The sequence below is a fragment of the Pongo abelii genome, chromosome 3 (genome assembly GCF_028885655.2).
Source record: "Pongo abelii isolate AG06213 chromosome 3, NHGRI_mPonAbe1-v2.0_pri, whole genome shotgun sequence".
In the NCBI taxonomy this organism is placed as follows: domain Eukaryota; kingdom Metazoa; phylum Chordata; class Mammalia; order Primates; family Hominidae; genus Pongo; species Pongo abelii.
Window position 1 is genome coordinate 185,094,470 of NC_071988.2, and position 144,179 is coordinate 185,238,648.

Sequence of the window (144,179 nt, forward strand, 5' to 3'; positions counted from 1 at the left end):
GGAGCTTATCTTAAGGGATATCATCCTTTAAAGGGCCAGATTGGGGGGAAATTCCAATAACCAGAACGTCTCATAGATAGAGAGCTCATGAAATTTGAAAATCGATGCCAGTATCAAAATGTCAGGAATACTAATGGCTTCTGTACACTTAGTGAGAACTCAGGAAGAAAAAAATAATTTCCCTTTTATGGATTCATCTGAGCTGAGCATCAGATCCAGGACCTTCTAGTGAGCTTCAACAGTTTCATAACAAAATACATAAATGTGCTAACAATACTTGCCTCCTTTTCCTTTCGATCATTCTAAGACTTACTGGTGATCAAAGATAATTTTATATATATATATATATATATATGAAATGAACAGCCATGTTGCTCACACAAAGCCTGTTTGGTGGTCTCTTCACATGGACGCATATGAAAATACCCTCTCTATTAAGGCTTTCTTTTTTTAGGTACTTTTGTTGTAGCACCTCTCTATTAAGTCTTAAACTGGCTACCCGTGTACTAGGAAACTTTGTTTGGTATAAGATATAGATCGTATTATTTTTCTCCATATATATATATATATATATATATATATGTTTCTTTTAAAACAGCCCTTTAAGAGTTTTCCTGTAGTTCATTCAAATTGCTCTTATTGGCTTAACTATTCCCTGCATCAATGTATGATGATCGATCCTCTCACTTATCTAATATAGGAAGTCAAGGACCTAAATGAAAAATATTTATCTGTTACAGTAAAACGGAATGACTTTCATTCCAAGTTCTACTTTGCTTTCTATACATACAACATGTTATTACATCTTGCGATTCCTTTTTTTATTCACATGTGAAAAGTGAATCACATAAATATGTTACTTTTATTCATCTAGGAAAGTTAAATTTATTATTCACAAATAAGATTATGCAGCAAGACAATAGCCACACTGACACACTTGAGATAAAATTTTAAAAATTAATGATTTTTCCCAATAGTGTATCAACAACCAATTTTGAAGTACTTCGTTCATGGAAATTTTTGTAGTGTAGAGAAAGAATCATTAAAATTTAGCTAGAGTCAGAAGGAGAAGAAGAGCAAGTCAGAAGATACGATGTAGAGAAAATCCTCCTACTGGGTGTTATGGGGAAGAGGGAGAGAGAACAAAGAAGAGAGAGAAAGAGAGAGAGGTGGTACATGGTTGAATGTGTGCAAATTAATTTTAGGTTCTCTAGGCTCTGTGTGTGTTTTGGGGGATGAGGGGTGAGGAGTGAGAGAAAGATACTTAGATACTTTATGAGATAAGACCAAGGCGGGGTGGGCTGGGGGCTCCAGGAGGAAGCAGCTCCCCAGCTGCCCCCTATCCACCTACCGGGGCACAGCCCCTGCAGAATAAACCTGGCAGCCTGAAGTTGAGCTTTCTTCAGTCATTCTGTACCATCTTTCAAGAGGTTTTGCCAAGAAAAATTTGGAACTTGGAAAAATTTTGGTACAACCATCGTGTGCCACCCATCAGCTGACAGAGGTACGTTGGTCCCAGCCCCAGGAGTAGGGCAATGCCTATTTATTCTACTGTAATGGTTTGTTTGAGTGAAAGTTAAGCAGGCTTTCTTCATTTTTCAAAACTAAACCTTTACTAAGGGCAACTTAAACGTTCAACAGTTAAGTTTAGTTTCTTATAGAAGAAGTCTTTCAAGTTAAACAAAAACCTAAATCAAAATCAATGCACTTATCACTTAACTTTTGTTTATGGTTCTATTATTCATCACTTCTCTTTCTAGCTTCAGAGAAACACTCTTAATTTCTTTCAGATGCTTCAGTTCTGAGATATCAGGACTTGAACAGTACTGCTCTCAGAGATTTCTTTTGGAGTAAACAACTAAGGACTTCCTTTTTGCTGCAGGCTCTGACTTCAAATTCAGTTTCTTCCTCTTTCATCTATCACAGGGTGAACTACCAAAAGAAAAAAGAAGACAGCCCCTGTTTTTTCTGATTGTTTCTCCCTGTTTTTATCTTCAACATATGAACAGAAATAGGGCTGAAGGTAAGGGGAAAAAAAGAGGCTACATGTCTGTGTTTCAACACTGAAAAGTCAAAAAAAAGTCCAAGCGTAATCTCCTATAATGTAAAATGACAAACTCACAGGGAGTTTACATTTTTTCTTTTATTCTATACTCCTGCTCACTTGAGTCTTTGTTGACTATTTATTATTAAAACAATGACAACAGAACTGATACATTTTTATTGAGCACGCAAATTGTCATTGGTAGAGTTTTTATGTATGGACTGGAAATTTTTCTTTGTTCTTAGCTGTTCATTTACAACTAAATTGTAAACTTGTTGCAGACAGGGAATATATCTTCTACTTGTTTGTTCAAACTACTCTGTTTACTACAGTACAGGGTCTGCATTGGGTAATTTCAAGAGCTCCTTAGGCATATATATATGTGTGTCACGTGCATCCGTGTGAAGAGACCACCAAACAGGCTTTGTGTGAGCAACAAGGCTGTTTATTTCACCTGGGTGCAGGTGGGCTGAGTCCAAAAAGAGAGTCAGAGAAGGGAGATACGGGTGGGGCCGTTTTATAGGATTTGGGTGGGTAGTAGAAAATTACAAAGGGGCGTGTTCTCTTGCGGGCAGGGGCGGAGGTCACAAGGTGCTCAGTGCGGGAGTTTCTGAGCCAGGAGAATGAAGTTCACAAGGTTAATCGCTCAGTTAAGGTGGGACAGAAACAAATCACAATGGTGGAATGTCATCAGTTAAGGCAAGAACTGGCCATTTTCACTTCTTTTGTGATTCTTCACTTGCTTCAGGCTATCTAGATGTATACGTGCAGGTCACAGGTGATACGATAGCTTAGCTTGGGCTCAGAGGCCTGACATTCCTGTCTTCTTATATTAATAAGAAAAATAACATAAAATAGTGTTTACTTGTTGGGGCAGCGAAAATTTTTTGGGGGTGGTATGGAGAGATAATGGGCAATGTTTCTCAGGGCTGCTTCAAGCGGGATTAGGGGCAGCGTGGGAACCTAGAGTGGGAGAGATAAAGTTGAAGGAAGATTTTGTGGTAAGGAGTGATATTGTGGGGTTGTTAGAAGGAGCATTTGTCATATAGAATGATTGGTGATGGCCTGGATATGGTTTTGGATGGATTGAGAAACTAAATGGAAGACATAAGGTCTGAATAAGAGAAGGAGAAAAACAGATTAAAGGACTAAGAATTGGGAGGACCCAGGACATCCAATTAGAGAGTGCCCAAGGGGGTTCAGTGTAATTACTTGCTTGGTTGGCAAGTTTAGGCTCTATCCTTGAGTTTCTTTTATGTTGTCATATACTAGGCCAGATTGATTTAGGTAAAAACAACACTTTTCATTTAAAAATATACAGTCCCTTTTTTTTTTTTTTTTAAGCAGTGAGTAAGTTGAGGCTTCAGCGATTTTGGAGGAAAGAGAAATGCAAAGCCAGCAATTGTTTGTTAAAGGATTAGAAACCGCTAGGAGAGAGTGAGTGAGATTGATAGCGTGGAGATAGCTGGGGAGAGAGGTAGAGGGTGGCATAAGAATGCGAACAAGAATAAGAGTGAGTATAAAAGCAAAGAATAGGACCTCATCAGGGTGAAAGTATTGGAGTGTACCCTGTCAACAAAGATCATCTATCGACTCTAAGAGGGAGTTAAGAGTGGCAGTTTGGGGATAGCGCCAGGAAATATCAGCTGTGATGGCTTGGAGAAACAGTGTAAACTGGCAATGTAAACAAGAGCAGGACATTTATGAATAGTTGAGAACAGTGAATAGGAGTATGACTAGACAGAAGATAGTAGGGATGACAAGTTTTTGGGGTGCAGTCCAAGTTGGGCTAGTGTCTCGAATGAGACTGGGGCCTAATAAAAAGGAGCGTCCATACAGGAGCTCAAATGGGCTGTACCCTGTAGCATCCCGAGGATAGGCTCAAATTGTTAGAAGGGCAAGTGGTAAAAGTATTGTCCAGTCCTTTTTAAGTTGGAGGCTGAACTTGGTGAGGTGTGTTTTTAAAGGACCATTAGTCCGTTTTACCTTTCCTGAAGATTGAGGATGGTAAGGGGTCTGAATACCAAGAGCCTGAGAAACTGCTTGAGTGATTTGATTTAGCAAAGGCCTGTTTTCGCACTGTATAGAGGTGGGAAGGCCGAACCGAGGAATTGTATCTGACAGAAGGGAAGAAATGACCATGGTGGCCTTCTCAAGACCCTGTGGGAAAGGCCTCTACCCATCCAGTGAAAGTGTCTACCCAGACCAAGAGGTATTTTAGTTTCCTGACTCAGGGCATGTGAGTAAAATTAATTTGCCAGTCCTGTGCAGGGCCAAATCCCCAGGCTTGATGTGTAGGGAAGGGAGGGGGCCTGAACATTCCCTGAGGAGGAGTAGAATAGCAGATGGAACACTGAGAAGTGATTTCCTTGAGGAGAGATTTCCATGATGGAAAGGAAATGAGAGGTTCTAAGAGATGGGCTAGCGGCTTGTAACCTACATGGAAGAGGCTATGAAATGATGACAGAATAGAATGGGCCTGTGAGGCTGGAAGGAGATATTTTCCTTGGTCTAAGAACCATTTGCCTTGTGTGGGAAGAGACTGATAGGTGGAAGTTTCAGTGGGGGAGTAGGTGGGAGTGACCAATGAGAAGGAGAAAAACCAGCCATGAGGACAGAAGCTGGAATGCTAGCTGCTTCTTTAGTTACCTTATCAGCACAAGCGTTGCCCTGAATAATGGGATCTGACACCTTTTGATGGCCCTTGCAGTGAATGACTCCAGCTTCCTTTGGAAGTAAAGCAGCCTTGAGAAGAGTTTTTATTAAAGAGGCCTTAATGATGGAGGACCCTTGCATAGTGAGGAAACCTCTTTTTGCCTATATAACAGCATGGTGGTGTAGGATATGGAAGGCACATTTAGAGTCATTATAAATATTGACATGTAGTCCTTTTGCAACAGTGAGGGCTTGAGTTAAGGCAATGAGTTCAGCTTGGTGAGAGATAGTGCAGGGGGGCAGAAAGTATATGCATCAGGTATGAGGAAGAAAATAGATCTTGCAAGTTATGAGAACTGTAGAGAGTGAGTTGAGCATAGTTTGTGATTTTGAGGGCCTCTAAAAGTATTAGGGCAGCAGCAGCCACCACACAGAGACATGATGGCCAGCCTAAAACAGTAAGGTGAAGTTGTTTGGACAAAAAGGCTACAGGGTGTGCTCTGGCTCGTGTGCAAGAATTTTGACTGCACAGCCCTGCAATTCGGCTGTGTGAAATCAAAAAAGGGTTGGGATGAGTTAGGGAGAGCTAGTGTGGGAGCAGCTTTTAGGGCTATTTTTTAAGGAATGGAAAGGGGAGTGGGGAAAGGATTTAGGATTTATGGGGTCAGCTAGGTTTTCTTTGTGTGTGTGAATTTATATAATGGTTTTGTAAGGATGGCAAAACCAGGTATCCAAAGGTGAAAGTATCCAACCAAGCCCAGGAAGAAAAGGAGTTGTTGTTTTGTAGAAAGGGTTGGGGTTTGAGAGATCAGTTGGACATGATTGGCAGGGAGAGCACGTTTTCGTGAAGAATTATGCCGCGATAGGTAATGGATGAGGAAGAAATTTGGGCTTGACTGAAGTAATGGGGGCTGTCTGTGAAGCCTTGCGGCAGTACAGCCAAGGTAAGTTGCTGAGGCTGATGGGTGTCAGGGTCAGTCCAAGTGAAAGCGAAGAGAGGCTGGGATGAAGGGTGCAAAGGAATAGTAAAGAAAGCATGCTTGAGATCCAGAACAGAATAATGGGCTGTGGAGGGGTTGTGGAGGGAGGTATTGAGGATAGGAGAGTATATGGGTTTGGCACCACGGTGTGGATAGGCAAAACAATTTGGTTGATAAGGCACAGATCCTGAACTAACTTGTAAGACTTGTCTGGTTTTTGGACAGGTAAAATGGGGGAATTTTAAGGAGAGGTTTATAGGCTTTAAAAGGCCACGCTGTAACAAGCGAGTGATAACAGGCTTTAATCCTTTTAAAGTGTGCTGTGGGATGGGATATTGTCGTTGAGCGGGGTAAGGGTGATTAGGTTTTAATGGGATGGTAAGGGGTGCATGATCGGTCGCCAAGGAGGGAATAGAGGTTTCCCATACCTGTGGATTAAGGTGGGGAGATACAAGGGGAGGATGCGAAGGAGGCTTTGTACTAGGGAAAAGGGCAGCAATGAGGTGTGGCTGTAGCCTAGGAATAGTCAGGGAAGCAGATGATTGATCTCCCAAGGGAGGTCCCCCGATCCGAGTCATGGCACCAATGTCATGCGCATCCATGTGAAGAGACCACCAAACAGGCTTTGTGTAAGCAATAAAGCTTTTTAATCACCTGGGTGCAGGCGGGCTTCCGCACCAAATGTCACACGCGTCCGTGTGAGGAGACCATCAAACAGGCTATGTGTGAGCAATAAAGCTGTTTATTTCACCAGGGTGCAGGCGGGCTGAGTCCAAAAAGAGAATCAGAGAAGGGAGATAGGGATGGGGCCGTTTTATAGGATTTGGGTGGGTAATGGAAAATTACAGTCAAAGGGGCTTGTTCTCTTGCGGGCAGGGGCGGAGGTCACAAGGTGTTCAGTAGGGGAGCTTCTGAGCCAGGAGAAGGAATTTCACAAGGTTAATCGCTCAGTTAAGGTGGGGCAGAAACAAATCACAATGGTGGAATGTCATCAGTTTAGGCAGGAACCGGCCATTTTCACTTCTTTTGTGATTCTTCACTTGCTTCAGGCCATCTGGATGCACACGTGCAGGTCACAGGGGATTATGATGGCTTAGCTTGGGCTCAGAGGCCTGACAATAAGCATGTAGTTAAGGCTGTAGTTCTATTAATGCCATATTTGGTTTACTTAGCAATCCATAAAAATAGGTTTTCAATAAATTTGAACATACATACTCAGTGAAAAAAGATACTATTGTAAAAATGGCTATAAAAATATGGTTAATGTTGGGTTAATACTGGATTCTGATATATTTCATACCTGTGATCTCATTTTGTTTCTAGTTTTACTGAATATAACCAACCTTGGACACCCAAAGATGTTGTTTGTATTTCTGAAATTACTCAGCTATAGTAAAGTATCAAGAATAGATATTTATATTTAAGAAGACTCACCCATCCCAGACACTGAACTCGCTAACTAGCCGATCAGAAAGAAAGATCACTAAGGAACAATTTACAATGCAATATAAGTGATACACTTTACTTTCTGAATAACAGCAGAGCAAGAGGTTCCATAAGAATCCTGGCAAAGCAATCTTTCCACTTTCAATGTTGATTACTTAGATCTTGTGAAATTCGTGGTGATTTTTAGTATAAATAACTAGGAAAGCTATTATTTGTGCATAAGAGAAACCTAACTTAATTATATCCATAACTCAACAATTTGCTCAGTGCTTTTTTATGCATTGGGAAATTATGTTTCAGAAAACCAAACCAAAACAAAAACAGTCGTTGAAATTTTCTTTGACTCAGTACAAATCTTTCTTCACCCTTTATTAAAAGTGTTATTCTTGCAGTATATACCAAGGGATCAGCAGCCCTCTGCTATTTAATCATTAGTTTGAAGTCCCTATTGTTGTTCCTGGCGTGTATTGTTATATGCTGGAAAATTCTTAAGATGCAGTTGGTGCAGAGGTTAAGATGTGAGCCATGGGCTCTGGACTGAGGCAGAGCCTGATGCAAATCTCAGCTCTGCAATTTGCTGGCTGTGTGAGCTTTGATAAATTAATCACTGTGAACTGCAGTTTACTTCATGATAATAATTCAGATAATAACAGCTCTGATATAATAGTATTATTATAAACATTAAGTAAGATAACATCTATCAAATTACCACTTAACATAGTGCCTGGTGTATAGTTAAAAATGCTGAATAAATGTTACCTGTAAATAGTTCCTAAAGTAAAAACTGGAGGCAAACAGAATAATCACAAGCTGAAACTTATCACTTTTGAAGCTGTTATCTGTGACCCTTAACTAAAAATGTGTCAGCTATTTAATATTAAACCAATTAATATGAATATCCTATCTCATGCTGTCTCTATACTTTAGAAGACAGTCTTTTATTATTGCATAAAAATCTGTTGGAAATAATTTCTTAAGATCATAAACCGAGTGCATTACATTTTCATTATATTATAAGCAAAATTTCAACCCAACAAAATAAAATACCTATTTAACTCAAGTAAATTTGATATACTTCCTTTTGGCTAAACAAGTATATTGCATTTTATAAGTAAATTATTTGGACTTGCCTGGCTTGTATCTGTCTTAAATCTTTTAGCAGATGTGGAAAACATGTTTATTTTTGCAGTGTTCAATAAGTGTCTGCTAGGTTTTGTCACTGAATGCAAGCTCTAATTCAACTTCTGCTGAGAATTAGGCTTAAGTTATGACTGAGAATAAGGAAAATTATGAGCAAGTTGCCAATTATATCTTGAAAAATGTTTACTTCTAAACATTTTGTTCTAAGTTGCATATTTCATTTAAACATGTCAATACTAATATTCTTTAATATTAGTCTAATCGTTTAAAGGACTTTAGTTTTTTTGTGTAAGAAACACACAATTAATCAATGCATTTTCATTAACCACACCTGTGGGAGGCCTCCTTCTTTGGATTTGAACCAGGAGACCACTATTGACAGTCATCCCAAACAAAGACGTAATATTAACCTAGGAGCCCCAAATATGTGTAGTGAGGAAAACTCACAATGGTTTGCCAGTGTTCTTATTACATTATTTCAAACTAAGGAAATTAATTTTGTAAATTAAAGTATGCCAAACATCCTCAGAATCTAAGTGTTGCACTAACCAATATGGTAAGGCACTAGCCCCAAGTGACTATATGCTAAATTTAATTAAAATTAAATGAGATTTAAATTTAATACTTCAGTCCCACTGCTACACTTCAAGAACTTAATCCCAAATAGCTAGCACTTTCATATTAGAAAGCGCTTATACAGTTCCTGTCCATCACAGCAGGGTATTTCATTGGACAACACTAGTCTAACGTTTCCATTTTCTATAGTAATGAAAACTAAAGTGAAAAAGAACTACTGAAATAATATGAATAGTAAATAGTCTTTTTTTAATTCCTGTATTTTTTCTCTGCCCATTTGTTTCTTATATTAATACAGAATCATCCAATAAGATTTCAGCCTAAAAATGGAAAAAATAATTTATTTTAATTAATAAATAATTCAGAAAAACAATCAAGAGTTAATCTTATGTTTTCTGAGGTATTTACAGAATATAGAAAAAAACACCTGAGTGTTAGATGAATATTAACTTATACATAGAAATCTAAAATAAAGATCTATTTATCAGTGGCGAATTAGGCAAAACTAGTAGACAAAATTCATTTCAATTTGTAGTACCACACATTTGAGTGACTCCTCCATTCTTTTCTCATATTTTCAAAGAATTATACATTTCAGGGTTATTTCTCCACACCTACCTTTCTTAGAAAAAGTGGCTAATTTGAGGCTTTTTTTGAGATGGAGTTTCGCTCTGTCGGCCAGGCTGGAGTGCAGTGGTGCAATCTCTGCTCACTGCAACCTCCGCCTCCTGGGTTCAAGCGATTCTCCTGCCTTAGCCTCCCGAGTAGCTGGGATTACAGGCACCCGCCACCACACCCAGCTAATTTTTGTACTTTTAGTAGAGGCGGGGTTTCACCGTGTTGGCCAGGCTGGTCTTAAGCTCTGGACTTCAAGTGATCTGCCCGCCTTGGCCTCCCAAAGGGTTGGGATTACAGGCATGAGCCACCGCGCCCAGCACTTTGAGACTCTTGCTACTTACTATGTCATTTTGCTAGTAGAGGGGATCACTGGGCTCAGAAGCAGGTCTCTACGTGTACTTGCTGAGACTAGCCTGTGCTCAGATACAGCAGGCTCCTTCAGCCTGCTCTTTCACTCTATGTCCAGGTACACTGTGCTCTCACTGTGCAATTTTCTCTCCAGGACAGAGCTTTCCCTCTTTCTGTTTCAGGTTTAGATCGTCTTGTAGGAATGACTTGACTACAATTCAAACAATAAGGACCTCACTTCAGTCCCAGATCTAAGCACAGTCTGTAAAGAAGCTTTTACCTGAGAGTCCTACATTGCTCGACTATTTAAAAAAAATGGTTCCCATAGGACTATTAGTTCTCTATTATTTGTTCCATTAGCCTGAACCTGGGGGAGAATAAGATTTTTTTAATAAATGGAAAGCACAATGTACAATAGTGTTTCTTAAGCTTTTTTGGTTATCCCCTCCGCCCTGTTTGCCAAGGAGCCTTTTTAGACATTTTTTCCCTAATCCCCCATTATGAAATTATAATACCCCAGATATGCTGTATCTGTAATTACTGTATGTACGTCTGTGCTTAATATTGTACATTAAAAAGATAAGAACTTTCCACCTTCCAATAATGAAGTTTTATCCCCTTGGGGGCGATATTGCCCTCTTTGATAATGTTTGACATACAGGAATTGAAACATCAGAAATAGATACTACTTTCAATATTGCAGAACATTGTCAAGTATATTTCAAAGCATTTAGCTTGCTAGAGTGTGGAAATTAAGAAATTTTTTTTTCCTTCCTGCATGCATCATAATTTGCATACATCAATAGCGATGTAAGTAAGGAAATAACTTATTTGGGCTTTCTGAAAAGTCATAGTATCTGAAATCACCTGGCCCTTGACCTTAAAGATCCTATGTCATTCTACTCCAGCATTTTTCACTGTAATTGCTTATAGGCAGGGAAGGATTGTGGAAGAATGAGAGACAAGGATATGGAGAAAGAACAGAGAAATGGCTGTAGATACCTAGATCATGGCATATGGTACATTTTTAACTTTCCAATAACCATTAATTCAAGCCCATTAGCCAATAGCTTGCTCATGTTTCTTTTGAAGCCTCCTAAAACAATAGTTGACACCTGGAGAACATCTATTACTCCCCAACTTCAATTATGAAAAGAAAATAATATTCAAATGTTAAGCACTGAATTCAATAAGAGAAAGCCAGTCACAGATTAAAGTAATAATTGCTAAGATTTACACTAACCTGTTTTTTCACTTAGTCAAAAATTTCCTCCATATTAGTTGATAAATCAAGAAATCTTTACAATTAAAATAAAAGGTGCTTCACTGATATTTTCTTCCATTATGCTTTATAAAACTAATAAAAGAAATATGGGTTTTCAAAGAGTAACATATTATTCTTAAAATGTATTCAATTAAAGTTAACGCAGGCAAAACTATACTCTCTAATGTATTCTGTCATGCATTCCCTCATTCAGTGAATACCCTCTGTGGGCCTACTATGTGCCAGGCATTATGCACCAGAGGAAAACATATCTTCTTGAGAAGCCAGTGCTAAGTCACTGTTCTTGTTCATATTTGGATCCCTTCCCTTTTCAGGTGAGCTTCTTACCAGAAAAGGGCTTAGTGTCTTTTCCCTTTGTTAAGTTTCTTAATGAAATTAGGCTTAGGAAGACTGAGTTCCCTATTCCCTCCTTTCTCTTCCTAAATCTTTACTGTATGTTGAGAGTAAATATTAAAAACTTTCTGACTGTACTTATCACATTCCAAGGCATTTCAGTGAGGAGCAGAAACAAGCTTTTTATTAAATCAACTCCAGTCATGTAAGGTTTTGGTGCTCTCCTTTTCACCCTTTTTTTTTTTTCCACATAGAAACTTAATCTTGGAGGGGCTAAGTGAATACAACTTAGATTAAATTACTACTTTCACAAACAACTCAAGAATACTTAGTTCTTCTCCCTCTTCATTAGCTTCTATCTTCACATTTCTTATCAAATATAAAATTTAGAGAATTTATACCATAAATTCTCTCAAATGATGCACTTAAAATAATTTCGTGATTAAAAAACTAATATTATCTACCTATGCTAATCTGAAACATTAGCCTACAATTGTTATTTATTCACTTTGGGGAAAGAAGAAAACAGTTTTGAGTAGTTACACTCCATTTATTAAAAATCCTTTATTTTCTAGTGTCTAAAATATTTCAATATGTCTAGAAAGAAAAAAAATCCTCTTATTGTGGGGTTAATAATGTATTCAAAGCATTTTTCTATTAGTTAGTGAATTTAAAAAGCATATATAGAAAGAACACAAGTGGTAACAGGAAAGTGAGGATGATCTAACCCTACCTCACAGCCTAAAAAAAGAATGCTATAACTTGTTTCTGTGAGGTCCTCAAGTGGCAAGGAGAGAGTTCCTCCATGGGGAGCTAACACCTGACATTTTGCACAGAAAGGTGTCTCCTAGAATTACCTCACACTCTGCATAGATATAGAGATTACTGCCATCTTCAGTGAGTTTGAGAGGGGCCTATAAATAGGATCAGGTGAGGTCTGAATAAGCAATGATACGTGTCTGATCTTCTGATCCAGAATGATCATAATTAGTTAACACAAAATATGCTTTTAAAATGCGGAGATGTAATCCTTATCTTACTTTTGTATGTCTCTCATTTTTACCTTTGTTTACTGCAAATGATATGTGAGGTAGCATCCTGCCCTATTAAGTATGCAGATATGGAGAACATTCAATAAGATAGCTTTTCATTATTTATTTAGGCAGAACATACAGTACTTGAAATCTGTGGGTTGCCATGAGGTTCCCATGGCAACTCTTCTATGGATAAGAACGCTTGACTAGGCTGGTAGACTTGCTGTTACCATCACCAGCCACAGCATCATTTGAGGACACAGTACTCTCCCCTCATCTGTGGTTTCACTTTTCGTGGTTTCAGTTACCTTCAGTCAATCATGGTCTGAAAATAGGTGCGGTAAAATCAGATATTTTGAGAGAGAGAGAAAGAATACATTCACGTAACTCTTACTACAAAATACTGTTATAATTGTCCTATTTTATTATTAGTTGTTGTTAATCTCTTACTGTGCCTATTTCCTAAATTAAACTTTATCATAGGTATGTAAGTATAGGAAAAATCATGGTATATATAGGGTTCGCTACTATTTGTGATTTCAGGCATCCACTGAAGGGTCTTGGAACATATCCCCCAAGGCTCAGGGGGAACTACTGTATCATCATCTTAACTTTGAAAGTTAACTTGTAAATGAATTTTGCATATTCTCTTACTGATCTGGAAATCTAAGGTCAAGTAAAAGTGATGTTTATTTGCTTCAACACATTTTCACTGAAAGAGGAAAGGAACTAGAGACAGATTTTAAGCTTTCAGTTTTGTTTTTGGTTTTCCCATTTTTGTTTCCATCAAGTTAAACTCTACTATGGATTTTTGTAACTCAAAATTGATGAGCTCTAGCACTTTGTAGCGTAGTTATTTACATATTTAGTCTTAGGAACCTGGAACCGTAATCTCTAGGGATTTATTTATAGTTTAAAAAATGGATTAAAGGCCTACATAAAAACTGAGATAGAGCTGCTTGAGTTTTGTTTCTCCCTCTATAATAACTAGAAATTGTATTCCTTTTCACATATTAAACACTGGAAACATTTTTAAAAAGGTAAACCCCAAAAATTGCTTTTTGAAGCTTCCTCAGAAAACTCCTTATTAATTTATATCTGGCAAAAAAATCTCTTTTTTTTTTGTAGATTTCTGGACATAACTTCAGCTATTGCATAACTACCTTTTGCTTTTTTCAGAAGTGACAAGTGTTGAATATATACTTCTAGATATAAAGCTGAAGGACTGATTTGGTGTTTAAAAAATAGGTGAATATGAGTCAAGTTAGAAAGTAATTGAATACCAGAGGAGAGGGAGGAAGTAGTGGGAAAATGTCTTTGGTGGTTGTCAACCCATTTGAAACATTTAAATTCAGAGTGCTATCCCTAGAAAATTGGAAAGTAGGTTAATTCTTTAACCACCATTATTCCCTCCCCATCTCTGAGCATAAAGTAAAAGTAATATACAATCTTTATTGTTCTTCTATTTTGTTTTGTTTTGAAACACAAAATAAAATGAAATAGAATGAGCTTGAGCAACTGGAAGGATGGAGTTGTCATAAACTGACGGAGCAGAAATGTCCAGTGGCACAAGTTTGGGGTGAATTTAGAATTCATTTTGGACATGTTAACATATCTATTAGTCATTTAAATAAAGATGTCAGGGAGTTTGTGCATTTCTGAGTCCAAGTGTCTGGAAGAGATGTGTACATAAAAAACATAAATGGACCAAGCATGAACTCTGTGACCCTCCTACCTTAAGAGACAGGGAAAAGAGAATCAATTAGAAAAGGGGACTGAGAAGTAGAGCCACTGCTAGTGTTTTGTTCTAGGTAAACGGCATTTCTTGGAATTGTGCACTAGGTGGCCCATCTGAGAGTGAGCCTTGAACTAGGAGGAGAAAAAAGTTAAGAGTTTGATGTCCTGGAAGCCAAGTGGGCAACATTTTAAGGAGTAGAAAATTTTATCAATCACGCAAAAAACGTTAAGTATGATGAAGACTGAGGTCAGACCATCATAGTTTGCACTGTAAAAGCCATTGATGACTTTGAAAAGGGCAGTTTCCACTAATGGAGGGGGAAGCCTGATTAGAATAAGCTACAGAGGAAATGAGAGAAGAGGAATTGGGAGTCTGAGATTATTAATAATTTTGCAAAAGAAAGCAGAACAGCTCAGTAGCTGGTGAAATGGGCCAAGGCAAGGATAAAAAAAAAAAGATGAGAGAGGTAATAGCAATTTTACAAAATGGAAAAAATGATGGGGCGGGGGAGAAAGAATTGCTAGAGTTATCTCTCTCAGTAAGCAAAGACAGTACACAAATGAAGTGATTAGCTTTAAGTAAAAGCACTCTGTAAAGAAGGCAGTCATAGAATATTGAGGAAAAAAGCAGGTTGGTAGGTGAACATGGTGATGGAAATCTGAATGTGTTTGAGGTATCACAGGTTGGACTCACTGGAAGCAAATACTGAGATGGAATTTGGAATACTGAATATGTGTTAGGGATCAACACCTAGGGAAGGGAGAGAGAGGAAACAAATGGATGGAGGAGAAATTCAAACTACAGTACATGCTTGGCAAAGCTTAACCAACCCAGAGAGCTCTGGATTTGTTCCTCCAGCCTTTATGCTGCCTCAACCACTCCTTCTGGAAATGGACACTGGATTTGGGCTCCCCCTAGAAAGGTGCACTTTGGGCTCTCCACAAGTGAGATGGACTTTATGGTTGCTGAATGCTGAAAGATACCTGCTAACCCCAGCAGCTGGGGTATAAGGCTCTTTTTGTGAAGAGGGATGTGGATGATACAGCTCTGTGTCCACCCAATAAAACTGTTTCCATTTTCTCAGTACAAAGAGGAAAACAAAACTGCTACTGAGGAGGGATAATGAAATCAGGGAACAGAGGGCTTGAAGGTTGCAGAGGAGAGTTATGAAATTGTCACCTTGGTGAGTGACAAGTGAATGGACTAGGAAAAAAATATTGCAGCTTTAAGGCTCCCTTTTAGGTTTGGTAATTATGAATCTCAAGTGATACCAGACAGCATGAGTGTTGGGTTTTCTCTGATCACGTTCAACTCTGTATGTGTAGATGCAGGAGCACAGGGAGACAAGAAGAAAAATTGAGATATCAAACCATTAGTAGGAGGCCAGATTATTTAGAGACTTGTCAGCTATTTAAGAATCTTGTCTTTTGTTTCCCAGTTAGATGGCAAGCACTTCAGGGTTCCTTTTAATCCTTTTGGTTTTGAGAAATAATACATATATAGATAGTTCCACAGAATATAAGTGTACAGCTCAAAAAACTATCACAAAGCGATCACCCTTGTTACCTTGGTCAATCCAAGGAAGAGAGTATGGCCAGCAAGGAAACGGTCCCCTCTGGTCCTCTCCCAATTATTATTCACTTCTCCACTTTCATAATTCCTCTCCTACCATTTATGGTAATCCCCCCTTTTTTTTAATAGTTATGCCATCAAAACTCGTAAGGTTAATTTTAATGTTTTCATCTTTTCAAAAATGCAATTAGACCACATATCTTTTTTGTACCTGGAAGTTTTGGTCTCCATCATGTTTTTGAGATGCATCCACATTGTTGCATTTGTAAGTTCAGCCACCCACAGGATCAGACTTCAAGCTTGGTTTTCAGAAATTTTAACCCTGCAGCTACAGGAGCTATTTCTCTGTGTGTCTGTGTTTTCCAGGACAATTACAGAAGTTTCCTGGATCCCTACCCAGGTTGTGGATTAGGATTTAAAGCCATGAACTCATCTTTTCCTTCTTCCATATCCTCCAGTACATTTAGTAGAAATCAAATCAATGCAAAAGCCTTTATTCTTTATTCCCACAATAATGTTTATTGCAGCAACTACTTGATCACTTAAAGTTATCTTCTCTAGACCCTAGCTACCTGTTTAGTTATTGCATGCCATGGACTACTTGTGTTTTATTTACCATGGCAATGAGGTCACTAATGCCTTCAAATCTAGTAGGATTCTCATCCTTAAAATTCTATTGCTTCTACTCTAATTCACTTCTATTACCAAAAACTGTATTAGCCAAGATGCAGTCAGAAAAATAAAGCCACTAAAAATATCATGTGAAAAGGAGGTTTACCACAGGAATTAGAGCATACACCAATGTGTGGGAAACTGGAAAAGGAAAGACTGGAAGAGAATGGAGAAATAACAGCATCACTAATATGACAGTTGCGGGTATGTAGGAGCATGAGGTAAAATTCAGGAAACTGCATGTATCTGGCCGCTAAAGTAGAACCACAGAGGGGATTTGTGGAGAGGTCTATGCAATCTACTACCTCTGAGGAAATGGCAATAAAGCACTTAGTAGTCAGCAGGTCCAGGAGCTGGGCAGAGCTAGAAGCTAGAGCTACCTGTGTCTGTCACTAAGTCTGGGACCAGGAGCTTCCTCCTGGTATTTACCCCTCCTTTGCTTCTACCTGTCCAATCTTGTGCCTTCCTTGATCAACTCGAATCCAGAATTGTGCTGAACGCAGGATTCCAGAAAATTTATTTTCAAGGCTTACACAGGAGTGGGAATGCCAAGTTGATAAATTCAGAACATTCTGTTCATGTGATGAATAATGATGAATAATCACGTGTTAAACCAATCTCGTATTCCTGGAATAAGTCCTACTTGGTAGTGTATCTTCTTTTTATATTTGCTGTTTCCATGTTGTTAATTCACTCTGTGAGTAGTATTTTTATATCTACATTTGTGAGATCTGCTTGCAATTTTTCTTCTTTTTAATGTCCTTGTCAGATTTTGGCATCAAGTTTATGTTGTCCTCACAAATGGGTGACATTGTCTCTTATTTTTCTACTTTCTGGTAAAGTTTATGTAAAATTACATATTTTGTCCTAAAATATTTATTCACTGGTAAAGATATCTGGACCTGGGGTATTTGCTGTGGGAAAATTCTTTTATTTTTCCATATGGCTTCTACTTAATAGAGGACTACTCTGATAATTTATTCCTTTTTGTATCCATTTTCATAAGTTTGTTTTTCTAGAAATTTGACTATTTCACTTACATTTTTACATTTTATTGGCATAAAGTTATTCATAATATCCTATTTCCTATGACAGTTATCTTAACTATAAAAATGTGACAGTCAACTAGACTTTCTTCATAATGTCATCATAAATAAATTTCAAAACATAGGATCATTAGGACCACAGGCATGAAAGACTCTGTATATTTTTTCTGTTATTCTCAATAAAGTTTGATACTATTGGTGGTATAGGACAATAATTTTTTTTTTTTTTTTTGAGACAGAGTCTCGCTCTGTCACCCAGGCTGGAGTGCAGTGGTGCAATCTCGGCTCACTGCAAGCTCCGCCTCCCGGGTTCACGCCATTCTCCTGCCTCAGCCTCCTGAGTAGCTGGGACTATAGGCGCCCACCACCGAGGCCAGCTAATTTTTTGTATTTTTAGTAGAGACGGGGTTTCACCATGCTCTCGATCTCCTGACCTCGTTCATGACCCACCCGCCTCGGCCTCCCAAAGTGCTGGGAGTACAGGCGTGAGCCACTGCGCCCAGCCAGGACAATAATTTTTTTGAAGCCGTTGCCATACTCAATATGATAATCATGTTTCTATTTATTTTTTGCCAATCTGATACACTCAAAATAGTATTCTTAATTTTATTTTTATTTCTTTAATTAAATTTATTTAGAAGGTTGGGCAGTATTTTTGCAAATTTTTATTGGTAGTTTTTTTGTGACTGGGCTGACACATCCTGTGGGTTACATTTTGATTTAAATGATTAAACAGGCAAAATCTACAAACAGAAAAAAAGTCAAGTTCTTTCAATATGACCACTGACCAGTGTTACTAATAGGAAATTACTACTGAAAATACAAGTTGTACCCTTTATAATGTGTACAAATGCAACAAAATCTTGCAGCTATTTTGCATAATTCTTCCCTATCAGTTTTATTTGTAGATATCTATTTCTATGCACAATTTTCAAAGTAAACAAAAAACTACGTTTGCCAAATTATCATGTATACTAATATCATCACTGACACTAAATTGCCTCTTGAAGCAAAATTGATTTACTTAATAAATCAATAAAGATGCAACAGATGCATTCAACAGATTTTAGAAGTCTAAGTTCTTGCTAAACTTATTCTAAATAAATTCCTAAAACTGACATAATATGGCAATCTGATGACACATCATCAGTTTTTGATTGATATTGAGTTAATGCTAATAAACAACAATCCAGTTTCCAACTAATTAATAGGTCCAAAAATGTTATGAAGTTTTAACCCAGTGGTGTATACATAAGTGAAACCCTTGAAAATGTGTAGTTTAATTATGTAACTGCTACCACAAGTGTCCTTATTATGGAATTTTGAGAAAATCATAATTGGATGAATAGAAAAGTGTATCACTGAGTTAACCTTGAATTATTTTTGTTCGTGCATGTGTGTATGTCTGTGTATGTCTGTGTGTGTGTGAGAGAGAGAGAGATGTATTAAGGCATATGTGGGTATTAGATATATGCAGTTAGTTTCTAGCAGAATTTCTTAGCACTAATGTCTCCTTAAATATAAATTTAACAGTTTTTTTCCTTAGTCTTTGTTATAATATTTCTTCTTCTCTTCCTCAATTCCAACTTTTGAAAATCTTGTGGTTTACTAGTGCCTTTGAGGAATCCTACAATGGTGGCTACAAGCTCAGATCCTGGGATCAGACAACTCTTATGTTCCATATGATTTCATCAAGTACTAGCTGCAAGAAATCAAACAAAATCTTTAAACTATACAAGTCTTCACTTTTCTTCCTTATAAAATGTTAATGTTTACTACCTCACAAAATTGTTGTGAAGATGTAAACACATAAAAGATGCAAAATATATCCCTTTTTCAGGGACTACCACCCTACCTAGCCATTCAAACCATAAATAAAGCCGAGAGTCATTCCAGACACCTTCCTTCTGCAGCACAATCCCTAACATTGCGAGTTCTGTCAATTCATGTCCCATTACTTCCAGGATAAAATCTAAACTCCTTAGTAAGGCCCCAAAGGTCTCCTGTCACCTGACTTACAGTTACTTTCTAGCTCTAGGAATTGTTTTCTTCTATTCCATCCTTGTACACTCTTCATACCCGTCATACCTATCTATCTGCTGGTTTCAAAACATGCTGAGCTGTTTTACAGTTCTATGGCTTTTCTCAGGTTTATCTTTTATTTTTTAAGATTCAGCCCTAAGATCATGTTCTCTGTGAATTATTCTCCACCTTCCTCCTCTTCCCATCTGTACCCAAGGTGGAATAGACTTTTCTCACCTCTATGTTCTCACCATACCTTGTACAAACATATACTTGTATTATAGCACCTAGTGTCTTTATTTATCCATTTTCTACTATTGCACTTAGGATTGCATTCCCAGCATCAAATGACTGACCAATAATAAGCACAAAACAAACGTTCATTGAATAAATGAATATATTAAATTTCAATGGCTCTCTAAACCTAATTTCACTAGGTTGGTTCATTAACGGAAATATTAACAGCAACTTATATGTACTTCCCCACTTGTTGCTCCAAGAGATTTACAGGTTTGTGCTTCTAATTTTTTTTTTTTCATACTTTCAAGTAAATCTAAGTACATGGCCTCAGATGGCTTTCTCATCCTGAACTATTTTACAAAGTAGAGAAAACCAGAAAGGGAAAGCAAATGTCTCCTAGGATACTAAGTCTTCTCTTATTCTTTATTTTTAAACTCCCTAGAAGCAATACACACACACACACACACACACACACACACACACACACACACACACGCATGAATACATCATCCATTATTCGTTGCTATCTGTAAAAGTCAGCACTCTGGTATGTTTACGGATAGAACAGCATGGATACACTCTTACTGAATGACCATATAGAGATCAACCCAAAAACCTTGCAGCAGATTGATTAGCCTTAATCATTTGGTAGCCAAATTTTGGTGTCATCTAAAGTTGAATTTTTTTAAGCAAATTTTATTATCCTAGGGAAAAAATAATTTTTCTAAAATGCCATGATTTCCAAATTAGAGGTGATAGGGTCCTCTCGAAACCAGTTCCAAAAAAAAGAGAATTCACGTTCCATTTATCTTTCAGGGCCATTTTTGATGAACAACTGACCTGGAAATCTGTGCTAAAATAGGTTTATGATACCTTGTGAAATACTTTCAAGTCATTAAAAAAAAAAGAATCCTCACGAATGCTTGTCGCAATAATCTTGAATCCACACATATAAACCACTATACTCTAGAAACACAAAGGAGAATCCCAGGGGTGATGAATCAGAGAGTGGTATCTAGAAACAAGGTTTCAGTTACTGTCTCTCAAGTAGCTTCTCTGTACTAGAGTAGGGATAGGTGTAATAAAACAGTGCTGGCCCTCAGATAATACTTTAACAGAAAAGATGATTTAAGCAATCAATTACAATAAAATGTCATGAGTATTATGACAAGTAGAGCACTGTATGAGAACTAAAGTCTATTCTCATATCTCATGTTACATTCACAGACAGAAATAAAACCTATTTTTGGCCAGGCACGGTGGCTCACGCCTGTAATCCCAGCACTTTGGGAAGCCAAGGCAGGTGGATCACCCGAGGTCAGGAGTTTCAGACCAGCCTGGCCAACATGGCGAAACCCCGTCTCTACTAAAAACACAAAAATTAGCCGGGCGTGGTGGCACATGCCTGTAGTCCCAGCTACTTGGGAGGATGAAGCACAAGAATCACTTAAACCCAGGAGGTAGAGGCTGCAGTGAGCCAATATCGCACCATTGCACTCCAGTCTGGGCGACAGAGAGAGACGCTGTCTCAAAAAAAGAAAAAAAAAAAAGAAATAAAACTTATTTTATATGAGCATTTGTAAGGGTCATTGCTACTTGCCCACATTAGGAACTGTCATGACATATCTATCCCAGTCCAGCCAGCTATGTGAAAAAGTGCCTGGATGGGTCCTTTGACCCATAGTTAATTTTGAACTAAATTCAAACTAAAATTTTGAACAGAATTAACTATTTAGTTCAAAATATTAACTAGCATGATTCAATCTACTTTTTAATAATGGCAATTTATATATTTTGCTTTTCTATAACAAAAACAAATTATGCAATTATAAGACTTATATATAAACTTTCAGGTCCTCTAAGTAAATGGAGAGACACCTTAGCCTATTAGGCCTATGAGAATGGTCTCATTCTGGTCTTCATTTCTCTCCTTCCCAGAAACTTCTCTGAATGATTTTCTATATTCCATTTGTATCTTATCCTTTTCTGTTGTTGTTGCATATGGGCATTTTTTAACTATTTGTAGAATGTTCTTAGAATTTGTGTGGACTTGCTTAGATTTCACTGTTTATAACAATATGCCTGGAATCAGCTTCATAAAATAGGGACAGACCATTAAATTTGTTAAGCTGAATATAGTGCCCCTTCTTTTAATGTAAGAATGATTTTCTATTTATATCCTAAATGACGGACTCTCTGTCTCCAGCCTCTTTTTCTGTCTTCAGATACTACTTTGAAAACAAGATGAAAGCCATGGAATCTCCCCCTGAGAAAAATGTACATCTTACAGACTTTCAGTCAGTTATGGAACACCAGGAACCAGAGCCCACACTAATGAACAGCAGTTTCCTAACCTAATGCGAGAGATTTGAGATTTCTTCTGGCTCCCATGATCTTCTAATAATTGTCTTCTTAGCAAGACTAAACACATCTCCAAGAAATGTGCACTGCCAACAATGTCTTCCAGCTATCTTCTATGACAGCATTTCCCAGTGTGTTCTGTGGAATAATGGTACAGGGTGATGTTCTATGAAGAAAAATATGGAAAGTAATATATTCCACAGTCCGTATATTAGATCGGACTAATAAAAATAAATATGGAAAGTAATATATTCCACAGTCATATATTAGATCGCCTACACAACAGCAATTTGATATAGTTTAACAGGATTTGAATGAATAAAATTAATGCCCACAGCTACTTTCTTCTGCCGGTAAATATTTTTCTGCCCATACTCTTGCTAAAAAGAATTCATCTGAACTTATGTTGTTGCCAACAAATATACGAACAATTATACCTAATCAAAAACAAAAACCAAACTGATGTTAAAGAAAATTAATCATTTGCTTTGAATAAATCAACTATTAAGAAAGCTTATATAATTGAGTCTGACAGTGCCAAATCATGTCTGAGATGAAACGCTGCATGACACATAATCAAACAGACATTTGCAAGAGCTGTGGGTTGGGGGAGAGTGCAAATGTTTCCCAGCACTCCTGTATGTCATGGGAGCACACAATAAAACACTTGAAGAGCTGCAATAATAAAAGGTTTAAAGAGCTGCAATAATAGGTTTTGCACACTGTAGTAGCTACTGACACTGAGAACATTTTAGAAGTTCATCTCTATCATCCAAACACTACACACCACCATAATCTATCTATTATGTTTTAATAGGAATTCTGTGCTAATATTTTATCCCTTTGCATCTGCTCTATTTTACTATTTGGGTCATATCTCTTGTTAGAAACAATGTTTGGCCCATCTATCCTCAATATAAATAAAAAGCTTTTACCACATAAACAAGGTCAGTTTGTTCTGTTTGAAAGATGCAGTAATGGAACTAACTGTAAGATATGCAATGTAAAATTTATTCCCATTTCACCTTTATATGAGTAGAAATGAAAGGGTACTCAACTAAAATATGCGTAACAATTAGGCTTTCTGTACTAGCCTTCAAATAAATACGTGTGTATTTATACAGATAACAGTGTAAATGTATGCTTTCTATAGAATGCACAGAAGAAAATATTTGGTGTTTTTCTTCATGGCTTATTTTCATTATTAAGTATTTTACCATTTGATACATGAATCTGTACTTTGTTTTCAGGTAATTGCATATGACAGCAATTTATCATTGCACAGAGTCAAAAATGAGATGTAATTTTATTGCTGCTAGTAGCTCAAAACAAGTACTTTGGTCTGATTTATTTATTTTTTTTGAGACAGAGTCTCGCTTTGTCAACCAGGCTAGAGTGTAGTGGAGCGATCTAGGCTCACTGCAACCTCCGCCTCTCGGGTTCAAGCAATTCTCCTGCCTCAGACTCCCGAGTAGCTGGAATTACAGGGATGCACCACCACACCCAGCCAATTTTTGTGTTTTAGTAGAGATGGGATTTCACCATGTTGGCCAGGCTGGTCTCAAACTCCTGACCTCAAGTGATCTGCCCGCCTCAGCCTTCAAAGTGTTGGGATTACAGGCGTGAGCCACCCCGCCCAGCCTGATAGGTAATATTAAGGGAATATTTCTCAACTTTAATTTCAGCCATGCTACAGAAAATAGTCCCTTGGTTTCTGGAACATAATTGCATGTAATCCATTTCCATACAGGATATTATCCATATCCTAATTTATATCCATATAAATTTAGGATTAGACTGGGTTACAAAATGAGAAGTAAAAAAAAACTTTTGAAATATTGGCAATTTATCTGCAGAAAAGGACACAAATACATGCGTTTTTTTCTTTTGTATCCTGAATGCACTAAATCATAAACAGTGTAGCTGCAATATTACCTGAAAATGAATTCTTGTGAATAATACTGTTCTTTATTTTTTATATTTTCCAGCTTGCATTACTAAAATTACCTATTTTTTAAACATTTAGACCTCAGAGATTATTGGTGTTAAACATGAAACGTCAGACTGAATATTTTATGAATGCATATTGTGTGAACATGAATTCATTCTACAAATTAGTTAATTCTTTTTTTAAGATCTAATATTTAATAATACACTAATTTACTTTCCTTAGCACTTAATTATAGAAGTACATGACTACTTATTTCAAAAAATTCTAAATACCCTGAGCAGGTTAAGATAGTGTACTAAGTAAAGAATTTCCTCAAGTCTGCTTTATGTGCCTCAGCCAGATTGGGAAAGACTGAGAAGTAAAGACACAGAAAGAATTGTTTATCTTCTTTTGCTTATATTTCCTGATTTGAGTCATCCAGAGGTGAAAGAGATTGCCTTTTCTGCAACAGAAAATAATTCAATAATGGCAAGTTGTGTAAAAGAACTAGTACGAAGCATTGAACCAGTTTAACATACTGCCTAAAAACTTTTAAGTTAATAAAATCAAATCCAAATGCCAAACATTATCGTTGAAAGAAAATACATACAAATGACACATTATATTTGAGACTCTATGTCTCCCCAGTTCAATGATTGGGACCTTAAGAAACTGTTCCCTAAAACATACAGTAAGATTTTCAGTACCTGAGAATTTTAAATACCACTTCTTTATATTTAATAAATAGTTTAAAATTATAGCAAACTGGAATTCAGATTCTCATTTCTTCTTTATCAAATTGGCCTCAATTTTTTTTAAATATAGTTGCTGTTCACCAGCTCTAAACAATCAACAAAAAATGTAGAACAAAAAGAAGTAGAGAGGAGTGACAAATCACAATTTGGTGGGAAAAGAGGAAAAGAATGAGAAAGCATTCGATATTCACTGCCCCAAAACAATGGAGACCTGTACACAGGCACCATGGTAATTACTTATATCTTCCCTATGTCCCACTAGTACATATTAATAATTTAGTTTCTATTACTAGTCACTTACCTACACAGAAGAAATTGATACATTTTGGAATTTATATGACTTAACTACATGGCTTTTAAGAAGTATCCTACTATAGTTTGACTCTCTGTCCCCTCCAAAACTCATGTTGCAATTTAGTCGCCACTGTAACAGCATGAAGAGACGGGACCTTTAACAGGTGAGTAGACCATGAGGGCTCCACCCTCACTAGGGGACTTCTGCCATTATAAGGGTGAGTTCAGCCACTCTTGTCCTCTCTTACCCTCCTGCCTTCATCATGTGATGACATAGCAAGAAGGCCCTCACAAGATGCCATGCCCTGATACTGGACTTCCCAGACTCCAGAATTGTGAGCCAATAAATTTCTATTCATTATACATTACCCAGTCTGTGATATTCTGTTAAAACAGCACAAAACAGAACATGTCCTTTGGTAAGTTATGAAACTGCACTCTATTCCAGGTTTCCCCTAGACAGTCTATAATCGTCTTTTATATTGCTATAAAGAAATGCCTGAAGCTGAGTAATTTATTAAGAAAAGAGGTTTATTTAGCTCACAGTTCTACAGGTTGTAAAAGGAACATGACACCGACATCTGCTTCTGGTTAGAACCTCAGGAAGCTTTCAATTACAGGGAAGGTGAAGTGGGAGCAGTTATGTCACATGGTGAGTGTGAGCAAGAGAGGTGCCATGCTCTTTTAAACAGCAGCTCTTGTGTGAACTAACAGAGTGAGAACTCACACATTACCATGGGGACAGCACCAAACCATTCATAAGGGTTCCATCCTATGACCGAAACACCTCCACCAGGATCACATTTCAACACAAGATCTGGAGGGGACAAAGGTCCAAACTATAGCACAGTCTCAACCCAGTTATTTCAATTATCTATTTCTAATAAGTAAACAAGTCACCCAATTACCATGGTGTGATCATAGCTCACTGGAGCCTCAACCTCCTGGGTTCAAGTGTTCTTCCTGCCTCAGCCACTTGAGTAGCTGAGACTACAGGCATGCGTAACCATGCTCGGCTACTTTTTGTATTTTTTGTAGACAAGGTTTCACCATGTTGCCCAGGTTGGTGGTCTTGAACTCCTGGGCTCTAGCAATCCTCCTGCCTCAGCCTCCCAAAGTGTTGGGATTACAGGCATGAGCCACCCTATCCGGCCTACAGCTACTCACCTTAATAAAACAAATATATTAGCTTAGGCAATGATTTTAATTTCATTCTATATTTGCAACTGTAGACATGCAAAGGGGTTATCCATACACAATCATGTGAATGTCAGCCTACCTTATTATATAATAAAAGGCTAATATAAAGAATTCTCCATAGAAAGTGAGAAACTGTGTGAGTGGAACATTTTAAGTATTTGCCTTTACATCAGTTTAAAGATCTAGGGACAATTTTAAAGAAGCCCTGTAAGATTAAGGTGAGGATAATGACAACTGCATTGTTTCTCTCTCCCCAGTAAGAGACAGTTGGTGACTTAGTCCTTTTGTGCTGCTTTAACAAAATACCACAGGCTGAGTAATTTATAAAAACAATAGAAATTTATGCTGGGCATGGTGGCTTGCACCTGTAATCTCAGCTACTCAAAAGGCTGAGACAAAGGGATTGCTTGAGGCCAGGTGTCCGAGGGACCAGCTAAGACAACATAGCAAGACCCTGTCTCTAAAATAAATAAGTACGCCTTACAGTTCTGGATGCTGGGAAGTCAAGATGAAGGCATTAGCAGGTTTAGTGTCCGGTGATGGTTGCTCTCTGCTTACAAGATGGCACCCTGTTGCCACATCCTCCGGAGGGAGGAATACTGAGTCTTCTTCACATGGTGGATGAGACTGAAGAGCAAAATGGATCTAAGCCAGTTCCTTCCAGCCCCTTTTATAAGGTACTAATCCATACATAAGTGCAGAGCCCTCATGACTTAATCACTTCCCAATACTTTAAACAATTTCTCTAGATTATTTATAATGCCTAATACAACGTAAACCTTATATAAATAGTTATACTCTATTGTTTAGGGAATAATTACAAGAAAAAAAAAGTCTACCATGTTCAGTACAGGTGCAACCATACATTTTATTTTTTCTATATGTTTTCGATCCACAATTGGTTGAACCCACAGATGCAGAACCCACAGACATAGAGGGCCGATTTGTGTGGAGAGGAAGGCAACCAGACCTAAGTGGTTAAGATACCAACTTAATTTAAAGCAAAGATCAAATGGTATAATTCAGACGTTTCTGTAGATAGTAAATATTCACTGTCAGATAATACTACAGGCATACACCGTTTTATTGTACTTCATTGTACTATACTTCATATATATTGCATTTTTAACAAATCGAAGGTTTGTAGCAATCCCACACCTAGCAAGTACATCAACTCCATTTTCCCAACAGCATATGCTCACTTCATGTATTCTGTCACATTCTGGTAATTCTCCCAATATTCTGAACTTTTTCTTAATTGTTATTTGTGTCATAGTGATCTCAATCAGTGATCTCTGATGTTACTATTGTTTTGGAGGCACCATGAACTATGCCCATATAATATAGCGAACTTAATGGATACATGTGTATGTTCTGACTGCTCCACACATCTGCTGTTTCCTTTTCTCTCTCCTCAGACCTTCCTATTTCGTGAAACAACAACACTGAAATTAAACCAATCACTAGCCGTATAATGACCTCTAAGTGTTCAAGTGAAAGGAAGAGTTGTACATCTCTCACTTTACATCAAAAGTTAGAAATGAGTAAGCTTAGTGAGGACAGCATGTTGAAAGCTGAGGCAAACTAAAAGCTAGGCCTCTTGTGCCAAACAGCCAAGTTGTGAATGCAAAGACAAAGTTCTTAAAAGAAACTAAAAGTATTACTCCAGTGAACACAGGAATAAGAAAGCAAAACAGCTTTACAGCAGATATGGAATAAGTTTAAATGGTCTGGATAAAAGATCAAACCAGTTACAACATTCCCTTAAGCCAAAGCCTAATCCAGAGCGGGCCCTAACTCTCTTCGATTCTATGAAGGCTAAGAGAAACTGCAGTTTATCTCCCAGTGGGAAGCTAGCAGAGGTTGGCTCATGAGGTTTAAGGAAAGAAGCCATCTCCATAACATAAAAGTACAAGACGAAGCTTCAAGTTATCCAGAAGATCTAGATAAGGTGGATACACTAAACACTAAACAACAGATTTTCTGTGTACATAAAATAGCCTTATATTCAAAGAAGATGCCATCTAGGATTTTCACAGCTGCAGAACGGGAATCAATGCCTGGCTTCCAAACTTCAAAGGAAAGGCAATCTTGTTAGGGGTACTGCAGCTGGTGACTTTTAAGTTGAAGCCAATGCTCATTTACAATTCCAAAAATCCTAGGGTCCTTAAGAATTTCGCTAAATCTACTCTGCCTGTGCTCTATAGACTCTATAGATAGAAAAACTATGCCTGGATGACAGCACATCTTTTAAAATCATGGTTTACTAAAGATTTTAAGTCCACCATTCAGTAAAAGATTTCTTTCGGAAATGCTACTGATCATTAACAATGCACCTGGTTACCCAAGAACTCCAATGGAGATGTACAAGGAGTTGAATTTTTTTAATGCCTGCTAACACATCCATTCCACAGCCCATGGATCAAGGAATGGTTTTGACTTTCAAGTCTTATTATATAAGAATATTTTTTGCAAGGCTACAGCTGTCATAGTGATTCCTCTGATGGATTTGGGCAAAGTAAATTGGAAACCTTCGGGAAAGGATTCACCATTTAAGATGTCATTAAGAACATTGATGATTCATGAGAGGGGGTCAAAATACCAATATTAACAGGAGTTTGGGAGAAGTTGATTCCAACCCTCACGAATAATTTTGAGGTCTTTAAGACTTCACTGGAGGAAATAACTGAATATGTGGTAGAAATAGGAAGAGAACTAGAATTAGAAGTGGAACCTAAAGACGTGACTGAATTGCTGCAATCTCATGAAAAAACTTGAACAGATGAGGAGTTACTTCTTATGCATAAGCAAAAATGAGCTTTCTCAAGTAAAAGCTACTCGTGGTGAAGACACTATGAACACTACTGAAATGATAACAAAGGACTTAGAATGCTACATAACCTTCTTAGTTCATAAGGCAGTGGCAGAGTTTGAGACGACTTGATCCCAAATTTCAAAGTTTTACAGAGAATAAAATGCTATCAAGTAGCATCACATGCTACACAGAAATCTTTGGTGAAAGGAAGAGCCAATTAATGTAGCACACTTCACTGCTATCTATTAGGAGAAACTGCCACTTTTAGCAACCACTACCCTGATCACTCAGCGGCCAACAACACTTGAAGCCAGACCCTCCAACAGCTAAAAGATTGTAACTCACTGCAGGCTCAAAGGGTCATTATTATTTTTTGAACAGTAAAGTATTCTTCAATTGAGATATGCACATTGGTTTTTTTAAACACAATGCTATTGCATACTTAATAAACTAAAGTAGCATGTAAACGTAACTTTTATATGCATTTGGAAACCAGAAACTTTGTGTGACTCACTTGACTGCAATGGTCTGGATCCGAGGCCACAATATCTGTGAGAGATACCTGTACCTGAGGTAAAGAAATGGACAGATTTTTACTTTGAGATGGAGTCTTGCTCTGCCACCCAGGCTGGAGTGCAATGGTGCGATCTCGGCTCATTGCAACCTCTGCCTCCCAGGTTCAAATAATTCTCCTGCCTCAGCCTCCCAAGTAGCTGGGATTACAGGCACGTGCCACCATGCTCGGCTAATTTTTGTATTTTTACTAGAGGCAGGGTTTCGTCATGTTGGCCAGGCTGGTCTCGAACTCCTGACCTCAGGTGATCCACCCACCTCAGCCTCCCAAAGTTCTGGGATTACAGGCATGAGCCACTGCACCCGGCCGAAATGGACAGGTTTTTAAATGCCATGATGATCAGAACAGCTTGATGACTAATAATATGTTACTGTTCCCATTCTTGTGGAAAAGGGTTTGGGTTTTTCTTTCAGTGCTTTTAGATATAATCTCATAAACTCTTACAATATTCTAACAATCATAAAAAGACTGTGCTATAACCTGTGAAGGTAACTTCTAAAGAGAAGTTGCAAAAATATTTTTAAAAATAATGAAGAAAGTACTCATATGATAAAGTTAATATATACCAAGGCAGAGCCTCTCAACTTGTGTGCTAGGAATGCTGCAAAGAGTCCCCTCAGCTCATGGGGAAGAAAAGTGGGGCCTCAGTGCAACCAGAGTGCATGGGCTTGTGCTAAGTGGTCTCCAGATTACTCCAATGTGCCATACAAATACTGTTTCCTAAGTGTGTAAAGGAATGTAAGATTGGGAAACATCTAATTAGTGGAAACTGCTAATCAGAAAACCAGAAGAACTAGGTTCAACTCCTTGTCAACTCACTAGCTGAGTGATCTTAGTTAAATTATTTTAACCTCTTTGGAACACTTAGCCTCCTCATTTACTAAATGAAAACTGGAGTATTTCAATGGTCTCTTCTAGTTCTAAAACTCATGATTTCCCTTACATTGACACCTCATAATATAAAGCAGTAGTCATTACTCATTTAAACTCTAAATTCAGATATTCAAAAATATTTGTTATTTATTGAACCTAGTCTGCATGTGAGGATCTGGAAAACAAATATGGAAGACAAAATCCCTAAATAGATCTTACTGTGAATAATCTTTGCATCCCTTTTAGGAGGTTAAATAGTAAAGCCTTCTAAACAGTGCCCAAATAAAGGAAATATTTTGCACAGATAATGGAAGCTTGCCTATGCATAATAAATATTTTTTACTTTAGCTATAATCAGAGCTTCTACCAATATATAAGTATTTTCTCCTCTATATCCCTCAACTGCTTTAAAAAGAAAAATTATGGTCATTTAAACTTACTCACAAATTACATTTATAATTAAAATTGATTTCCAAAGTATAAATTTATAAAAATAGTTTAAAGACTCTCAAAAGGACTTCATCTTATATTCAGATTATAGCAAGAAAATCAACGTGCTCCATATATTTTACCCATGATGAAACTTGTCCCATATCCATTACTATATATATATATATAGTTTAACTGGGTGGGGTTGGGAGGTAGAAGGCATGAATTCAAAATTTTAATTAAATATTACATAATTTAATGTTCTCCCAAGAATCTGAGCTGACATTTTCATATGAATACAACTTCACAAAGGTTACAAATATATGTCAACTTACAACAGAAGGAATCATTTAGTACTTTACAGTGTTTTTAAAAATCTAGCTCCATAATCACTCTTGAAAAAAAAAAAATCCTTACCACATAATATGAAAAGTCCACATTTCTCTGGAAATGCATAGTCACCTAATAGTAAGGTCCAAAATGAGAATTACTATCTCCAGAAGAGGGTGGAGGAGGCAGCGGTGGAGGGGGAGGGGGTGGGGGTAGGGAGTATGGTAAGTTAAGTAATGGATGAGCAGCCATGTTTGGTGTAGCCCAACCCATGTTTACAGGTGGGGGTGGTGGTGGGGGTGGAGGGCGGAGTGGAAAATTATGTATGTCAAACATTGGAAGAGGAAAGGGGTATTGTGGCATAATGGGATTTTCTTGTCTCTGAGAAGGAAATCCTGAAGTCTCCTGAGATACCATATGTTCTGAGTTATAGAAATGCTGAGGTGGAGGCCTGCCATGGCAAGATCGAGGGTATCTGGCCCTGGAAAATCCTCGTGTGAATTCTCTGTTACGATATCCTTTTGCATGCTCTGAAGCAGAGCTATGAGCATTCCAATTCTGATGTACTTCAGTAAAATCTTCACCTTTGAGTGAGGGGAGGGAAAACATAAAAAGGAAAATAAGTTTAATATATCAAAAAGCACTGTTTGAAATTTCAATTATGATTTTTACTATCCAGTATATCTTATGGCAGTTAAAAAAGTGTAAGACATAAAATGGTAAATTTTAAATGAATTGAAAAGACAAAACTTAATGCCAAAGAAAGAGAACCTAGCAAGTCAGAAAACACTTAGATGATAACCATTCTACTCTAGCCAAACACCACAGAAGAAAATGTGGCACCATCCCTACACTCTCTCAAAGGCTGAGTATGGATCCTAGACTTCTATCCTTGACAGGTAGTAATGAGGTACTCCAACCCTTCCACCACAGTAGCATCAGGAACAGGCTGAACAGGGTGCCAGTAACAAGCCTCCCCGCAAACAATGAATATCACATGGGGAACCTGAACTTCCACCTCCACTGGCAGCAACACAGTGTTCTTCCCTCTTTTACATTGGGGCAATGTCAGAGAAGATGGAGTAGAGTTAGGATTTTTGTCCCCAACCAGTGTTAACAAGGCCATCCTCCACTGGTGTCAATGCATACCATATGGGGAGGAGTGACAAAGTACTCCTGTCCCTACCAGGCATAAGAAAAGACCTTATGGGGTGTCAGAACTTCTACCCTTATCCAGCAGTAACAAGGCACCCCTTGGCCAAAGGTGTCAACAGAGGCTAAGAGGAATACCTAGACTTCAATCTACCCTGTTCCTTTCGCTGCCAGAGTAGCATTTTTAAAAAGACAAAGAAACAATCACAACAAACCCAGCTAAATCAGAAGATTTACATAAGATCCATGGTCTTGTAATATAATACTCAATATACCCAGGTTTCAATAAAAGAAAATTGCTCATCACAAAAAGAACCAGGAAAACTTCAAATTCAATGAAAAAAATAAATCAAGCAAGGGTGTCACAAAGATGTTAGAATTATGAAAGGTATTAAAGCAGTCATAAAAATGCTTCAACAAAATATTATGAACATTCTAAAAAATTAAAATTACAAAGTTTTAGGAAAAAAAGGAAGATATAAAATAAAGAACAAATTGCAATTTTAGAACCGAACATTACAATGACCAAAATTAAAAACTCAGTGGAACAATATTGAAGGAGAAGAACAAAGCTGGAGGACGGAAACTACCCAACTTCAAGACGTATTATAAAGTTTAAGTAATCACAGCAGTGTGGTACTGGTGAAAGAACACACAAATAAATCAATGGGACAAAATAGAAGGTATAAAAATAGACCCACATAAACATAATAAACTGATATTTAACGAAGGAGCAAAAGCAATACAACAGAGCATAAGTAGTGTTTTCAACAAATGGGGCTGGAACACCTGGACATCCATATGCAAAAAGAATAAATCTAGACAATAACCTTATACCGTTCACAAGAATTAATTCAAAATGGATCACAGACCTCAATGTAAAATGCAGAATTACAAAATTCCTAAAAGATAACATAGAAGAAAATTTAGACGACCTTGGGTTGATAATGACTCTTTTTTTAGAGATGGAGTCTCGCTCTGTAGCCCTGGCTGGAGTGCAGTGGCACGATCTCAGCTCACTGCAACCTCCGCTGCCCGTGTCCCAGCTGACACAATTCTCCTGCCTCAGCCTCCCAAGTAGGAATGCGCCACCATGCCCAGCTAAATTTTTGTATTTTTAGTAGAGATGGGGTTTCACCATGTTGGCCAGGCTGGTCTTGAACTCCTGACTTCCTGATCTGCCTGCCTCAGCCTCCCAAAGTGCTGGGATTACAGGCATTGGGCCACTGCGCTCGGCCAATAATGACTTTTTAGATAATGACTTCTTAGAGGACATCAAAGGCATGACCCATGAAAGAAATAATCGATATGCTGAATTTCATTAAACTTAAAAATTTCTGCTCCACGAAAGAAACTATCAGGAGAATGAAAGAAAAAAGCTCAGAAGTTCAAGGTTACAGTGAGCTATGACTGTACCACTGCATTCTAGCCTGGGCAACAGAGCAAGAATATCTCAAAAAACAGACAAAAAAAAAAAAAAAAAAAAAAACCACAAAAAAACTTCAGCAAGACATTTCTTGATGTAGAGAAGATTCTAAAATTTATACTGAAAGGTAAAGGACCTAGAATACCGATTATAATTTTGAAAAAGAGAAATAAAGTAGGAGTTATCACTCCACGCAATTTTAAGACCAACCTCACATTCTATACAAAATTTGACTCAAAATGAATCACAAGTGTACAATTTAAAACAGAAGACTACAAAACTTTTAGGAAAAAATAGAAGAAAATCATTAGGATCTAAAGCTAAGCAGGAAGTTCTCAGATTTCATAAACAAAATTGATAAATTAGTTTTCCTCAGAACTAAAAACTTTAGTATTGCAAAAGGCCGTCTTAAAAGAAGGAAAAGACTACAGACTAGAACAAATCATGAATGAACCACATATCTGACAGAAAGCTAGTATCTAAAATATACATTTTTAAATTCTCGTAACTCGACAGTAAAAATCCAGAAATACAATTTAAAAGTTGGCAAAAGATAATGAACTGACATATCACTGAAGATACAGATAGTAAATGAGCACATGGAAAGATGTTCAATGCCATTAGCCATTAGGAAAATGCAAATTAAAACCACAATTATATTAGCACTACAAACCTAGCAGAATGGCCAAAATTAAAAACAGTGATAACACCAAATGCTGGAGAAAATGCAAAGAAATTGTCACTCATACATTGCTGATAAAAACGTAAAATGGTACAGCCATGCTGAAAAACAGTATGGTAGTTTCTCAGGAAACTAAACACGTAATGCAACTATTATACAACCAAGCAATTATACTCTTGGGCATTTATTCCAGAAAAATAAAAATCTCTTTTCACAAAAAACCTGTATATAAACATTTATAGCTGCTTTATTCCTAATAATCCCAAAGTGGAAACAACCTAGATGTCCTTCAACGGATGAATGGTTAGGTAATCTGGTAAATTCATGCCATGAAATGTTACTTTGTAATGAAGAGGAACAAACTATTATTGACACATGCAATAATGTGGGTGGATGCACAGATACTACGCTCAGTGGCAAAAGCCTTTCCCTAATCGTACAATAGTGTATAACTTCACTTATATAATTTTCTGGATATGACAAAATATATGAAAATGGAGAACACATTAATGGTTGCCATGAGTGAAGGAGGGGCTGAGAGGTAAGGACGTAGCTGTGACTATAAAAAGGCAACTGGGTAGCTCTCTGGTGATGGAAATGTTGTATAGCTTCATTGTATAACTGTCGATATCCTGGCTGGGACAGTGTTCCATATATACTTATGCAAGATGTTCCAACTGGGGGAAACTGAATAAAGGGCATATAGCACCTCTCCTATTATTTTTACAACTGTATGTGAATCTACGGTTATCTCAGAAAGTTTAATTCTTAAAAAAGGTAAAGGGAACGCATGTTTAAAAATAAGATACTGTGATTTAGGGGTTCATCAAGTACTTGATCATAAAATTCTAAAAATGGAAGCAAATAGGTATCTTAAGAAAAAAGTGCTGACAAGCATGAGTAACAAGGTTTAGTCTCTCTGTTACCCCAGGAAGCCATTTTTACTGCTTAAGCTCATAAAACTACCACACCTCCTGCTATGTAACGGCTCTAAATGTTAGCAGGATGCTAGGAGGTAAACAGAGAGAACCCAGATGTCTCCTTCAGTTTTATTATTGATAAACTTATATAGATGTAAATGAAGATAAAGAACGACTATATATATTGTATTCACTCACCTGGCTCATTAAATTCAGATTTGAGTTTTTTCCGGCCTTGAATCTGAGATTTTTTCCTCTGTTTGGCTTCTTTCTCCTTTTCATCATCACTAAAATCTAAGGCCTTGCAGAGAAAAGTATATAATAGGTTTATGTTACATGGATTTGCCAATTCAATAGTACATACTTGGAGGTGAAGAAAATAAGCCTATTATTCATCACTGACTCTAAAAAAAGTTGCCTTTTTGATACTTAATATTTTCTATATCTGAATTAGTCATGGTAGAAAAATAAAGCATTTTTTGATAAATGCTTAATGACTCTTTAATTAACACAGGCCAGTAATCAGCCTTCAGATATGAGTCTGACTTCCAGTTTAGACTTAAAATTCATCATAGTATCAGGTGCCAAAGGTAAGAGTATCAAGGACTAAGCAAATCATATACATTATCAGAGCCAATAAAAAATAGAAGACAATGTTCCATAATTCATTCATTCAAAATACACACCCAAGCACTGTTCTAAACATTTCACAGGTTCATTCTTTACAGGTTTACCATCTTATTTTTAAAATATAATTTTAGGTATACAGCAAGAGTTATAAATAAATAAGGCAAAATAAGGGTATACAAATCATGGGGAAGCTATTTAGATAGAACCATAGGCAAAGGTTGTTTTTTTTTTGTGCAGTGATGCAATCTCAGCTCACTGCAACATCTGCCTCCCAAGTTCAAGTGATTCTCCTGCCTCAGCCTCCTGAGTAGCTGGGATTACAGGTGCACGCCACCATGTCCAGCTAATTTTTGTATTTTTAGTTTGAGGCCAGCCTGATAAACATGGCAAAGGCTTTTATAAGCAGATACATGAATGATCCAACTCCTAAGAGGAAATTATTTAAAAATTAAAGGTGGTAAAACTCACATTAACTAATTATTAGGATTCATTGTTATAGTCCACCAAGAAAACCAAGATTTATGAGCTATATATATTATGACTGCCATGGTATCTATAGTTTAGGCATTTTATTATTCTATTAATGCCAGAAAACTTCTATTATGTTTCATACAAAAAATATATGAAAGCAGGCCCACCATATATGGATGGATACAAATTTAAAAAGAAGAAATAAAATGTATATGAAAGTCTTTGTATGTAATTTTCAGTATGGCTTCACTGGAATACATTTTAGATCAAATCCTCCATGAACCAGGAATCCATACACTTCAGATTCTGAAATATAATTTGAAAACATGAACTAATTGTATGCCTTCCAACGCATAATTTCTTACTACTGATCTTAATACGATAAGATTTTAAAACTCAGATTAAATCTGGTATCTGAAAGATACTAGAAAGTATGGAGATCAGATAGAAGATTCCTTTTTCTGAGAAAACAGATTAAATGTACAATGAACGAGTGCTATGACTTAATGCTACGTTATTATAGTGCTGGATAAAGAGAAAAAAGGAAAAGGAAGACTTCTGTATGGATAACCCAACAGAAATACCTGAATGCGTTAGCTATGAAAACAAAGTGAATTTTCAGAAAATGGGAACAATACACACAGAGGCATGACAGAACAGTATATACAAAAAAGAAAAATGGTTCTGAAAGGCAAAGTGAAAGCTGCTGCTTCTTCTTACATGGCAAAACCAGAAAAGATAAAATTGGAGAAGCTTATAAGGAACTTTATTGTGCCATTTTAAATAATTGAACATCATCTTAAGAGCAGGAGGGAGGAAGTAAGGATTTTAATTGGGAATAGTTTATTTCAGAGAGATTACTCTGGTAGTATTTTGCTATCACTCCTAAAGTCAGAGAAAAATTCATGTTTCTTATATGCAAATTAATTCAAATTTCCATTCATCAAATACATTTATTCAACCATAAAGTATACGGTGGCATATTAAAAATGGCTATGAAGATGACTATGATACAACCGTAGGTAATTTTTAGGTCCTTTATGCAGCCCAACATTTCATAGCACATAATTTCTCTTATTTTCCTTTATGTAAGCTTTCTATTTTCACATCACGCGATGTTTCCCTTTTTTCTCTTTTTAAGTTTAAACCTCACAAATTTCCAATTTTAGTCTATGATCAATACCAGGCAATAATTCTAGACTACAAAGTTTCATCAACAAATATTACAAAATTAAATCCCAAGATACTTAATGATCCAGTTCAAGCTACCTGGAAAAAACAAACACCATGAACTAGGTGAGATGTAATTTTGCAATTAACCTAGTCAAACCAATTTTACAAATAACTCACATTGTTGTAATTGGTAACTTCAATGCTTAGGTCCGAAACAACAGGGATTCATTAGAATATCTGGATTTTGGCCTGGTGTGGTGGCTCACGCCTGAAATCTCAGCACTTTGAGAGGCAGAGAGGGGTGGATTACTGGAGGTCAGGAGTTCAAGACTAGCCTGGACAACAATGTGAAACCCTGTCTCTAATAAAAATACAAAATTAGCTGGGCGTGGTGGCATGTGCCTGTAATCTCAGCTACTCAGGAGGCTGAGGCAGGAGAATCGCTTGAACCCAGAGGCAGAGTTTGCGGTGAGCTGAGACTGTGCGCCACTGCATTGCAGCCTGGGCAGAAAGAGCAAAACTCCATCCCCCACCCAAAAAAAGAAAAAAAGAACATCTGGATTTTATAAGAAATATGATTTGAGATGTTTATGAATCTCTAAACACTTTTAAAACATGTAATTCCAGTAATAAGATGCTATAGATACTCTAAACTTAATTCAGAACACTAAGTGAATATTCAGAGCCTTAACTGAAATCACATAAATACATAACATTAATTAGAAAATTAAATAGAAATACATTTCAATTCAGATACTAAGCAAGGCTCATTCACTGGTTAAGTGATTCATACCTGTATAGAACCCTCTAAGTGGGCATAAACCTGATTCATACCTCAGTAAAATTAGAAACACAGATCATGATTTACGATTGCTTTAAACATCTAAAATGACCAAGGTTAAATCTGTAAGTATCAAAAATCTGTAATACTGGCTGGGCAAGGGGCTCATGCCTGTAATCCTAGCACTTTGGGGAGCCAAGGCAGAAGACTGCTTGAGGGCTGGAGAATCACTTGAGGCCAAGAACTTGAGACCAGCCTGGGCAACACACTGAGACCCCCATGTCTATATTTGTTAAAAAAAAAAAAAAAAAAAACTGTAATAATACTGACAAAACTTCATAAGAACTGCTGAGCAAGTTTTAAAAACTCTCATGTGTAATTTTTACTTATAAAAATATTTATATACATTTTTATTTTATACTGTATAAATACATGCTATTTTTGAGAAATGAATATATTCATTGTTGTAATTCAAAAAAAAAACCCTCAAGATAATCTGCTTAAACACTTTCACGGAATGTTAACCAAGTAATCCTATTAAATTATTAACTTATTTACATATTATTCCTAAATTTACTTCACATCTCTAGGAAGACTAGATTATCAAGTCACCTTGGGGCATAAAACTATTGTTTTGCTGACATAGATACAAACAGAAAATCAAGGTCTCTTTTTAGAAAAGTAGTTATATCGTAAGAAGTAGAGAGGTAGGTAGCTTCCAATGATTCTGTACTTCCAAAAGAAGGGCAGCTTACTATTAAAAGCACCATGTCTTCATGTCCCATATGGTGTATTTACTAAACTGAATTAAATTTTTTTAAAATAATGACAGCCTGCCTTTATCAGACATCAACAAAGTTGACAAAAATAGTAAATTACAATGTAAATGATAAGGTGATAATTATTAAAATACAACTAAATGTAACTGAAAAAAGTTTTGTTCCTAAATGATCAATCAAAACCTTTCATTGAAAGGTATGAAATAGTCATCTAGGATGGTGACAGAATACATGCGCTAGGACAGGAGAAGGCAGTATTAATGACTTCCCTAACAGCAAGAATGAGAAAATTTATAAGATTAAGTCCTGCCCTACTTTATAAAATGTTGCATAAGAAGACTTATACTTACCTCTGGTGGTGGTTCCTGATCATTCTTCCATGATGCATCTGATCCCTTATCCCTGAGTGGGGTGGGGATGGGAGTCAAAAAAGTATTTATCACAATTCTATTAAGTGCTCATAACTTAAAAGTACAGAAAATAATAAAGTAAAGGACACGAGTTCAACCTTTAATTTTGCAATACACTTATGTGTCTTTTACCTTATTTCAAAAGATGTGGGAAGCTCCTAAGAAAAACACAAAAGTTGAGCAAATAGAAATATTAGGATTAGGGAACTGGAATAAGAAGCCAAGGCTATGGTGTGCAGTGGAAAGCAGATGGACAGCTCTTTTGATTTTTGTTTTCATAATATTTGCAGTTTTCACAAAACTCAGTTTAAAAACAATGCTTATTTCACGCCAACTGTAGATCAGAAGTTGTTCCATGTGCGAAGGACATAAAAATGACTATGAGGCATTCCCTTTTCAAAGATTTTACAGGTTTAATGGCAGAGATATCAATATGAATTATTTTCTCCTCAGTTTACCTGAGGAATGTCAGCAATCCTCTATGAGTAACCAAGGCTTATTCCAACACTGATTCTCAAAGCAGTGAGGGTCAAACAAAGGCTAACTATGAATAGTTTGAGGAAATGGAAGAGGAAGAGGAGCTGCTTTAAAGATTCTGAAGGACAATATAATGACTGGCATGTGTGAAATGTGTAATTGCAGCTGAAAATCAACAACTTTTGGTGGAGAGTTTTACACTTTACATCCAACAAAAGTACAGATATCTATTATGAGCAGTATAATTTGTGAAAGCTCATTTTTAATCTTTTTAATTTTGTTAATTTCAGTTTCAGGTACTATTTTGTTATTCCATTATGTTAAAATATCACAAAGTAAAATATTACAAAGTATTAGGACTAGATGTCCTTATTGTTTTAAACTAGATCTCAAAAACAAATGAGATTCCCAGGAATTAAAGCCATTAAAATCAATGTACAGATGTCAGTTTGCTGGCACAACATGAAAGTTATTAAGTTTGTTTTAAATTTTTGATTCAGAACTTTGACATTATATATGAGCCATTATCAATGGCTTTTTCCATCACTTAAAAGAAAAAAGCATTTCCTCAATTGTCATTTCACACATGGGCCTTAAATACAGCTCTGGTATTCCTTTCTGCATACATGACATCTCATGACCTGGACTGCTATTAGCCTGGAATCACAGACATAAATGGGAAAAATTCCCCAACTAGTGCGTCTATTACAAAAAATCAAAATCTACTAAAGGAAAGATCAAGTAACATTTCAAAAGGCACTTTTAACAAGACAGTAAGTACATGAGAAACTAAGATCAAAATAGCCTCATTAGAGAACAGTAAGCTGGAAAGGAGCTGAACTTCTCTACCTCAAAGACAAAGTACTCCACCAAATTCCCATGACAGATGCCAAAATGAGGTCTAGAATACAACAGTTTTCCTGGGAGAGGGAGGTTTCTGCAATATAGGTCTAATTTCCCAATTCATTGATTTACTACTACTTCTTAATAGAAGAACTGCAAATCAAAACCAAAGACTGAGTCTATTATTTAAAATCTATTTAAAAACCATCTTCAGAAAACCTCTTCAAGTTTATCTGTTTTAAGCTAAAATATTCTATTTGTTAAAAAGCTAAATACATGGCATACCCACAGCAGTATCTTTATATTCAAAGCAGGATGAAATGCTAAATATTTAAAGCATTTTAGAACATATTAATATCTTGAAGACTTTATGTGTATTTAATTCATCTTTCTTGTCAGTGTTATTTAGGAAAATAACCTTATGCAATCTGAAGAATAACTTAGGCAAAATATTCCTCCAGATCTTTATGTAGATTCCTAAACATGAGTTAAATCAATTATCAGGATCAAAATTTTCATCTCTGAAATAAATGAAATTTGGTGACTTGAGACTTGATTTAATATGTAAGTGGTATAAGTAATCTTCTTATGCCATGCAACTGGGGTTGGTACCTTTGACATAATACCAAAGCTACTCAGTGACCAAAGTCCCTTTGTTTCCTGCAAAAACAACATCTATAAAAATGTATCGCCTAGGTTTTAAGGTTCCAATAAAAGAAGAGCTAGAACTAAAAGGAACTTCTGTGTCAAACTGAGTGCAAAGTCTTTCTGGATTTAACCTTCCCCCAATCTTTGGCAGTCTTTTCTTCCACTCCCAATTTGAAAATATTTTTAGTGGCTCATATTCATTACATCATTCGAAAGCATTCAAGTTATTTTTATTAAAAAAAATCTTAAATTCATATGCTATTTGCTGATATAAAAAATTAAATAACATAATTATAACAAGTTCAACTGATACAAACAGCTCTACAACTAACAGCTGGCAACAGCTAACATTTGAAAAATATTCAAACAATAGGAGCACGAATATAAAAAAATACTGCTGGTCACATGCCACAGAAATCACTTAGCATTATTTATAGACAAAATGGAGAGCACTGGTTTGTTGGTTAGGTCAACTCCATACACCATGACTTTCTACACAATTTTTCAGGGACACGTGTTAGTTGTCTCTTCTACAAACTTACAATTTATAAGCAAAATAAAGAGATACTCTCATTTTTTTTTCTCTTGAAAACTATTTTAAAGTTTTATTGAAGAGCAAGGCCCCTAAATAGAATCCAAAGAGAATTTTACTTAACCGAAAAAAAATGTTATTAAGAAATGATAATAATATTAGTACTAATACTAAAATAGCAAGTACATTAAAGAAAGTATATAATGGAAAAAAACACTGAACTAGAATCAGAACGTGTACATGGCTCAAATATGCTCTTAATGGCTGATCATCTCATTTTTTACAAAAGATATGAGTTCTACGTACAAAATCTGAAAATAAATTGCAGGCTTCAAAGATATTATTAGGAAGATAAATGAACTCTTTGCAAGACAGACACAATGTAACTATAAGAAATTACATCACTGAGAATTATTCTTATAAACGTTAGGTAAGTGAAGAACAACATGCCAGTAAAGTACTTACTGTTTAAGTTTTTCTGTGAATATATACTGAGTGAAATCTTTCATTGATGGAGCAAAATACATAGTCTCCTTTATTTTAATACCTTTACTCTCAATGTGATCTGAAGAATTAAACCGTAACACATAAAATGGATGTGCAACAGGTCCAAATATCTCAAATATCTGTAATAGAAACATAAAGGCCTCTTTTAATATGTAAAATAACTATTTGAAAAGTCAGCAGTGTTTTATTTTAAAAATCCCACTGATAATTGCCAGAACAAGGTAATTTTGTCAATGTTAGGGCAATAAAGTAATTTTTTAGTTATGTCATTTTTACATACTCAGTCTTAATATATTGATTAAAATGCACTCGCTCATTCCAGATTTCCCTTCTATGAATGTGAAACAACAGTAACAAGTTTGTTCCTCACCAAATTCAAATCATTTTGGTGGTACCAACTAGATGCAAATTATCATTTTTTAAAATTATTGCTCATTTAACTTGTAAGGTACAAAGAAAAGGATTATAATTGGTAACTTTTGAGAAATAACATGCTATATACATTTGGAATCATCAGATGGGAAATATAAAAGCAAGCTTCTGACTTCAATAAGTGTTAAATCACTTTTGCTGTTTCCACAGTTAGGAATTTTGTAAAATTACAGACTTTTTCTAATTTAACAACTAATGAAGTAGAAGTTATTTACGTTTAAAAAACACAAAGATGGTGCAGCCTTTAACATTTAACTAAAAGAACTGCTTTTAGCAGAACCAAATAATTTTACTTCTGAAAACATTTTAAGAATAATGAAAGAAACTTCTTGGTTTCAAATTGTATTTTCTTCTCAAAATACGTGAATTAAAAAACATATTTTCTGGCTGGGCGCTGTGGCTCACGCCTGTAATCCCAGCACTTTAGGAGGTGAGGGGGGCGGATCACCTGAGGTCAGGGGTTCAAGACCAGCCTGGCCAACATAGTGAAATTCCGTCTCTACTGAAAATACAAAAATTACCCGGGTGTGGTGGCAGGCACCTGTAATCCCAGCCACTCAGGGGGCTGAGGCAAGAGAATCGCTTCAACCCAGGAGGCAGAGGTTGCAGTGAACCGAGATTGTGCCATCGCACTACAGCCTGGGGGACAAAAGCGAGATAATATATGTATATTATAGAGATAAGACCATGACCAATGCCAGTATAGATTTTTCCAGTTTTTTTTCTATAATACGTTATTTTTTTCTTTAAGACCATACTGTAGTTTTGTATACTGCCCTCTTTTAAAAACCTAAAGTTGTTCCATGTTATATTCTTTGTAAGCATAATTTTAGGAATCATAAAACACCCCTTTACAGACTCAGGACAACTTATTTAACTTCTTTCTTATTGTAGGACATTTAGGCAGCTTCCAATTTGTTCAACATAATACATGATGCCATGATAAACATCTTATATATAAATCTCTATACTTCAGACTTCCTAAAAATTGATTTGTAAGGAGTGGAGGTACTGAAGCTGAAGGTACGATAATTAACACTAAGGCATAAAAGTTTTAATGGAAATTACTAAATAGCTTTTTAAATAGCTTGGACCAATTTATACCAACTGCATTGAACACGGCTGTTTTATCACATCCTCAGTTCTTGATTTTTGATAGTAAATGCTCTTCACATTTTATGATTTTAGTACAGCACTGAATCTTTCATTAGTTTTCATTAAGGCGTAAAACAGCTCACCTATCAGGGTACCACCATTCTGAAGATATGTGTACTCTATGACATTAAAAACTATTAAAATGCCAATGCATTATGAAATAACACTAATAGCATCACAAATTTAAAGCTTTATAAAAGTGTAAAAGCAAAAAACTTTAAGAAAATAGCAAGACATCTGCTTTGAAAAGGTTTAGATAAATCCAGAAGACCTCGTCCAGTAAGAACTGTGAAGGACAGAAGAGGTGCACTCAGCACCACTCTTACTGGCCTACATGACATATATTATTGTAGTTTTACTTTCACTTAAAATTGTCTTAAAAACAATTCACAAGTTTAACTCTCTCACATATAGGCAAACCCAATTCTTCGTTTGGGCAGAGATTAAAAAATACGTTTTAAGTTTCCTGTGTATCCATTAATACAAGGTAAAATAATCATCGTTTGCAACCTGGTACACAGACTGTTTCCCAGGGATTTGTTTCCTAGATAGCATGAATCCATTTCCTAAGTGTGAAAAACAATTTCAATGGAAAAATTCCTTGCAAACTTCAGGTCTGTGCAGTACGGTTTGAACTAAAATATAAGTGACATTCAAAATTCTTGGACAAAAGCAAAGCACAGTATTTTAGTTGACTGTTCCCAGGTTCTGAAGTGTTTATGAGCCACAACTATAATGAAATCATTATGAAGTTTTAAGTAAAACAACATCACAGGCAGTAGATAACAGGAAGCCATACAATAGACAGTATGTGGCATGAGCCAATACTAATAGGTATGTTACAGGAAAACTTGACCAAGTTCACATAAGCAATTTAGCTAATCCACAGCAGAAAAGAGGAATTTAACAATATTTTAAATAACCATTAGCCTCTGAGTGTAGTTTGGATTGACTAATACCTGAGAGCTAAACTGTAAAGAGCAACTTAAGACACAGCAAGGCTCAGGCCAGCCCACTTCTCCTCATACAGCTCCACAGGAGGCACCCATATCCCTTCTTGGTCATTCCACCCAACTTAGGGGATTTTGTAACTTCCATACTACCTGATTCAAGATAAAAGCAAAGGAAGTAATAGATTGTAAGGAGAGTATAAGAAACTGAATTTGGAAAAGTAGCAGCTGAGACCTTTACTATGAGGTGGGCAAGCAGCTTTCTTTGTATCTTTAAACACAGTATATATTCTGTAGGTGTTCATATAAAAATTTAGTCCAACTGATGCTTTATACTTGCCCTGTCATTGAGAAGTGGTTTTCTAGGTATCCTTTCACTTGGCTCTAGCTGATAATACTCACCATTTTTTACTCAAAGGCATTATATTTTTGTTACAAGATCTCCAAGGATTCCTATCACACACAGAGGTTAACACACACCGTTAACAACAACGTGGTACAGCTATAATGTAGGGTCTGCTGGGAAAAATAACTGACAAGCAGAGAAGATACAGAGTGCATGCAGTTCCCCAAATTCCATCCCAGCATAGGCTGGGCTTAAATGTTCTGTGTGCACCATGGCAAAAGTTCCAGCGGCGTAGAAGGCCTGTTTGAGCCAGCAGGCTGGACATGCACAGACAATACTGCAAAAGGGAGAATGAGCTGTACTCTCCTCCCCCTCCCCACACACATACCATGTCACAAATTTATAAGTTATCTAGAGGGGGCTAGCTAACTCCCAGTTTTTCTGTTATCTAGGAGGGGACTAGGTAAATCCCAGTTTCTCTAAGTAACAATAAATACATCAAGGAATCTCCAGGCCTAGGAACAATGCTGGCAGGCTGTGCCTGTGAAGGGCCAAGATCTGCATGCTGCCACCTGGGAACAGCCTTCAAACAATGTCTCTCTAGGTGAGCCAGCTTTGGGCTAAACTGCCAAAGGAGAAAGGAAATGAGGAAATGAACAACTATTCAACATTGTCTTTTATCAATCACTTTGTGCTTTTTTCAATTCCCATCAACAAAAATGAAGAAAATACAGACGAATAGAGTATTTTAATCTATTAGGTAAACTGATCATTTCAATCACTGTGTGTATTACTGTATCATAAGTTACCTTGAAATATGTCATGAGAACTGAGGGGGTGGGGAACAACACTCCATCAATATAATACAGAGTCCTCTAGAAAATCATCATATCCCACCAAACAAGACAGTAATATAATCGTTTAAAAAGGCATCAGTAAAAATTTCCTACCCACTGACATATGAGAAGGAAACAGATTTCACTAGTTAATCAAGAGAACTAGCAATTCTTAGGATTAAAGGGCAAAGGTAGGAATAAAAATCTGAGACTGTCCTCCCTTAATCAGTGGGGAAGGCAAAGGGAGGTGGAAGGGAAATGAACCTGGGCTGTAATCTCATCCATTTCAGCTTTGTGACTTTTTAGCAAAGTTTCTCAAGTTTTAAAATAGAGGTAATTTTACTTCCTTGCAGGGTTTCAGTGAACTTAAAAAGATAACATAAATATCACTGTAGCTGATTACTATTGTGCTACTGAAGAAAAGAGGGAAAAGATGTTTGATGGCTTGCTACTGAAGGTAAAACTAATTTAGTATTTAGATAAGACATGCTAATAATCTAAAAGGTACTCAGTTTCATATTCTGGTTATTGGTTTGTTTAACAAATACTTTCTAATCTCTACTCCCACTACTATTTTGGGGAATCATTTCAAGGCACTTAGATTTATAATCAAGTACTTTTGAAAGACTTGTCACAAAGTCTTTCAAAAGCATTTATAAAGCATTCTATGTAAAATTTAGAAATAGATTTAATTTTTGCCAACAGGCTTATGCCATATAACTAAAGTTAGAGGTGTAAATGTTATATTTTATCTGACTCCTTTCAAAGCTAAATGACAGCTGAATATTAATATTAGTCACATTTACAGGTCTAGAAATTCAAATGTAGTGGGAAATACAAAAAAAAAGTCTGTTGAAATACAAAAAAAAAGTCTGTTTAGAGGTTTTAATTTAGCAAAGTGTTGAGTATTTTCAGATTAAAATTGTCTAAGTTAGATACTAAAAAAAAGACAACTGTCATGAAAATCACAAATAGCTCCTTTCTTATTTGTTTGTATTCAACTCAATACACATTTACTTGGCACAAATAATTTACAAAGAACTGTACTAGATATAATGGGGAATATCAAGGTGAATAAAACGGTCCCTATTGCCAGGAAATAAATACTTACTTAGTATTTACATTCTTGATTTTAGAATGTTTTATGTCTTCTGCCGACCAGTCAGAATTGCCTACTTGCTGGGTAAAGTGCACAGTTTTCTATATTAAGGTGGACACGCAGGGTTGTTCCATTAGAAAGATGTTAAAAGGGACCAAATCTTATAGTAATTACTTGAATGCACATATTTGTAATTCCCCAGGATGTGCCTACAGTGACAATTCACTGCTGTCAGTGAAATATTTTTCCACTTGGAAAAGATTCCACACCGAGCTTCCACCTGAGGAAGTCAAAGTCTGAAAAGTCTGAGAGCCACTATTCAAAGGAGCTCACAAGACAAAAATGCTTAAGAGCTACTATACTATGGGAAGTCTTCTTCATTCAGCTGAGTACCTGGAGGGTAGGAAACGATGTGTTATGCATTACGTAGACTCACTGCCTAGCAAGTTATCTGACAAACACTAGGAAAGAATTCTATACATGTGTCTTTAATAACTCATGCGGCAAAGAGTAATAATCAGTATTAAACCAATTTACAGACAAATATGAAGTACTGAAGGAAATCAAGAATGTACTGAAATTAGAGAGCTCTAGATTGTCCATCAATTAAAATAAACTCTTCTGAGAAGTGATTGGGAAAGTCAGAAAAAAACAATAAATAAATAGAATAATTTGTAAGATTTGAAATGTTTTACAAACCTTTCCTGCTGCTTGTCGATCACTTTTAAAAATTACAGTCTCCTCATTAACTGGAGGTAGGTTAGTCATAGATTCAATTATTACTGAAAAATAAAATAGATTACTTCAAGATTTACTTATAAGAGAATGTAGAATTTTAATGAAAATCTAAGCTTTAATTCCAACATAATTTAAAAAAAAATTGAAGGTGGGATTATTACCTCATTAACCATTTTCTCTTCAGTAAACAAAGTCTACTTATTACCAAATAGCACTGGGAAATGTTTTATACCTATTTTTAATACAAAAAGCTACAATTCTAAGGGAAAAAAATTAAAATGCAAATCCCACAGAAAATCTGAATCATCCATTAAAGAGTCAACAAATTCAAGCTATGCACATATTCTCAAGTAATTTTTACCAAAAATAGTGTAATCACATTTAGTTGTAAAACTGTTTTAGAAGAAATCAGTCTTCTTTCTCACTCTTAAAAATTCTTTTCTACACAGCACTGTTTAGTTACTGGTATATGAAAAAGTTAAATAAAAGGCTTCACAAAAGCATCTTCCTATGAACAGAAGAAGTAAAAGTGCTAGAGCTCACAGTAATTTTTATCATTACATGAAAATTCCCTCCTCAAAAAGCAAAAGCACAATCTCCAAATCTCCAGTTCTTTTAAATGACACAAATGTTAAAGAACTGATCTACCATAACAAAGAGAAAACACACACACACACAAACACACTCAGTAAGTTTTTAGAACATCAGAGCCACAAGTAAGAACACTTTGTTACATTACATAGATAATACCATGTCCACTAAGGGAATAAAATATATTACCTCGGATTATTAAAATTAATTCAAACAATTTCTTTTGTATCTCAATTAATTTTAACAGTGGGTACTTCAGGCTGGGCACGGTGGCTCATGCCTGCAGCACTTTGGGAGGCTGACGAGGAAGGATGGCTTGAGCCCAGGAGTTTTGAGACCAGCCTGGGCAACATAGCAAGACCTCATCTCTATTAAAAATCTCTATTAAAAATCTGCAACAGTAGCATGTGCTGATTTTGACTCATTTACTCTTTATTCCCATTAGGTTCAGAATTTTTTTAGTCTATGTTAGTCAAAATAGCATTGTTAAAAATGCAAAAATGACATGCATTATTCCATGTATGTCAGAGAGTTTACATTTATTTTTTTGAGGATCAACATTATGACCTAAAATTTTTCTGTATACATCAAGTCTAATGTTTAAATCATACCACATAATCAAGAAATTAGTTGCCTGTTTGATTTATCTATATATATTATTAAATACAGCAAGATAACTCTTAAAACTAGTAAATGTAATGATTCCAGAATCATGGAAAGAATTTTAATTATTATTTTTGAAAAGAAGGTTCATTTTAATCTACATTTTTATTAACAAACTGAAAAAGTACAAAATTATGTAAGTATTAATTTTTAAAAATATCGATATAGACACTGTTAGAAAAAAGTCAAAAGAAAAAGGTCCTATTTCTACCACTGACTCACTATACAACTGGTCCTAAGAGCAACTGACGTGAATTTTTCTGTTTCCTTAGGTCCTGTGGAGGCTGGTGGGCAATCTTGGTCCTCTTCACAGTTCCAAAATCCTATTACTTTGTCAGTGCTGAGTTCTATTCTCCGGCATATCCTACTATGAATTAATAGTACCTACATTAACAAGAATCTCACAGAACAACCTCACATGTTGGGGCTAAAGAAGTCTAAAATATTAAGTTCTCTTATAACTCAGTAGCTTCATATTTCATGCCATTAATAACAGTATTAAATCACACAACTTTCTCACGTGTTTTTAAGACAAAATCAAAAGTGGTGAGCAGAATGGCTCCCCAAGAGATATCCACACTCTAATACCTGAATCTGTAAATACATTACATTTTTAAGAGCCTTTACAGATGTGATTAAAGTTAAGGACCATGAGATAGGGGAGATTATCCTGGATTATGCAGGTAAACTCAATCTAAAAAGCCTTTTTAAAAGCAGAGAACCTTTCCACATGTGGTTAGAGTGAGGTGAGATAATGGAAGAAGGCTCAGAGACAGATGTTACATTACTGCCCTTCAGGATGAAGAAAGAGAGCCAAAAGCCAAGGAATGTGGGCAGGCTCTAGAACTCAAAAAGAGCAAGGAAATAAGATTCTCCCCTAGTACCTACAGAAAATAACTCAGCCCTGTTAACACCTTTGATTTTAAGCCCACTGAGACCCACATGAGAACTGTATGATAAAACTGTGCTGCTGTAAGTCACTAAGTTTGCAGTAATTTGGTATAGCAACATTAGAAAACTAATAAACCAAATCAAAGGAAATTCTGGAGGAAGTATGTCAATAAAAGCAGACATTTAAATTTCTATAAAGAAACTGTATTTATACATAATTTTAGTATATGAAAACTGAATTTTATCCCTTCAAACTTAATGACTATAAAATAAAGTGTTAATTACGTATGTCAAAGAAAATTTACTAGTCATAAAAGTCATTGATTCAATTATTAGTGTGTGTCTGGAAATAATTTTTATTAATAAAATTCTTAACATACCTAGTTGTTCAATAATACTTGAAACCATTCCAAGAGGCTTTAACTCAATATCTTCAGGCAGAATAATAGTGAGTTCTTCAACAGAAGGCAGTTCCTATAATTTAAAACAAAACAAAACAAAACGTTAAACTTCCTCCAGCTTCAACAACTTAAAAAAAATAAATTTTCCATTTAAAGTGCTACACATCTCTGAAAATGTAACATTAAGTGCTTAGAGCATCTCTTTAATGTTATCCTTTTAGTGGGTGCAGACTTGTGATAGCACTTCTCTCCCTCCAACATTTCTCCACCTAAGTGACTCAACAGGTCTCAAGTATACACCCCAAATTCAGTTAGACTAAGAACACAGACGTAAGTACTATTCTAGATTCTTTCAGTCACACTTGAACAAGAGACTACCTACTTCCTGTAAAAAAGGCTATTATCAGCCAGAGACATTCCATTTGAAAAGAAATAATTCTACTGGTAACTATAATTTCTCCACATAAGTTCTTTTAGCTGTCTTGTTAAATTGGTTAATTAATTAGTTTGACTGTGATTAAATAGAACACAGAAGCAGCAATCTTTTCTGGGACTGTGTCGAAAAGAGTTGAATGGCCTCTTCAGGAAAAAGGAAAGGACACCTCAGTGAAATATTGAAGTCCTGAAAAAAGAATGTAGGCTTTAGCCTATAAAAACTATGAAGGTGTTGCCTGATACCTTCTCTCTCTAGGTTAAAAAATAAGTTTCTTTACACCTAAAGACTTCTCTTTTTTTACCCAGCTGCAAACCGCATCTCAGTTGCTATGGAAACTAGATATTGAAGTACAGATGAATCTGAAGAGAAGTCTAAGAATAAATCTGACCTTAGCCTTTAGATTAAAAACACAGCTTTCTGTTCCTGACCCTTGCCAAATGATATAACTCTCAGAAGGAAGCTTTTCCTCAAGATGGCTTGAAGTGCAAAGACCCTACCAATGGTATTTTAGGAGTTAAACTGGGAGAAGGATAACTTTTGGAGAAATGTTGGAAAAGATGGGAAAACCTACTTAACATGAAGTATACTGCAGATGAATGCATCTTGAGTAATCATATTACCCCTACAGAAACTTAAACTAGGTTCTTAAAATCATTCAACCAGAGCTGATAAGCAGACATCTAAAATACACTTTGTTTCTGGGATATGCTATTTTCTGATAAAGGATTACTTATGGAGAGCAACATTACGGGTCTCAACCAACTGATGCAGAAGGAAGTCAGCAACATGCCTTTGTATGGTTAGTCTGCCTGGTGTTAGAGGAAATTATTTTGTTTTATCCATCAGAATTCTTACGAGTACTTTTAAAGACAGAATAACCACTTGCCCTTTCCTCATATTAAATGTGGAAAGCCTTATCTTGGGAAGACCATGGTTTGAAAGTGGTTCATTAGTGTATCAGAATGGAGAAGGGAGTTTAGTTGTTAGAACAAACTGTGACATTAAATAGCCTTTTTACAGAAGTTCTTAGCTAAAGCAATCTCAAACCTTGTTAAATATAATACTGGATAACTATAATTTTGGGAGACTGCAGAGAAGAGGGCTTTAATGATATTTCAGAGGGCAATTGTGAGGGGAGTTTCACATTAACTCTGGTTCTGGGAGTGGCTCCTCTTGTAAGTGACAAATGTCATTTGCTAATCCAGAAGTACAGTGATAAAATCTGTCCCATTACCTAGCCAAATTATAAGATCTAAAACAAAAATTTCAGTACTTTTGGATTGGGATAAAGCCTACTGGTTAAATATTCTCAAATAAATAAGTGCTATTTAACCAGCATGAAAGGCTCCTGGTTTTGTATTTTCTATTATGAGAAATAAAGGCCCATGTAATATAATAGTTATGCTTTGATATAAATCTAAACTGATACTGTTTTGCTTTTGTTGTTTGTTTAAAGTATAAAAATAAAACATGTTCCTATTTTTACAAAAGGAAAAACTCAAGCAGTATGGAAGGATACAAAGTAAAAAGCAAAAATTCCCCTACTTTATTCCTTTCAACCACTCAATGCCAAGCCCCATAGATAGCTAATGTTAACATGTATCTTTCAAATACATTTACTATGCAGATATAAACTTTAATTCTAACTTCAAAATATTTTTTAAATAAAATATCCATATTTTAATACAAGGTACCCTTTTTACTGATCATACCCTGCACATCTTTCTATAACAAACAAAAACATATATCTAATTTTATTTAAACACTTAGGATATTCCACTTTATCAGTGGTACTATAATACACTAGCTGCCTGACACAACATATATCTGCCCTTTCAAAACTTTTGCCACTACACACAATGATACAACATTCTTTTACATATATCTTTGTGTAACCCCTGTGATAAATTATTTTGAGTGGTCCTGATAGACTAAAACACATGCATATTTAAAATTGACAGTTACTGCTAAATTTCTTCTTAAAAAGTCACATCAATTCACATTTCCACAATGTATGAGAGATTTCCCCACACCCTTGCCATTACTGATAAGTAAATTTTAAATCTTTGCCAGTCTTATGAATATAAAATAGTATCTTGCTTTAATTTGAATTTCTTCATTCATAAGGAAGAGTGAACATCCTTGCATGTATCCTGGCCATTTTTATTTATGTTATGAATTGTTTCTTGTGTAACTTTACATATTTTTTAAGAGCTTATTTTTTATTAATTTATTTAAAAAAAGCCTTTGGATTTTCAAGGACATTTGTCTTTTATCAAATATGTAGCAAATATCCACTCCCTTGCCCCCCAGCATGTTTTTTAGCTAAAGAACTTAAACTAAACAATTTCAGTTGTTTAGTTAACCTTTAGCATTTTAATTTTTATGTAGTCAAGTGTGTGTGTGTGTATATATATATATATATATATATATATATATTTGGCTTTTGAAACTTTTGTCACATTTAGAAAGGTCCTCCCTATCCCAAAATCACTGAAAATTCACTATTGTTTTCTTTATTTCTCCAGTTTCTTTTTTTTTAATATTTGTGTATTTGGTCCATTCACAATTTTATTCTTGTATAAAAGTGCAGCAGTGATTGGCTTTATCTTTATCCAAACTACTAGCCAGTTATCCTGACATGCTGTAGAATAATCCATCTTTTCTCTCGCTGATTTGAAAAACAAACTTTAACATATACTAAGTACACTTATATATTTGGGTTTTTTACTGAATCTCCATTTAATTTCACTGATCTAGTTCAGTGTCAGTACTAAACTATTTTAACAACTGTGGTTTTCATAAAACATTTCAATATTTGAGATGATGGGCTAGTACCTTTACCCACTCCATAAATATTTTTCCCCTTGGAATTTTTTTTAACTGTTCTCACATATTTATCTCACTACACTTCAGAACTATTTTGTCGTATTAGTGTTATCAGTATTGACTGAGATCACATTTAATTACAGTTGTCTTCATAAAGGGTCCTATACAAATGCTTAGGCTTATTCCAAGCTATTTTATATATTACTTGCTATTATAAATTCCTATTTAATATACCTTATTGCTATTACAAATAGACCCTTTATAGGGTATTGCTTGAACATAAGAAAGCATCATGCTGAAATTTACTTTTAGTAATTTTCTTGTATATTTATTATACAACCATATTTTCAAAGAGTAAGTTGTCCTTCTTTTCAATATTAGTACAACATGGCTTTCATTTTTCAGATGATACTGGTTGACAATTCCAGAATCTCAAATATGAAACAATTGTGATGACAGTGGACATTGCTAATAGGAATGTTCCAAATCCTAAGCATAATGATGCATTTTTATTGGAATTTCTTTTTAATGGGTTAAGAAAGTATCCATCTATTCCAATTTTAATAAAATTTTTAAAATCAGAAATAAGTGTTGAGTTTCATCAAATATTCTTTCATCGTTTTGAGATCATTATAATGTAATTTTCTGTAAGTTGAGCAGTTCAGTCTACAGGGTCTGATGAAGTCCTGATGTTCTGCTCTAAAGAGTACTAGGAGACATCCAGTATGACGAAGACAAGGGAAAATATATAAAGCCAAATTATTTGTAGTGAGTCAGGGTCTCACAATTTTGGTCAAAAACAGTGTCTGGCAGGCCCTCTTAGTTCCTGTTGCTGTTCCATGTTTCCAACGTATGTACTAGAAGAATGAAAAGTTTTGCCCACAAAGGTGAAGGTTCTCTGATTTTGTGCAGAACCAAACTTTGGGGAAAACAGACACAGACAGTTATCTGAAATCACCACCATATTTCCAATACCAGTACTCTGTAATATAGGAACGTACAGTTTCCTGTGCATTCCTAAAAAAGGCCAGTGATGGCATTAAGTTGCCTCTTGATAGTAACAAATCTACCTATAAAAGTGATGCACATGAAGTCTCACCCCAAATACTCCACAAAACATAAAAGGTATATAAAAACTAAATAGTATATACAAAATATGTAAGAGATAAGTGAAACCATCCTTCTACAATTCCAGGTTAAGAGCCTGTTATAGAGTCTGCCTTTGAAAGTACAGTTAAATGAAGCAGTATATATTAATTTTGAAAAAGGCACATATGTGGAGGTCTGAATTAAGGGAAAACAGATCTATTTGTTTCTTTTATATGAGCATGCTAAGGGAGGAGGACAGGCCGGGCACAGTGGCTCACGCCTGTAATCCCAGCACTTTGGGAGGCCAAGGCAGGCGGATCCTGAGGTCAGGAGTCTGAGACCAGCCTGGCCAACATGATGAAACCCCATCTCTACTAAAAATACAAAAATTAGCCGGGCATGGTGGCAGGCACCTGTAATCCCAGCTACTCAGGAGGCTAAGGCAGGAGAATCACTTGAACCTGGGAGGCGGAGGTTGCAGTGAGCAGAGATCACACCATTGCACTCCAGCCTGGGCGACAGAGCGAAAAGACTCCATCTCAAAAAAAAAAAAAAAAAGAGAGAGAGAGCAAGAGAGGAGGACAAAGAGGAAAAAATAACCCAAACGCCAACCAGAAGGCACCCAAGAGATGTGCTTTCCATGAAAATTTTTTGGCAGGTTCAGAGCGAACTTTAGAAGGTTCGAAGGGGATAGATCTCTGAAAGGTACAAAAAGCAATTTCCTTTGGCAGCCATGTCAGACAAGGTAATATAAGATTTTGTTTTGATGTATGAATGCCAAATGTCACCGTCTCTTTCTCAACTAGAAATTCAATCTACTGTATCACTACCAAGCCTAGTCATTCTTTATCAAACTATCCTGCTGCTTTGCTTTTTTCTAAACACAGTTGTCCAACATTTCTGTATTTACTTAATGTCTATTTCTCTAACTACACAATAAATCCAACCATAACTAGGACATTTTTAGCCCCAATCATAACGAGGACCCAGTCTTGCTCATTGCTATTAACACCCAAAAAGATGGCTAGCGCATAGTAGGTATTTAGTATTAATATATATCTATTAAATGAACTAACCTACCTCTTCAGTCCAAGCTTAGCAACAATCTCAAAAGTCAGTCTTAGTCTGAGCAGAAATCAGATAATGAAAATATAACCCGATATAGAATCCTCAAAGAATGAAAAAGACTTGAACCTAATCTTCTCAAAAATAAAATTTAAAAGCCAGGCTTCCAAGGAAGCTTAACTGCCTAGGATTGATGCATACGTACCTCTGGGTTGCAGCAGCAAACATTATTACAATTATTAGATTAACATTTGGCTCCCTGATAACACAGCTGCTGCCCCTCCTAAGATAATGAATAAATCTCCTCAGATATAAAATCTCCTTTAAGGAAATAAAAATCAATCACTTTGCTTTTCCACATTTCAGAGAAGGGTGTATATGTGTGACTGAGAAGAGAAACACAGACGCACTCCAATAAAGGGGAAAATATGGCCAGAAAACATACTGTGGGACATTACCATTTTGGCAGTGCACAGAAGATATAAAGAATTAGATGTAAAAGGCATACTAATAAACTAAAAAAATTGAAGGTAGAGGTGATAGGAGAGGCCTGGGATAGAAAGACCTTCTTCATCACACATAAGCAACAATCAAGGGTACTAAAAATAAAAGACAAGGCGATTTAGTACAGATTAGAAAGATTAAAGTATCAGCCTGGCTACCAACAACTCCTGTTAAAAGAATGATGAGTAGATAGGAAAGACTTTTTGTTTTATTTACTCAATATTAGATACAAATTTAAATTTAATTAAAATTAAATAAAATTTAAAATTTGGTCTTCAGTCACACTAGCCACATTTCAAGTAAGACAGCACAATATGGACAATAGAAAGCTCTATTACACAGCACTGCTTTACATTCTCACACATCAAAAAAGCCCTCCATTACAAAATATATTCCCAAGCATTAACAATACCAATTTATTTCTGACCATTAACACAGGTATAATTTTAAGACCACATTTTAACAGCATGCACCATATTACTAATGAAGTCTTAATGCTAACCTGAATACTCTACTTGGGAAATGAAGATTTGTGATAAATCTATATTTTAATTTCATTGTTTCCCAAAATTAAAATGCAACTAAAAACCTGTTCTGGATGTACATTATCTGCGATTAGAAATAACTATTTTATCATACAAATAAAATTATTATAAATGTTTACTAACAAAAAATCAAAGAAAAGGAAAAAGTTTTTCTGGACCCATTTATTCAATACTTCTACACATAACAAAGAGTAGGAAAGGAAAGGAAGAAAACTATTTCATTCACATCATTAGCAAATGAAAAGCCTGCATGGAAATAAACATCCCCAAACACCACAGCATTTGGCAAATGAACTACTAAAATTCAACATACTAAAGAAGCTCCACCATTTATTTCTCACACACTACACAGTTCCAAGTCAAAGGCTTTATTGAGAGGCAATACAATCCAAGCAAATACAATTTTAAAAAGCTTACATTAGATGATACATTCATCCTTCACTTTGAGAAAATATGCTACATGATTATTATTCAGAAACCAAATAATGAGAAAGTCCAAATGACCAGATTCCAACGTTGCTATGCAGGTCTCCACAAATACTAAAAACACAGCAGTTTGGAATGTATCTATTACTAGTTCAGATCTGCTCCGCCCCACTAATATGACTTCAGACAAGTCTCTTTCTTTCTGGTTTCATTTTTCTTACCTACGAATAGTAAGGAAACTGAGCAAAAGTTCTAAACAGTTACACAAATGGCTAACAACAATTTAAATGTCCAACTGCATGTAATCAAAAAGACAACACATTAATACAGAAATTATATACTAGATCCGAACAAAAAAATTACTGTGCTTCTGTGATAACAGATACTCGTAACGATGGCATTAAAAAAATGCAAGATCCTAACCACACTTCTGGAATATCCATGAAAGAGCAATTATTGTCTGTTTTGTAAGATTATTATATTTTAATTTTCTAACATCTGTATGGTCTACAAGGTTATTCATTTAAGCAAAATATTCAAAAGAGTACCACATAACATTAAAAATCCATCCTATTAAAAATGAAGTTATAGACATACCAGTCAAAAAATGGGTGCCTAAAACTTTCAATGCAAAAATGGAAGAAGCTAATATGTCAAAAGAGGCCCTCTGAAAAGGTAATATTTATAATTTACAACACTGTTGACTTTTCAAGCATTTGTGAAGGCTTACTGAGCAAAAAAGAGTATCAGTAAATTGATGACTTTCTAAAGTAAAATTATATAAAGAATCTTCAGTAGGATTTTCACTCACAAATATGGAAAAAGGACAGCAGAGGTTGGTGGGAGAAGGAATCAAACATTCCAAATGAAAACTAAACCTTTTTGGTGTCAGTTTGGGGAGAATTGAGAAAAGTGAGGAAGGTGGGACGAAATTATCTAACCACTTTTCTCATATTACCCAACACAGGACATGCATGTGGCAGCCAATTACCTGATGCTATTAGGTGAGCCTTCACTTTTCAGATATGGTTGGAAAGTAGGATCCAATCCCTGGAGTACTGAGAGCCATGACTGATTTTTTTTTTTCTCTATAGCTGGTAAAACATATTGAAAAAGAATGGATTAGGTCTGTACACTTTGTGTCAACTATGACCATACTTAACATGTATTCTAATTCATTAACTTCTTCAGGGGAAGTAATTTTACAAGTTTCCATGGAACTCAGCTATTTATCACCAGTAAGCATTAGTCCCCTCATTAATTACTCTATTGTGTATGACACTAAATTTAAGACTCAGACAAGTCAATTAAAAAATGAGGGTCAACATTTCTTTGAAGTGTCTTGATATTTTTTCTTTTTTAAATGAATACATTATTATCCTGTTTTTCTCTAAAATTACTGTTAAGAGAAACAAAGTTCATAAGAATACCTTCAAAATTTAATTTGCTTAAATATAAAACTATAGTCCATCTCAATAAGAAACCTCCAACAATGAATATAACTTTAAGCCTATCTTTTATGTTAATTGAGTGCATATTTCATCAACTTTAAGACACTGATTTTATATATCACTAAGATAAAAAGACTGCCAAATAATTGTAAAATGCCACAGAGTATTAGCCCAAATTTTTCAGAAATCCTTATTACCTCCCCTTCCACTCAATCCTATCACTTCCTATGTGCAGTACACCATTCATCTGACATTCAGCCATTAACTCTCTGGTGTTACTTTGCTTTCAGCTAAAGTGTATATGCTCACTCTCTAGTTCCATTGCTCTTTAACAGATATTTGTCTTTATCTTCTAAAGCAATCAGCAGAATTCACTTATTAGAAACTACTGAGGAATTGGGGAAATCTAAACAATTGAATGTTTCTGTGTAATAATAATTATATATGTATATACATAGGACATAAATGGATACTCTACTGAATAAAACTATTTATTTCATGTTTATGGAATCATTCATGCCTCATGTAAGCTTTATTGAAATATTCTGTAAGATATAAAATTTTAATTAAAAAAACCCTGAGTATTAATTATTTTTGAAGAACACTATTGAATATTAATGAAAAATGATCTTCTTTAAGTATATAAACCATTGCTTAAATAACAAGCACTTTGGGAAGAATGTTAATAAGTGCTATCAAAGTGTATTCTAAAATAGAATTTAACAGTTCCAAATATACATATAGTAATAAAAGCCTAAGTTAAAAGAGGCCTGTATTCAAGACAAAACTTACAAACCAACTTATGCCTAGAAAACAATATATTCAATTGATAATTACTAAGTGTAGACCAAGATGCAATACAATTTCATTTATGACGGGAGATCAAATAGGCATGAAATATTCTACTGCAACTTCCAACCACTTGAGTGGTCCAGATATTTCCATACATTCACGTTAGGACATTTTAGAATGTGTTCACACTGCCACAATCAGGAGAATAGAGTGTACTCAACCTAAGTACCAAATGTACTTATTTTATAAAATAAGCAGTCACCAAAGTATGACAGCTAAATTTCCCCCAATATTGACAATAAGCATTAATTTTTTTCTTGGTCATGCTACATTATATGCCTAAAGACACATTATTATCCCTATTGAAGTATTATCCATTTCTTATCTCCATAAACATTGTGCTAATAATTTTTAAAAGTTATGTGAAGCCTTTCAGGTTTTCAGAAAACAATGGGCACTAATTTATAAAACTCATTTCTGATTAAGACTTTAAAAACTATAATCCCAAGTATTTTTATAACCCTACATTTTTAATTACACTTGATACATTTGAATGAAGAGTTCAGAGCATCAACTGCTGATAAAATTGTTTAAAAAGAACCTCAATTTTCCAATTCATCAAAACACTAAATATATCCTATGTGGCTCAATGTAGTTCCAAAGCTGTAATATGTATGCTGCTTACAGTGACTGTGTAGGTTATATATAAACCTTCTGAGCATTAAAAAAGAATTTATGTTTAAAAGAATAATTTTATCTAGTTAAACTTATTAATTGTGACATTATGAAGACAGCCACTTAAGACTCTCCTTTTTCATTGCCACTATAGCTCACTAATTCCTCTTTTATTCTCTTCCCCCTTACCGTACCCTCACATTAAAAAAAAAAAAAAAAAAAAACACTGGGTTATAACCACATCTTGGGATGGCAAGATGTGGTTATAACCTAATTTTAAAAATTATCTTTCTAAAGTTTAAGAACAATCATAAAGTTATTTCACTGTAGTTCTCATATACCTAAAGATCTGCATTGTACATAGTTAGATCACAGAGATCGAACAACCCACAATGGAAAGATTTAAAGGGATAGATCCAGAGAGGCGACATTCCTGCTTGAGGCACAGACTAAATGGAGGTAAAAATTAAGCTAAGCATGCCTGAGTGACAATAAGAAACTGCTAGAAAACACTTTAGAAAATGGTTGGACATAAAATTGGGTTAAACTGGGCTAAATTGGGCATGTCTATGTCCAGATCCCTGAAGGTCCAGCACAAATTCTAAAATTGGTTTTAACTGTTTGGCACATTTTAATTTGTGTATACCTTTTAGCAGAAAAGTTCATTAATTTTCTTCAGAATTTCATTAGATAGTTAATAGACCACATAGAGCTTGAAGCTCCATCTAGCTAAGATACACAACCTCTGCTGCCTAAAAGTCTAAGTGACATAGCAAGAGGCCTGAACAAAATGGCACATACCACACCAGCTAGGACTAGTTGTGGAGAGGAGATGCTTCCCAGAAAGAATGGATTGTCATTTTCCAAAAAAAAAAAATCTAAGCTAAATAACAGAATTGTCCCAAAAGTAAGCAAGGAAATACAACACTAATTAGCCAGTTCATGGGACACTGAAAGAAAAAGATGCCATTTTTAGAGCCAGAGATACTGAAATCCATGTATAAGCTAGAACTAAAAAGATAAATCTCTCCAGGCACGGTGGCTCACGCCTGTAATCCCAGCACTTTGGGAGGCCGAGGCGGGTGGATCACCTGAGGTCAGGAGTTCGAGACAAGCCTGGCCAACATGGCAAAACCCTGTCTCTACCAAAAACAAAAAAATTAGCAAGGCGTGGTGGTGGGCGCTTGTAATTCGTTACCTGGGAGGCTGAGGCAGAAGAATCGCTTGAGCCCAGGAGGTGGAGGTTACAGTGAGTCGAGATCGGCCACTGGGCTCCAGCCTGGGCGACAAGAGCAAAACTCTGTACGCCCCCCCAACCAAAAAAAAAACAGCAAAAAACAAATCTACAGATAAACAGAGGAAGCCAGCCAATAATGAAAGAATAAAATGACAGAGAACTGTGAGACTATCCAGAGGCATGTAAAAGAAACTGTGACTAGCCTTCACAGCTGCCTTAGTTCCCAGCTGCTTTCGAATAAACCTCCAGTTCTCCTGAGGTTATATGAGTCTCTGTTCCTCATAACAATGAGTCCAACATAAGTCATACATGATAACCACTTCTAAGTATTTCCCTTTCCCTCTATAGAGTATAACCCATTATTACTGTCTGCCCAGCATCCCCTTTTGGAATGGATACAAGCTCCCTTTCCTGTGAAAGATAAACCATTCCATGTGGTTTATATAGGGCTGATATTACACCCAACATCCCACCCTCCTCACAATACATACACATTCACACTCTCTTTCAACTGGCTGTTACGCACTCCCACCCTCTCGCACTAGCCCATGTGCTCTTTCAAGTGTTCATTTTCCTACACATGCTCTCCTCACTCTCTCCTACACACTCGCCTACACAAACAGGAGTGACTATGTGACTCACAGCCAAGCAATCTGAATACCCATTCCGCTAGCCTCAATGATCTGTTCAAGGCTGTGTAACAGACCATAGGCCAGCAAAAGTCATCTCCAAGACTTTCATGCAAGAGTCTATCAGTGGTCAAACTGCCAGCCCTGAGAAACGGACAAAGAGGCAGACTCCTAAACACACTACATACCTGTAACTATACACTATCCTTAGTACTCAGGACAAAGCCATTCTTTTCCCCCAAACTTAAGATTTGAAACCCCAAAGAAGTCCTTATATCTTCCTTCAGACCTGTAAGCCAGAGATTTAGGGTGGACTGGGAAACTCATCAATTCCTCCACCTATCTCTAGCAGCACAGTGGTCTGAAGGACTTCTAATAAGTTTCCCAAATAAAGACTATAATTGCCTCTTCCATCATTCCCAAAGATCCACTGAAATGGTCACAGAGAGGCACAGACCAACCCATCATTCCAAGTTTGAAAATCTAATAACATTCAAATAGAATTTTGTCTTCTGAGGCAAACCTACACTTACACAATTCAATAGCACTTTTAGCAATTAAATTTATTTGTCTCCACTTTATTTACTGTCTGTGTCCCTCCATCAGACACTATGAGAGCAGAAACTGGACTGGTCTTGTTTACAGCACCTGGCAAATAGCAGGTGTGCTATAATAATTTCTTAAAGAATTAATAAATATAAAATGCCTATTCACACACTCATTCTATAATCATGTATTACTTTGGCCTGAGAACCCATTATCTGTAAAGCACTCCACTGGGCACTATGGGAATTACAAGGATCACATATGAACTCTGTCCTCAAAGAACTTGTTCCTGGACTCCTTGTGGCCACAAATCCTTTTTGATCTTCTGATGAAAACAGGGACATTCTGTTCAGAAAAATACCTAAACAAATATGCTAAGACTTTGCATTAAAATGGAAGAAATTCCCAAAGTAAGAATTCCAAATCTAGTAAGACAATGATATGTATGCATTTACAGAAGTACTGTGGTCTTTTCTTTGTTAGTTATTATATTCTAATAAGGAAATTATGTAGAAAAATGTTCAAGAGACAAGCAAGAAAGACCAAACAAGTCTCCTACTTTCAGAAAATAGTTACGCTGGGAGCCTTTGTGTACAAAGACCACTAAGAAATATTAACATATCTGTAGCATGAAAATATGAGCCACTGATGAAACTGCATACAAATCCAAAGGTTTTCAATGTATAAAGCATAAGCGAGACGAGAATTTGTTATTATGAGTAGAGAAAAAGATAAATAATTAAGACTGGTAGAATCCATTCATGAAAAAGGCTCCTGAGTGCCTGTAGGCTTTATTTTTTCAAATCTTGCATTAAACTATCTCATCAATTTAAGTGTTATATCAGAATTATGATTAGTGACCATTAAATATTTTTAAAGCATTAATAATTAAAAGTACATGCAGGGGTGGAAAAAAAACAATGTGATATGGCCTACATTCTGAAATTCTGAGAAGACTTTCCTCTTGGGTTATAGGTTTTAATCAGACTAACATCATCCTCCTAAGGATGTTTACAGCATAAGAAGAAATAACCTTGCAAGAGTTAACTTTGCAAACCAAACCTATCAAGTGCCAATAAATACCATTCTACAATTAACAAGTTTTCTCCAACTGTAATAATAAAAACACTCCAAAAACTTCAATAGGAATCCTAACAAGCTCAACCCTTTGAATTTCATCTTCTACTTCTCTAAATGCAGTCAATTAAAAAGTCAATTGCTATTGAGCAAAATCTTCTGACGTGCAGACCAAAAAAAATTGATTTCAATTGCTACTGAAATTTCAATTGCTATTGAGCAAAATTTTCTGACGTGCAGACCAAAAAAAAAAAAAGCAAATCTACATAAGAAATTTCTTCTTCTAGGGAATGTAAAAAATGTAAAGTTCAAAGCTGAAGCTGATGCCATAATCGGAACAATTATCAAAGGTCAGCAGAGTTAGAAGCAACCTAAGAAATTATCCAGATCACTACTCTCTTTTACATAAGAAAGCCAAGGCATGCCAAAAGCATGCCCATTAGGCTGAGAATAAATTTCAAATTTATGGAGCAGATATAGGCAAAATTAGATCAATATTGGTACCAGAATACGTTTTAAAACATGCAAACTAAACTTAATAAATCTAAGTACTTACATTAAGAAGTAATTCATCTTTTGTTTTAAGAGGAAAATTCTTATTTTCCTTTTCAACTTGTAAATCATCATCTCCATCTGACAGCACTGGAGGAAGTGATATACAAGAGGAAGAAGAAGACGATGAGGAAGATGAAGAGGAAGACGATGAGCTTGAACTATCTGAATCTGTTTCACTGTAGGGAAGAAAACAGTTAAAAAAAATAGTCCAGTATTATTATAATAATATTAAAATAAGATTATTCAATTAAGAAATATCAACTTTAATACATGTTTACTATTGGTTATTCTAATATTAAAATAAGATTATGCAATTAAGAAATATCAACTTTACTACGTTTACTACTGCTGTTCTAATTCAAAACTAGCCCTTCAAAACTGATATGGTATTGGGAAAGTAGTCTTTAGTTTACCAATAACATTTTCAAACCTTTGCTATAACCCAGATCCTCTTATTACAATACTCTCACATATCATACACCTGTCTGAGTATAAGCAAGCATGTGACAAATCACTAAAAAAGGGAATTCCGGGCATGGCACCTCTCTTAGTCACCAATAACCAGATCGCTTAATTGCCAGATCGCTTAATGAGTTTCTAGGAAAGTATGTAGACCATTCTACTTTCTGAAAACTCACTTGGTCCTTATCTTCCACAGGAATTATCGTTAACAGCAACCACTGTCTCCGTTTAAATTTTGTTTGTTGGCTCCCCACTTCAAGCCCTTTTATATACTATTTTTAAAGGTTCCATCCTCACTTTCTCTTCTTTCTGTACTACTTTCATGGATAATCCCATACACATTAATGATTTCAGTCATCATCCATGTGACATTAACGCCTAAATCTTCGGCTATGACATCTCTAAACTCCATGTCCAATCTCTGACGGCATATTGGCCACCTTTGTACGAATGGCCTATACACCCACACTCACAGAAAGTTAAAACAAGAAAAAGTGCACTATACTAACTAAACCTGCTTCTCCCCTTCAGTTTCCATTTGATTTCACTGCTGTTAACTGGCAAAAAGTTGTACCCCTTTTGACTTCTTCAAATATTTGGTATCCTCTGCCATCACCCACAGAGTCAGAAGTAGTATCCTGACACTAAGTTGGCCTATTATGACGCCATATCCCTTCTGCTTTCAAAACGTATCCCCAAATCATCTACCATTTACTTTTCTTTGCTAGTAAAATGAGCTCTGAAATCCCACAAGATGATTTTACTGCAATCTTAGTACTGCCAAGAAATCCAACCTTGTTTATAGTTTACTTCCCCCTCCCAGTCCATTTCATATCCTCTCCTTCTACTCAAATCCTTCAGCCTTCTTCACTCACACTCTCCGCTGATGACTTCCCTGAAAACTAAACTTCTCACCTCCTCAACACGTGTCTATCTTGTTAACCTGTTCAGTACCCCACTCAACACACTCAACTATTTGTAAACAATGTTCAGTGTGGTTTAGTAACATCCCACATGCCGGAGTCCTCTCCAGCCCAGAGGTTTCATATTTAAAAGACAGGTGTGGGGGCAAGGGAGAAAGGCTCTCACAAAACGTAAGAAGCATACAATACTACTAAATAACACTGTTTAGCTACTTTCATAAACACGTGTTCCCTACAAGGATTCTATAAATTAACGTAATCGTCAAGAGCCAGCTTTGAAACACACAAAATAATACTTTTCCTGATCCTCAATGTATGTGGTTCAAAGAACAAAGCCTAGATGTGATGGGGAAAAAAAAAATCAGATCTGACACAAAACTCAAGTATAACCACAAAAGTACAGCCTAAACTGAGTAGTTACGGAAATAACCTAAGATCCTCGGGTTTTCTAAAGTCTAACAAAAAATTATACGATCTATACATAGAACCCTTCAGGCCACCAAATTTAGGAAATAAGTGAGTACTAAGCTCAGACTCACAACGCGACCAGCTGTGAGAGGCAGCAAATAAGGGGCAGTCGGAGCCAATACTTCAACACGTGAGCCCGGAGCACCAGCGACCTGCCCACCCTCCAGGGCCCACACGGGAACCTCTAGGCTCATAGGCCCCGGCCACCCCCGCCCGTCATACAAGACCTCTCCCCACAGCTCCGGGTCCCTTAGGCACCCGACCTGTCCGAGTCGGAATCCGAGTCAGAGGTCTCCAAGGAGTCCGGCGGCCGCGCAGGCTCTGCGGCTCCTGGAGAGATGACGCAGTCTCCGCAGGCCGGCGATTCAGTTGGCGGCTGTGGCTGCGGCGCTGGGGTCCCGGCCGCGACAGCGTTCAGAACGGGCTGCAGAGGCTGCTCCACGGCAGGCTTAACCTCCACGGTCTGCCCAGCGTCCGGGGACCCCTCAAACGACTGTAGCGGCGGCTGTGTCCCTGGCGCAGGGGCAGAGCCCGGAGACGGAGCCGCCGGATCTTCCCCAACTCCAAAGTCGGTGCCATTGAATTTCAGAGTTTCCAGCTGAGCGACGGCGGCCTCCACTACCTCCATCGCACCGCGCCAGAAACCGGGTCGGCCTCAGGATTGGGGCCCCTAGACAAGCTCACGGCTCTCTCCAGAAATAATAAAACAACTTAGGCAACCGGAGCAACAGTGCCTGGGCCCAACTTCCCGCGTTTCTCAGGTAACTACACGCGGAGGAGCCAAAAGACACGCCCCCGCCATTTACGCAGCAACGCTTTCCGAAGAGCGTGTGACGTATGTGGCGCGACGGCGCGACGGCGCTCGCGGGGGCAGGACACATGCGTCATACCTTTGAAAAGCAAGACTGGGGGTCGGGCGCAGTGGCTCACGCTTGTCGTCCCAGCACTTTGGGAGACCAAGGTGGGCGGATCACAAGGTCAGGAGTTCACAGACCAGCCTGGCCAACATGGTGAAACGCCATCTCTACTAAAAATACAAAAATTAGCTGGGCATGGTGGCGCGTGCCTGTAATCCCCGCTACTTGGGAGGCTGAGGCAGGAGAATCGCTTGAACCCAGCAGGCGGAGGTTGCAGTGAGCCAAGACCGCGCCACTGCACTCCAGCCTGGCGACAAAGCGAGACTCCGTCTCAAAAAAAAAAAAAAAAATCAGAACTGGGGAGGTCCTAAATCGACCGTTTTCACTGCGTCATGTGAACCATTCAAGGCCTGAATATCGGATTTTCCTATTGCTGCATGTGAACCAATTCTGCTTGAAGCGCCAAAATGAAGCAGGGATTATACAACAGGGGGGTGCCTAAAGAATGCTAAGTTCTGTGCATCAGAAACTTGAGCCAGGAAGCCTTGACAAGACACTAGTAACTTCATGAAAGTTAAATGAAGTTTATCCATCAATAGATCCATCTGTCGATAGATAGGGCATTAACCATTTTTTCAAAAATGTAACTACAACTATTCCATTTTCCTTTCTCCAAAGTACCCTCAAAGAGAGCAGTAATGGACAGAATTTTGCTGTGTTGTTCACGTTATGGTGATGTCTATATCATACTTGGCACTGTTTCGTAGTAGAAAGATGAGACTATGAGACTGAAATGTACTCACTTATTATTGGAAACCACTAGTCTAAATTGTGGAGAGAGCAAGCGGAGTTCTTAGGACTGAGGAAGAGATCAGAATTTTCTGGTTTCCTATTAGGTCTTCAATTTGATGCATCAGTCCCTGTGTAATAATAATAATCATTGGTACCATTTGTTAAACATGCATATGTGCCAAGGACTGTGCTAAAGATTTTATAAATTATTCACCGAGAATTTAGTGTGTCATCTACAACAGTAGATTTTCATAGAAATGCAAGGCAAGTGTAGTAAGAGTAAGGTTTTAAGAAGCTTACAATCTACTTGAAGTAGAGAAGGGCAATGCACAGGAGATAACTAGAAAAATATTTGAAATATGAAATAGAAAATCCAAGTGCAGCAGAAATGGGAAGTAGGATTGGTAGGCTATATCATGGAAATCCTCCAAAGTGAAGAAGGACTTTAAACTTGGGGTACTAACTTACTAGCACAATGATTAAGCAGAGCTCAGAGTTTTCAACTAGAAAGACCTGTGTTCAGGTCTCATCTCTACCATTTTGTGATTGGTGTAACTGACTTCGGGCAGTTAATCTAAATCCTAATTTCCTTGTCTGTAAAATGGAGATAAAAATACTATCTCATTTAGTTCATGTGAGCACTAAGTAAGGTTTTATATAAGGGAGTGGCATGTCATACATTCAGTGTGCAAAAATACTTGGAAAATGGAGCAATGCATGAACTCATGAATAAAATATTTCATTAACAATGATCTTGCGAAGACATGCAGTACAGATTTGAGAAGGGAAGACATTTGAGCCAGAATTATTCCCTAGCCAGCCACTTTGTTGCATTTTTCCAGGAATTAGGTGATAAAAGTCTGAACTAGGGTTACAGTCAATGAAATAGAGTAAAGGAAATCCCCAGTATCAGGGGAAGAATAAAAGTACTCTAAAATTTCTGGTCAAGGAAATTAGAAAGAAGTTGGTATTACCAATAAAAACGGAGAACCATGAATTTGTTAATCTGAGAAAATAGGAGACCTTCGCAGGGGATAATAAATAAGATCATTGTAATTTCCTGCTTAATTATTTATAAACTCTAAATATTTGTAAGCACACTTAGAATAAAATTCAGACTCCCTGCTTTGGCTTTCAACAGTCTACCTGATCTGGCCGCTACTTACCTCTCCAGTTTCTATCTCCTACCGTCTTCCCCACCCTTGTTTCACGTGATCACTGGTCTTGATCTCCCTTCAACTCACCAAGTTAATTCTTCATGTGTGACATTTTCACTCCTCTGTTCTCTCTTCTCTTGATATTAACGTGTCCTTTTTACTCATTTATGTTTCTACTCAAACACTACACCTAAGAGAGAGCTTTCCAGACCACCCAATCTAAGCTCACCCTTCAACACCAATCACTTCCTAGCTTATTGCTCACTGTTTTTATTTAAATAGTATTTATCTTCACGTGAAATTATATTTATTTACTTCTTTATTGTCTGTTTTTTCATAAAATTAAGTCTCAGGTGCCCAGGATCTTTGTCTAATTCACAGCTGTTTCTATAAGTGCCTGGAAACATAATAAATCCTATAAGGATTTTCGAATGGATGAATGAAAGAAAGAATAAAGCTCAATGGGACAATCAGAGTAAGGAATATGACTTAACAGATAATATCTGTTATTCTTTCAATTTAAATTAATCTGATGATATCTAAGAAAGGCTACTGTTTTTAAATAAAAATCTTTTGTTTGTGTGGTGGAAATGTTTCTTGTGTTTCAACATAATGAAATTGGTACCTACGCCTAGCTTTGAAGTAGGTCAGTGTTTCACAAATGGTAATTTTTCTAAGTGCTTGTTTCAGAATGTCCTGAATTTACCTACTTCCACAGCCTTCCTCTCAACCGCATTATTTCTAACAGTTGCTAAACTTAGCCTGAAGTCTTTAACCTAAGACTAAATCCAAAAAAACTCCTTGGAAGACTGTGTAGCTTACAGGGTAACTATTAACATTATGAGAGAATTTACCTTGAATTAAATTACAATTTAAATGGCGTATTACATTTCAAAGGGAGCACGTAAAACTTAAATTATTTCTATAAATGTCACTGATTGATCTTAGTCTATTTCAATGTTTAAAAATACATGAATAGACACATTTACATTTCCAGAAACCTACAATGCACTTGCTAGATAAAAATGATGAGATTTTCTAATATATATCACAAAATGATTAAAAGCAGGTTATGTGACTGTTTGGGTGAGTTGCTATTCCTATTTATATATTGTAGCACTAATTTAAGTCAAGGTCATATGTTTGCATTGCAAACTAATGTAGTAGGGAAAAGAGAGGTGTAAGTGCTATTTTAACTCAAAATGGACTGACATTGTACTGGACTCATTTGAGAGTATGGACAGAAATTATAGATTAGAGACTAGGCATCTCTTGCCACCTAGTCTCCTCTCACACTCAGCTTGTAAGAGAGTGACTTATCAGATAAGAGAGTGACATCTGACTGGTGATCTTGGGAAAAGGAACTGAGCATACTTGGTCCAGTATCTTTGTGTTATAGGAGATAGAAATGATTTAGGTAGAGAGTTAGGGTGAGTCCCTGGCAGAAAACTTTCCTTCTAACAAAAAGCAGCTCAGAAATAGCTCCCTTTTTAACCTCAATCAGTTCAAAGAAATCACTTCCTTTCTAACAAAGAGCAGCCTGGAAGATCAGGCTGTAAAACACATATAAGCAACTCAGGCACGGAGTGGGGAGTTTCCTGGATAATCACCAAACTTCACATACATACAATGGGTCCCAGTAAAAACAGTGGGCCTTCATAAGCACATCTCTTTCCCTTTCTTTAGGCATACTAAGACAGGGAAGCTGGAAGTATGCACAGGTGAGATACTTGCAGCTGCAAGAAGGTGCCTGGGAATAGGCACAGACACTCTTCCCTCCCTTTTAGCACACACAGACAAACAGCACAGAGCAGCATAAACTAAGAGTGTACCCACATGATCAAAGAATGGGGTAGGGGCTGATAGAGACCCTGCTCTATGCAGATAGCACACCTGGTCCTAACCATTTCTTCGGGCTAGGAAGATAAGTCACACCCTCCTTACTAGCCCATTTATAAAACACTGACATTTTTTACTACAACTTGGCAACCCGTTTGGGACCCCTCTCTGTGACCGAGAGCTGTTCTTTGCTTTTGCCTAATAAACTCCTGTTCCAGTCTCACTCTCTGTGTGTATGCGTTCATGTTCTTGATTTCCTCAGCTGTGAGACCAAGAACCTTGGTATTTACCCCAGACAATGAGGCCCTTTTATACTTGGGGACCTGTCCGGGATTTGAAGGTAAATTTATCGGCAGGGTGAGTATAGGAGCGGACTCTATACTTTGATTTCCGAGGCTTCTCATCCTCAGTTTTTATTCTCTCAACTATCAAAAACCCAGGCATTTGACGGCTGATTAAGGAGCCACCAGGGCAAGTTGCTGCTGTTGAAGACTCAGAGGAGAGGCCTGCTGGGGAGGACTTAGTCAATCTCCCAGTGTCCTCGGGGTGCTGGGAATGTTGGCCCTGTTCCAAACCAGTTTCCTTTCATGGAGAACCTGGCCATCCTGTGGGTCTGGGAGAGGTCCTGGAGCAGCTGAAAATTTCTGTCTGGTCAGGGCTATACCCTGGTGCTATCTAAAGGCTTCTGGACTGTCCCCAGCCCCCAACTGCCCAATCAGGTGTCGGCTACAGGATCTCCAAGCTTTCCTACTGCAAATTATACTTTCCTCCTTTCCTTTCCACTGTCACCATGTCTCCCATTTCCTCTGTGTATGCAATGCAGCAGGAGTTTTTACAGCTCTGGAAAAAATTCAGTTAGGCAGGCTTAGCAACCACCTTAGAAACCAGGAATGCAGATCAAAGGATTGCTGTTTTTGTGATTTTCTACAGACAGGGAGATTTTCCAGTTCTTCTCTGTTTTGCGTCTCTCTGCTAGAGACCAAACTTTTTGCCCCCTCTGCAAGCGGGAGAACTCTGCTTTCAGCAGTGAGGAGAAAAATGTCCTCCAAAACCACATTTTAATCTCAATACTCTCTCCATTAGCAGGAAGGCCACCATTTGACCCTTATGTTCTCTTAAGACACCTATTCTGCCTACAACTAGAATGGCATCTAAATAGAAAGGGGATTTTGTGCCTCGAAGTTAACTGGAACCACTACCTAAGAATAAATTCTCTACTCTGGTCCATAACAGCAGATTATAAAGCTCAATCCAGTATACTCCCTCCATTAAGGGGTATTGCCCAAATGCATTTGTTACATAGTCTCTCTCGAGACCCATCCATCAAGGAGTCATGCAGACCGCACAAGTCTAGGAGGTCACAGGGTAATCACCAAGCAGAGGACTCAGGTCACATGGGATAGTAGCGTGACTAGCCCCATTGCTTAGTTCCTCTGGTACCATGGTTTGAGGGTCATACCTGCAGCCATGGGTGGCAGTACAGTGCCAGGACCCAGGAACCAAAGAGGGAGAACAGTTGGGGTGATGCTCCCACTGTCTTTCCCCTCCACCCTGGGTCACACTGAAAAGAACAAGGAGACTGAGGGATGCCTCTTGTCTCTTTTCTAAATGGGTAACAAGCCATCCCATCTTTGGCCTGCACTCCTCTGGAGTACATTCTGAAGCACTGGAACTCCTTTGACCTTGAGACTTTGAAGAAAAAGTGGCTCATTTTCCTTTGCACAAGGGCGTGGCCTTCTTACCATCTTGGAAATGAACAGACCTGGCCAGCAGAAGGAGCCTTGGTTTTAATCTTACCCAACAATTAGACCTTGTTTGTAGATGGGAGGGCAAGTGGCCCAAGCTCCTCTATGTACAGGCTTTCTTTGCCTTGCGAGACAACTCAGACCTTTGCAAGCATTGCACAATCGACTAAGCCCTCTTGGTGGCTGTATTGGGCAAGTCTGTAGGGAGTAGTTCCCCTAAGTCAGAAAAGCAAGTTTTTAAAGAGCCATTGGAGGCAACTTCTAAGTGCCCCACCAGTTCTTCCTGTCCCCCTTATCCGGGGTGCCCTGTGACTGTGCCATTGGCTCCTCTGGCTCCTCCAGCTCCCCCATCTCCAAAGCTCTCCACTGCCCCATCTTCACTCTGACCCCTACAAAAAATGCCAGATGGAAGGGGCACCACTAGGGTGCAAGTTCCCTTCTCATTACGAGACCTTAGGCAAATAAAGGGAGACTTGGGCCAATTTTCTGATGACCCTGATAGGAATATAGAGGCCTTCCAAAATTTAACTCAAGTGTTTGACCTCACATGGAAGGATGTTATGCTGTTTCTAAGCCAAACCCTCACTGCAGCTGAAAAAGAGGCACTCTGCAGGCAACAGAGAAGTTCAGAGATGAAAAACATATCTCTTATAGCAGGCCAAAAAGGAAAAGGGGAGATATAGAAGATGAGGAAATAACAGAATAACCATTCCCAATATGAAGAGAGGCTATACCTCTTGACAATCCTGATTGGACTCCCTGTGACCCCAAGATTAATGGAAAAGGAAACGCCTTTTAATGTGCATATTAGAGGGCCTTAGAAGAACTAGGGCCAAACCACTTAATTACTCTAAGTTGTCCACAATAGACCACAAGCCAGATGAGAATCCCTCAGCCCTCATGGAAAGGCTGAGAGAGGCACTAGTAAAACACACCTCTTTGTCCCCTGATTCAGTTGAGGGATAGCTCATTCTAAAGGACAAGTTTATTATCCAGGCAGGTCCTGATATTAGAAGAAAACTACAGAAACTGCCATTACTGCTCAGAAGCCCTGGGTGATTCTGGAAATTGAAAGGAGGAGGGTGGGCCTCCTCCCGGACACTGGAGCCAGTCTTTCTGTTCTCCTCTCCAATCCAGGCCTCCCTTCTTCCCATAGTACAATCATGGTGGGTGTTACAGGAAAGACTCTAACACGATTTTTCTTTCAACCGCTTAGTTGTAGTCAGGGGGACTTGTTATTTACACATGGCTTCTTGATCATGCCTGAAAGTCACATTCCTTTATTAGGTAGAGACATTTTAGCCTGCATAGTGACTAGCATCCTCATGGCCCTGGGACAGACTTTTTGTCTTCCCCTAATGGAAGCCAATATTAATCCAGAAGTGTAGGCAGCTCAAGAAAGAATACGTCGAGCTAAAACTGATAGGCCAGTTTAGATCCACCTTAAAAATCCCGCTTCTTTTCCTAACCAGAGACAATATCCCCTAAAGCCAGAGGCTAGGAAAGGGCTAGAAACCATAATAATAACCTGAAAACGCAAAGCCTCCTCAAACCCTGTAACAGTCCTTGAAATACCCCGACACTAAGAGTGCAAAAATCCAATGGGGAATGGAGACTACTAGTTCAGGACCTCTGCCTCATTAATGAAGCCATAGTCCCAATTCATCTGATAATTCCTAATCCATGCACCTTGGTAACCTAAATACCAGAGGGAACAAAATTGTTTACAGTCCTAGATTTAAAGGATGCCTTTTTCTGCACACTGTTACATCTTGACCCTCAATACCTATTTGCCTTTGAGGATCCCTCTGGCCAAACTTCCCAGTGAACCTGGATGGTGCTGCCTCAGGGATTTCGAGACAGTCCTCACTTGTTTGGACAGGCACTGTCCCATCCTCAGACCAGGTCTTGCAATATGTAGATGATCTTCTGTTCTGTGCCCCAAGTGAGGAAGATTCCCAGGAAGGCATTGAAGCTCTCCATAATTTCTTAGCTGACAGAGGATACAAGGTTTCAAAATCTAAGACCCAGCTTTGCCAGACTTTAGTAAAGTAACTGAGTTTACTGCTGTCTGAGGAAACCAGAGCATTACAGAAAGAAAGGGTTAAGCCCATTTCTTCCTTCCCCCTCCCCAAGACCCTGAGGCAACTAAGAGGATTTTTAGGCATTACATGATATTGCAGACTATGGATACCCGGGTATGGTGAGATAGCCCGACCTCTATGTCACCTCATGAAAGAAACTCAAGCAGCTAAAACTCACTTCCTGACCTGAGAAACTGAAGCCCCAAAGGGCTTTAACCAGTTAAAGCAAGCCCTACTTAAGGCACCAGCCCTCAGCCTTCCCTGAGGAGGGCCCTCGATCTTTATGTATCAGAGAGGAAGGGAATGGCCCTGGGAGATTTAACTCAAGCCCAGGGACCCGCTCAACAGCCAGTGGACTACCTGAGTAAGGAGCTTGATTTGATAGCCAAGGGATGGCCAGCATGTCTTCTAGCAGTCACAGCAGTGGCCCTACTGGTAGCAGAAGCCACCAAATTAACCCTGGGAAATGGCTTAACTGTTTACACTCCACATAATGTAGAAGGATTGCTGTCCTCTAGGGGAAGCCTTTGGCTAACAGACAGCCGGCTCCTTAAATATCAGGCTCTGCTGTTAGCAGGGTCAGCAGTTCAGCTAAGAACTTGCTCTCACCCAAATCCAGCCATTTTCCTCCCCGAGGAAACTGGGGAATCTGAGCATGACGGTGAACAAATTGTGGTACAGACCTATGCAGCCAGGGAGGATCTCAAGGAGACTGCCCCAGAAAATCCGGACTGGACCCTCTTCATGGATGAGAGTTTCTTTGTGGAACAAGGAGTGAGTAGGCAGGATACGCAGTAGTCACTCTGAATAATGTTATTGAAAGTGCACCTCTCTCCAGCCACAAGAGCTCAACTAGCTGAGCTGACAGCTCTTACAAGAGCACTTGAATTAAGCAAGGGAAACATAACTAACATTTACACTGATTCTAAGTATCCTTTCTTAGTTCTCCATGCTCATGCTGCCATCTGGAAGGAGAGGCACTTTCTAACTGCTAATAGGTACCCTATAAAATACCATCAGGAAGTTAACAGGTTATTATCCTCTGTTTTCCTTTCTTGAGAGGTAGCAGTGATGCATTGTAAAGGCCATTAGAAGGAAACAGATGAAACAGCCGAAGGAAACAAGTTAGCTGATCAGACAGCCAAGTCAGCAGCAAGAAAGCCTCAGGGCATCAACACACTTAAAGCCCCTCTAGTCTGGGAAGGCTCCGTAACAGCAATTAAGCTTCAGTACTCCTCTGAAGAGATAGAGTGGGCCACTTGGAGGTACATTTTCCAGCCTTCAGGATGGCTACAGCCAGAGAATGGCAAACTCCACTTGTCACCTCCTAGACAATGGAAAGTCCTTAAAATTCTTCACCAAACTTTTCACTTGGGAAAGGATAAAACTTATCAGTGTGCCCAGAGATTGTTTTCAGGAGATAACTTACTAAAAACAGTCAAATCGTGTGGCTTAAAAATAACTCCCTCAAGAAACGGCTCCTTCCTCCTCAAACCCAAAGAATAGAGAGCTATCCAGGGCAGGACTGGTAAATAGACTTCACCCACATGCCAAAGGCAAAGGTGGGACTTCTTTCACTAATGGGTAGAAGCATTTCCATGCTGTACAGAAAAAGCCTCTGAGGTAATAAAAGTTCTAGTTAATGAAATAACTCCCTGCTTTGGCCTACCTAAGCATCTCAAAACTGACAACGGCCCCTCATTTAAAACAGCTGTCACCCAGAGGGGCCAAAGGCTCGAGGCATACAGTATCATCTCCATTGTGCTTGGATGCCCCAGTCCTCAGGGAAGGTAGAGAAAAAAACAACATTATCAAAAGACACCTCATAAAACTGTCCAGGGAAACTCACCTTCCTTGAGTCACTCTTCTTCCCATGGCTTTACTACAGGTAGGAAATATCCCTTCAAAGTCAGGCTTGAGTCCTTTCGAAATGCTGTATGGACAGCCTTTCCTTACAAATGACTTCCTATTAGACCAAGAAACCTCTGAATTGGTTAAGCATGTAACCTCCCTAGCTCACTTCCAACAGGAATTAACCAACTAGTGGAGGTGGCCCAACACCAGGAAACAGGACCACCTTTATTTAACCCAGGATATTTAGTACTGGTGAAGGCTCATTCCTCTCTCTCTCCATCTTTAAGCCCAAGTTGGGAGGGACCTTACACTGTTCTTTTCTCCACCCCCTCGGCAGTAAAAGTTACAGGAATCAACTCCTGGATACATCACAATCGAGTTAAGGCTTGAAGAACTGAAGGAGAAGTCCCTGACAGCTCAGAACACCCTCAATATCGCTGTGAAGAAATGGGGGATCTCAAGCTGAGAATCACCAAAAATAAGTAAATGAGTGAGGACTACTCATTCTACTTGGTCCCACCTTCGTCCTACTGGATACTCTCAGTTATTTCCACCTTTCCCTTTGAGATTTGCCACCAGATATTAGAACCCCTCTTTGACACATACTTGCAGGGAGACTTTGACTATCTGTGGGGTTACATTTGTAGCTTCATAGACTCACAGGGGGGAATTCTATATCCTGGTGAATAAAATTTTAAATAATTTACTGCATTACAATTGGAGGAACTGCTATGCTCACTCCACTGTTTGCAGTGGGACTATATACTGTGGCACCTGCACAGTGGAATTCTGGACAAATAATTCTAGTTGCTCTAATATTGTGCCTGATTATCACCTTTATAGCAGGCCTAATAATTACAGGAAAAAGACAAATATGAGGGCCTTGTTGCTAAAACTTTTCTTCCTCCTCTTAATAGTGCAGGTTAATCTCCTGAACCTGATAGCCCAACAGATCCAGTGCCTAGCCTTGGCAGTCAATCTAACTTCATGTTATATCTGTATTTCAGATTCGCCATCAGCTGAAGTATTACCACTATCATTGGAAGATTTAGCCAATGTTAACACTAAAGTTATCCTACTCACTCAGTACAATGCAACTTATCCTGATGAGCAAGTAAAAAATGTATTTCTCCCAATCATATCACAAGTTATAGAGGATGGCCCAGATCTGAATTTTACAGAAACTTCACCTCTTGTAAGAGTCTTTTGCACTGTACTTCCAAGAAGCACATTATCCATTTGTTTCACATCCTTAAGAACAAAGGGAACTTACCTGGGAACCTTGTCCAACTGCTCATATGAAGTCTTTCTTAGTTGGACAACTCAGGAAAGGTAATACAACTCTTCAGAAAAGAGAGGCAAATGGTATCTTAAAGTAAGAAAGCAACACCAGTTCCTTCTCCTTAAATATCCAAATTCAAGGCGACCTCAGTTAACTAGTAACACCAACACTTCCTGCATTTCTACGGGTTGGTACTCAGTGTTGAAAGATAACTCACCTTTACCCCTAGCCCGAACGTTAGCCTGGGGAATACAAAGAATGTTCTTAAAATTCCACCCCAATCACGTATTCATCCCCAACATTTGGGCAGAATTTGTCTCAATATGGGAGGACCTCACTGGAAACTACCTAAGTGCATGGGACACCCCCTCACCCCACCTCCCGAAATTAGAGCTGGCCTTCTGGGGATATCAAGTGTCTTTAGATCCCAAACAGGAACTGTACTTCATATGAAGAAACACGGGGTATGTGAGCCTGCCAAGTCAATGGAGGGAGCCTGTGGTGTTGCAGCAATACTTCCAAAAGTATCCTATGCCAATGCCTCTACACAACTCCCATTCCTTATAAAACATACCCACGCTGTAGCAAAAAGGGCAGCTCATGTAATTCTACTCCCTTTAGCATCTGTTGTAACTGGACTCCTGGGAACTACCCTTGGGTCCATCTCTCTACATTTATCCTCTCAGCAAACCCAGGCCCTAGCTGAAATTATAGCTGCCACTCAGAAACAACAACGACAAATAGACTCACTCACAGGTGTCACCTTGCAAAACTGAAGAGGACTGGACCTCCACGTGGCAAGTCAGGGAGGAGTATGTGTTTTTCTTAAGAAAGAGTGTTGCTTCTATATTAATGCTTCTGGTAAAGTACAGCAACATCTAGTTGAGGCAACCAATATTATCACCCACTTGCAGCAGTACAACCCATCTAAATGGCCCACAGGTATCAAACAAACTCTGCTGTCATGGTTATGGCCTATAGTGACCCCACCGATAATGGTGGTCTTAATACTCATATTCGGACCCTATCTTCTAAACCTCCTTGTAAAGTTTGTCTCTCCTCGCCTAGAGGAGTTTCAGTTCGTGCTACAAATGGAGCTGAAAATGAAACCACCCTTCTACTAGGAACCCTTAGATCCACCCAGAAGGAACCCTGGCTGCTGTTCCGATACAATGCCCCTCTCCAGCAGGAAGTAGCCAGAAGAAGTCGTTGCCCAATTCCCCCTAACAGCAGTTAGGGATTTCATTCCTGAGGGGGGGAAATATGTTATAGGAGATAGAAAGAAATTATTTAGGTAGATAAATTAGGGTAGAGAGAGTTCCCAGCAGAAAACTTTCCTTCTAACAAAAAGCAGGTCAGAAATAGCTCCCTTTCTAACCTCAAGCAGTTCAAAGAAATCACTTCTCTTCTAACAAAGAGCAGCCTAGAATGTCAGGCTGTAAAACACAGATAAGCAATTCAGGCACAGAGCAGGGTTTTCTGGGTAATCACCAAAATTCACATACGTACAATGGGCCCCAATAAAAAGAGTGGGCCTTAATAAGCACATTCGTTTACTGCAACTTGGCAACCCATTCAGGACCCTTCTCTGTGACAGATAGCTGTTCTTTCCTTTTGCCTATTAAACTCCCGCTCCAATCTCAACATGTGTGTGCATCCACTTCCTTGATTTCCTCAGCCGTGAGACCAAGAACCTTGGTATTTATCCCAGACATCAAAGCCATTTTATTTTGGTTCTCCTTAAGCTCTACCTATCAGCAGAGAGGATGCATTTTAAGCTATTTTCCATTATGCAGTAATAATGATAAATCCAAACATATAAATAGAATTTACTGTGTCCCAGGGACTGTTCTAAGCACCATATAAATAAATTTACTTCCTTCCACAAAACCTTGAGATATAATTATTCCCATTTTACAGATAAGGAAACTGAGGCTAAAAGAGATTTAGTGAATTCCCTGAGGTCCAACAGTTGATAAATGTTTCTGAATGCTCCTTCAGGGGAGGGCTGAAGATTCCAGCTAACATAGTGACTGGGTAATCAAGTCTGTCTCATTTTAAAAGTCCATTTTGCTGTAGATCTAAAACTATTAATATGTTGTCTAATCGGTTTTATCACTAATTAAAGCAATATTGTTATTTTCCAAATAATTGTCTCTTGAGTCTTATTTCTAAATTGCTCTACACTCAGAAGTACAGAGCCACAATAAGTCAGGCTTATTGACCACCCAAGTCTAACATTTAGAGGCCAGAGCTCAGGAAGAACAACACACATAGAAAATGAGTTTTCAATGCTGAGTAGCAACACCTCACCCCTCCAGAAACAAAAGACCTACGCAAATGTTGCACTTTCCGAAAAGGACATTTTAAACCAGTGATGTCCTATTGAAATATCTGCAGTGATAGACACGTTCTACATCTGCGCTGTCTAATGCAGCAGCCACTAGCCACGTTTAGCTATTGAGCACATAAAATGTTGTTAAGGCAATTAAGAAACTAATTTTTACTTCAATTCAGTGTTAATTAATTTAAATTTGAATGTTCCTCCTGAAGGGGCCTGAAGATAACTGCTAATACAGTGACTGGATGAACAAGTCTGTCTAGACCCAAAAGTTCATTTTGCTGTAGTGCTACTATATTGAACAGCGCCATTTCATACCTTCATCATACTTCTCAAACTGCTTTTGATAATCCTTTTACTCTCATCAAATACACATTAGATTATGAATTCCCTCATCTTTTTGCCTAGAGATTGATAAACCTCATTCATACCCATTTTTACTACCATCACTTTGATCTCAAAAACCAAGGGGTCTTTCCTAGTCTAAATCTAATTCTTCAGCTGTGCTATGGATTTCATTTTTGTGCCTTCTCAGAGACCCTCCTCATATTTTTTTCTGTCTCTCATCTCTGTGTTAGAGATGATTTTAAGCAAAGGATAGAGCAGGAAAATGTTGGGCTAATTTGTCTTCTTTGGGGCTGGAAATTTTGTGATTTCTACATTCAACATACTGTTCTCAGATATGTTAAAATATATATATGTGGGATATTATCTAATACGGTGGGATTTTGTTAAAAAACAAATATGTGGTATGTTATCTAATACTGTGGGCTCTTGAGAGGTAGAGTCATAGACTTTATCTTAAAATGCCCGGAAGACTCCATGTACATTATTGCTGACCCTTAAACATTATGATCTACCCATTGTTTTACATCATCCTCTGTTCCCACAGGTAGAACCCTGTTTTTATGGCAGGTATTTTAAGGAGCCTCTAGCCACATCGAATCTGAATTAAACTGCCAGCCAGTTGGTGTCAGTCTTTCAGGGAGTCTTCAATGCTCTTTTAGGGCGGATTTATTTTTCCACTGCCCACAGTTACTACAGCAAAAACCAGATAGATCATATGAACCAGATCCTTGAAGAATGTGTCCACGAAAACAAATCCTCCAGGGAGGATTACAGAATTACTTCTTTCTCTTGGGCCAGAATTTATATATAACGAACATCCCATGAACATGGTTGTAACAGGATATGAAATGGAAATTTTTGAATGAAGCAACAGAATACATGAGGTGCTACAGTGAAGGAAGTTCTAGACCATATACAGAATTTCATAGAAAACAGCCAAAACTCATTTATAAAAACCTCAAACTCCCACACTCACATCAGGGTTATGAACAGTAGAAGAGTGGAGAGTCAGAGGATTTTGTGAAGAAGGTCTTGGGAGACAATTTGGTGGATTGTGGTGACCTGCACATCTACCCTCAATCCCCCTTACCTCTTTCTCTGCCATCTTCCCTGCACACAGGAAGGACTGAAAACCCCAGAATGATAACAAGATGGAAAAGAAGGAAACAACAGGGCAAAGGAAAAGGAAAACCACATTCCCCTTCCCTCCATCAGCAGCCAGCTAGATGAGGGCTTCTACTGACGGAGGTGAGATGATTCTATGTTGAAGTCAAATTTAGAGCTGAGATTATTATCTAGGGCATATTACATTTCTGGCTTAAGACTTTGCTACTTTAAAAAGTCAGAGAACTGCCCAGGCGCAGTGGCTCATGCCTGTAATCTTAGCACTTTGAGAGGCTGAGATGGGAGGATCATTTGAGCTCAGGAGTTTGAGGCCCACCTGGTCAACATAGTGAGACCCCATCTCTATAAAAGAAAAACATATTTTTAAATAGAAAAAAAGAAAAGAAAATTAAAGTTCTAAAACTTAAAAATAAAATAAGATAAAAGATCTGAGGACTTTTTCTTACAGAAGAGTAACCAGACAGATGGTGTCATGAAAGCTGGGTTTCATTCAAACACTGTCAGAGGTTTCTGTTAAGGTAAGTGCCCTTCAGAGTTTGCTGTGTACAATCCTGTGGTCTACGATTGCTATGTCTGTGGTCTCAGTGCAATCAAGGATTGCTCTGCCTTTCATTCTCAAGAGTATCCTATGTTGGACAATAAATTTTATAGTCAGTCTGTTTTGGGCATATGTCTTGTGGAAGCAGGTGAATTTACAAAATGGCAAATTCATTGGAAACAATGGCCGAATCAATTTATCTTTTCCTTTTAATATTTCACTGGCTTTAATTTTGTTTTCAAAACAGCAATATGTTTTACATGCCAAAAGAGAAAAAAACACATAACCAGATAAGTCAGAGGGATTAAATTTCTACAGACAGGGGTAGGATTACTCCCACTGGGCTGGTTTAATAGGACAGCAGAAGACCAAAGTAAAGCTGTTTTTTAGATTATATGGTACGAATCCTTCATATTCAAAGTACCAGTTACATAGTCATAGTCCCCAGGCTTTCCCAGCCGCCATCCTGTCAAGACCTTGCCAAGTTCTCTGCTGCTGCATACTCTGGGCAAAACCCAGCATCCAATAAAGCCTCACAAAAAACATGCTTCTCTGAGAGCAGAAGATAATTCAAGTGAAGGCACAAAGTGCTACACAGCAGAAGACTAGGTTCACACCAAATGTATGGTATTATTGATCTCATCACCTTCTTGCCTAAATTCACCCACTTTGTATGTTAACCTTGTTTTTCTTCACTGTTATCCTGTTTTGGATACCAGCTCATATGTTCTGTAACAGACACACAGCTTCAGGGCCTGGCTAGATTATGGGCTTGAGGATCATGGCAAGGGCCTGCTTCCCTCCTCAGACACACTCAAGATCAGTCACATTATGGTGGAGAGAGTAAGGACAAGAGAGTGATTGTATTATTGTGTCCTTCCTGGCAAGCCAGTCTCCTGGAGCCTCTGGGCTCTAGGTTAAAAGGGGTCTGTGTGATGTGTTAAACTGCTAGATTCAAATAATCTTTACAGCCATCTTTGCTCAACTCTTTATTCTTCTGGTAACCTCTTTGTAGTAATTTTCCAATCCAATCTCATCAGATTTTGCAATCATTATGTATCTATTTACACTTTTGGCCCTATTAAATGTTGTCTTTTCATCCCATCTACGGATCTCAGAACTACCTTGGCTAATATTGCTTCAGAATCTCTACTTACTCTCAAATAACCTATAACCCAGGGATGCATTCCTATCATCGGGGCTGTCACACACTTTTCTCACTTATGCCTCAAGGACAAGATCTGAGCTGAGTCAGGCAGGCATGACAGGCAGAGAGACGTAAGAGAAGACAGCTTCAAGAAACGTGAGCATTTTTGGAACTGCTGTAACATAGGGTGGATGCAAAGGTAATGCATTCAACACATTTTCCTCACTTGAATTTTGTTTATTTTCAGTTCTGTCCGAAGCCAGCGTTTATGTTCCCCTTTTTCTAAATTATAGCTTACAGGCCAGCTTTCAGTGGCCTTTCTATTTGTTGGCTATAATTCAATCTTGAAGTTACTAAAATTGATTTTCCTTTTCCAAGAAAAATATATTATTTTTAATAAAGCAATATGAAAGTTAAACAAAGGTCAACCAATAATTGAGTGGTTTTATGAAATAACCAGTTAGAATGTAATGGCTGTCATCATTTCCAATTTGTGAAAGAAGCAATGAAAACAGATGTTTTGTGGTTTGTTTGCTGGATCAGAGAAAATTATTTTTACACTGCTTTGTTAAGAGTAATGATTGAGGGAAAGCACTTATAGGAAGTACTTTATTTTCCTCTAGATTCCAATTTCAAAGATATCAAGGTCATTCCTAGTTCAATTCTCTGAATTAAATGATGATGGTAATCAGTGGATTATTTATTGCTTGTATCATTGGAAATGTAATACTTGATTGCTAGAGTGAGCAAGGTGCTTTGGCCTCATTGGCCGGTAGTCTTTTTGTCAAAGACAATCAGGTGCTCTGATGGAATTAAACAAGAGCATTTCAGTATTTTTCAGGGATCATATGATTAACTCACTTTCCAGCAACAACAACAAATCTGAATTTGTTGAATGAATCCTATCTACAGATAAAAATGGAGGTCCTGCTACCTCTATCCATTCTTTACCTGTCTCCTGGGAAGTGTCAATTTAAGGAAGAATTGCTGATTTTTTTGTTTATTGAAAGCGGCACAATTCAACTATGTAGCCAGCTTTTTCCTGAGTTGGTGAATTTAAAACCATACTAGAATATTTCTTTCTTTTTTTCTGAGACAAATTTTCGCTTGTTGCCCAGGTTGGAGTGCAATGGTGCAATCTTGGCTCACGCAACCTCCACCTCCCAGGTTAAAGCAATTCTCCTGCTTCAGCCTCCCTAGTAGCTGGGATTACAGGCATGTGCCACCATGCCTGGCTAATTTTGTGTTGTTAGTAGAGACGGGGTTTCTCCATGTTGGTCAGGCTTGTTGTGAACTCACGACCTCAGGTGATCTGCCCGCCACTGCCTCCCAAAGTGCTGTGATTACAGGCGTAAGCCACCACACCCAGCCTAGAATATTGCAAGCAAAGGATTAGATTATTTTCATCATGCAGTACAGCTGTCAAAAGAAACAGAGATGGAAACAGAGATGTTCAGCTAAGCTGTCTTGTTGCCTGCTTGCTTTGCTAGTATCACTGTCAAACCTTGGTTTCTTTGGAGTAATCTTTTAAAGCTATTTGGACATATTGTGAGAACTACTTTAGTTAAAACCAGGTTGTCAAAGCCTTAAATCCACTTGAGTCACCCTTAAACTTTAGTGTGTTGCAATATACTTCTGTGTCCTCTGTGCTGTGGAACCATCATTCTTCCCCCTAGAATACCTCTCTTACTATAGGAAAGCCTTAACGAACCTAACGGCAGAATCAGGGTACAGAGTCAATCCATATATTTAATGTTAGTAAATCTTCCCTCCTCCAAAAAAATCCTAATTAAAATATAAATATAAATATAAATGGAAGTTCTAAAATTTCTTCTTACTCAGTGGCTTGTCACTGAATGGTTGTGTTTATTTGGATGAACATACCCGAAGTGTTTGTGTTCTCTGAGCTTTCTGCTCTGTATCTGCAATTTGCTATCAGTATTTTTGGAAAGTTCTTGGCCATTATTACTTCAACTATTTCTTCTACTTTATTCTTTCTTTCTTCTTCATCTGATATTCCAATTACACATATAGTATACCTTTTGAAATTGTTCCACAATTCTTGAATACTCCTTTTTTGTGTGGGATTTTTTTTTCTTTCTTTCTCCACTGCATTTTATTTGTGGAAATTTCTATCAATAGCTCTTCAGCTTATTTACTTTTCTTCTAATATCTAGTCTACTGATAAGCCTATCAAATACTTTTCATTTCTGTTACAGTGTTTTTTATTTCTAGCATCTTTTATATTCTTTGATTTTCCATCTTTCTTTTTACATTACCATCTGTTCTTGCATGTTGCCTACTTTTTCCACTAGAGCATTTAATATGTTAATCGTAGTACTTTAAATTCCCTGTCTCATACTTTCAACAACTTTGTAATCTTCTTTGTAATCTCTAAATCTTGTCTGATGCTTGCTTTGTTTTTTCAGACTTTTTTTTTTCTTGACTTTTAGCATGCCTTGTAATTTGTTGCTGCTGTTGTTGTTAAAAACCAGATAGACCTAAAGAAGACCTATTTTCCTGTCTTACTATTTGACACATTATCTGATACATAGTAAAACAAGTAAATAAGTCTTCAGGGTGAAGTTTTATGTTAATTTGATTAGGAATTTGGCTGTGTTTAATGTCTTCTGTAGCTGTAAGCACTAGAGCCTTCACATTACTCTCGTATCCTCTTTTTTGTTTCCAATGTTGGCTTTGGGGCTCTGTAAGGGTACGACCAAAATGGCCTCATTATCTGGGGTAAATACCAAGGTTCTTGGTCTCATGGCCAAGAAAATCAAGGATGTGGATGCACACATACAGTGAGATTGGAGCAGTCGTTTAATAGGCAAAAGGAAAGAACAGCTGTCACAGACAGGGGTCCTGAATGGGTTGCCAAGTTGTTCTAAAAATGTCAGGGTTTTTACAAATGGGCTAGTGAGGAGGGGGTGCCTTATCATCCTAGGGCCGAAGAACTGGTTAGGGCCAGGTGTGCTATCTGCATAGAGTCTCTATCAGCCCCCACCCCATTCTTTGATCATGTAGGCAGACTCTTAGTTTATGCTGCTCTGCACTGCTTATCTACATGTGCTAAAAAGGGAGGGAGAGTTTCTGTGCCTATTCCCAGGCACTTTCTTGCAGCTGCAGTTATCTACCCCATGCATGCTTCCACCTTTCCTATCTTAGTGTGCCTACAGAAAGGAAAAGGGATGTGCTTATGAAGTTCCACTGTTTTTACTGGGGCCCATCATATGTATGTGAAGTTTGGTGATTACCCAGGAAACTCCCCGCTCTGTGCCTGAATTGCTTATCTGTGTTTTATAGCCTGATCTTCCAGGCTGCTCTTTGTTAGAAGAGAAGTGATTTCTCAAGGTCAAGAGATCAAGACCATCCTGGCCTTGATTTCACATGGTGAAACCCTGTCTCTACTAAAAATACAAAAAATTAGCCAGGCGTGGTGGCAGGCGCATGTAGTCCCAGCTACTCAGGAGGCTGAGGCAGGAGAATGGCGTGAACCCGGGAGGCGGGGCTTGCAGTGAGCCGAGATCACACCACTGCACTCCAGCCTGGGCGACAGAGAGAGACTCCATTAAAAAAAAAAAAAAATGAGAAGTGATGTCTTTGAACTGCGTGTGGTTAGAAAGGGAGCAATTTCTGAGCTGCTTTTTGTTAGAAGGGAACTTTTCTGCTTGAGACTCTCTTCACCCTATCTACCTAAATTATTTCTTTCTATCTCATATCCTATATCATATTTCCTCCCTCAAGAATGGAATCCCTAACTGCTGTTAGGGGTAGTTGGGCTACGACTTCTGGCTACTTCCTGCTGGAGAGGGGCGTTACATTGGAACAGCAGCCAGGGCTACTCCTGGAGTTGACCTAAGGGTCCCTGGTAAAAAGGCATCTTCATTTTGGGCTCCATTTGCGACACCATGTGAAGCTTGATGGTTTCTAGGTGAGAAGAGATAAACTATACAAGGAGGTTTAGAAGATAGGGTTCAAATATGAGTATTAAGACTACCGTTATCAGTGCGGGCACTATAGGCCATAACCATGACAGCAGAGTTTGTTTGATACCAGTGAGCCATTTAGATGGGTGGTATTGTTTTAAGTGGGTGATAATATAGGTTGCTTCAACTAGATGTTACTGTACCAGAAACATTAATATAAAAGTAACATTTTTCTTTGAGAAAACATACATTTTCCTTTGGACTTGTTACTAGGGAATAATTTTAGGTTTAGGCCATTTTTTATAATTTCCGATATGATTGGGAGAAATACATCATTGGGAAGATAAAATAATTTTAGTGTTAATCTTGGCAATCCCTTTAATGATTAAATTCTTTTATGACTTCCACAGACCATTTTACAACATCCTTAAACTTTCTGACTTGTCCTAAGCATTCTTCCTTTAAACAAGCAGTCATTTCCTTTTAGGACAAGAATTTGCCATACAAGATTCTTCCTTATATATAATCTCTTTCTTTATAACCTTCTTTTCATACTTAGAGTGCATCATATTAACAATTTTCAATAAAAAGTCATATCAAGCTTAGTGATAGTAACCTTTTTTTTGTCTGTAACTATTGCCCCTGCTATAAGGATAATAATTAAGTAAAACAACCTTGACTAAATCTTTCCTGCAATTATTAATCCTGTAATAAAGATGATAATTAGGCAAAATATTATAGCAATTAGAATTTGACAACCAGAATTCCATATTGTGGGTGCCACAATGTATAGTTCTATTGCAAATAGTAGAGTGAGTATAACAATTCTTGCAAGAGTGGCGTGATAGATAATTTCCATTTAAAATTTTACTTGCCAAGATATATATTCCCTCTGGGGTCCTGTGAAGTTATAAATGCAAGTCTATGAGTAATTAAAATTTCCTTGCAAATATCTCTTAAAAAGAAGTTCTAATATTTGGTGGTGAATTTTGAGAGGGAAGGTAGAAACAACAAAAAGGATTTGGTGAGGTAAAGATAGGACTGAGTAAGGCGAGTAGCCCTCAGTTACTTATCTTTTATGATTTTCAGCTTAGTATCTTCTATTTCTTCACATTGATATTCAGGGTTTCTCTGGGCTGTCAGGGCTTGCTCCCTCTGATTTTCAGGCTTTTACTTGAGTGTGATGTATTCAGAAGTTGATACCTGTAACTTTTATTGCCAGGTGGGAGAGAGCATTGAAAGAACAGTGTAGGGCCCTTCCCAGCTTGGGCTTAGGGAAGGAGAGCGAGGAAGAGCGAGTTTTTACTAAAACCAAATCTCCTGGGTTAAAAAACAGGTGGTCCTATTTCTTGGTATTGGGCCTCTGCTAGTTGTGTTGATTCCTGTTGGAAATGAGCTAGAGAGGTTACATGCTTAACTAATTTAGAAGTTTTCTGATCTAATAGGAAGTCATTTGTAATGAAAGGCCATCCATACAGCATTTCTCAAGGGCTCAGGCTTAATTTTCAAGGGGTATTTTTTTTTTTCTGTAGTAAGGCCGTAGTAGTAAGGGAAAAAGAGTGAGCCAAGGAAGGTGAGTTTCCTGGAAGTTTTCTGACGTGTATTTTGGTAATGTCATTTGTTTTCTGTACCTTCCCTGAGGACTGGGACCTCCAAGCACAATGGGGATGATACTATAAGCCTAGTGCCTTTGAGACTCCCTGGTTGACAGCTGCTTTGAATAAGGGGCCATTGTCACTTTGGAGATACTTAGGTAGACCAGAGCCAGGGGTTATTCCATTAACTAACACTTTTATTACCTCACAGGCTTTTTCTGTACAGCATTGAAATGCTTCTCTCCAGTTAGTGAAATAACCTACACCAGGAGGTATTGAATGCCTTTTGTCTTTGGCATGTGGGTGAAGTCCATTTGCCAGTCTTCCCTGGATAGCTTTCTATTCTTTGGGTTTGAGGAGGAAAGGTCCGTTTGTTGAGGAAATTATTCTTAAGACAGACTTTTCAAGCATTAATAACCTATTTGGCTTTTTTTTTTTTTTTTTATCAAATAATCTCCTGAAAACAATCTCTCGGCACACTGATAAGTTTTATCCTTTCCCAGGTGAAAATGTTGGTGAAGGATTTTAAGGACTTTCCATCGTCTAGAGGCTGGCAAGTGGAGTTTGCCATTCTCTGATTGTAGCTGTCCTGAAGGCTAGAAAGTGTACCCCCAAGAAGTGGCCCACTCCATTTCTGCAGGGGATTACTGAGGCTTAATTGTTTTTATGGAGCCTTCCCAGACTAGAGGGGCTTTAAGTGTGTTGAGGCCCTGAGGCTTTCTTGCTGCTGTCTTGGCTTCCTGATCAGCTAACTTATTTCCTTCAGCTATTTCATGTGTTTCCTTTTGATGTTCCTTACAATGCATCACTGCTGCTTCTTGTGGAGGAAAAACTGAGGATAATAACCTGTTAACTTCCTGGTGATATTTTGTAGTAGATCCACTAGTAGTAAGAAATATCTTTCCTTTTAAATGGCAGCATGAGCATGGAGAGCTAAGAAAGCATACTTGGAGTCAATGTAAATGTTGCCTACATTTCTCTTGCTTAATTCAAGTACTCTTGTAAAAGCTATTAGTTCAGCTAATTTGAGTGCTTGTGTCTGGGGAGAGATGTAATTTAGAGTGACCACTGCTTATCCTGCATTATGTATCTCTTGCTTTACTGGCTGTTTGTTAGCTAAAGGCTCCCTCTAGAGGACAGTAATTCTGCCACATTATGTGGGGTATAAACAGTTATTTTCCACGGTTAATTTGGAGGCTTCTTTGACTAGTAAAGCCACTGTGGCAGTGGCTTGGAGACATGTGTAAATAATAGGTTCTCCTAACTGCAACTAAGGGGTTGAGAAAGATATTGGATTAGAATTTTTCCTGAGATGCCATTTATGGTCGTGCCTTGGGAAGAAGGGAGGCCTGGATTAGAGAGAAGAGAGATACTGGCTGCAGTCTTTAGAAGGAGGTCTATCTTCCTTCTTTCAATTCCTAGAATCATGTGAGGCTCTTGTGCTATAATGGCAGTTTAAGCTGCTGGAGCCTGGGGTTTGAGCGCCAGGACCCATTAGTCCTGTTGGACCATTTGTGAGACTGCTTCTGAACCCAGTGACCTCTGTCTTTGGGGGCAGTTTGATCTCCAGTGATCTCCACCACAGGCTGGACAGGGTTGAGATGGCTTCTTTTTGCTGTTTTGGAACTCCTTTTTAAAGTGCCCTGGCTTGCCACACCGATAGCAATGAGCAGATGCACCTCAGGGATCCTGGACTTTGCAAGCCTGCAAAGCAGGTACTGGAGCATCAGTCTTTCTTTTATGCTGTCTCTCTCTCTCGGGTCTCCTCGTGGTCCCTATTATAAAAGGCCTAAGTGGCCACCTTCAGGAGGTTCTTTAAGGTGCTATTTGGTCCTATAGCTTGCTTTTGTAGTTTCCTTTGAATATTGGGAACTGCCTGTGTAATAAACTTGTTCTTTAGAATGAGCTGTCCCTCAACTGAATCAGGAGATAAGGAAGTGTGCTTTATTAGTGCCCCTCCGCCTTTCCATAAAGGCTGCGGGATTCTCATTTGGTTTTTGGTTTATCATGGACAGTTTAGAGTAATTAAGAGGTTTGACCCTAGTTCTTCATAGGCCCTCTAAAATGCACATTAATAAGTGTTTTCTTTTCCATTCATCTGCAGAGCTATTGGGGTTCCAATCAGTGTTGTTAAGAGGAGCTGCTTCCCTTCTTATTGGGAATGGTTGTTCAATTTTTTTCTCACCTTCCTTATCTCTGCTTTTCCTTTTTGGTGTATTATAGGAGATAAGTTGCTCATCTCTGAAATTCTCTGCTGCCTGCAGAGCTGCCTGTTTTTTGGCTGAAGTGAGGGTTTGGCTTAGAAGCAGCATAACATCTGTTCATGTGAGGTTAAACACCCTAGTTAAATTTTGGAAAGCTTCTATATATCTATCAGGGTCAACAGAAAATCAACCTAAGTCTTCCTTTACTTGCCTAAGGTCCTGTAATGAGAAGGGAACTTGAGATGACCTCAAATAAGGAGAATTCTCTGATGGTTCCCCCAGAAGTTGCTTTTCTAATTCTGGGGAATTATTCTCGATAGGCTTGCCTGATATGACTGTTAAAAAAGCTGGGTTGATCTTAGAATGCTTGCAAAGGTTTAGTAAAAATGCCATGCTTTTGTGCCAAATAAAATGACTCACTTCTCTCTTCAAGTTCCTGGGTTCAAAGAAGTTCGATTATTTCAGAGTGCACTCCAGAGGGGTGTAAGCTGAAGTTGGTCTGTTACTAATCTAGAAAAAGAAACCAGAGAAGAGGCATTCCTCAGTCTCCCTCTTCTTTCAGAATGACCCAGAGTGGAGAGGAAGATAGTGGGAGTGTCCCCCCCAACAGTTTTCCCTCCTTGGTTCCCTAGGGTCCTGGCACTGTGTTAAATGTGTTACCCATGGTTGTGGGTGTGAGTCCCCAAGCCATGGAAACAGATGAACTAAGTGATGGGATTTAGTCACAATTTACCCACACAGTCTTAGTTATCTGCTTGTGATTCCCTTTTGACTTCCTAAACTTCTGTGACCTGTGTGACTCCTTGAGGGATAGGTCTCAGGAGAGACTATGCAACAGTTGCATTTCAGCAATGCCTCTTAATAGAGGAAGTGTACTGGACTGAGTTCTATATTCTGCTATTATGGCCCAGACTAGAGAATTCATTCTTAAATGGTAGTTTCTGTTAACTTCCAGACATAGTATCCACTTTCTATTTAAATGACATCCTAGTTGTAGGCAGAATAGGTGTCTCAAGAGAACATAAGGGTCAAATGGTGACGCTCCTGCTAATGGAGAGAGTATTGAGACTAAAATTTGGTTTTGGAGGACATTTTTCTGTTCACTGCTGATAGCAGAGTTCTCCTGCTCGCAGAGGGGGAATAAAGTTTGGTCTCTAGCAGAGGGATGCAAAAGGGAGAAGAACTCGAAAATCTGCCTGTCTGTAGGAAGTAACAAAAACAGCAATCCCTTGATCGACATTCCTGGTTTCTAAGGTGGTTGCTAAGCCTGGCTAATTGAATTATTTTCCAGGGCTGTAAAAACTCCTGTAGCAACACATACAGAGAGGGGATGGGAGACATTGTGAATGCGGAAAGGAAAAGAGGAAAGTAAGATTTGCAATAGGAAAGCTTGTAGATGCTGTGGCCAACACCCCGTTGGGCAGTTGGAGGCTGGGGTCAGTCCAGAAGCTTTTGGATAATGCCAGGGTGTAGCCCTGGCCAGAAATACTCAGTTGCTCCAGGACGTTTTCCAGCCCCATGCAACAGCAAGTTTCTCTGTGAAAAGAAACTAGTTTAGAACAGAGCCAACATTCCCAGCACCCTGAGGACACTGGAGGATTGACTAAGTCCTCCACAGCAAGCCTCTCCTCTGAGTCTTCAAGACCAGCAACTTCTTCTGGTGGCTCCTTAATCAGCTGTCAGATGCCTGGGTTTTTGATAGTTCTTTGAGAGAATAAAAAATGAGGACAAGAAGCCTTGGAAGTGAAAGTATAGAGTTTTCTCCTATACTCACCCTTCTGATGAATTTACCTTCAAATCCTGGATGATCCCCCAGGTATAAAACAGCCTTGTTGTCTGGGGTAAATACCGAAGTTCTTGGTCTCATAGCCAAGGAAATCAAGGATGTGGATGAACACACAGAGAGATTAGAGCAGGAGTTTAATAGGCAAAAGGAAAGAACATCTCTCTGTCACAGAGACAGGTCCCAAATAAGTTTCCAAATTGTAGTAAAAATGTCAAGGTTTTTATAAATGGGCTAGTAAGGAGGGGGTGTCTTATCTCTGTAGGGCCCGAAGAACTGGTTAGGACCGGGTGTGCTATCTGCATAGAGCAGAGTCTCTATCAGCCCCCACTCCATTCTTTGACCTTGGAGGCAGACTCTTAGTTTATGCTCCTCCGTGCTGCTTATCTGCATGTGCTAAAAACGGGAGGGAGAGTTTCTGTGCCTGTTCCCAGACACCTTCTTGCAGCTGCAGGTATCTATCCCTTGCATGCTTCCAGCTTTCCTATCTTAATTTGACTAAAGAAAGGGAAAAGAATGTGCTTATGAAGGCCCACTGTTTTTACCGGGGATCATCATATGTATGTGAAGTTTGGTGATTACCCAGGAAACTCCTGGCTCTGTGCCTGAGTTGCTTATCTGTGTTTTACAGCCTGTTCTTCCAGGCTGCTCTTTGTTAGAAGAGAAATGATTTCTTTCAACTGCATGTGGTTACAAAGGGAGAAATTTCTGAGCTGCGTTTTGTTAGAAGGAAAGTTTCCGCCTGGGACTGTCTTCACCCTAATGATCTACCTAAATGACTCTTTTCTATCTCCTGTATTACTACTTCTTAGAAAGAGTTTGCATCTCACAACTCTTTCAGCAGTAACTCACTGTTCCTATAGGGGAGCAGTGTAGGTAGTAGTAGGTGTGGCAGAAGGGAATCATTCTATAATTTTATGAATAAATTTCAGTCTTTTAGTAGACATTTGTTTTTGGCTTGTTATTTTCCCAAGTGTTTCTTAGATTTTTTTCTTCTTCATGTAAAACAAAACCTAGAAGGGACTAGAGTGAAAGGTCATTTCCCTCTTTGTTATAAGGCTCTGCTAAAGTTTTTTCACCTGGAGAGTACATGTTTGTTATGTAGGGGGCTCTGGGCATTTTTTCCACGATTGTTACTCTACGCTTTTCCCTGATAGAGTCACAAGGGAATCTTTCTCAACTCTTCATCACAAATATTTTAAAAAATCTCAGGAATTATTACTTTAAATACTGCTTATATCCCACAGCCTTCCTCCTCTATTTCTAGGGCTTTAATTTCATATGTAATAGATCATTTTACTATGCACACATATTTCCTGTGCTCTTTTGTGTGATTTCTATTTTTCTTTTGTCTTCATACTTCAGTCTGGACATTTTCTTTCTGTCCTATATTCTAATTTCATTCTTTTTTTTTTCAGCTGGACTTTACCTGTTGTTAAACCCACTCATTTAGTTCCTTATCTTAGTTGTTGTATTTTTCAGTGCAAAATTTTCATTTGACTCTTGCTTTCAGTTTACTATTCTCTGCCAAAATAGCTACACTGTCTTTTAATTCCTTGACCATATTAAGCCTAGTTATTTCAAAATTCATGTCCAATAATTACATAATCTTAATCTTTTGATTATTATTCTCTCAGTGTTTGGTCACGTATTGTTTTCCATGATGCCTAGTGATTTTTCTTTTAATGTCAGAAATTATATGTGGAAAATTATAGATGACTTGAATCTCTAGATGATGCTATTTTCCCACAGATAAATTGTACTACTACTTCTTTTCCTAAAGTGCTAGACACCTCAGATCATCTCATTCTAATCAGCAATTGAGATGATTCCAATTTGAGATTTGCTTCTGTTTCACCCTTGATTCCTAGGGTGGGTCCCTTTAGGGTCTTAGCATAAAACTTGCAGTGTTAATAGGCTCACTTCCTCCTTGTAGTCCCTAAAATCCAATTTTTTATTACCTGAACTTCTCTCAAGTCTCTATTTAGCTTTCCAGCCTCAGAAGTTACTTTGGAATTGGCATATCCTGGGTTCACCTCTATGAACTTCCGTTCTCTCTGGGAACTTGGTCTTGCAAATCTACCATTTGGCGGCTTTCCTAGGGATTTATTTGAATTTATTTTTGTCTATAACTTTTAGTCTTAAGTTAGAATTAGAATTACTGAGAATACTTTTTTTTAATAGGACCATAGAGAGTAAAAATATTTGTTTAGTCTCTGTATCTTAGTGATCTAAAATTTCAGTCCCATAGCAATTGAAGTATCCAATAAGGTCTGGCAGAGAAATGGGATAACATGCTTTGGTTTTGGCAAAATATGAGGGCTCTAAATCAGCTAGTTTTTATACTGTATTTTAAAAATTTTCCCTAGAAATCCCTAGTTGATCTCATATATACAAAGTTTCTTTTTGCAGTTGTCCTTGGAAACACTAGTTCTGGATAAGGCAGCAAAATTTTATGGCATATAACAACTGCAAAGGAGCCTGTGAAATTAACTATAGCTATTTGGATATTCTGTGGTTAAGCAAGCTCCATAGGTAATAGTTTTCTCTTTAAGACCCTATAGCTGGTTTGTTCAATTTCATGATTATGGAAACTTAGGCAATAACCATAATTTTACATATTTTAGAGACATCTTAAAAGAAAATGAGCAAGCTTTTCAAAGTTACTTTAAATAAATTCTAAGCTCCTAGAAAAGATGCCTCCCCACCTTAACCAGTGCCTTTATGTTCCCTGGACCACACAAATGCTCAATAAGTATTTGATGTATGCATGAGTCAATGAATGAATAAAAACAAAAGGCATTTTCCATATTTTCAATGTTCTTTTGAAAATATGAAACCTCAAACTGAGCATAATATTCCATCTGTGTTCTTATCAACATCCAGTAGGCGAAGAAATTACCTCTGAAATTCTGGAAAATTTCAACTGGAGAAAAATATTTAAAAGAATAGTATCAAAAATGTGAGTAATACCATCACTCAGTTAAAAAAAGAACTGGATTGCCTGTGGTTGAGGCCGTTATTTGCCTTTAGGACTTAAAATAACTTCCAAAAGGTTTATATAGCTTAAATCTATTCATATTCTCATAATTAATAAATTATATTATTTTAATAGGACTCTATTTGCTAGAATATGATACTGCTGATGTCATCTTCCTCTACAATACATATACGGAAAATCCAAAGATACACTAATAAACCTGACTAAACTGGGAAAAATAGAAATTTGGAAAGCACTTAATGACTTGCAACTTGATCCTTCTTCAATGTAATAAAGTTATTCATTAACCAACATGGTATCAATTCTCTACCAATTTATTTATTACATTCTACCTACTCTTTAAAGCTCTCTTTATAGTGATGAAAGTAATAATAAATGATTAAAGAAGAATGTGTATCTTTGACTGTTCAATAGATGATACTTAGAGTGGCTGATTGTTTCTTTTTATTTAAACTTAATGGTATTTATCTTAAAGCAGTTTTTCTTGTTTTATTGTATTCAATAGCAATTAGATTAAATATATAGAAAATATTATAAATAGTCCTCTTTTTAGTACAACAAATGGTGGTTCTATCCCCCAAAAAGAAATTCCTCAATTAGATATTTCCTTGAACATAGAACATTTAATGTAAAAAAAAAAAAAGTGTAGTTTTCTTAAACAACATCTTTAAAAGCACAATATATGACATCACATGGGATCTTTCATTGTCCTCTCAGGAAGTTTAATGTGTAGAAAAGAAACTTTAGAAGTTTTCTTGTGTATGTCCAATCTATTAAATTTACAATTTTAAAACCCGGATATTTTCTTAAGCGTTTCAGTTAATATCATAATCTTATTAGTTACTTCTAAGATTGGTAAGCTTTAACCACTTTTAAGAGACCTTTGGATAATATTTGGAACTGTTCAAACAGTTAAACACCATCACCATTTCAAGTTGCATTTATAAGTCTAATGTACTTGATTTCCTTCTTGAGTACTTCAATTATCTTCAAATAAATCCTTCCTGATTACTAAAGTAACTCTTATAAACCTAAGACCAGGCACAGTAGCTCACACCTATATTCCTAGCACTTTGGGAGGCCAAGGCTGGAGGATTGCTTGAGCCCAGGAGTTTGAGACCAGCCTGGCTAACAAAGTAAGACCGCCATCTCTATGAAAAAAATTTTAAAAATTAGCTGGTCATTGTGGCATGTGCCTGTAGTCCCAGCTCCTCAGGAGGCTGAGGCAGGAGGATGGCTTGAGCTCAGGAGTTCAAGGCTATAGTGAGCTAGGATCCCACCAGTGCACTCCAGCCTGGGTAACAGGACAAGATTCTGTCTCAAAAAACAAACAAACAAACAAAAAACAAAAAGCAAAACCTCTTATAAATGTAATAAATTAAATTACTAAACATGCTAAACCTAAACTTCTCTCAGATGTCCTAACGCTATGAAAACAGTAATATTTCTGATTAAAAATCACAAGTCTAAATTAATTATCCAACTTTACACATTAACAAGACTTTCATTCTAATTAACCAAATTCTTGTTAAATGACTAATATTTAAGATTTTAATATGTACTTTTCTTCCAAATACAAAAATATACTAATATTCTGCTTAGATTAATTAAATCATAAACCTTTAAATTCTTAATTTATTATATTCTTGTGGTTAAAAGATGCATACCTAAAAAAAAAACTATCCCGATTCACTCATTCACTCACATATTCATTCATTCAACATGTATTTCCTGAATACCTATCATGTGCCAGGCATTGTTCTAGGCACTGTGTGTAAAACACAGTGAACAAAGCAGGAAAAAAAGCGTGGCTGTCATGGAGCTTAACTTTTTGAGGAGGAGGACAAATAATAAATAAGACAAATAATTACAATTTATAGTATGCTAAAAGGTAATTCATGCTATGGAGAAAAAAAAAACTTGGAAAGGGGCCCAACACAATTTTAAATAGGGTCAACAGGGAACTGAGGTGACTTACAATTGCAGATTTGAGTAGGTCGGAAGATCCGGATCTGCAAACATTGAGAAAAGTTGGTTCTATTCTCATCTGAACCTTCATTTTTGGTTGCTAGATCACTGACTACAAAATTTGTGTAGGGATTGACCTCACAGCTCACCTTACCTAATTTTCTTTTCACTCACAAAAGTCTGTAACTCTACAGCAGATACTTGAAAGAAATTTGTATGTCTTTAACTTTTAAAATATGTAAAGTTTTCCTTTTTCATGCTAAAGAAACTTGTCCGTATTTTTCAGGACCTCTAAACTCTTATGGATATTTAAAACGTTACCTGATAGACTTTCAGATATTTCACAGGCTTTGTCTAATATAATTACATTAAAATATAATTACAAAATATAATTACATTTATAAAATTATTCTACCTTCAAAAACATATACTTTTCTTTTTGAATGCACGAAATATAAATATTGCTTGAAGATGTATTAATAGATATTTTTCCTGAGAAAATCTATTACCTTTAGAAAATGATACTTGGAATATGTTTAAAATGCTAATAGCTCCCACAGGTAATTATGTTAGATTCATATAAACAAAAGATTAAGAAATTTTGCCAATTTAAACATAAAAATTACAGTAACAGATTTTAAACTTGATCTGGTCAATTTCATTGAAATGAGAAATACCTGCTTCCACCAATGGAAACTTATATGAGAAACATCAAAAATTTTCCATGCACAAATTCAACAAAAAGAGTAAATGCCAATATTTTATATGCATTTTTAAATTTTGACAATTGACTTGTGTGACTTTAAGAAAAATACCAGACATGCTTGATTAAAATTTGCTGACCACTTTTTGAAACAACATAATACAGAAACCAAATAAAAATCTATATTGTACATGAAATTGCACTGCTGGGTGCATGCAAGTGATATCATAAACTGACAAGCTTATTCCATTTAAAGTGCAGACAGAACATTAACTCTCTAAAGCAGAATCACAGTTATTTCTCCTACTCCCACTCCAAGACCTAAACTGCTTCTAGGAGCCAGAAAAAGGAAGATGCTGGAGCTGGAAAGGCTTTCTTTAAGACTAGAGGGTAAAAAAGTCATATGTGTTTATGGGTAGTTGGAATGGGGAAGTGACAGGGCCTTCAGAGGGAATAGCTCCACAGTGTATCAAGAAAGGTTTGATTTAAAGCACAGGGGATCCCACCCTGAGCAGAGTCTCTCACACCAACATGACTTGGAAACAGCAAAACTTCTTGCCAAGGGTCCTTCATAGGAAAAGTTCAAATACCAGGCTACCCTATTCAAAACCTGATACCCAGCAACCATACTGGTCAAAAAAATGGCATGGTGTTTTTGCATGTAAACTTGTATTTAGATTTTAAGATTAGGAAACTAATTAGTTTCACTCTAAACAACTTTTATATTGGATAATATATATTAAAGTAAGAAAACAAGCACATTATTTAAAAATTCTCAGTGACTTAGTGATATTGCTAGCTTTTTTCACAGATTCTTTCTCTATTATCAAGCTCTTGTCAGTTCTCATCATATTCTAAACTACTTGCTCCAGCTACAGTTAAGGAGAAGGGGAGTGAAGGTCAAAATAGAGAGAGATAAGAGGGGAGTGTGGCAAGTTACAAATAAAATAAGGGAAGTTAAAAAATATGCCCTGGGACAATGTGTAGTTATTCATATACCCAATAGAAAAAGGGAGTGATAATTCAAAAAGATGAATATGACTACTCTTACCCCTCTTCCACCTCAATAACTCTTTCAGTAACTAATTGCATGACAATTTGCTAGAAAAATATGTACTCAAATAAATTTTTGGAAAGAGATACGGCATTTGAGGGTATGTTTAGTTCCCTGAGATCATATACTGTCAGATCATAATACTTACAAAAGAATAATAATAGCTAATTTAACAGTGTCTTTGTTGTACCTTGGCTTGGGAGTACATTTAAAAAGAGAGTTGTGAGTTTATTTCCTTTGTATTATTGTATCATTAACATATTCTGAGTCACAAATAGGATCCACCTCTATAACCATGTGCTATCATGTATTTATGTAATCAGCAGACCATTCTTTTTTCCATTATTTGTTTAGCTCCAGCAATCACAAATTTGTGCATTGCATAAATTATTTCTAGAACCAGAAGATGCTTTTACCTGGTTGATAACTTAGATTATATACTAGACAAAAAAAGGAGAAAAGAAAAATAAGAAGAGGGAAGAGGGAAACCAGAAAGTAAAATATAATTCAGACAAGTTTTTTCTCAAGCAAAGACACATACTCAAATAAAGACACATACTCAAAGGCGTAGTTATTTGATAAAAGTTGCTCCAATGCATTTAGATTTCCCTTTGGTACAAATTATAAGAAATTGCTTAAAATAAAATTCAATTTCTTGTTCAGAATTATTTTATGTTTGTCACTTCTCTTAGCAGTAGTTGGAGAGTGTTAGAGCTTATGAAATTCCAAAAGTTAAAATACTTTTCATAAAAACTTAGAATATGTGATAAACTGAAAGTTAGTACATGAAAAGAAGTAAAATCATTAATAGGAAACAGTTATTCACTCCAGATTTCCATTTTATTCCACTTTGTCTTTTTCTAGTCCAACAGTGGAAATATAATGAGCCCCCCAACTTTGTTCTCTAAAATATCATTGATCTGCTCATTATTTTCTAGGTAAATTTCATCTCTCCTGAAATCAATATCCTGAAGTTTAAAAATCTATATATGTATCTGAAACCACCATTTGGATTACTAAAACAAATAAACAACAAACAAAACCAATCAACCTGTCAGCAAAAACAGGCCATGATTCTACATAATAGAAGATAACAATGTGTAGTGCAGTGTTGAAGCACATAATAGCCATAATAGGTCATGTAGCAATTCAAAAAAGGTAGAAGTGAACATTAAATTGAGTTAAATTTAAATTAAGCTGAATGTGGCACTTCAGCTGAGCCTGGAAGGATAGATAAAATTTTCATAATTAGTGGAAAAGGGAAGAACATTCAATACGAAGGAATGCCATTTAGGTTTTTATTTATTCAATGAATACTTTTTGAGTATCTATTGGGTGCCAGGAAGATTCTAAAAACTAGGAATACGGTGGTGAGACCAAGTCTTTGCCTTCAAAGAGCTTTTATTCTAGTAAAAATCAAGTAATTAGCCTACGTAAAGTAGCATTTGACAGAGTTCACTACCCCCTCCCACTTTCCTCCCTGCTTTCTATGAGGCCAGACTCACATTGTTCACCTTCTATCATAATGATGAATTTTTCTGTCTGGATGACTCTTTCTAGTCTCATAGAACTCTAACTTTTGAGTACTGCAGCCCAGGGCTCAGTTATTTTACCCGTCTATCTATATTCACTCTTTTGGCGATCTAATCCAGGCTCACATTTAAATATCATCTGTGTGTACTTACTACTCAGATTGATTTCTCAAACTTTGAATCTCCTCCATGAACTCTATTAGACATCAGATGTCTAATAGGCATCTCAAACTTAGCATATCCAGAAAGCACACTCTTAATTTCTCCTTCAAAATGTGTCCTCTTGCCATCTTTCTCTCTTCATAAATGACAACGAGACTCTGCAATTTCGTTGGCCCAAAGCCTTGGAATCTCTCATGTCATTTTCATTCCCTCATATCTTGCAGCCAATTCATCAGCAAATTCTATTTCTCTACCTTCAAAATATATCCAGAATCTCACTATTTCTCATGCAGTCTCTGGCAGGATTGTTGTTATCACCCCACAATTAGAGGATGCTTTTGCCTGGACCTCCTAGAGCTTATTCTTGAATAGAAGACAGAAAAAATATTCCTTTAAAATTTAAGTCAGAATATGTTATTTCTCTGTTCAAAATGCTCTGCCTATTTTCCATCTCACTCAGTGTAAAGCCAGAGTACTTACATAGGCCTATAAGACTTTACACAATCTGTCCCCTTTCAAATCTGACCTCACAATTCTTTGTCTTCAGTGAGACTTTCTATGACAGATTATCTATTTTCCAAAATGGCACAATAATATTTCCAATCCCACATGCTCTCCCAGAGCCTTGCTACTCCCAGGTGAAGAGGTAGAACCTATTTCCCAACCCTTGAAACTATGTATGCCTTTGTAACTACCTGAACACATAGAAAGCAGCACAGCACTGCATGATTTTTGAGATTACACCACAAAGTGCTTCTGCTTGGATTTTTCTCTCTCTGGGAACTCAAGTCCATAGAACTCAGCTACTATTTTGTGAGGAAGCCCAAGCCGTGAGGAATGGCTGTGCTGTTTGTAAGTGTTTCATCATTAACTGCCATATTTCTGTGTGAGCAAGCCTTCAGATGATGGTAGCCCCAGGCTTTAAGTCTTCCAGCTGAAGCCTCAGACATTGTGGAACAGAGACAAGCTGTCCCCACCATGCCTTATCTAAATTTTTGACTCAGAGATCCTTGAGATAACAAATGGTTGTTTTATACTACTATGTTGGGGTCATTTTTTATACAGTTATAGATAACTAGCAGGGCTGCCAGTAGAATATGTGGGGCCCTAGGCAAATATTTACTGTGAGGCCCTTGTCTATATAAACTATCTGATAAAAAATATATATTTAATATTATAAAAGTCATGGACCCATGTGAAGAAAAGAGATGTATTTGCAAAATATTTTGTTTATTGTCCAATCAGTGCACATGAAGATTCTTAGTCCTGTGTCTGACCTGTACTAGAGTTACATCAAATCAGCAGTCAGTACTCTTCTGGTGGTTCAATCTCTCAAAATCTCAAGAAAGAAATAATGTGATGGCCAGCAGAAGTGATGCCATCTTTCTGGGGATCTGGGGTCTAGCCAAAGGACCCCAGTATGACCCCAAAGGGATGAGTCCCAGAGTTCTTCAGGGCATCCAGTCAACTCCAAGCATAAGGAAGAAGGTCAGAGAATGCCACAAAGAAGAGAAATTGAACAAGGACTCCAGTCGCCTTGTGGCATACCTGGCCTTAGGCAGTCTCAAACACTAAAGTAGGATTTAGAATATTTGGAGAAAGGAGATCCAAAATATGAGGACCCCTGAGACTCAGGGACTGGGGTAGGGGTTCTGTTCAACCCTGCTTTCTAAATGTCATACTGACACTCAGAACACCTTCTGTAACCTCCTCATTTTAAATTTCTCCCTCTGATTCTAGCACTCCCTATACACTTTTTCTACACTGCTTTGTTTTTCTACATAGCACTTACAATCATTTCACATAATACCTATTTTAAAAAAGAATTAATGCTGGCTTCCTTCCTGTAAAATGTAAGCTCCAAGAAGAATAATTTTGTCTGTTTTGTATCCCCATCACCTAGAATAATGCCTGCAGTATGGCAGATATTCATCATTCTCAGCAAACTGTTGCAAGGACAAAAAATGTTCTCACTCATAGGTGGGAATTGAACAATGAGAACACATGGACACAGGAAGGGGAACATCACTCACTGGGGCCTGTTGTGGGGTGGGGGGAGGGGGGAGGGATAGCATTAGGAGATATACCTAATGTTAAATGAAGAGTTAATGGGTGTAGCACACCAACATGGCACATGTATACATATGTAACAAACCTGCACGTTGTGCACATGTACCCTAAAACTTAAAGTATAATTTAAAAAAAAAAAAAAGAATACCAGGTAGAGATAACTGGTAAGAAGAAAATAGTAGGAATAAGGGGACAGAGAAAGGTTGAGACAGATAACTACTTTAGATAGGGTAGTCAGGGAAGGTCTCTCTCCAAATGATGCGACATTTGAAAAGAAGTCTGAGGGAGGCAGAGATCCAAAGATGTAGGGAGAAGAACATTCCAGAAAGAGGAGTAGAACACAAAGACCCTGAAATGGGAATGTGCTTGGCCTGTTTGAGGAATTGATGAGGCAACTGTGATTAAAACAACAGAGGACAGTGGAAGGAAATGAGGTTGTAAGATCATCAGGATGGAGAAAATGAAGAGCTTTTATAGCCAATTTAAGCAATTTATATTTTATTCTAAGCAACTGAAAGCCTTTGGAGAGTTGTGAGCAGGAAACAACATGAACAGAAGGTGACTAAGCAGGCAGGGAGAAGACTGGCCCAACCAGAAATAAAGGACTTCATAGAGAAAATATAACAGAAGCACTTTAATGGAGGCAGAGCAGTTAAATTTAGATGTGATTGAAGAAGAAAGTAATTCAACAAGCATTTTTCAATTACAATGTGTTTACTTATAGTATGCTAGGTATTAGAGACACAGAAGTCAATAAAACACAGTCAGAATTCAGGGTTTAGTGCGAGAAAAACCAAAAAGCAAATAGCAGCAATAGCTGTGCAGTTGCAGCAGTCATCACACATGATTGTAATTTCATTGTCAGCTTTCCCCACTGGACTAAGAGGAGCCCTAGGATAAGGGCCTTGTCTATTTTGTCTTTCTCTGTCATCTCCAAGTTTCCACAGAGTGACCATGACATAATGGACATTATAGAAATAATTTTTGGATGACTAAGTAAATATGAAAACAATGAGGAAGATGTGGATCAGTGGTATGAGAGCACAAAGGGAAGGGACATCAGTTAAGATTTGCTGATGTTGATGCTATCTGAAGAAGTGGGCAACAAGTTGGCAAGCCAGGAAGACACAATTGCTTAGAAAATTCTGGAAATAATTGGTTTGGGGTAACAGAGTATAAATTGAGATGTGGAGAGATGAACAAAATAAAGTTTAAGAAATAGGAATTTATTGTGTCATAAAATTATTTGTAAGCCACCTTAAGATTTATTCTGCATACAATGGGGAGGCAGCAAAGGGTTTTTAGTAAGTAAGAAGAGCTTAGGCAGATCCAGTGTGGCACTGTTTTGGAAGATAGATTTGATGTAGGCAACATCAGATTTAGGAAAATCAGTTATTGGCTGTTTTAACAGACAAATGACAAAATGTTCTCCTGTCCATTAATCTAGAATTTTGGAATGGATAAAAGTTAGAACATTAACATAACTGACCGCCTACTGCCTCCATTCTTTTAACACTTGTTTTGGAGCCATTTGACTCCTGCCTACAGTCTTTCCCTTGCCTCAGGACTTGGAAGTAAATCTGTCTGTAGTCAAAAGTAATTAAGAAGGAAGATCTGAGATCCCAAAGGACTCAAAAATCAGGTCAATCTTTCTGCTTCTCTCTTCCTGGCCTTATGCCCTAAATTTAGTAATCTGGCTGTTGCCTTCTTCCTATAATCTAGCTCAAAGCTCTACCCATATATTTACCAAGATTGGTAACCAGGTCTCATTATTGCTAGTTGTCCTGATTGCACAGCGATCACTACTATATATAATACTTTTTGTGGATTATAAAAAATATATATCCTCTCTAGGAAGAAACAGCTAGGGGTTAAGACTCACAGGATTGGAATTTAGCCTATATTGACTCCTTTTGTTGGACCCATTGGTATTGTTCACAAACTGTACTACTGTATATGTTGGCCCAACCTGAATCCTACGAATTATCCCAGAACCTCAGCCTTATGACCCTCATCTTGCTACTAGACCTCTAATACTGGATGGACTACTGGCCTGCATATCCAACCATCACTTTCTTGAAACCCAGCTGAACTTCTCTTGGCTGCTGCCAGGGAAGTTTAGGATTTTACGGAAAAAATAGTTTTAGTTAAGGTTTTATTTAGAGAAAAATTTATTTTTTTAATTAGGTTTAGAAATTGTATATTAAGATTTCAAACTGCATTTTTTAAAATAAATTATTTATTCACATTGTTATTAGAAAATTAATATGTTATCATATAGTTACATCTCTTTTTTTTTTTTTGGGACAGAGTCTCACACTGTCACCTGGGATGGAGTGCAATGGCGCAATCTCAGCTCACTGCAACCTCCGTCTCCTGGGTTCTTGTGATTCTCCTGTCTCAGCCTCCTGAGTAGCTGGGATTACAGGTGCACACCACCACACCCGGCTAATTTTTTGTATTTTTTAGTAGAGATGGGGTTTCACTGTGTTGGCCAGACTGGTCTCAAACTCCTGATCTTGTGATCCACCCGCCTCGGCCTCCCAAAGTGCTGGGGTTACAGGCATGCGCCACCACACCCAGCCTTATTTCTTTTCTATAATCGGTCAAAATCCGTATTTGATTCTCTTCTTCAAGAGTGCCACTCAAATAATAAGTGAGGTATTCATATTTGTGTGGATCTCATTTTGTATTTGTTATTCAGTTCCATTTCCATATGTATATTGTTATACCAACACCACATTATATTAATTATTCTAGATTTATAAAAGTTATTGATAAATATGTGTGATCTATATATAATACATATACATGTATTATATATAATACATATACATGTATTATATATAATACATATACATGTATTATATATAATACATATAATACATATACATGTATTATATATAATACATATAATACATATACATGTATTATATATAATACATATAATACATATACATGTATTATATATAATACATATAATACATATACATGTATTATATATAATACATATAATACATATACATGTATTATATATAATACATATAATACATATACATGTATTATATATAATACATATACATGTATTATATATAATACATATACATGTATTATATATAATACATATAATACATATACATGTATTATATATAATACATATAATACATATACATGTATTATATATAATACATATAATACATATACATCTATTATATATAATACATATACATCTATTATATATAATACATATAATACATATACATGTATTATATATAATACATATACATGTATTATATATAATACATATAATACATATACATGTATTATATATAATACATATAATACATATATATGTATTATATATAATACATATAATACACATAGCTATATAGATACATATCTGTCTCTACATATATCTGTATATATGCGTATATATGTATGGATAGATATCTATATAATATATATTATATCCATATAATACCCATAATATACATACATAAAGATATATATACACGTATACATTTATATATGATACATACATATATGTGTTATACAGAGATGATATGTTTACATATATTTCTCTCTCTCTCTCTCTCTCTCTCTATATATATATATATATACATATGTATTTTTATTTGAACTATTGTTTTGTGGGTTTTTACCTAAAAGTCTACTAGTTCGATGTTTTGTTTGTTTTGTTTGGAGATGGAGTCTTGCCCTGTCAACCAGGTTGGAGTGCTGTGACGTGATAACAGCTCACTGCAGCCTCCATCTCCAGAGCTCAAGGCATCCTTCCACCTCAGCCTCCTGAGTAGCTGGGACTATAGGTGTGCACCACCACACGTAGCTAATTTTTTAGTGTTGTGGAGAAAGGATCTCACTATGTTGCCCAGGCTGGTCTTGAAGTCCTTGCCTTAAGTGATCCTCCTGCCTCAGCCTCTCAAAGTGCTGGGATTACAAGTCTGAGTCACTGTGCCTAGTCCCTACTAGTCTGATTGATTTTAATATAGCTACACAAACTTTCTTTTAGGTAATGTTTCATGGTATTCTTTTCGATCCTTTTTTCCTTACATTTTGAGTATTATATTTTATATGAATCTCTTATAAGCACTATACAGTTGGCTTTGTTGTTGTTGTTGAGAAGTTGGTTCATGTTTATTTAATAACTGATATGTTTGGATTTAAATCTATCATTTTGCTATTTGTTAAGTATTCATTTTGTTTATTCTGAATTCCTTTTTCTCTCATTTAGGTCAGTCATTTGCTCTAAATATACATGATTTAAGTTATCTTAGCAGGATCCCTTCACTAAAATACACATATTCTCAGAAATATATAACTTTAGCAAATGTAAAACATAGCTTGAAAGAGGGAGCATGTAAAGTGAACAGTTAAGGGTCTAAGGAAACCAGAATTGGGGAACCAAAGGGGGGCAGCTGTTAAGGAGAAAAATAAATCTTAAGAATAAGTTAGTGTCTATTTAATCCTAGTATCGGAGGGGAAGTTATAGCTGAAGAAGTGTTCAAGGATCATGGGTGTGAGGATTGAACACTGAGCATTCTTATTAGTTCCTACAGTCACCAGGTATTGGTATTAGTCAGTTTTGGCTGCACATGAAACAACTTTACAATCACCATATTAAATGTAAGTATTTATTCTCACACTAAGATCATGTGGGTCAGCTTCTATGGCTCTACTTCCGAGGTGGCTCCACTCCATGAATGTTCATTCTGGAACTTAGAAACCAGGAGTAGTGGCAACTTTGGAAGATATCCAAAACTTCCAGAGGAATAAGTGGAAATAGACAATGACATTTAAGATCTTAAGATCTGGAATAAAACATATTCACGGTCACTTTCACCCACATTCCAAGGACCCAAATGAGTCACCTGGAGAATGCTAACATTAAGGGGCAGGGAGGTAGGAGGTTAAGGAATAAATATTTAGTCTAATTGATCTCAGTGTCTAACTAGAAAATGCTTTTAAATCAACGATAATTCTCTTCTGTGCTTTCAGCTCATGCTGCAAAAATGTCATCCTTGGGCTTCTGTACCTTCTTATTTTGATCTTAATGAATCTTTAAATGAAATCTGAAAAGCAGCTGGGTCCTTTCTTTATAAACTCAGCTTGCAATAGTCTATCATATATTTTAGAACTTGAAAAAAGTTTATATAAGATAGTTGACTTTTTCCCTCCTCTCTCAACAACAGATAGTTCTTATTGCATTTAAGATGCAGGAAATGTCTATTTCGATAGGCAATTTTAGCTAGGTTCCATCAAATGTAGAAATCTGCTCTTGGGCTTTAGGATGTTTGCAATTATAGTCTGAAATTTTACTATTTTGAAATTGATTAATATAATAGGTATTAGAAGAGTAGAAAATCAGAATATAAATCTAAGCATATTGCTTTTAATCACCTTATTTTTTGATAGTGAAATATATCATAGATAATAAGATGAAGGCATTTTCAAGAATATACTCACATAAATAATAAGGCATAATGGTTTCTGCTTCCTAAACATACAAATATAAAACCTATGCATAGAAGAAACTCCTGAATTAAAGATGAATACAGTGAGATGCACATCCAAAAGAGCATGAATAAAACAAAAACCTCGAGTCCACTGAATATATGCAGCAAAACAAAAGTATAGACTAAAGTGGCAGAGTATTGGAGCAGCTATTACCAGTGGTGAACATTTCATCATTACCTAATATCTTCAGATAAGAGGAGTTCAAAAGTAGGCACTTCAAAAAAATTTTAAAGAATAACTGCAAAAAGGGATTTATTATAGTACTGGAAATGGAACTATTTTAAAAATTGTGAAGGAACAAAACAAATTCAATGGGAATTTTAATAGGGCTTGGTTGACCCAGAATAGTAAAGCATCATTGATGCTGAGGAGTCACAGGCAGCAAAGACAGAGCACAAATTAACTACCTAGGTGGAAGACAAGTTACAAAAGAAACTGAGAGCCTTAGGAAAAAAAATGAGAAATCCAATCTGCAAAAATCAGAAGTTTCAGAAGAAATATATGGGAGAAAGGAAGGAAGGAAGGAAAAGAAGGAAGGAAGGAAGAAAGGAAGGGAGGGAGGAGAGAAGGAGAGAGGAGAGAGGGAGGGACGAGAGAGGGAGGAAGGAGAGAGAGGGAAGGAATTGGCAAGATATACCCAAGGCAATTGGCAGCTTTAACTCTCATGTGCTCTATGAATTTTTGCTTTGTTACTGTTTTTATTCTATGAGAATTTTTCTTTTTTTTTCTAAAAAGAATGTTTCAAAAATATATCCAGCAGTTTATATGTGCTATAGTGAAAAGGTTTCTCTGAACATTTAAACTCTTTATTGCCAGAAATAAAAGTCTCTGCTTATGAAAATCTTTACCAAGTCTAAGACAGAAATTAAACCCTCACATTACAATACCAGTTTCCAGTCTTCTTGGTGGTGGTGGTCTGAGATGCTCAGTTTTTTCAAATCAAAGAAGTTTTTTCTTTGAAGATAATTTACATACTTAAGTTTTACCAATATACTGTAATGCTAAAGAATTCCTGTTTTCTGTTTCTATGATAGCAACCATTTTTTGAGGTAAGATGTGCTCTGCTAACAGCCTAGACTGTCAGGAAGGGCCACAGGATACAATACAAGGAATTTTCAGAGGAGAATTATTTGGTCAATATTCAGATTTTATCCCACCCTGTTTAGTTTTGAAACACAAGTTTATGAGGGACAGTAATGAAAATGCAAAACATTTTGTGCATGTCCCTTAAGATTAGGATATAGGGGTGAGTGAACTTTCTTCTTACTGCTACCTTCCTTCTTCTAAAACCATAGCTTCTCGGAAACATGTCTGTTTTAGTATACCATCCACCAAATTCCTTCATTTCTGTCATAAACCATTTTCTAGGTCATTCTCTTTTAAGCTAAACAGAAGACTTGAAATTCTTTTCTTTCACAGAGATCATTTACAGTGTGAATGTGTTGGCCTTTCGGTTCTTTTATCTCATTAGTTGCAATTTTCTCCCAGATCTTGCCAGCCATTTTTAGGGTTCCACTCTATCCTACACCCTATAATAACCAGTACCTGCACCATCACAGAAATTTCTGTTTCAAGCATCTTACACTCTGACCTATTAACTTAGTTCTAGTAGCTTCCATCAGTTCAATCACTGTATTTAACTCAATCTGCCTCAATTATTTGATCTCAGCCAATCTACCTTTCAAAATCACTGCTCCCTCCTTTCTTCAGTTTCCTCTTTACTCATGGCCAATGGCCATCATATCACTTTTAAATATTTTGCTTTCTCTCTTTTATATATACACTAGAAAAAAAGTCCATTCTTTGTTGAACCCAGCTATCTTCACTACATTTGCATCACATAATTACAGAAGAAAAATATATATACTCACATATTTTGTGATTGGATGATTTAATATGTTACAAAAACTACGACTAAAGCCTTCAAACTAGTATTCAAACATGCCCAGAAATCCTTTCATGTTTGGTTAGAAGTGCTGCTTTCACTTTCTGAGATGACTATTTCATAACTTCTCTCTTCAAACTTCTCATAATCCTTTCTTCACTTCCTTTAGTGATAATCTCTCTTCAGTTTTTATCATAAGAATACTTAAAACCAGACAAAATAAATCAACCCAGCCCCATCCATCCATATTCACAGGGTATGTGTCTTTCTTCCTGCCTCAAAAGAAATAAGTGTTTCTGTTCCCTGAAATAGGGTAACCCTTCATAATGCTCTGGATTCTGTCTCGTCTTCCTTTCCCTCCTTCTCCTGAAGCAACTTCTTCCTGTCTACTGGATCCTTCTTATTCTCTTCAGCACATGTATGCTACCTCAACGTTATCTTTTCTTTTCAACTAGCCATCTCTGCCACACTTTCCACATCCTTCTTTGTCTTCCATCCTGTTTGTCTGCTCCCTTTTGCTTGATCTTTTTCATTTCTTCCCTTCCAATCTGTTATTAACCCTACTCAAATTGGGCTTCTGTTCCCATAAAATTTACTGACATTGTTTTGTCAAGGTCTCCAGCAGTTTTCAGTTATTAAATTCAATGGGCTATTCATTAGTCCCATCTTGAATGGGCTCTCAGCAGTATTGGATATCATTGAGCACTCTCTGCTTCTTGAAATAATTTATTCTCTGTTTCTAGAACACAACTGTCTTTCTAATTTCTTTCTGTTTTTTATTTCACAGGCGGTCTCAAGATTCTTTACAGATTTCAACTTCTTTAACCTCTAATACTGAAGTTCTCAAAGCTAAACTTTGATTTCAGTTCTCATCTCTAAATACTCATTCTTTTTCAGGAAAGTCTAATTGCATGCCTTTAAAAACATTTTCTATTTTAACTTCAACATTTATATCTCTCCACTTGACCTGTCCTCTGAGCTCTAGGCTCATATCTAACTGCCTGGCTGGAATCTCCTCTTGTGCAATGTATTATTTGGGGTGACATTAGCTGCTTTAACAAATGAACCTTCCAAATTTCCGTGGCTTAATATGATAATAAAAGTTCATTTCTCATTTACAGAAACAATGACTTTTTTGGGGGGGGGAGGGTTCCAAATGTGTCCTTCTTCATGGTGGTGAGGTATGTCCCACACATCTTTCTTATGTTTTCTCCACTATCTAGGGCCTGAGGATATTCTGCATTCAGTTGATGGACAATCAAGGTGCATAAAGCATGTGCATATCTCTGTCTCCTCTGCCTGGAATGATACACAACATGTTCTCCATTTTTCCTTTGGTGAGAAATAGTCATATGGCCCCATAGGGATGCAGTGCAAGCTGGGAAATATTGTCTCTGGCTGAAAAACTGCTCACCAGCAGTAGCTATACTCTACTAAGGGGAATATGAATCTTTGATGGACACCTAGCCATCTCTGTCACACTGCCTTTCTTGCCACCCAGTAGACATCCAAACTCTTTCTTGTTCTACACAAAATTCAATCTCCTGCTTTTTGAGTGAAACAACCATAAGTGTCATATAGCTGCTGCATCCAGTGAAGAGTCAGGATCTCTAGGTGATGAATGATTCACTCTAGCAGCAGTGAATATGGCTCCCTGTGCTCTGAAAATATATGAACTAAAAGAAAAGTTGTCTGTCTACTCCACCCTCCACCACCAACATCCAACACACAGGGGTAGAGCGGGGACAAAGAAGTACAATAAAAGCTCACATTCTAAAAAGAAAAGCAAGGGACATATGGCAGTCACTGGTCCACAGTAACGATGAAAACTTGAAGGGTAGGCACTGTGAGATTGTTTAATCAGGTAAGGGGAGAATTTCTTAATTAGTCTCTGATTCTACCTTCCAGGAGGAACTCATTTGTTCATTGTTCTATTTGGCCACTGTCTCCATGGATCAGAACTATCTTCTGGGATGTTCTGTCTTGTCTATTATATTGATGGCCACATCTGAAGTGGATTTTAGAATATGTTCCCCTACTTGGGGTGTACTTTCACAGTCTTTTTTCCTGTTTGTGCAAGTTTGAGAGCACAGTGACTCTTTGAAGGCTCAAAGATAGGCTACTAGTTTCCTTAGCAATATAATTTCTCAACACTTTGTGGGCTTCTCATCTATTTGTTTCCATTTCCATGTACTATAACACCATCCAAATTTCTTTTTAAGACAGTAGTTCTCAGGTCAGCTTTTTAAAATCTTTTCCTGCCCATTGCTTCTCTCTAACTTGATAGTGACTACTTTGAGGCAATCTGAAAAAATATGATTCAATAGCAAATCCATATCATTAATGAACCTCCATTGCTCAAGATTTATCAATCATAAGACTGTTCGGTGTCTGCAGCAGTGGTGGTTTTTTGTTTGTTTGTTTGTTTGTTTCCCCAATCCAGAAAGGTCCTAATTTTCTCCTGCTCACATTTAGTTTTGCTTGCAAAATGGTCATTTTTCATCTAAGCATATCTCTTTCTTTTACTACCCTGCTAAACACCACAATTAATAATCAACTAAAATTGCTAACATGCTTTTCCAATTATATTCCCCTAGAGCAGAGGTTCTTAACTTTTTTTTTTCCCATGAACCACTTTGGTAGTCTATAGAATCCTATCAACTTGTTCTCAGAATTTAAGAAAATATATAAAGTAAAACACAGAAGATAAAATAGAAAAATAAATGATATAGAAATATGACTATAAGCATATTTAAAAATGCATAATGTAATGTATTTGCTACTTTATTACTACATCTAATAAAACAAAATACTTTTTAAAAAGGCAAGTTAAAGTAAATTTCTTTTCAATATATTCATGTAAGTTTTTCTTACTTGGCTTAGATAAGAGCATTAAACAGCAGGTTGGCTTCTGTTTCATCTCTTTCCACATATAGGAAACAATTTGTGGAAAACTGTATACTGCCTACATATGAAAAATCCTTCCACGTTATCTGATTCTAGCCTTTCATTGTTTTTCAGTTATTTTATAATTCTTAAGTTACAGTAACTGATAAACATGTGTAAAATCTGTCCTAGACATTTAATTGACTTTTACAGCCTCCCTCCTCTCCCACAGAAAACATTTTTACTGTCATTTTCAATTTCCTTTTACTTCATATACCTTGTGCTTTTTGGATGTTTTATTTGAATTGATTATAACATCTGCACAGTTCCCCCATTGACTGCACAGTTCCTCCATTGAATAAGTATAATAAACTATTTACCAATAGTTCAACTTTATATCTGTATGAGAGTCATAATTTTGCCTTTTTCTGGAAAATTATCTTTGACACATATAATGGTCCAACAAATAATTATAGAGAGCAAACATTAGAAAGCAACATGGATATCTATGTCATAAATAAATATACACAGCTTACAAGGTAAAAAAAAAAATGCCCTATGAGGCTACATGGGGTGCCAGAAAAAGAAAGACACTTGACCTGGAAGTGACACATACCACCGTATTGTACATTCCATTGGTCAGAACTAATTGTATGATCTCACCTAGATGAAACAGTGGTTAAGAAATGAAATCTCTGAGTGGGCAGCTACTTACTAGCAACATCTCGTGATAGAAGGAGAGGGAGAGTATTTAGTGAGCAGTTAATGTCTTGACCAAGAATATGTAGCAGACTTAGAGGTCTTTGCCACATGTCATTAGCAAACATTTCAAACATAATGCAAGCCACCTGAGAGCTCATGGTGCTTGCATTCAGTAAGACAAATGCTGTTTCAAGGCTGGTAAATTTTTTTTCAAAAGGCCTCCTCATTTTCTCACTTTAAAAATTACTAATTTTGTCCAGCCTCAATCACTATCAAAGTATTAAAAACTTTTTACTACATTTCAGTATAAAAGTTTACAGAGAGAAAGGCATATAGGTATGAACAATTCTTAATAAATTTGTGTTATAATTATAGAGTAAGCCATGACAACATAGCCAACTGTGAAATATGCATAATCTTTGCAGTTTTATTTTTAGAGAAATCTTTCAAACTATGAAAATGAGTAGCAATGAGTCCCAGGTTGCATCATCATTCAGAACCATAACTAAAAATCATGTAAGAAAAATTTTCTTATCTATATTGCTTTTAAAAAATATACTAAATATATTTTTCTTTAATTGTATATGCCTGCTTTGGAATATACTATTTCCCCTAGTTTAAAGTTAGTTTTCTGCCTTAAATGCCATTCCCTAGCCCATAATATTGACTATAAATAAAATTATATGTAATTGGGGCAACTATTTTTTGAATTTGAAGTTTGGAACTTTACTTTGAAAGTATTTATCATAAACTTGAATTTAAAGGGGTATATTTGTGTGTCTGGGTGAAACTGACCCAATTTTTCCATAAAACTGACATTTATAGTTTCAGTTGAATAAACATAGAAATTGACTTTTCCAGGCTTGAAACTTGAGAAATTTCATTTGTCTTATCTGAGTTACCTTCTCATGAAACCAACCATCAGGTCTCTCAGATATTATCAAGGAATTGAAACTTACTAGATCACCACAAACTGGACAATGAGACGTCAGACCCCTCACCCATCATGATTGCCGTCTGCTTCCTGTTGACCAGCTCCTCTTTCTTACTCCTCCCTAATTCTCATTTTCCTGCATGTAGTTACCTTTCTGCTATAAACTCCTAATTCTGGTAGGTCAAGGAGATGGATTTGAAACTTATCTCCTATCTCCTCAGCTGCAGCATCCTACTATAGTCTTCTTCTACGGCAATATGCATCATCTCAGTGACTAGCTTTCTGTGCCGTGAGCAGCAGGACATAGACCAAACCCAAGATGTTTTGGTAACGTGTAGCTTGCAAAAAATATATTATAGCTTTATGATTATTTTCATAAAATACACTTATTTGACTATTATGTGAATTTTTCTTTCAAATTGGATTATAAGTTGGGATTATTTAAAAGGCTAAACCAGAATTTCCCAAATGTTTAATGGAACACTGGTTTCTCAAACAATGTTTCAAAAAAAATTATTACAGTAGAATAAATTTGGAAGTCATTGAGTTAAATAAAGTAAAATATGTTTATTTGCTAGAGAACTTCTTAGAGCCTTTAATATAAAAATGCTTAGTGTGAATTGATAAGAGGGTATATAACACTTTTTAAAGTTATTTGACTATAGATATTTTGTTTTTCTGGCACAACTAGAATTGTTAGCGATCGGAGAATAAGGAAACTGTTAGTTTATGAAGCTTGTTCATAGGTTCCTCATGACTCCACCATTCAAATGTTCCTCGAAGATATCATAAAGGGCTGGGTGCAGTGGCTCACACCTGTAATCCCAACACTTTGGGAGGCCGAGGTGGGTGAATCATGAGGTCAGGAGTTCGAGACCAGCCTGGCCAGCATGGTGAGACCTCGTCTCTACTAAAAATACAAAAATTAGCCTGGTATAATGGTGTGCACCTGTAATCCCAGCTACTAGAGAGGCTGAGGCAGGAGAATCAACTGAACCCAGGAGGTGGAGGTTGCAGTGAGCCCAGTTCATGCCACTGCACTTCAGCCTGGGAGACAGAGCAAGACTCCATCTCAAAACAAACAAACAAACAAACAAAAAACAACTACAAAAAAAAAAAAAAAAACCAAAAACATAAAGAACCAAACCCAATCCAAGACCATTCAGATTCCAGATAAAAAAGCTGCAGGAAGGTGTCTTGTGTCTATGGTTTGTGGACAAAAATTCTCTGAAATGGAATTTGAAGAAAAGAGACATTATTCCAGTGAACAGCTTACAAGCCAGGAAGATGGAGCCATCAGTGAAAAAGAATAGTGCAGTCCCTGGAAGTCCAAGCCAGAGCAACCAGACAAGAGAAAATACAGGACATCCAAATCAGTAAAGAGGAAGTTGAACTGTCTCTGTTTGCCAGTGATATGATCGTATACCTAGAAAACCCTAACTACTTATCCAAAAAGCTCCTAGAACTGATAGGTGAATTCAGTAAAGTTTCAAGATACAAAGTACACAAATGAGTAGCATTGCTATACACCAATAATGACCAAGCTGAGAATTAAATCAAGAACTCAATCTCTTTTACAATAACTGCAAAAAATAAATAAATGAAATACATAGGAATATACCTAAACAAAGAGATGAAAGACCTCTAAAAGGAAAACTACAAAACACTGCTGAAAGAAATCATAGACGACACAAACAAATGGAAATACATCCCATGCTCATGGATGGGTAGAATCGATATTGTGAAAATGACCATACTGCCAAAAGCCATCTACAAATTCAATACAATTCCCAACAAAATACCACCATCATTCTTCACAGAACTAGAAAACAAAATCCTAAAATTCATATGAAACCAAAAAAGAGCCCACATAGCCAAAGCAAGACTAAACAAAAAGAGCAAATCTGGAGGCATCACATTACTCAACTTCAAACTATACTACCAGGCTATGGTCACCTTGTATGCTCAAAACAGCATGGTACTGGCATAAAAACAGACACATAGATCAATGGAACAGAATAGAGAACCCAGAAATAAACCTAAATACTTACAGCCAACTGATCTTCAACAAAACAAACAAAAACAGAAAGTGGGGAAAGAATGCCCTGTTCAGCAAATGGTACTAGGATAATTGGCAAGCCACATGTAGAAGAATGAAACTGGATCCTCATCTCTAACCTTATACGAAAATCAACTGAAGACAGATTAGACTTACCTCTAATGTCTGAATCTATAAAAATTGTAGAAGATAACATTAGAAAAATCTTTCTAGACATTGGCTTAGGCAAAGATTGACTAAGAACCCAAAAGCAAATGTAACAAAAACAAAGATAAATAGATGGGACTTAATTCAACTAAAAAGCTTCGTATAGCAAAAGAAAAAAGCAGCAGAATAAACAGACGACCCACAGAGTGGGAGAAAATCTTTGCCAACTATGCATCTGACAAAGGATTAATATCCAGAATCTACAGTGAACTCAAACAAGTCAGTAAGTAAAAAACAAACAGTCCTATCAAAAAGTGGGCTGAGGAAATGAATAGACAATTCTCAAAAGAAAATATACAAATGACCAACAAACGTGAAAAAATGCTCGACATCACTAATGATCGGAGAAATGCAAATCAAAACAACATTGTGATACCACTTTACTCCTGCAGGAATGGCCATAATTTAAAAATTAAAAAAGATAGATATTGCTGTGGAGGTGGTGAAAAGGGAACACTTTTACACTGTTGGTGAAAATGTAAACTAGTACAACCACTATGGAAAGCAGTGTGGAGATTCCTTACAGAACTAAAAGTAGATTTACCATTTGATCCAGCAAACTCACTACTGGGTATCTATCCAGAGGAAAATAACTAATTGTATGAAAAAGACACTAACACATACATGTTTATAGCAGCAGCAATTGCAAAAATATGGAACCAGCCCAATGCCCATCAATCAATGAGTGGATAAAGAAAATGTGATATACATACCATGGAATACTATTCATTCATAAAAAAATGAAGTAATGGCATTCACAGCAACCTGGATAGAGTTGGAGACCATTATTCCTAGTGAACTAATTCAGGAATGGAAAACCAAACATCATATGTGCTCACTTATAAGTGGGAACTAAGCTTTGGGGACTCAAGGGAATAAGAATGATACAATGGACTTTGAGGACTCAGAGGGAATTGTGGGCAGAGTGAGGGATAAAAGACTAACATTGGATACAGTGTACACTACTTGGGTGATGCATGCACCAAAATGTCAGAAATCACCACTACATAACTTATGTAACCAAACACCACCTGTTCCCCCAAAACTTATTGAAATATAAAAATAAAAAAAATAAAAATAAAGAATAGTGAAATCCAGAAAACAAAAGGAAGTTTCGGCTTTTATAGAGAAAGTTCCCACCCAGCTTTCCAATCAGATTGAAAAATGAAAAATTCAAAGGTCCCATTTCTAGTTGGTTGACACAGTTGAGTTCTGATTACTCAATACAGTTGATCCCTGATTGATTGTTGTAGCTAAGAACTAAGCATTGACTGGTTGATATAACTGACCCCTGATTGGCCAGAGCAGATGAGCTCTGATTGGTTGGTTCCTGTGAGCTCTGAAAGTCCCAAAGTTAAACAAGAGATGTGGGTTTTGGGGGAATGCAGACTGTGTGAGCCCTCGTAAGAAAATGGCCTGTCGGCTCTATTTTACTATTTTATTTTCTGGAAATTTTACTTTACTATTTTATTTTATTTATTTTTTGAGACAAGGTCTTGTTCTGTCATCCAGGCCACAGTGCAATGGTGAGAATGTAGCTCACTGCAGCCTTAAACACCTGAGCTCAAGGTATCTTCCCACCTCAGCCTCTGGAGTAGCTAGGAATAAAGGCACACTCCACCAACCCCAGCTAATTTTACATTTTTTGTAGAGACAGAGTCTTGTTATGCTGCCCATGCTAGTCTCAAACTGTTGGCCTCAAGCAATCCTCCTGCCTCGACTTCTCAATCCTCTAGGATTACAGGCATGAGTCACCACCAAGCCCAGCCTCTATTTTAAATTTAGATCTAGTTAGCCACTTGAAATCCTTCTTGAAGGATTGGCTCTTGCAGGTTCATATTTGCTTACAGGTTTATCAGCCATAATATATAAATTACAACAGAAAGTTAGTTTATTTTCCTTTTCCTCCTATTGTGTAAAATAGGGCTGTTACTGATATAACCAGTTATGAATGTGTGTTGCAATATTGTCAAATTTGTTTCCTCCAAAAGAAAAGATTTGCATTGACTAGTCACTTAAGGCTGTCAGTGCCAATCTTAAGGATAATGAATATTTACTGTCTTTTAGAAAACAGGAGTTTCCTTCTTTTTTTAATATTGTAAATTTCTTATTAAATCAGACCACTAAAGTACCTTAAAATAATATTAATAGCTAACATTACTCTGAGCTAAGCACAGTTTAAATATATTTACTACTTTAAATGTATTAATCTATTTAATCCTTGTAACTACCCTGCAAGAAAGCACTTATATTGTTCCCATTTAATAAATTATAAAGAGAAGATACACAGATATTTTAAAACTTGTTTTTCTAGATTATACCACACGTGGACACACAGGGACCAAATTTAAACCCAGGTTCCAGGTCATTCTTATTCAGTGAGGCATAATACTCTGAGAATGCACCATTTTTCTTGCTCAAATTCTTTCTTAAGGGGTCCTGGGAAGGTCATGCCTACAAGCCATAACATTTTTGCTAAACGGGTCTTTTTGACTCAGTATATTGTGGCTTACTTTATGACCTGACTCTAGCATGGCATTGCACAGTAAGTAAATAATCAGACATGAGCAGGGCAGGAAGAGGGCTCCCCCGCATCCACCAGGAATGTCAGGTGACCATCAGGTGATGGTCAGGCAATTGTTAAACTCTCTCTAAAATAATAATTGATCACAGCCAGCACCAGGGAAAGGCAGTCTCCCAATAGATAGAAAACACCCAAAACTGGTGATCAGCAGTTTTCCAATAAGATCTGAGAAGTACAGCGAGTGGGCTTAAGCATGCACAGTAAGATGCAAAATGGTGGAGTTTAACTGGTACATAACCTTCTTCTGGGAACACTCAACTAGTAAGGGAAAGAGACTGGAAGTGAGTATGTGTACAACTTCAGTAAACATACTGTCCATGTGGCCCCTCTTAAGTGTTGGCAGGCCACAGTGTATGCAGACAGTAAACCCCAAGGGAAGAATCAGGACAGAAGAGATGTAACCCCCTAGATGCATGCCAACATATAAAACCTAAAGTCAAAGGTGAAACCACACACTTGAACCTCTCCAGTCCTCTGCTTGGCCCCCTTCCAATTGTGCTTTATTTCCTTTCATTTCTGCTCTAAAACTTTTGAATAAACTTTCACTCCTGCCTGAAAACGTACCTTGGTCTCTCCTTCTGCCTTCTGCCCCTTGGTCAAATTCTTTCTTTTTTAAAAATATTTTGTCACAGTGTGGTTTTCTTGTCATCAACTTACATGGAGAAATAGCTTCTTAGATTCATCTGGAAACTACCTCAGAGAACTATGTCTAGAAAGATCTTATTTGATTCAAACTTTATAAATTGTCATTATTATGATATAAAAATGGCTGAATAGTGGTAATTTCATGTTTGACCTCATAGCAAAGAAAAGTAGTATGATGCCAATGTAGTTGAGTATTTATTGAGCACATATCACATGTCAGAGTTCTTTTTTTTTTTTTTTTTTTGAGACAGAGTCTTGCTCTGTCGCCCAGGCTGGAGTGCAGTGGCGCGATCTCGGCTCACTGCAAGCTCCGCCTCCTGGGTTCACTCCATTCTCCTGCCTCAGCCTCCTGAGTAGCTGGGACTACAGGCGCCCGCCACCACGCCCGGCTAATTTTTTGTATTTTTATTAGAGACGGGGTTTTACTGTGTTAGTCAGGATGGTCTCCATTTCCTGCCCTTAGGCAATCCGCCCACCTTGGCCTCCCGAAGTGCTGGGATTACAGGCGTGAGCCATGGCGCCCAACCATCAGGCTTTTTTAAACTAGAAGTTGCAAATACACGAGTGAATAAAAAGTCTTGGATCTTACCAAAAAAATCAACTAAATTAGCAAAAAATTGAATGCCTAATTACAAACTGAATGATATGGTTTGTCTCTGTGTCCCCACCCAAATCTCATGCTGAATTATAATTCCCAGTGTTGGAGGAGTGGCCTCATGGGAGGTGATTGGATCATGAGGTCAGATTTCCCCCTAGTTGTTCTCATGATAGTGAGTTCTTATGAGATCTGGTTGTTTGAAAGTGTAGCACTTCCCCCTTCACTCTCTGTCTTTCTCTTGGTCCAGTCATGTAAGATGTGCCAGCTTCCCCTTCACCTTCCACCATGACTGTAAGTTTTCTGAGGCCTCCCCAGCCATGCTTCCTGTGTAGCTGGTGGAACTGTGAGCCAATTAAACCTCTTTTCTTTGTAAATTACCCAGTCTCAGGTAGTTCTTTATAGCAGGTGTGAGAAGAGACTAATACACTGAACTAAATGCTAAGAAGCAAGAGAAGCTGAAACAGAGTTTGCAAAGGGATCCGATTGATTCTCGGGATGAGATTAAGAAAATTTGCCTGAGGGGGAGAAACTTGAGTTGAAACCTGAAGGTTGAATAAGAATGAATAAAGGAGAGGATAGAGAGGATGGAAAGGAAAGAAAGGGAAGGGAAAGGAAGAGAAAGGAAGTTTAGTTTAAAAAAAAAGTAAGGGAGATAGTAAGGAATAAAAAGAAGAGTTTGTTTATTTATTTATTTATTTATTTATTTATGTATTTATGTATTGAGCCAGAGTCTCACTCTGTTGCCCAGGCTGGAGTGCAATGGTGTGATCACAGCTCACTGCAGCCTCAACCTCTCAGGCTCAGGTGATCCTCCTTCCTCAGCCTCCAGACTATCTGGAACTACAGGGAAATGCCACTGGCAAGAAGCTCCAGCAGGATTGAAGCTGCTCCTTTGAATTTGCAATTCAACATGAAAAATATCACCTCAGGGCTGATAAAAAGCAGCTTTAACCTCTGTCTTTAAATTTACAGTTTAACCACACCTGGCTAATTTTTTGCATTTTGTAGAGACAGGGTTTTGCCATGTTGCCCAGGCTGGTCTCGAACTCTTGAGTTCAAATGATCCACCTGCCTCAGCCTCCCAAAGTGCTAGGTGTGAGCCACCATGCCCAGCCAAAATAGAGAGTTTTAGGTAGTAAAGAAAGGCTTTCCAGGTGGAACCAATAACCCCTGAAAATATCTGAGTTCAGGAATATACATGTTGTGTTAGTGAAACTGAAAAAAGAGCACCATTTCTGAAGTGTGGTAAACTTTCAGAAGAGGAAAAATGGGGCTAAAACCCGGGTTCTATTAAAAAAAGTAGTGGGAAACTACAAAAAAGAGTTAAGGAATCGAGGGATATAATTAAATGATTATTTTTGCCACGTTATGTATGGATGGGTCTTATAAAGGAGATCCATCAGAGTATTAACATAAAGATTAATTCCATTCCTGAGCAAGGACTCATAGAAATGACTAAAACTGTATCTTTAACTAAAATTGGAATGCCCATAAATCTTTGAATTTGTTTTAGTAGTAAATTTGTTCCAGTTTCTATAAAATAAGCATGTATATGATACACAATGATCAAGGTATTACAAATTACATAAAAGAATAGATTTTTAGGCCAGGCACTGTGGCTCACACCTTTAATCCCAGAAGTTTCGGAGGCCAAGGCAGGCGGATCACCTAAGGTCAGGAATTCAAGACTAGCCTGGCCAACATGGTGAAACTCCATCTCTACTAAAAATACGATTAGCCCGGCATGGTGGTGCACGCCTGTAGACCCAGCTACTTGGGAGACTGAGGCAGGAGAATCACTTGAACCTGGGAGGCGGGGGTTGCAGTGAGCTGAGATCGTGTCACTGCACTCTCACCTGAGTAACAGAGGAGATTCTGAGAGAAAGAGAGGGAGGGGGGAGGGAGGAAGGAAGGAAGGAGACAGAAAGAGAGAAAGAAGAAAAAACAGATTTTTTAAAAGATAAAATTATGACTCTCATACAAATGTAACACATGTCAAATATTTTAACCCATTAACTGATGATGAAATTAGTAAGATGCTACAACCAGTTTTAAACATATATAGGCAAAGAAGAAATGCTCAAATTTACAAATAGAGGAACAATGGGTCTATTCACAAGCTATAATCAATTCCATTTTACCTATCACAGTTAATTTATGTTTCTATGGGAAAGAATCTTTGCATTGTTATTAGTTACCCACATGTATAGGGTTGTAAAATATCAAAAACACAATGAAAGCATGAGAAAACCTGAAAGGCTATGCTAGGGAGAAATATTTTTTGTCAATTTCAAAGTCTTTCGGAACTTTTTTCTCCAACTATATATATATATATATACACACACACACACACACACACACACTATATATATAATTATAAATATATACATATAATTAATGTATATAGTATACATATAAATTATGTATAATATGCATATAAAATATGTATAACTATAAATTATATATATAATTTATATACATTTTATGGTCTATAAAAAGGTTATTCTAATACTGTTCTAAAAAAATACTGCTCTACCTTATGATAAATTTGACCTAAAATGAATGCCCTTATTTCTGGCAAAGCTCTATGGAGAAGTTCTTTAATCTTGACAGAGGTCGTCATCAGAACCTATGATTCTAGACAGATTTCAGTCTTTCGAGACCCTGGGCAGGGAATCCAGTCATGCCACACAGGACTTCTGACCCATGGAAAATGTAAAGTAAAAAAGCTGCTAAGTTTGTGGTAAATTTCTACACAGAATAATACATACTGTATGATTTCATTTGTATAGAAGTTGAATCTAGGCAAAATTGAGCTGTATTGTTAGATGTTAAGGTAGTGACTACTGCTGGCAAGTAGGAAGAGAGTAAAAATTGGGTAGGGCCATAAGGAGGCTTCTAAAATCTGACAATGCTTTATTTGTTGATCTAGGCAGGTGTGCTCACTTTGTGGAAATTCATTAAGCTCTTCACTTAGGATCTGGGTATTTACCTGCATGTATAGTTCAATAAAATATTGTTGAAAAAAGATAGTTTTGCTCTCATATGAGTTTATATTTCTGATTCCATTGCCAAAAATACATCTAATAATATCAATAGATGTTGAGTCTTTATTATTTGTCAGACATGGTTCTGAGGGCTTCATGAGAATCAACATGCTTTTATATTTTAATTTTTGATTTTAGCACACTTTTTAATACAGAAAGTTTTTAATTTGATACAGTCAAATGTAAAAATATTTGCCCTTTGGGGTATACTGTATCTTGCCTAAGAAATCTTTTTCTACCTTGTAATGCTTTTATTATTATTTTTAATGTTTCCTCCAATCTCTTATTTTTATTTTTATTTTTTATTTCCATAGGTTTTTGGGGAACAGGTGGTGTTTGGTTACATAAGTAAGTTCTTTAGTGTTGATTTATAAGATTTGGTGCACCCATCACCCAAGCAGTATACACTGTACCCGATTTGTAGCCTTTTATCTACCCCTCTCCCCCACGCCTCCCCCTACAAAGTCCCCAAAGTCCATTGTATCATTCTTATGCATTTATGTCCTCATAACTTAGCTCCTATTTATGAGTGAGAACATACGATGTTTGGTTTTCCATTCCTGAATCATTTCACTTAGGATAATAATCTCCAGTTCCATCCAGGTTGCTGCAAATGCCATTATTTTTGTTCCTTTTCATGGCTGAGTAGTATTCCATGGTAATTTTTTTATCTACTTCTTGATTGAATGGGCACTTGGGCTGGTTCCATATTTTTTCAATTGCGAATTGTGCTGCTATAACCATGTGTGTACAAGTATCTTTTTCATATAATGACTTCTTTTCCTCTGGGTAGATACCCAGTTGTTACTCCATCATGTTTTTAGAGTTAAATCAACACCAAATTGATTAAACTGCTTTCAGGTACAAGTAAAGTGTTTCCTACATATAAATGATTAATTTAATACACTCAATTTTTAATAAATTAGTGCAAAGTCTTTGATGTGTATGAAAAACAGTTTCCTCTTTCACAAAGAAACTCATAACTAAAGAACATTTTATTAATTATACTGAGCTTGTTTTCTCCATTCATTTTTGATAAGTGACACCACTTCTCAGTCCTAACATATAAGGACTCCATTTTAAGACTAATGTTGGCTATAAGAAAAATGGAACATTTTCTTATTAGAATTTTAAAAATCTAGGCTATATAGAGAAATTTTATTCTCAATTCTCTAACAAGCCTCAAGTATACACTCATGATTCCTTAAGCCAGCCATTCATGCTATGTGGCTCCAGCTTATACTAAAATAAAAACAAAAGCTGACTTATACTTTAAAAATTACTCAGTAATATAGTCCTGAAAATTATCTTTAAACAACCACTTGTAGGTGCACAGTACATAATAAAGAAAACATAAAGTGGTGATTTCTGAATGAACTCTGACATTGGGCTGTATAATAATTTATTTCTTATTCATAAATACCTTAAAATCATGTCATTCTTAATTATATGGTACAGAAAGAATGGAGATGTTTAAGAAAAAATCCTTACGTGTAGACAGCGTGTCAACTTTCACTAGTAAAATGTTAATGTCATTTAAATATAACAATAAACTATTTAAGAATTGTATAGTAATAATGAAGTATATGACCATTCCCAAAGATGTTTATTACATTAAAATATGAAGATTGTTCCTACTGTAGAACAAGAAGGAGAAAATAAATCTATAACCATAAAAGGAAGAAATGCTTGTATTTATTATACTTTCCATGTAAACATGTTAAAAGTTTTTATTTTCCTGTGAGACCATTTTACAATCTATAAGTCTTTCTTTGCATGAATGACAAATATTTTTTCTAAGTAATTGTTGTTGTTTACCTAAAAGGAAGAAGCCAAGGCAAAATTAATAGTATAGTGTTTATTTGGGCCAAGGCTAAGGATCACAACTTGGAAGCATAGATTTAAGTTGCCCTTAATATACACTCTGGTTAGTAGCAGTTACAAGTAGATTTTTAAAAGCAAACAAAAGGAGGGGATGAGTAGTGGGCTGATACAAAATTCTTTGTCAAAAATTCTCATTGATTTATAGGAATAACATTGATTAGTGATTGGCTATCCATTGTTAAGTTGCAGGGTGTGGGTTATAGTATCCCAGTGTGGCATTATTAGGTTACTTTACAGGTACTTGTAGCAATAGCAAGCCCTTTGGAAGGTGAACGCATAGCTCAAAGTGGGGAGTATTGTGTGATAACTGTTTCATTTTAATGAGTCTCTGGGCCTAATAATTTGAAAGGGCTCACATTCCTCAGATGAAATTTATTTTCTTTCCTCATTATTTTCTTGTTATGGTCTTACTTTAAATCTCTCTCTTGTTTGTTATTTCAAAAATATTTAGTTATATTTACTTATGTTTTGAGTCAATAATATATATTTTTCAAAATTCAAATGCTATAAAAGTGAATACAAGAAAAATATAGCTATAAGAGGTAGAATATTACTTCTGTGTCTTAGACCTCAATTCTCTTCTCTGCAAGCAATAGAGTTTCATTTTCTTGTCTATCTTTACAGAAATATTTTATACATATGCAAGTAAATATGTACAAATTACCTTTATAGATATGTATGTTTATATACATATGTGTATGCATGTGTGTATATAGATATGTGTGTGTATTTGTACTTTTACTTAGAAATGATCAGGCTGTTTATAACACTTACAGGTAAGTCCCTTAAGATGACAGTGCCTGTCTGATACATCTGTGTGATCTCCCAACAAGTATATATATATATATACACATATATATACACATATACATATATATACATATATACACACATTTGTATAAATATATATACACATTTGTATAAATATATATATACATTTATATAAATATATATATACTTGTATAAATATATATATATATTCTGTACTATATTTTGTTTTAGGGTTTTGGTTTTACTTTTTACATAGCAGCATTTCTTGTAGTAAATTCCACATCAGTACATAAAACACTTTCTTACCTTCTTTTATGGTGCTTTAAAATTTCTTCATATATATGTATATATGGCAGGGTTTTTTCAACCAATCTTCTCTAGATGCAAATTTGTTTCCAATAGCTTGCTGTTATAATGTACATGCGACCATAAAAAATATTTCATAATCTTTCTTTCATTTATTAATAACTAACTTCAAATGAGTACTTAGTATAATTCAGCCCCATGTTCAGAGCTTCATATACATTATCTCATTCAATTTTCAAACTAACTGTGAGAATTACTTTTTTTAATTTTAGTACTGTTTTTTATTTAGTACCTTTTTTATTCCCTTTTTATAGATGAAGAAAATCTATTTGCCTAAATAGAAAAAATAAGTATGTGGAAGATTCAGAATCTGATTTCTGGTCTATATGTCTCTAAAATTTTTATAAAAGAAACGAATTACATAAGTATTTGTTGACAATCTATATAGATGTAATGTGCTAGTGAGATCACAGATGAATCAGACACATACATTCACCTTAAGGAGCTTATTGTCTGTAAGTGTTAAAAGCTTACTCATTTCTGAGTAAGTCAATTAATTATAGCAGATTTCAATAAAGTGACTGACAGGTCAGTAACAAAGATATATTCTATGTATACAAAAATTATAGTTTAAAACCATATTCTCAAGTTCAAGTTTTATAATTTAACTAAAGGGTACCATATTTACAAAGAAGTAATTACCACACTTAACAAAACTCCAAATCTGCTTCTGGACGTGACCACAGTAGGATATAATTTTGAGAGCTAAATTTCAAAGATGACCACTTTTTAGAAATGAACTAGGAAACATTTCTATATTATTAATTACGCTAGAAATAAATCTTTCAACAGAGGAGAATTTGAAATAAATGTTAATAAATAAAATCAATGGCTTAGGAAGAATTCTGAAAATTGCTAGCCTGTTTCTAAGACAGTAGTTAAATTTGATTACTGGATTTTGAAAATTTCTATGGTTTTTCACTGCCAATTTCCATCAGGGACAAAAATGAAAAGTGTCAAAAATAACATGAAACAGACATTTCTTCCAAATGTTGGGGTTTGAGTAGGGATGGAAAATGTTATGAAGAAAACTGCTTTCAAATTTCTAGCCTAGTTTGGAATATTAAAAAAGAAAAAAAACTATAGTTGTAGTAAGAAAAGAAAACACAGTTTGTAGGGAGCCACTTATATCCAAAATGTAGTCTTGGAAGTTAAATTACTCCTCTCTCTCTAGTTCTGAAGTTGCCCTTGAATTTACTCAAGACTTCACAGTTTGGCCATCATATTCCTCATCTAATACTCCTGTAATTTGCCTACATTAAACAAAAAACTAAGATAGAATTAGCACACAGAAGTATTTTTAATTTTTGGCTTTGTACTGGCCACTGAATCAACAGATATGACTATTAAAATGCAGAGTTCTTAGCCTCAATCCTGACATTTTGAAACAAAGAACCCCCAAATCTACATTTCGGTAATTCTTATATACTCAAGTTTAGAACCACTGCAATGACAGGAAGGAAGGTATAGGGATTATGTTATGAGTTCTCTCTTTCTTCACAAGCTCAGAGACCAAAAAAATGTGATAGAAGGTATACTACTTTAAGACTCCAGAAAAGTGTGTTCTTATCTGGGTTTGCAACTTCCTAGCAGACTGACTGTATTAGTCCATTTTCATGCTGCTGATAAAGACATACCTGAAACTGAGAAAAAGAGAGGTTTAATTGGACGACTTACAGTTCCACATGGCTGAGGAGGCCTCAAAATCATGGCAGGAGGCGAAAGGCGTTTCTTACATGGAGGCGGCAAGAGAAAATGAGGAAGAAGCAAAAGCGGGAACCCCTGATAAACCCATCAGATCTCATGAGACTTATTCACTATCATGAGAATAGCACAGGAAAGACTGGTCTCCATGATTCAATTACCTCCCCCTGGGTCCCTCCCACAACATGTGGAAATTCTGGGAAATACAATTCAATTTGAGATTTGGTGAGGACACAGCCAGACCACATCATTCCTCCCCTGGCCTCTCCAAATCTCATGTCCTCACGTTTCAAAACCAACCATGCCTTTCCAATAGTCCCCCAAAATCTTCACTCATTTCGGCATTAACCGAAAAGTTCACAGTCCAAAGTTTCATGTGAGGCAAGGCAAGTCCCTTCTGCCTATGCAAAAATCAAAGGCAAGCTAGTTACTTCCTAGATAAAATGAGGGTACAGGTTTTGAGTATTTGGTAAATACAGCCATTCCAAATGGGAGGAATTGGCCAAAACAAAGAGATTACAGGGCCCATGCAAGTCTGAAATCCAGTGGGGCAGTCAAACTTTAAAGCTCCAGAATGATCTCCTTTGACTCCAGGCCTCACACCCAGGTCATGCTGAGGCAAGAGGTGGGTTCCCATGGTTTTGGGCAGCTCTGCATCTGTGGCTTTGCAGGGTACAGCCTCCCTCCCACCTGCTTTCACAGGCTGTTGTTGAGTGTCTGCAGCTTTTCTAGGTGCATGGTTTAAACTGTTGGCAGATCTACCATTCTGGGGTCTGGAGGATGGTGGTCCGCTTCTCACAGCTTTACTAGTCAGCTCCTGAGGACTCTGCGTGGAGGCTCTGACCCCACATTTCCCTTCTGTACTACCCTAGCAGAGGTTTTCCATGAGCACCCCACCCCTGCAGCAAACTTTTGCCTGGTTATTTAGGTGTTTCCATACATCCTCTGCAATCTAGACAGAGGTTCCCAAACCTCAGTTCTTGACTTCTGCGCACCTGAAGGTTCAACACCACATGGAAGCTGCCAAGGCTCAGGGCTTCCACCAACTGAAGCCACAGCCCGAGCCCTACTTTGGCCCCTTTCAGCCACAGCTGGAGCAGTTGGGACACAGAGTGCCAAATCCCTAGGCTATACAAACCACAGGGACCCTGGGCCTGGCCAACGAAGCCACTTTTTCCTCCTGGGCCTCCAAGCCTGTGATGGGAGAGGCTGCCATGAAGGTCTCTGACATGGCCTGGAAATATTTCCCCATGGTCTTGGAAATTAACATTAGACTCCTTGCTACTTATGCAAATTTCTGCAGCCAGCTTGAATTTCTCCACAGAAAATTGGTTTTTCTTTTCTATCACCTAGTCAGGCACCAGATTTTCTGAACTTTTATATTGTTTCCCTTTTAAAACTGAATGCCTTTAACAGTACCCAAGTCACCTTTTGAATACTTTGCTGCTTAGAAATTGCTTTTGCCAGATACCCTAAATCATTTCTCTCAAGTTCAAATTTCCACAGATCTCTAGGGCAAGGGCAAAATGCCACAAGTGTCTTTGCTAAAACATAACAAGAGTCACGTTTGCTCCAGTTCCCAGCAAGTTCCTCATCTCCATCTGAGATCACCTCAGCCTGGATTTTATTGTCCATATCAGTATCAGCATTTTGGGTAAAGCCATTCAACAAGTCTCTAGGAAGTTCCAAACTTTCTCACATTTTCCTGTATTCTTGTGAGTCCTTCAAACTGTTCCAGTCTCTGCCTGTTATCCAGTTCCAAAGTTGCTTCCACATTTTCAGGTATATTTTCTGCAACACCCCACTCCTGGTACCAATTTACTGTAGTAGTCCGTTTTCATGCTGCTGATAAAGACATGCCTGAAGGAAAAGAGGTTTAATTGGACTTACAGTTCCACATGGCTAGGGAGGCCTCAGAATCATGGTGGGAGGCAAAAGGCACTTCTTACATGGTGGCAGCAAGAGAAAATGAGGAAGAAGTAAAAGCGGAAAGCCCTGATAAACCCATCAGATCTTGTGAGACTTATTCACTATCATGAGAATAGCATGGGAAAGACTGGCCCCCATGATTCAATTATCTCTCCCAGGGTCCCTTCCACAACACATGGGAATTCTGGGAAATATAATTCGAGTTGAGATCTGGTGAGCAAACAGCAATACCATGTCACTGATCTTATATAGGTCATTGACAGTCCTTGAATCCTGGGTTCTGCCTGTGCCATCAGGTTATTGTGGGGTTAAGATAACATATGCAGATTATTTATCTCCTGCCATAAAGATCCATGACATTAATAGTGTTGATCTCATACTCTCAGAGTAGGTTAAAGAGTATTGTATTTTTAAAAAAAATATCAATTTCCATTTCCAACAGAAAGAGGAGTGAATAAAACCAAGGAAGCGAACAGACAATTACTATTTATAAATTTATGGCAGTATTAAATACAAATTTTTTCATAATTATTGTGATTCTTAATTTAATAGTTATTGTGTTACTTTTCAAAGTGGAAACAAAAAGTCCAAAAAACCTTTTTCAGCTTTGCTTTCATTGATTAAAAACGGCACAAGTTTCATGATACAAAACACTGACTACTTTTTGATATAATTGAATTGCCATCAAGTCCTTGAAATTTTTTTTTTGTTATTGAAGCACGTATGCCTTGGAGATTATAGTAGCTCTTGCTTTTTGTTCTAGAAAAAAAAGCACAAATTAATTTGAAATGTGTGACTAATATAATTAGGGCATTAATATAATTCTAACCCCTGGGGAATTAAGTGGTCTTTCTAGAGACATCCCTAAAGGATACTCACTGAAACAACTCCTGTCTGACATACAAATTACTCTATAAACCAAGGCTACAAACTGTCAGAGTGAACAAATAATAAGATGAGTATCTTTAGCTAGTTGCTTAAACTGGCCAAATCATTGAATTTGACAAGTCTGCGAATTGAATAAGCTTCTTACCATTTTGGGACCTCAAAGATCCTCATGAAAAAGTAAGAAACAGGATCAGATGTTAAAGGCACTGTCTAGATCAGGGTTCTGTGATGTGCCTGATATCAACATGACCTAGAAATAGGGATACTTCAACCAACAATCAAAGGTTGAGAGGAAAAATAGAAAACTCTAGAATGATAAAGAAATGAAAGAAAATTGTATAGCCAAAGCACTGCATATTGCTAAAACTGAAGACAGAGAGAGAGAGAGAGAAATGTAGCATGCAGTGGGTATAGTTTAAGGGCAGAAGAGCCTAGTGGTGATGAAACATGGTGGCTTCAGAGTCAGGTTGCCTCTATTAGACTCCAACTTTCATTCCTAGCCTTTTGACCTATGGCAAGTGACTTAACCACTCTGTGTTTCAGTTTTATTATCTGTAAAATGGTAATAGCTCCAGACACTGCTTGCCACATAAAAGCACTCGAATGTTAATTATTGTTAATATTATTAAACGGATCATACAGTTGATGTTCAAAGTGATCCCTGACAGTATCCAACATAATGGGTACTTGACAAATAATCATTGAATTTAATTAGTGAGTGATTAAATGAATCAGTGTATCTACTACAAACTTTGAAAATAAATTTATATTTGAATTTTTAACACATCTATAATATGACAAAAGACAAAATGTATTTTCTATTTCTTTTATTGATCTGCTTTATTCTTAGAATTAAATTATGCATATATTTCAATATAATTGCTCTTAACTTTATTTTAGGATTGTGTAAATAAAAATTAAAAGATACCAAATAAGTATTTTAAAATTTTGATGGGTTGGCTTTTTATTTGGCTTTTTATTTTATTTGGCTTTATAAGGTTAAGCTCATAACCCAAAGGCCTTTCAGTGAATCTATGACATTTAAAAAGTAGCTGATCAATCAGTGTAGAGTGGTTACCACAGACTGAGGAGATGGGAAGGGAAGATGGGGAGGGAGTCAATGAGTATGAAGTTACAGTCAGATAGGAGAAATAAGTTCTGGTGTTCAATTGCTCAGTAGGGTGCCTATGGATACCAGTAAAGTATTATACATTGCAAAATAGCCAGAAAGAGGCTTTTGAATGTTTTCACCATAAGAAATGATGAGGGCATGAGCTGATGGATTAGTTAACTCTCCTCATTTGATCATGATATAACATATACACATGTCAAAATATCACATAGTACCCCATAAAAATGTACAATTACAATGTCAATTAAAACACGTTAAAAAGAAAATGAAGAAATTAATTAGTCAATGGAGGGTATGTAGATTTGTGATTAACCAGGCAGGTTTAAATAAGAAATAAGTGAGACTATGTTTCATTTTATTTTTGAGATAGTGTCTCACTCTGTCACCCAGGCTGGAATGCAACACAAGCATAGGTCAAGCTTCTGGGCTCAAACAATCCTCCTGCCTCGGTCTCCAGAGCAGGGGCTACCAGTGCACACCACCACACTTGGTTAATTAAAAAAAATTTTTTTTTGTAGAGATGGGGTCTCACTTTGTTGCCCTGGGTGGTCTCAAGCTCCTGTGCTCAAGCAATCGTCTTGCCTTGGCCTCCCAAAGTGTTGGGATTACGGGTGTGAGCCACTGTGCTTAACCTGAGACCTTATTTTAAGTCTTACATTTCAGTCTGTATAATTTTGCAGCTGAAATACATTGATATTGAAGTATATAATCAATCTGATTCATGTTGGGACATTTTAATGGAACCCCAGGAGAGGGTTGACTATAATCACGTTGCTGCTTGTGGTTTCATTACATAGATATCCGTGCAATTCAGAAGAGAAACAAGGAAAAATAGAGCTTGCTGCCATCACATTTTTAGTATCCTGGCCACCGTTGTGTGAACACTGCAGTAACTCTACCATTATATGTCACAGTATTATTTAATGACTATGGACTGAATTCATTTATTATTAAGGGATAAGACTGACAAGGATTCAAAACATGATCTATTTGGCATTAAGAGAATACCAAAAGAACATTGGCATGGCACCTACTACTCCTTTCCAAGGACATAATCAAGAGATAGTTGGAGAACCCACACCACCCACAGTTCCCAGGTGGCTGAAAAAATAAATGGATCATTATAGCCTAGGAGAGTTTCATGATGTTTGAAACAAACTGTCCATGACTATTTTTTTCAAGTATAGAAACATCTAGGAACTCATTTTTTGACATTTAAAAAAGAGATTTTGGTAAATTATTTTCAAAGGAAGAAAGCAATCCAATGGGAAATGGAGGCAAAACAATTTCTATTGTTTTTGCTGCTGCTTCTGCTGTTATTTTTTACTTTGACTAGAAAAAGCAAATGCTTTTACTTTGAAATTTAAAGTTACGGTACCCTTACTTTATGTAAGAAGTTATGTAATTTGGTTACTATACATCTAAGTTTAGCAAAACAGTGGTTTCAATAATTAATAGAAACTTGTTGCACTCTTTGTTAAAGTTAATGTGTTTCAGTCTGTTTGCACATAGATTTCATCATGGTTTGACAATTTTGACAGGCATAACTGATTTTGATACAACCAAGTTAAGAGAATGAATATATTTATTTATTTTGAAATCACTTTGGCTTAATTACATAGGCAAACATGATTGAAATAATCTGCAATGGATAAACATATGTCAGTTTAAAAGTGAAAAAGCATACAGTTTTCAGCAAAAAACCCATTTTTCACATAGATATAAAAGTTTCCTTTTCTCTTTAGATCTATTCTATATTCTACAGTTTAATTATTTTTCAAATGATAGCTTTATTAAAATGTCATTCACATTCCATAACATTTATTAGGTTTTTGAATAGGCATGTGTTTCCATTCCCTTGGCATATATCTAGGAGTGGGTGTTGCTGGATCTTATCAAGTGTTAAACACTATGTTTATAAGATTTGAAGTGATCGATGAATGGAGATATAAAGTGACTGATTGATTGATTGATATTTAAGAATTTGTGGATTGTTGTTAATTCTTTCAATGTTTGGTAGAATTCACTGTGAAGTCATCTAGTCCTGGGCCTTTCTTTGTGGAAAATTTTCTATTATTAATTCAATTTCTTCCTATAAAGCTATTAAGATTTACATTTCTTTTTGAATTAGTTGTGTTAGTTTTTGTCTTCTTAGGAAGTTGTTCATTTCACTTAAGATATCTAATTTTTCCCATACTATTGTTCATACTACTCTACTTTTTATTTCTGTAAGGTTGGTAGTGATGTTTTGCCTTTTATTCCTAATTTTAGCAATTTGAGAGCTTTTTTTGGCAGTCTAGCAAGAGGTTTGTCAAATTTGTTGATCTTTTCAAGGAACCAAATTTTAGTTCTGTTAGTTTTCTCTATTGTTTTTCTTGTCTCTATTTTATTTTCTTTACCTTGAATCTTTATCATTTTCTCCGGGCTTTCTTTTGGCTTAGATTTCTCTCCTTTCTTTTGTTATTTAAAGTACAAAGTTAAGTTATTGATTTAAAACTTTTTTCTTCTTTTTTTTTTTAACAGAGCCACTTACAGCTATACATTTATTTCTAAGCACTGTTTTAGCTGTGTCCCACAAATGTTGTGTTTTGTTTACATTTATTTTAGAGTGTTAGAAGCTTCTTATGTGAGTTCTTTTTTTGCATATTGATTATTTAAGACTATTGTTTAATTTTACATATTTATGAATTTGGAAAATTTCCTCTGTTACTGACTTTGTTTGTTTGAGACACAGTCTTGCTCTGTCATTCAGGATAGAGTGCAGTGGTGTGATCATGGCTTACTGCAACCTCAAACTCCTGGGATCAAGAGATCCTTCACTTCAGCCTCCAGAATAGCTGGGACTACAAGTGCACACCACCATGCCCAGCTAATTAAAAAACTTTTTTTTGTTTGTAGACACAAATTATTGCTATGTTTCCCAGGCTGGTCTTGAACTCCTTCATCATGTGGTCCTCCTGCCTCAGCCTCCCAATACATTGAGATTACAGGTAGGAGCCACTGCTCCTGGTTTCTGATTTTTAGTTTCATTTTATTATGTTTATAGAACATACTTTCTCTGATTTTGATCCTTTTAAATGTATTTAACCTTTTTTTCTGTCCTAACATAGATTATTTCATGGAGTATAACCTATAGCCCTTCATAAAAACCCATTATCCTGTTGTGTGCAGTAGTTTATGCACATCTGTTAGATCTAGTTGGTTTATATTGTTTTCCAAGTCTCATATTTTCTTCTAAGTTAGATAGCATGTGTTAAATGTAAAAAAAAAAAACAAGAATCACTTTATAGATGTAGTGACTATTATTAAAGATGATTTAAAATAAGATTCTTCTAAAACAAAAGAAAGATACTATATTTAGCAGCAGCTTGGGCCGTCTTTATAAATAACTCTGATGTGAATTTGTTCACATTGTCAAGCTAAAGAGTTTGGGTGGCAATTCAGAGGATAGGCAAGAAAAAAAAAAGAGGCAATGTCCACTATAAGCTTGGACTTTCTTACCATTTGATCCTGGTCTCTCCTTAAATCTCCTTAAATCCACTGACTTAAGTTTCCTACACCCAGTGATAACCGATTTGACATATTCTTCCCCAAATAACCTGTTTCACCTATCTTTTCACCCAGAGATAAACAAACATCTTTCACTTCACTCTTTTGTATGACTTTTCCTACTTTTTACCCCATTTGCTGTTGTGCATTCTGATTGAAACTGTGATGGAGTGCCTCTTCCCTCTATTTTGATGACTCTTCTTATAGAAAAATAGATTTCTTACCAACAATTCCCTTCTTGAACTTATTAGAGATGTTAATGAAAAGATTCATTTCTTATTTGACCCTAACTCTGTTTTTACAGGAAATCTCTGTCAGAAACATGCTACCATATGGAGAGATCTACATGGCAAGGAACTGAAAGAATGAAAGAGGACCCCTTCTAATAGCTAGCAAGAGGCTGATTCCCTCAGCCTAACAACCTGTAAGGAACTAAATCCTGCCTGCAACCACGTGTCTTGAAAATGTATCCTTCCACAGTCTAGCCTCAGATAAGAGTCTACCTGGAACAATAGCTTGGTTGCAACCTTGTGAAAGACACTGAAGCAGAGAACCCAGTTAAGTCACACCTAGATTTTTGGCCCAGAGAAACTGTGAGATAATGAACATACCTTGTTTTAAGCTGCTAATTTTGTGGGAATCAGTTACACAGCAATAGAGAACTAAAAAATTTGCACAAGGTAATGGAAGTAATAAGTTGATGAGTAAGAATGTGAAACTTGACAGTTTGACTCTGATTTAGGCAGTTTATGCTAACAGCTGCAATTTTCTATTTTTACATTGGGACATTTTTATTTTTTGTGTTTCAGTAGAAATTGTTCTAGTGCCAGTTTTAATTATAAAAGGTATCATGATAAAAGCCAAAATTAATTGGTTACCTGAGAGTAAGACGTTTCTATCTAATAGAGTTCTTGGGTATCTACTTGCATCCATTGAGAAATAAAGATTTGGAAAGTATTCTGAGTGAGGGCAAGACTTGAACTTTGCCCATAACTGGCTTTCAGATAAAGACAAGTTTGATAAAGACCCTAGCAGTAGTCATACACATGGGAGATGATGGGGTTTCTGATATTGAATTTCTGTGAGAGGGGATTGCATCTAGCACAATAATCTCAACTTTAAATGAGGCTCTAGAGTTGAAGTAAAGTGATAGCTCAGAGCATAGCTTGGTGGCAGTTACCAGTTCTAATGGCATCTCAGTGCTCTGTGCAGAAGAGTACTGTGTGGGAGTTGAAAGAGATGTTTCCTTTGACTCTGAAACTCTGGCACTGAAGCAAAGTCACTGTGGGACCCAATTAATTGAGTGTAAGACAGAGGATAACATTTCTCTCACTTGGCAAGTATGGTGAGAGAGCCCCAGCTCAACAATTCCAAGTCTCAAATAATTTTGTCACCAGTGACAACTTTATTGGGCAGCAGGAACAGAGGTCCATTTGTCTGTGGACCTTTCTGTTCCTGAGGCATGGGAGCCCAGCCCAGTGAGTTGTGGGAAGGACAGCAAGCAGGACTCATACATATTTGAGTGGAGATAAGGATAGGGAACATTGCAGTCAAGCAGAGGAGGGTTTACAGATAGAGTGTTAATGTAGGTGTCACGATATTTCACGTGTAGGCTGATGATGCCAGAACATGAAGTTATATAAAGATTAAAGAAAATAAATAAGCTATGAAATTCCACAGCCCAATCACTCACATGTCTGTGCAAAATATCTCTTGTGTAAAATTGGTGATTACATTCTGAAGAAACTTGTTTCTGAATATTTTATGCTGCCATAGTTATTTGAAACTTGGCAGTCTGAATATTTATGCTGCCATAGAGTTATTTGATAATACAAAGTAAAATTATTTAAATTATTCTTGAAAATGAATGTGTTCATTAAGTCAATGTACAGCCACTACTAATAAAGTGCCTCTTTGTAGGGGAGAGAGAGAGAGAGAGAGAGAGAGAGAGATACTACTGAAGCCTGAATAGATACGAAAATATCTCCATTAAGAAGTTTCAAACCCACTGAACCAGACTGAAACTGATGACTTGATCGTGATATTTGTCAAGTTAATGTCTAAAGACTTTCGTCTGTGAAAGATAGTGAAACAGCTATGCAAATTTATGCATAAAAATAAAAATCCCATATGTGCCTAGAGGGAGAGGTTTCCAGCCAAAATGCTAATGATATGACATAATAATACTTAACATTTCTATAGATTTTAATTCAAAGAGCTCAAAATGTACTACAAATATCTACTAAATGAGAATAAACCATATTGTCTTCCTGTGTTACACATTTCAAGAGTGACTACATTTTAATTGAACAAAAATATATGCATAATAATAAAATCTTCAAAGTGAAAACACCACGAAATGGCTAAATAAACTGTTTAAGATTTTAAAACATCTCACTGATCCCATTGAATTAAATGTATGATCAAAACTGCATGCAACTTTGGACATCTGAAGCATTGTAAAGATGATTCTATTCCACAAGCATTTATGTTTTTACTATATGAGCTATCATAAAATGTTTTGAACTAGTGTGAATTCCAGGTTATATGAACAAAACATGACTGCTGCCTAAAGGAGTTTACAGACTAATGGGGGAATAAAACAAGTGAGTGGTTCTAATATTAATCAGATGTTATGTGCTAAGGAGCTTTAAAGAAGGCTCCATGAGGAAACAGGAGTAAGTGTCTGTGATTGGCACTGGAGAGGGCAATTGAGACAGATATTGGAGTAGCATAGGACTTCCCACACTTGTATTGGAGGAAATAAATTTGAGGCATAATAAAATAATGTTCATGGAAGCCAAAACTGATGAAAGGGATCAGGATATGCCACTCCAAAATATGCCACTTTGACATAAGCATTATTTGGAGCTGAAGGCATTTGAATTCCTGAAGTCCCTTATCTGCCTAAAAGCAGAGGCTCTCAAAAGAAATCAGAAGAACTCAATTATCATAAATCCCCTCCCTGGGAGCAACTCTAATCTCTTCTCAGAGACAAAATGTTGAGAAATTGGCACCACAACCAAATAGACTATTGTCACAATGTCATATCTCATAGACATTGTCACATTGTCATATCTCCCATTTATTCTCCTAAGAGCCCATCGACCTTTCCAAAAAGTCATTTGCTTTTCTGTAAGTGCCCTTCTCCCCACTCTATTGTGCTAAATTAGCTACATAGGCCCCAAATTCTAACCGCCCTTTTGAGTTACTCATCACTGAGCACTTTCCTGTGTATGCACTGTGCACACGTTCATAAACATCTGTTTGTGATGTGCCTTTTGTCAATCTCATTTACAACCTCCCCAGCCAATGAATCCAAGATGGGCAGAGGAAATAGAAAAATGTTCTCCCCTACACTGACAAACTGATAGAGTGTGACGTGCAGTTAAAGGGAATGATGGGGAGTAGCCTGAAAAGGCAAGTGATGGCAGACTAAGGAAGAATTATTTTCTTCAGGTAACGAGAAACAACTGAAGTGCTTTGAACATGACAGTGACAAAATTATGTTTGATTCTCGAATCTGTTTTCATAGCTCTAATGTTATAAATCTGAGATAGAAAAGACAGAAATAGAAGCAGTTTGGAGAGGGAGAATGATAATTTTAGTTTTAGACATGGAATCATAAACTGTTAGTACAAAGTCTTAGAAGTTATTTCCTTAGCCCACAGCCCCTAATTCCCCAACCCTGTTTTTTTTTTTTTTTAACACAAGAAACAGAGAACCCCAGATATAACTTACTTAACATGCTTAAATCCATGCAGTGAATCAGTGGTGTTTTAAGGCGCTGATGGTATGTTTCAATAGAGACATCTAGTAGGAGATTGGAAATGTAAATATAGATTTCATAAAAGAGTTGCAAGTTAGACCTATAGATTTGGGATTCTTTCTCATAAAATTTAAAAGAGCATTCAGTTGGGGGTGGGTGGACAGGCAAGAGTAAGGAATAAGAATGAAGGATAAATTATTCCATGAAAGGTAGACATTAGAAAGCATGCTTCTAATCATTTGAAAGCTACTTTGGCATAAAAGACCTGAGGCTAGATTGGGGAGCCCAACTTTGAACTCAAATGCTTCATTTTTTCCTATAGTTTATTGCCTGGGAGTGTTGAGACAAATAAGTTTTAATTTAGGGTTTTATTAAGAGCATTACATGCATTTTCTCCTTTAATTATCACAGAGTCCATGAGGCAGGTAGTTTTATTATTCCCATTTTATAGACGAGTAAACAGAGGCAGAGAAAGTTTACAGAGCTTGCCTAAAACATTAAAGTTAGTGAATGGACTATCTGGGATTGCAGTCCATTTATTCTTATTCTTAGGACCTGTCATTTTAAATACAAGTGCACCTTCCCGTCACTGCCTTTGTTCTTCTGTTTTTCTTCTGGTATTCACTATATTTATGCGTATACCAAGACACAGGAATGTGAAAGATATAAGAAAAAAAATCAATGTCACTGAATAAAACATATTTTGTTATCTTTTTCCTATGGAGAAAAAGAAAACATTCAGTTAATCTGTTTTTCTTTTATGTAAAGAACAAAACCCACAAAGCATTGATAACATGTTTTATTTTTGTATTATGAGTAGAAAACTGAATAGGAATAACAACGAAGACAAGGGGCATGAAGAAAAAACATGAAGAGAATTAGAAAAATAGAAGCAAAAAAACCAATTGAGAGAGAAAAAAACCAGACATATGAGGAAACTTGGAAACTAAAATTGATTAAGCTCCTACTATGTATCACCGCCCATGGTGGCAGTGTTGATTGGTTTCCTACTTAGACCAACCTGTACGTTCCCTGCTTTCATGGCTCGTCCCCTAGGATAGAGACAAAAATTGCCAGATACTATCATTTGCAGATACCCTGACAGTTAGGGCATGGGCATATGCCCCAATATTGGCTGGAAAGCCAAGACATACAGAGATCTCTGAGATAAAACCAGCCTTCCCGCTTGGCAGCAATGATGTGGAAGATTGAACCTAGCATTTTGGCAGCCATCTTGCATGACCGTTCAAGGCTAAGGATGAAACAATCTGAAAAGAACTATGAAAAAGCCTCACTTCCTCATGACACTCTGTAGCCACTAAATTAACCATCCTTATAGTTATCTAACCCTTGATTTCTTGCCTATATATATATATATATATACACACACACATACATATATATACACATACATATATATATACACACACACACATATTCACTGCTTTAGCCTTTTTTTTTTTTTTTTTTTTTGGAGACAGTGTCTTGCTCTGTCACCCAGGCTGGAGTGCAGTGGTGTGACCTTCACTCACTGCAACCTCTGCCTCCTGGGTTCAAGCAATTCTCCTGCCTCAGCCTCTCAAGTAGCTGGGATTGCAGGTGCCCGCCACCATGCCCAGCTAACTTTTGTATTTTTAGTAGAGGCAGGGTTTCACCCTGTTGGCCAGGCTAGTCTCAAACGCCTGACCTCAGGTGATCCCCCCACCATGGCCTTCCAAAACTGCTGGGATTACGGGCATGAGCCACCACATCTGGCCTGCTTTAGCCTCTTTTAATTAAGTATTCTGTTAGTTGCAATGGAAGAACTCATTTTCCCTGATTTTTTTTTGTTTTTGATGCAGTATTGCTCTGTTGCCCAGGCTGGAGTGCAGTGGCATGATCTGGATTCATTGCAGCCTCCACCTCCCAGGTCCAAGCAATCCTCCCACCTCAGCTCTTGAGTAGCTGGAACTACAGGTGTGCACTACCACACCCAATAAGTATTTTTGTATTTCTTGTAGAGATGGGGTTTCGCCATGTCACCTAGGCTGGTCTTGAACTCCCGGGCTCAAACGATTCACCTACCTCGACCTCCCAAAGTGCTGAGATTACAGGCATGAGCCACCGCACCCAGATGGAAAGAAATTTTAATGAATACACATATTCATAGCAAATCTACAAGGTAGATATCATCATCACATTTTATATTTAAGAAAATTCAGGTTCAGCAACGTTAAGTTTCCAAAGGCATACAATTAGTAAATGGCTAAACATGGCTATGAGCCTCTAACCCAATATCTGTAGAATTTATGTTCATCGTATACAAGGCTGTCATATTAAAAGTGACAAAGACATTGAGAGACAGAGAAATGGAAAGAGGCTCAATGGATTTGAAATAAGGATAGTTCAAGATGATATGGTTAGGTTGTATGTTTCAGAACCTTAACAGTTATTATTAAATATTGTTTAGCCATTATTCAAAGCTCTGTACCTTAATAATTTTCTAATGCTTACTTAAAATGATGCAACAAGTGCAGTTTAGCAGCAGACATTATTCTCTGAGCTTCCTGTTAGTTAGAGGAGTATTACCCAGTCTGTACGAAGTCAGATGAAGGGAAAGGCCAGAACTTTCTGTAGCAAGTTCTCCGCCACTGCTATTAAAATAGCTTCAATAATGTCTTTGACTTGAGCAGCACTTGTAATGTCTAAAATGCTTTCACCTAAATTACCTGTCTTAATGATCACTGAATAATAAAAGTGAAAAAAAAATACGGCACCAAGAGGTTAAACCCCAGGGCTGTGTAGCAAAGTCAGTGCATACGGGGTCTACCAGTAGCCTTTCAATGTGACAAGTATTTTAGAGTTGTACCAAATGTCATGTCCAAAATGGAAAATGTTTTGAATCATAATAATCAATTGAATAAAGGCTGGCAAAAAAGGAGGAGGAGGAAAAGAAAGAAGTCCAAGACTGATAAAATATAAAAGACAATAAAAAGGAAATAGGCATCAAGTAGTCATTGGCACAGAAATGTGGTCAAAGTTGGTGGTAGGGAAAGGCACTCTAGAAAGATTGTTAAGGTCAGGAGGAGTTGACGAGAGACAAATCTGGCTAGGCTTGGAAGCATATTTCCTTTTCTCTTTTGGTAGTTTAGCCAAGACCTGGCTCAGCTGCCATCTGCAAAGAGATGAGGCTTGGGATGATGTCAGCATCCCTGGCAGGCAAGGTTGTTCCCAGAGCTTTTGGTGGGCAGACCTTGGCCCTTGGTATGCATATTGCTTTGTGCTATTTCTGGACATCCCTTGATATCTTTCTTGTTGCCTAGAGAAACTAGATGTTCCAAGTCCCACTTAGGTAACCTATAAATAGGCAACACAGTGTTTGAGGTGGACTCATTCTCACTGGTGAAAGTGCTCCCCATACTGTGTTCAGCCTTCTCTCAAGCCTGCTGGTCATGGCAAGCTCC

The 144,179-nt window shown here is 37.0% G+C and overlaps 1 protein-coding gene across 6 annotated transcripts; it reads right to left on the reverse strand.

Annotated features, from left to right (window-relative positions):
• Positions 1–6,403: 6,403 nt before the first annotated feature.
• On the reverse strand, positions 6,404–69,078 carry NAF1 (nuclear assembly factor 1 ribonucleoprotein). 6 transcript variants are annotated; one of them, XR_008524842.2, is made up of 10 exons: positions 66,816–69,078; positions 64,701–64,875; positions 50,823–50,916; positions 48,259–48,341; positions 42,700–42,860; positions 39,675–39,726; positions 35,689–35,791; positions 31,398–31,894; positions 29,619–29,672; positions 6,404–12,784 (listed from the first exon to the last, which is right to left on the reverse strand). XR_008524842.2 is itself a non-coding variant. In XM_054554670.2 (9 exons), the coding sequence occupies exons 1-8, from the start codon at positions 67,178–67,180 to the stop codon at positions 31,443–31,445; spliced, it is 1,485 nt and encodes a 494-aa protein (XP_054410645.1). In that variant the 5' UTR covers positions 67,181–69,078; the 3' UTR covers positions 27,133–29,672; positions 31,398–31,442. The 6 variants fall into 6 exon arrangements, 3 of the variants coding, with proteins under 3 accessions (XP_054410645.1, XP_024102234.2, XP_024102233.2); XR_008524847.2 differs by having other exon boundaries at positions 6,404–22,248; XR_008524843.2 differs by lacking the exon at positions 6,404–12,784 and adding an exon at positions 23,121–26,916.
• Between the last annotated feature and the right edge of the window lie 75,101 nt (positions 69,079–144,179).

Bases quoted from the DNA above. Each gene is read 5' to 3' on its own strand.
- NAF1 (XM_054554670.2), bottom strand. From the start codon at position 67,180: ATGGAGGTAGTGGAGGCCGCCGTCGCTCAGCTGGAAACTCTGAAATTC. The intron at 42,861-48,258 runs GTTTGTAAAACA...TTTCTATTACAG, and splicing joins ATCGACAAGCAGCAGGAAAG to ATATTTGAGATATTTGGACC. The intron at 39,727-42,699 runs GTAAGTACTTTA...CACCCCACTCAG, and splicing joins TTCACAGAAAAACTTAAACA to GGATAAGGGATCAGATGCAT.